The 140,434-nt window shown below is 46.2% G+C and overlaps 1 protein-coding gene and 2 long non-coding RNA genes across 5 annotated transcripts; 1 reads left to right on the plus strand and 2 right to left on the minus strand.

Moving 5' to 3' along the window:
* The first annotated feature begins 48,490 nt into the window (after window positions 1-48,490).
* On the plus strand, window positions 48,491-121,431 carry LOC141222256 (uncharacterized). Its single transcript, XR_012290084.1, has 3 exons — window positions 48,491-48,534; window positions 49,043-49,239; window positions 121,343-121,431. It is a non-coding gene; the product is annotated as an uncharacterized lncRNA (long non-coding RNA).
* LOC141222254 (uncharacterized) lies at window positions 82,838-84,985 on the minus strand. Its single transcript, XR_012290083.1, has 4 exons — window positions 84,866-84,985; window positions 83,555-83,606; window positions 83,363-83,489; window positions 82,838-82,970 (listed from the first exon to the last, which is right to left on the minus strand). It is a non-coding gene; the product is annotated as an uncharacterized lncRNA (long non-coding RNA).
* Window positions 98,440-111,709, minus strand: LOC141222251 (uncharacterized). Of its 3 annotated transcripts, none has more exons than XM_073666648.1 (13): window positions 111,449-111,709; window positions 110,609-111,331; window positions 110,251-110,445; window positions 109,027-109,476; window positions 108,680-108,884; window positions 108,477-108,605; window positions 107,707-107,837; window positions 107,398-107,607; window positions 107,200-107,314; window positions 105,917-105,997; window positions 105,032-105,711; window positions 104,376-104,440; window positions 98,440-98,777 (listed from the first exon to the last, which is right to left on the minus strand). In XM_073666648.1, the coding sequence occupies exons 1-9, from the start codon at window positions 111,703-111,705 to the stop codon at window positions 107,266-107,268; spliced, it is 2,349 nt and encodes a 782-aa protein (XP_073522749.1). In that variant the 5' UTR covers window positions 111,706-111,709; the 3' UTR covers window positions 98,440-98,777; window positions 104,376-104,440; window positions 105,032-105,711; window positions 105,917-105,997; window positions 107,200-107,265. The 3 variants fall into 3 exon arrangements, with proteins under 3 accessions (XP_073522749.1, XP_073522747.1, XP_073522748.1); XM_073666646.1 differs by having other exon boundaries at window positions 107,398-107,631; XM_073666647.1 differs by having other exon boundaries at window positions 105,032-105,829; window positions 107,398-107,631.
* Window positions 121,432-140,434: the final 19,003 nt, after the last annotated feature.

Below are 140,434 nucleotides of genomic sequence, written 5' to 3' on the forward strand. Positions count from 1 at the left end.
CAGTGGAGGTGTAGACCGGTACTGGGTGAGATGAGGCATATGGAAGAATGAGGGCAGTTGAGTTGAGGTATGATGCTAATAGCATCCTGATAGTAGTTACTGCAGCTGTCGTGACATTGATGGGTTGGCTGAGGAGCTGAAGAGGGAATCTATTGAAATAAGAGTGGCGAGCGGAAGTGTCTGCTCGTGTTATGGCGTGTGACTGCACGTGTTGTGTTATGGAGTGTGGCCAGTGCTGGTGAAGGTAGTTATAGAAGCGTGATAGAGGAGAGAGTCCCAGCGAGTGACCCGAGCGTTGCGTCAGCCGGGGGCGTGTATAATTGAGCCCATGCCAATGACATAGCACGTTAGAAGGGTTGTGTCTGAAGAGATTCGCGAGCGACGCATCAACAGGAAAGCATGTAGGAGCCTGTGGGAATAGATGAAGGGACAGGGGATAAAGGGCTATGGGATGGGTAGAGAAGGATGGTATAAAAGATAGAGGGAAAAAGATAAATGGGAAAGACGAGTGAAGAGTTAAGATGAAAAGCTGAAGTATTCATGTTGGGAATAAAGAGCAGAATGAGGCTAATCTTGGGAAGGAGGATAAATGTCAGGAACAGAAAAGAACAAAATGTAGTCAGAAGTGTCAGTGGATACTGGTGTACTTGCCAATCCAGTAGTGGTACATTTCAACGTGTCTAGAAGGAAGTAAAAAAATACATAGAAATAACCCTGTGATGTAGCAGATCAACATATCAAAGATAGTATCATATCAACAGAAAAAAGACTTTCATTCACTAGAGTTATCACAATAGGTCATATTCCCTTGCTAGTGTAAAATCCATTGATCCGATAGGCTATAGCCATATGTGGATGTAGAAAATGATGCGGCTTGATTGCATTAGAATAGCTGAAGCAATGTGTCATGAAAACAACACCCACTCTTGGGTCAGACCTTGCAGCTCTCTGGCGCCCCCTTATCCTGCTGGTCAAACACGGTATTGACAGAGGATAAGCACGGGTGCAGCTGCTCTATTTTATGTCGACTATTGTGGCACGTGATGTGACAGGACGTATATATACCACCAGTTCCTTCCAGGAACGTATATATACCTCCGACCAGCCACCCTCAAACCACAATATCACATAAATACTGGTATACTGCCACCACCGATCGCTTAACAGGTGGATCGGGTACCTGGTAGGTAACGTGAATTAGCGGGTGAGGAACGTGTTTGCTCGACATAGGACAAGAAGAAAGAAACTGGTAAATAATTAATGATTTACTCCCAAAAGGGGGGCAGTGTTTACAAAATATATACAAGATATTATAAAGGAGACAATTTACATATATGCATAAACAGTTATTAAAATAAAAGGGATAAGTAATAGCAAAACCTGCTTCACAAGGTGATGGTCTCAGATTCTGTGGGGGGGACGGCTCCCCAGAAATTAGACTTGATTCCTTCACGCAGCGTGTAGTGCATGCGTCGGCGTCCCTGGTTGGAATGACCTGAAAATGGCCGATTTGCTTTTTAGTAAGCAGCCAAAACTCTGGGGAACACCCCTTATTTACCTTACAAGGGGGGCTCGGCTTTGCGAGCCCACCCAGCTGCAGAAGACCAAAAATCCTTCAGATTCCATATCTTGGTGTGGGGGGGTCCCACATCCAAGAGGGAGACATCATCTTGACCGTCAGCAATATTCATGAAGATAGATATTAAATATGAAACCTCTATGACGCTCAGAATCTCAGAATCCATTATCTCAGTTCCCGGTCCTTCCTCAGTTATGCAAGTTATACTATTGTAATGGGAAAAAGGTGAGCATTCAAAAAACGTGGTTCCGATGTTTCTGTCAGACCTGTGCGTGATTAAAATTGGCATAAAACGTTTGTACAATTAAACAATGGGATTTTTGGAGGGATATTCTGGTTTGTACCAGCGCTTGCCCTGGACTGAGGTTTTATGGCGGGTCATAAAAATTCCTGGTTTGGGGGAAAGCAAAAGTGAATTCTATGTCTTCACTTACAAACAGATAGGGGGTGGGGTTTTTTTTTTCCTTTTTTAAAACATCTCTCATTTTTAAAAACTCGGGCAGAAATACCTTTTGCCTGACACCTCCCCCTTTTTGACTGCGCTATGGAGGTAGGACCTTCTGGTACTCCTCCAAGCGTATGTCGGGAGGCTCCCCTCGCCGGGACAACCCATCGGCATTGCCATGCTCGCTGCCCTTGCGGTGTTGAACGGTAAAGTCGTACTGCTGGAGTGTGAGGCTCCAGCGTAACAACCTTCCGTTGGCACCTGACATGGTGTGCAGCCAACTCAGGGGGTTGTGGTCAGTCACGACAGTGAAGGGGCGCCCGTACAAGTAAGGCTGTAAGCGGTTGAGGGCCCATACAATGGCCAGGCACTCCTTCTCTATGGTGGAATAGGCCACTTCCCTCGGCAGCAGTTTCCGGCTTAGGTACAACACGGGGTGTTCTTGGTTCCCCGAGTCGACCTGGCTGAGTACAGCACCGAGGCCAAACTCACTGGCGTCGGTCTGTACTAAGAGTGGCCGTGTGCCGTCGACCGCCTTTAGTACAGGAGAGCTGCTCAGGGCAGTCTTCAAAGCCCTAAAGGCCACCTCGCATTCATCCGTCCATTTGACGGAATGGGGTAGGCTCTTCCTGGTGAGGTCTGTCAAGGGCTTCGCAAGGCTACTATAGTCCTGCACAAAGCGTCTATAGTACCCTGCGGTGCCCAAGAAGGACTGCACCTGCTTCTTGGTCCTGGGGGTGGGCCAGGACACGATAGCGTCCACCTTCCCAGGCTCTGGCTTCAGAGTACCCCCACCTACCCGGTGCCCCAGGTAGTGGACCTCGTTCATCCCCATCTGGCACTTTCCCGGCTTGATGGTCAAGCCCGCCTGGTGAATGCGCCCGAGCACCTGCTGCAGATGCTCGAGGTGATCCTCCCAGGTGGGACTGAAGATGGCAATGTCATCCAGGTACGCCACTGCGTACCTCTCCAGTCCCTGGAGCAGGTGGTTGACCATTCGCTGGAACGTGGCAGGGGCATTTTTCATGCCGAAGGGCATGACCGTGGATTCATACAATCCGAAGGGGGTGATAAAGGCGGACTTCTCCTGGGCCCCGGGGCTCAAGGGAATCTGCCAATATCCCCGACTCAAATCCATAATGGAGAGATAGCTCGCGCTGGCTAACCGCTCCAGCAGCTCCTCAATGCGTGGCATGGGTTGTGCGTCAGAGGCGGTGATAGCGTTGAGCCCCCTGTAGTCCACACAGAACCGGGTGGTCCGGTCCTTCTTAGGCACCAGGACTACAGGTGAGGCCCACGCGCTCTTGGACCGCTTAATCACCCCCAACTGCAGCATCTCCTCGACCTCCTGGCGCATGACATGCTGCACCTCGTCGGAGATTCGATAGGCTGTCCGCCGGAGTGGGGCATGATTCCCGGTGTCCACTTCATGGACCGCCACTTCAGTCCTGCCAGGCAGGTTGGTGAACACTGCTTGGAAGGGTTTCAGCACTGCTTGCATCTGAGACCTCTGGTCTGCGGATAGCAAGTCGCTTAGCTCTACATCCTCTAGGGACCCGCTGGCCTTCGCTTGGGCGAGCATGTCCAAGAGAGGGTCATCCTCCCCATCCTCGGGCAGGTTGCAGACCGGTAGGACGCAGGTTCCACGTTCTTGATGAGCCTTCATCATATTAACGTGAAACGCCTTCCGCCTACCCCGCTCGTGGTCAAGTGTGATCACGTAGGTGACCGGGTTGAGCTGTTGGTGAATGACGTACGGGCCTTCCCAGGCCGCCTGAAGCTTGTCCTTTGGTACGGGGACCAGCACCCACACCTTCTGACCCACCTGGTAGGTCCGTTCTCGGGCGTTCTGGTCGTACCAATGCTTCTGGTCAGCCTGGGCTTGCGCCATGTTGTCATGCACCAACTGCGTCAAGGTCTGCATCTTGTCACGGAAGCGCATGACATACTCCACGATGGACACTCCTGGGGAGCTCGGCTCTTCTTCCCAGAATTCCCTTATCAACCCAAGGGGTCCTCGGACACGCCTGCCATACAGGAGCTCAAAGGGGGAGAACCCCGTCGAGGCCTGTGGAACCTCTCTGTAAGCAAATAGCAGGTGGGGGAGGTAACGCTCCCAGTCGCGACCCTGGGTCTCAACCAGCATTTTTAACATCTGTTTGAGGGTACCGTTGAATCGCTCACACAAACCATTGGTCTGTGGGTGATACGCACTCGATACCAAATGCTGCACCTGCATTTTCTTACATAGGGCCTCCATTAAGCGTGACATGAACTGAGTCCCCTGGTCGGTAAGCATCTCCCTGGGAAATCCTACTCGCGAAAAGATGGCCAAGAGGGCGTCCGCCACCTTATCCGCCCTAATTGAGGACAGGGCTACTGCCTCCGGATACCGGGTAGCATAGTCTACCACGGTAAGGATGAAACGTTTTCCAGAGCTGCTGGGTGTGGCCAGTGGTCCCACAATGTCCACAGCAATCCTCTGGAAAGGCTCCTCTATCACTGGCAAAGAGATCAGGGGGGCTTTGGGGGCCGGCCCTGACTTTCCCACTCTTTGACACGTGGTACAGGAGCGACAGTAGTTCACCACATCTGTCCTCATTTTGGGCCAATAAAAGTGATGAGACAGCCGGGCCTTGGTTTTGCTAACCCCCAAGTGTCCAGCGAGTGGAATTTCATGGGCGATCCGCAACAACTCGTCCCTGAATTGGTAGGGGACGACCAGCTGTCTTTCCCTCAGCCACTCCTGTTGGGGTGTACAGGGAACTGTCTCCCGGTACAACCTCCCTTGGTCCCAGAATACCCTCTCCTTATCAGACTCGGAGGTGGGCTTCTCAGCGAGGCTCCTTAACGTCTCCAGGCTAGCATCTGAGTGCAGAGCTGCCTGAATCTCCTGGCTAGAGGAAGCCAGAAGTGAGGTTAAGGCCACGTCCTCACTAGGACCCTCTGGGACCGGCTCTGGGTCCATACCTGATCCTGTTATTCCTCTGTCCGAGGAGGGTCCAGAAGGCAGGGCGTTACTTGCATTCTGGGCACTCTGACTGCGGGTAACAGCGGCTATATAGGCCGTCTCCCCGGGGAATAACACCGTCTCATTAGCCTGAGAGGCCATGAGAACTACTTCTCCATCATCCTCCATTACCTCAGGCACAGTGCTACGTATGCGGCAGCTACCATCAGCCAGGTCACCTTCTGTTGTGACACTGGTCACTGGCACAGCACCACCTGCTTCATGGTCCTCGTGCCTCTCCCCATTACCCTTGGCACTGACATTTGCTCCTGCTAGGGGATCCTCAGCAACATCACCCCGCAGAGTGACATGGCTGAGTTCTCCTGCACCTTCCAATACTACAACATTATCATCATCATCATCATCATCATCATGTAAAGCATTGACATTCACATTATCAGCATTAACCTTACCAACCATATCAGATCGGGGAGGGGTGTCAGGGACATAATAAGCAAACATCCTCCCCAAATCAGTTCCCAACAAAACATTTGCAGGTAGGTTTTTGGATACTCCCACTTCCTTCACCCCACTCCCCGCACCCCAATCAATAAAAACCCGGGCCATGGGCAAGGGGCATCGGACGCCCCCAATCCCAGTGACAGTCAGGGTCTTTCCTGGAATAAGCGCTTCAGGGGACACCAGTTCGGGTCGGATGAGGGTTCGTTCGGCCCCAGTGTCCTTGAGGCCTACAGTGAGAGTGTCCCCCACCCTGACAGACTGAAAGTTTTCACAGGCCCTCCCAACCGGCCCACCCACCAAAAGAACTGAGGCATTAGGCCCTGGGGCCTTGGATGGGGGGTTCTTCCTCTGCTTCTCTGGGCAAGTGGCGCTGAGATGACCAGTCTGGTTGCAGGAATAACACCTGCGGGCATCGGATGCAGGCAGGGCCTTGGCAACGGGAAAAAGGCCTCCGGAAGGTCGGCTGGCAGGGGCAGGGATGGTGGTTGATGGCTTACCCCCTTTCCAGCTGGCGACGACCGGCTTCCGCACCTCTGGTCTCCGGTTGGCCTCGTAGGTGTCTGCGATCTGCGCTGCTTTATTGGCATCAGGTGGCTCCCGATCCATCACGAACTGCCGTACCTCAGTCGGACACAGATGCAGGAACTGGTCTTTCACCATCAGGTCCTTTAGCTGCTCAAAGGTGGTCGCTGACAGTCCTTTGATCCACTGCTCAAAGTTGGTTCTGAGCCCGTCTACCACATCACGGTAGGTGTCCTGTGGTCCACGTTGGAGGGTTCTGAATTTTTTCCGGTAAACCTCCGGAGTCAGCTGGTACTTTTTTATCAGGGCCTGCTTGACGGCCTCATAGTCTCCATCCTGCTCTCGAGGGAGGGAAGCAAACACCTCCAAAGCTTTTCCTCGGAGCCCTGGAGTCAAATATCTTGCCCATTGGTCGATGGGCAGCTGATACTGCCTGCAGGCCTTTTCAAAGCCTCGCAGAAATGTGTCCAAGTCCCCATCCTTTTCCATCACAGGGAAGTGCTCAGGACGAGGTTTAAAGCAGCTGGCACTGTTGGACTCACGGGTCTGCGTAGAGGGCGACTCCTTCTGAATCCGGGCTAGCTCCAGCTGGTGTTGTCGGTCAGCTTGGGCCTGTCGCTCAGCAGCCTCTCGGTCAGCTTGGGCTTGTCGCTCAGCAGCCTCTCGGTCAGCTTGGGCTTGTCGCTCAGCCCGCTCCTGGAATTTCAGGATCAGCTCCAGTCGTCCATCATGATTGTCTGTGGCGAGCTCCTCCAAGGCCATATGCAGGTGGGGGTCCACACTACCCTGGTTGCGGGTATGGCTGGCAATCACCGGTTGGACCCCGGGAGCAGCGCCATCCGGGCCTTGGCTGGCCGCCCCCTCATCAGGGCTCTGCTGTCGGACGGGCTCTGCAGCATCTTGTAACAGTTCAGAAATCATTTGTTCTTTGCTTTTGCCGTGGGGGTCAATGCCTTTGGTTATACATATTCCAGCAAGAGTGTCCTTTTTCTGCTGGCTGTACCAGAGCTCCCCAACGATGACCATGATCACCAAAATAAAAATAGAAAAGAAAAACCGAAGAAGGGTAGGGGTAACTGCTACACATACAGTATTGTCTCAGATTTAATAAACACTGAGTTCGATCTTCAAAACTTTTGTGCAAGTTTTTAGTGAGAGGAATGATTGCTCAAACCAGATCACTAATGTCCTATGATCCCACCGCTTGCCACCAATTTGTCATGAAAACAACACCCACTCTTGGGTCAGACCTTGCAGCTCTCTGGCGCCCCCTTATCCTGCTGGTCAAACACGGTATTGACAGAGGATAAGCACGGGTGCAGCTGCTCTATTTTATGTCGACTATTGTGGCACGTGATGTGACAGGACGTATATATACCACCAGTTCCTTCCAGGAACGTATATATACCTCCGACCAGCCACCCTCAAACCACAATATCACATAAATACTGGTATACTGCCACCACCGATCGCTTAACAGGTGGATCGGGTACCTAGTAGGTAACGTGAATTAGCGGGTGAGGAACGTGTTTGCTCGACATAGGACAAGAAGAAAGAAACTGGTAAATAATTAATGATTTACTCCCAAAAGGGGGGCAGTGTTTACAAAATATATACAAGATATTATAAAGGAGACAATTTACATATATGCATAAACAGTTATTAAAATAAAAGGGATAAGTAATAGCAAAACCTGCTTCACAAGGTGATGGTCTCAGATTCTGTGGGGGGGACGGCTCCCCAGAAATTAGACTTGATTCCTTCACGCAGCGTGTAGTGCATGCGTCGGCGTCCCTGGTTGGAATGACCTGAAAATGGCCGATTTGCTTTTTAGTAAGCAGCCAAAACTCTGGGGAACACCCCTTATTTACCTTACAAGGGGGGCTCGGCTTTGCGAGCCCACCCAGCTGCAGAAGACCAAAAATCCTTCAGATTCCATATCTTGGTGTGGGGGGGTCCCACATCCAAGAGGGAGACATCATCTTGACCGTCAGCAATATTCATGAAGATAGATATTAAATATGAAACCTCTATGACGCTCAGAATCTCAGAATCCATTATCTCAGTTCCCGGTCCTTCCTCAGTTATGCAAGTTATACTATTGTAATGGGAAAAAGGTGAGCATTCAAAAAACGTGGTTCCGATGTTTCTGTCAGACCTGTGCGTGATTAAAATTGGCATAAAACGTTTGTACAATTAAACAATGGGATTTTTGGAGGGATATTCTGGTTTGTACCAGCGCTTGCCCTGGACTGAGGTTTTATGGCGGGTCATAAAAATTCCTGGTTTGGGGGAAAGCAAAAGTGAATTCTATGTCTTCACTTACAAACAGATAGGGGGTGGGGTTTTTTTTTTCCTTTTTTAAAACATCTCTCATTTTTAAAAACTCGGGCAGAAATACCTTTTGCCTGACACAATGTAAGCAAAGTAATGTTGCTTTCCTGCTAGTGCCTAATAATTGTTGTGTAGGTTGGCAATGTCCGATTTCACAAAGTGGAGGTTATGTAGCGGCGTCCAAAGAACACCGCAAGGCTGGTCTCAAATACGGTACAGTAGATGAGGAGACAGAAACAAAACACCGGCTTTATCGAGAGACCGAGGATTATATGCCAGAAAATAAGACTAACAGTTGTAATGAAAAATACAATAGTGTCAATACAAGAAGAGTTAGCTGGAGCGCGTCACACAAGCCGTGCTCCAGCTATAGCAATGCAAATTACAGTACAAACAGTAAAAACAATTTCTATCAGCTACTCTCTGGTAATTTCCTATCTGGCTTCTGATAATCAGGCCGCGCTGCTACAGCGCCCTAACTACAGAAACCTACTCTACACCCTGAAACAGTTTGACACCGGTGTCACTCACAGCTTTGTAGCCTTAGAAGATGATCTTATAACTGCTATTTGGTCCTGATTCGATGAAGCAGACTTTGTAGTGTTGAGCTCTTCCTTTAGGTTAATAGATCCGTCCTCTTCCAGAAACGGGCAAGTTTCGTTCCCACTTTCAATGTTTAAGGATTACTGGTACCACAGAGAATGGCATAGAAGGGAGGAGGGGAGTGGAAATGTAGAAAGCTTACCACGTTGTAGATTTCAAAACCATATGTCAGCCGGAATCCATCCTGAGGGTGCCGCACCCATTGGTGATCACAAGCAAATGAAGAAGAAAAGGGAAATCCACTGGCACATCCAACAGAAAATAATTAAAAAGTTGTTCTTTATTGAAGAAAAAACTAAAACATGCTAAAATGAAACCTGATGCGTTTCTGGTGTATACAACACCCTTATTCATAGTATAAGGAGCCCCGGCGAGGTAGTCGTGGGCGGGCTGTAGCCCCCTTTCGCTCTGGCACCCTACAGACAATTCGTGTCCTCCCTCTGATGTGTGGCTGTGTATGTGGGACTCTCCACTTACTTCAAACTATCCGATCGCTGCTGTCTCCAGGCACTTCTCTTCTGGGACCAGGGCAGCAATAAATTTAGAGGACACGAGGTTCTTAACCATAACTTGGACTTTACTTGGGGAAGAGGAATATGTGCAATATTTACAGGCAGATATCATGGATAAGGCCCGACAGGTTATTATCTCCCTCACAGGCGCTGGCAACATCTTCAGCCCTGGTTCCCTCTTTAGGTGAAGCATCTCTGTGACTCTAATCTCTAGCCCAAGAGACTCTTCTGCCATACCAGCAGTGTTCCGGATCCAATATCTCCCCCACGTCTTAGCCTGGAGTCCTATTTATCTTCCTCTGCTACCTGCAGACTAGAAGTGCCCTGGGTTCTCAATACCTCTGTTGAGCTTCTCCGGCCGGCTAACAGGACTCTTGCGCAGGGAGATCTTTACACTGATGATCCCACTATCTGAGTGTATGGAGCTCCCCTCTACCCTATCAGCCACCATATACTCAGGCTGCCCGTATGGTTCACTGTCCTAACCTTTACTGACCCATCACTTTCTGTTGCTGGAAGCTAAGCAGAGATTCCTAATCTGCCCACCCTCCGTGGGCTGTCATCACACAACATTAACCCCATCACTATCTGTAACACTGCTGGCAGACTCAACCTGGCATCTGCACCCGGGACAGTGGCATCTTGTGGCTGGTTATAAGTACTGCAGCCCACAAGGAATTATGTCAGGAACAAACTCTATAAACACTCGAGGCTTGATCAGGGCACTAAGTTCCCTCTTAGCTCGGCCTAACAACAGTTCAGAGTGGTCTAACTCCAGGAACATTCTTTTCTTTCTTTTTTTTTTTTTTAACTACATCAATGCCAAAGGAAGGCTAGGTTCTTCCCCATTATTACAATAGAACGACTGAGGCAACATGTAACAGACCAGACTTTATACCAAACTTGCAATAAATGAGCAAAAACAATAGGTGGAGCTCAAATCAGTGCTGCAGGGGAAGTTGCAAACAATACAGATGACAAGCATAAGATAATAAATGTAGTGCAATGAATAATAAATAATTCATAAAGCATACCCATCATGGCAATAATATTCTGAATGGACAAATATAATTGCAATAATAATTCACATAATGGCAATTAATGGAAGCCGCAATTCCGCAGTCATTGTCACAGAGGATGAAATCAGATACGCAGCCAGGCAGCCAGTAACACAAAGAATGGAATCCGGTACAAAAATCGACAAACGGCATTACACAGCCTAGCAATCAGTGTCTCAACATCACTATTAAACAAGCAGTATCAAAAAAAAAAATATCACAATCGCTAATAAATAAAAAATAGATCATTTTTGAAATTCATGCCCCGGGGATGTTTAGTGTCCAAGGTGAATATCCAGTTGGCTTCTCTTATAGCTAATTGTTTCTGCCTGCTGCCCCCCCCCCCCCCAAATGGAATGATCAGCTTTTTCAATCCCAAAAAAGACAAACAGGAAAGGTCTCCTCTATGTAATGTGCTAAAATGTTTATCTGCCCCAGAATAACCAGAGTTACCACTGCTGATGTTACCGATCTGCTCAGCTATGCTTTTTTTGAGTTTACGTGTGGTGTAACCTACATATTGTAAATTGCAGATTTTGCAATATATGCAGTAGATTACATGACTGGTTTCACAGTTAATAAATGTTTTGATAGAATATGACGCCCTCAGAGGAACTGAAAGTGTGTTTCTTATTATCCGCATACTGACATACATTGCATCTGCTCAATGCACATTTGTAAAAACCTGTAGCTGAAAGCCAAGATTAGGGGGGTTTTACATTGCTTGTCAGGCTGGGTGATAGCATATCCCCTAGTGATCGGCCTCTTTTAGCTACCACTTGACAACCACCATCTAGAATTGTACGATAGCATATCCCCTAGTGATCGGCCTCTTTTAGCTACCACTTGACAACCACCATCTAGAATTGTACGATAGCATATCCCCAAGTGATCGGCCTCTTTTAGCTACCGCCTGACAACCACCATCTAGAATTGTACGATAGCATATCCCCAAGTGATCGGCCTCTTTTAGCTACCACCTGACAACCACCATCTAGAATTGTATGATAGCATATCCCCTAGTGATCGGCCTCTTTTAGCTACCACCTGACATCCACCATCTAGAATTGTATGATAGCATATACCCAAGTGATCGGCCTCTTTTAGCTACCACCTGACAACCACCATCTAGAATTGCACGAAGGCGGTTGTCTTTATTTATTACTGGTAGATATTTCTGGATAATGCCCTTAATAGTATGAAACTGATTGCTAAAGGCAGTGGTAAAAACAATGGTGGGGGGAGAAGCCAATTTTAGTGTTTTCCCTGTACCATATAAAAAATTAACACGTGAAATATTATGCACTTTTTCAAATGCTTGATTCACTCTGGACCTATTATATCCCCTATCTTTCAGCCTGTTCTTAATAGTTTTACTTTCCTTAACAAAAAACCTCTTCGCTAGAACAAATCCTTCTAGCTCTAATAAATTCCCCCTTAGGGATAGCATTCGTAACATGCCTAGGGTGTGAACTGGAGACTAAAAGAATGGTATTTCCAGCAGTGTCTTTCCTATATACTGATGAATCAACTCTATTGGTGGTAAGGTTGCCATGTAACATAATATCCAAAAAAGGAGTATTAGTAGTTAGATGACTACATGTGAACCGAACATTGCAATTGTTAGAATTCAAATATAGAATAAAATCAGAACATGTGGACTCGCTCCCCTTCCAAACCAGGAGTACGTCATCCACATATCTACCAAACCATGCCAAAGATGAAATAAAAGGATTGTTAGTACAAAATATATATATTTCCTCCCACCAAGCCATGAAGAGAATAGCTAATGAAGGTGAGAATTTCGAGCCCATTGGGGTTCCCAACTTCGGAAGAAAAAATTTTGACTGAAACATGAAAAAATGATGCTGAAGTAAATAATCAAGTGACAATAAAATAAACTGCTTGAGAGGTAATGAATAGAGATGAGCGTTGTTCTACTCGAACTGTTCGCCAATCTCAAATTCGAGCTGTTTTGGGCGGTGTTCGAGCCGTTCGGCGAACACTAACAATTTGATAAAAATTCGGCTGTTCGAGGTTATGTTCGATAACTGTTCGTGCACCAAAATCATAACTGGATTTTTTCTCAGTAATGATGAAAATTAATGTTAATACGCAGTTTGAGTGTACAGCGGGGTGGGGGGAGGGGCAGGGGATGGATCTCTGCAGGAACAATGAAGATCTCCATTTTTTTTTCTCTTTCCCGCATTTGCAGTGGGGAGGTGCAATCTGTCAGCCTATCAGCAGCGCACACACGGAGCGAAGTGCTTTTTTTCACACAAGCAAGGGCATGTGTCATTGGCAGTGTATGTCACATGTCCTTGCCCTATAAGACCAAGCCATTTTCCCCGTCGCCACCATTTTCTCACTGCTGCAGCTGCGTGTTAGACGGCACCGCTGTTGCTGTGTGCGCTATACCTTGTTAATTTCAAGCCAATTTTCGCACAAATATACAGATAGCTTGGGAGTAGGGAATAGTTGTGATTGCAGTCCTTTTAAGGACTAGGTTACAGCATTTCCTACGACTTTTATCAGGGAGGTCTGTGCTCTTAAATAGATAGGTTGTGGGAGTAAAGACTAATTGTAATTGGAGTCCTTTTCAGGACTAGGTTACATCAGTTCCTATCAGTTTTTGCCAGGCAGGTCTGTGCCAGTGCTGTGCAAGTTTTTTTCACAGCATTTGGCTGAATCTAGCAAAGCTAATCCTTTTTGGCCTATTGCAGAGTGTGTTAGTCAGTGGAGTAGCCTATCTGTGTTGCAAGATATACCACCTGTGTATAGAATACCAATTTTTTTACTGCACCTAGTGAAGTAAAATCTTTTGGGCATAGCATCATTCTATTAGTCCATCTATGCTGACCTCCATCAGGTTGCAAATTAAAACTAATTTTTATCTGCATCTACAGTACCTCTGAAAAAATATTTGGGCTTCTAGCTGTGTGTGGGACTTGTTGTATTAGTCCATCTATACTGACCTCCATCAGGTTGCAAACTGAATATATTTTTTTCTGCATCTACCTCTGAAAAAATATTGGGCTTCTAGCTGTGTGTGGGACTTGTTGTATTAGTCCATCTATACTGACCTCCATCAGGTTGCAAACTGAATATATTTTTTTCTGCATCTACCTCTGAAAAAATATTGGGCTTCTAGCTGTGTGTGGGTCTTGTTCTATTAATCCATCTATACTGACCTCCATCAGGTTGCAAACTGAATATAATTTTTTTCTGCATCTAGCTCTGAAAAAATATTTGGCCTTCTAGCAGTGTGTCGGACTTTCTCTATTAGTCCATCTATACTGACCTCCATCAGGTTGCAAATTAAAACTAATTTTTATCTGCATCTACAGTACCTCTGAAAAAATATTTGGGCTTCTAGCTGTGTGTGGGACTTGTTGTATTAGTCCATCTATACTGACCTCCATCAGGTTGCAAACTGAATATATTTTTTTCTGCATCTAACCCAGCCAATAGTTTTGGCCTAATACCACAGTTTGGCCACTCAGCTCTGCTCGGTTACCATCCATTGTTTTTTTGTGCAAACAACTCCAGAGTTGTGAATTAGTTAACCACCAAAATGAGTGGAAAAAGGCCTGCTGCTGGTGGAAAGGGGAATAGGCGTGTTGGGAAGGGGAAAAAAGGTTGTGTCCGTGGGGTAGGTGTTAAAGCAACAGTAACATCTGCAGAAAAAAGACCATCTTCCAGCCAAACTAAAATGTCTACTTCTTTTAGCGGACAATGTGATAAGATCCCTTTCTTACGGCCACGCCAATCGCTACAAATTCCAGATGAGGCACAAAAACAGCAGGTGCTTCAACGGATATCAAGTGCTCCTTTAAGTGGGCTCTCCTCCACATCAACTTCAACATCACAAATACTCCAGTCCTCAAAGGTGTCACCCAAATCGCACTTGCTTCCTCACAGCTCCCAAATCTCCAGCTGCCCGTCTGAGTATGAGGTAGAACAGATGGTTGAGTCTGCAGAGCTGTTTACTCATACTATAGCCTGGGAATCAGAGGTCGACTCCAGCGCTTCTGTGAATCCAGACGAGGAAATGATCTGCACTGATGCCCAGAATCTTTAGGAGTCGGATCCAGGACCAGACGCAGAAGGTTCTGACCATAATGTAGACCCTCATTCCCAAACTGTAACTCCTGTTAGTGGAGACAATGAGGATGACGATGATAAGACTCAAATACCTGATTGGAGCGACAACTTTAGTTTTTTGTCAGGGCAGGAACAGGTTGGCTCTGAGGACGACGGGTGTGATAACGCACAGGGTGATGATGATGAGGTCGGAGATCCCACTTACTGTCAACCCACAGTCAGCCAAGAGATGAGGTCAGCAGAGGAGGTGGAGGAAGATGCTAGTGACGACGAGGTCAGGTTGCGCCTTCCTAGACAGAGACGTAGTACTGGAAGCACGTCAACAACTGCATCCTCAAACACAACTCTGCCTCTCACCACAAGTCGTGGTGGCTCTTCAGGTCGCATGGGTGCTAAGCCTTGCATAGCCTGGGCATTTTTTCAGATCGATAAAGATGACGCAACTCGTGTTATCTGTAACATTTGTCAGCAAAAGCTAAGTAGAGGCCAAAAAATACATAGTTTGAGTAGTTCATGCATGAACCGGCACATGGACATGAAGCATAAGTTGCAGTGGGAAGCTCAGTGTGCTACAATGCGGCCTAGCCGGCCGGGCCAACCACCGTCTGCCATATCTTGTGCATCCGCGGCCTCTTCATCCTCTGTGACTGGGGGGAGAGCAGTCACACCTGTTTTGGGGCGCAGACCTGCCACCTCTTTACCCGCAACAGCCAGCGTGATTGGCAGGTCATCATTTTCTTTGGAGGTGGTAACACCAGCTGGTGTTGAGCGCTGTCCGACATCGATAGCACCACCTTTGGATCAAGGCAACCTAACATGTCCGCCTGCATCTTCCTCACAGACCGGCAGTTTGCCGGGGACACCCTTATCAACCCCGTCTAAGCACAATAGCCAGCCCTCGGTCCCTCAGATGTGGACAAGTAAAAGACCATTTCCTCCTAGCCATGAGAAAGCTAAGAGGTTGAATTTCACCATCTGCAAGCTCTTGGCTACAGAAATGCTGCCTTTCCGCCTGGTTCGAGACCTTATGTCCGTCGCAGTGCCCCAGTACCAGATGCCCAGTCGGCACTACTTCTCAAAGAAAGGTGTGCCTGCGCTCCACCAGCATGTCGCACACAACATCACCGCTTCTTTGAGAAACTCTGTGTGTGACAGGGTGCATTTCACCACAGACACTTGGACGAGTAGGCATGGACAGGGGCGTTACATGTCGCTGACTGGGCACTGGGTAACTATGGTGACAGCAGGACAAGGGGCTGCTGTCCAAGTCTTGCCGTCCCCACGAGTTGTGCGTCAATCCTCTTTATGTCAAAGTTCCTCCACTGCTTCTGCCTCCTCAACCTCCTCTCGGTCTTCCACCTGCACCCAAAGCCTGTCTGGTCATGCCACAAGCTTTCTAACTGCGCAGAAGGGATCCTGCACACCTCCTTACTATGCTGGCAGTAGGGCTCAACGTCATCAGGCGGTTTTTACATTGAAATGTCTGGGAAATGTGAGTCACACAGCTGAGGAGTTGTGGTCAGCTCTGGAGAACCAATTTCATGAATGGTTGTCTCCACTGGACCTGAAACCAGGGAAGGCCGTGTGCGACAATGCTGCAAACCTGGGTGCGGCCCTTCGCCGGGGCAATGTCACACACGTGCCTTGTATGGCTCACGTGTTGAACCTGGTTGTCCAGCAATTTTTAGCCCACTATCCCAGACTAGATGGCCTTCTGCAGAGGGCACGGTCGCTGTGTGCTCACTTCCGCCGTTCGCATCCCGCAGCTCAGCGACTTACATCTCTACAGAAGTCGTTGGGCCTGCCACTTCACCGGCTAAAATGCGATGTGCCTACCCGGTGGAATTCAACTCTGCACATGTTGCAGCGACTGTGGCAGCACCGACAAGCCCTGGTGCAATACGTTCTGACGTATAGCCTGGGCCAACGAGATTCAGAGGTGGGGCAAATCACGCTGGAGGAGTGGTCTCAGATCAGGGACCTATGCACCCTTCTGCACAGTTTTGAAATGGCGACGAAGATGTTTAGTGCTGACGATGCCATTATCAGCATGACTATTCCGGTGATTTACATGCTGGAGCACATGTTAAACAGAATTCGGAGTCAGGTGGTGGCACAAGAGGAGGTGGAGGAAGTAGAGGAGGAGGAGTTGTATGCGGAAGGGCTAACATCTGCAAGGTCCAGACGGTCGGCAGCACCAAGGCGGCAGGCATGTGAGGGTGGGGGAGATGGTTTTACCAGGGCGCATGGTAGCAGCCAAACTAGTGAGGAAGGTGCAGGAGCCCAGGAAGAAGTGGAGGACGAACTGATGGAAGACTCATCAGATGAGGGAGACCTTGATCACATTTCTGTTGTGCGAGGTTGGGGGGAGAGGACAGAGGAAGGAAGCATGATTGTTACCTCGCCACCAACACAACAGGGACTTGGTGCTCCTGGATGCGCAACACACATGAGTGCCTTCTTGCTGCACTACCTGCAACATGACCCTCGAATTGTGAGAATTAGAAATAATCCTGACTACTGGGTTGCCACACTGTTAGATCCCCGGTACAAAAGTAAATTTGCAGAAATTATTCCTGCCATAGAAAGGGATGCACGCATGCAGGAGTATCAGCAGAGACTGTTGCAGAATCTTACATGTGCTTTTCCACAAAATACCAGTGGTGCACGTAGTGAATCTCACAGTTCCAACTTGCCAACCGTGGGACCGTCAAGTGTTCAGCACTCAAACCGTAACAGAACCACAGTATCTGGTGGTAACATCAATTTTGCGGAATCATTTCACCACTTTTTTAGCCCATCCTTTGCAAGGCCACAGGAGACAAGAAGTCTGACACATAGTCAACGCCTAGAGACGATGGTACAGGAGTATCTCCAAGTAAACATTGAAGCCACGACTGTGTCACTGGACCCTTGCTCTTTTTGGGCTTCCAATCTGGATAAATGGCCGGAGCTAGCCACTTACGCCTTGGAGATCTTGTCATGCCCCGCAGCCAGCGTTCTGTCTGAACGTGTGTTCAGCGCTGCTGGTGGTGTGCTGACAGATAAGCGCACGCGGCTCTCCACTGATAATGTAGACAGACTCACGTTCATAAAGATGAACAAATCATGGATCCGAAACGACTTTTCTACCCCTGTGTCATCCTGGGGAGAGTAAAAGCTTGATGATTGTTTAAAATCACCCTACCAACCGTTTTAAGCTTTCAAATTACTAATCATGTTTATCTGTATCTTGACTGGAAAATAATTTGGGCTTTGTAGCAGTGTGCAGCACTGATCCTATTAGGCCATCTATAATAAGCTCCACCAGATTTAAAATTAAAAATAATTTTTAGCTGCATCTAGCCCGGAAAATAATTTTGGGGCTCCGAAATGCGCAAGACACATAAGTGCCTTCTTGCTGCACTACCTGCAGCATGACCCTCATATTGTCAGAATTCGAAGTAATCATGACTACTGGGTTGCCACACTCTTAGATCCCCCAAACTTTTCGATCAACCTTTTCATTTTAATAAAGACCAAGAAAATGGTCATTTTTGAAATTATAAGCATTAGCAGGTTGTTAGAAACTGAAATCAAACAGTTTTCAACTCAAAACTTTATTCTAGGTGATGTTACATTTTCACATAGGACCCCTTGTTCGAAAGGAGCTTCTGAACTCTCTCGTCCATTGAATTTGTCAGGTTTTGGATGGTTTCTGCTTCAATTGTTTTGCATGAGGACAGAATACCCTCCCAGAGCTGTTGCTTATATGTGAACTGCCTCCCGCCATCATAGACACTCCTTTTAATGATGCTCCAAAGGTTCTGAATGGGGTAGAGGTCAGGGGAGCATGGGGGTCACACCATAAGTTTGTCCCCTTTTATGCCCATATCAGCCAGTGATGCAGATGTTTTATGTGCAGCATGAGATGGTGCATTATCATGCAGAAAAATGATCTTGCTGTGAAATACACGGTTCTTCTTCTTGAACCATGGCAGGAAGTGCTGTTTGAGAAAATCCACATACATTATGGAGTTCATCTTTAGCGCCTTCAGGGATCCTAAAGGGGCCGACAATCTCTCTCCCCATGATTCCAGCCCAAAACATTACTCCACCTCCTCCTTGTTGGCGCTGTAGCCGTGTTTGCGTGGGGTGTCCATCAACCAGCCATCCTCCACTCCATCCATCTGGACCATCGAGCGCTGCACGGCACTCATCCGTGAACAAAACAGTTTTGAAATCAGTCTTCATGTAATGTTTGGCCCACTGGAGCCGTTTCTGCTTGTGTGAAGTGGATAGAGGAGGTCGACAGGATGGCGTATGCACAGCTGCAAACCTCTGAAGGACCCTGCATCTTGTTGTTCGGGGGACGTTGGAGGCACAAGCAGCTTCAAAAACTTGTCTGCTGCTATGACAAGGCTTTTTTGCCGCTGCTCTTTCAACCTGACGTAATTGCCTGTAGGAAAGAGTCCTCAATTTGCCCTTATCAGCACGCACACGTGTGTACTGTGAATCAGCTACATACTTCTTGATTGCCAAGACACTTCATCCTGATCATCGCACAATGTTGTTTGTAGTCATGCCTTGACCTAAACACTCCACAATTTGTTGCTTCTCAGCAGCCGACACATCCTTTTTCTTTCCCATTTTGGCAGAAAATGTAGGCTGCTGAATAATGTGAGAGAGCCTTCTTAAGTAGTCTTGCCTTTCATTGGACACACCTGCCAAACTAATTAGCACTGGTGTCTGCAATTGCTTACAGTGATATAAAGAGCCCTGACACACATCACCATCAATGAGTTTAACTGACAAACAAACAAATTATTCCCTTATCACTCCTAAACACTTTTTGCATAATAATTTGGAACACAGTGTACATGTGCTTTTCCACAAAACACCAGTGGTTCACGTAGTGAATCTTACAGTTCTAACTTGCCAACCGTGGTCTGTATGGAGTTATTCAATAAAGGGCCCAAAATTAAGATAACATAGATGGGAGAGGTCTCTATGAATAGGAATTCCTAAGTATTTGATACCCTGTGAGGGCCAGGCAAAGGGAAAGTTGGACTGGATGGAATCCTATATGGATTTGGGGAGGGAGACATCGAGGGCCTCAGACTTCGCTGCATTGATTTTAAAATTTGACCATGTAACAAAGTGATCTATTTCAGCCATAACAGCATGGATGGATATATGTGATTGAGTGATATATACTAGGACATCATCAGCAAATAGAGAGCACTTGTACTCTGTGCCTCCCACCTCAATCCACCTAATATTGGGGTTATGGCGAATTGATGAGAGCAGGTGCTCCGTCACTAGGATGTATAAGAGAGGGGACAGAGAACATCCCTGCCTTGTCCCATTGGTGATTGTGAAAGGTGATGAAAATGTTCTGACGCGCCCCCTGGGCCTTGGGACACCCGGAGCCGGACCCTTTTTGGTGGATGCTGGTGGTTGTAGTCTCCGTGGCGGCAACCCGGTTCCGTGGCTCAGGGCGGTCAAACCAGTGGCGGAACTATTTATGTGGTTTTGATGTTTAAATGTCCGACTACGCCACCCGTGGATTGCGGTCAGAGTGAACCGCCGCTCCAGGGCAGACCGCTGAGGCTGGTGTTGTGGGTGCAGCAGAGCGTAGCATAACTCCCCACGGGAGGAGTATAGCCTCAGGGCAGTGTATGCGGAGGATGGGGGTGATGGTGCAGGGCAGCAGCAGTAATGACACGGAGTCAGTGATGCAGTCCAGGGCCTTTACTCACAGTTCTTATTATCCAGACCACGTCTGCAGGTAACGGCTGCCCACGTCGTACTGTGCTCACCAGGTGAGGGGCTCAGACAACTCCCAGATAACTTTGGAGTGCTTCACAGGACCCCCTTTGTGTGTCCTTTGTCTGGCCTTTCTTACCAACCCTTCTGTCCGGCTGCCTCGGGCCTCCTCTTGGTAAACTTGGCGCCAGTTTCCCTGACCCTATGTGGTGCCTTCCTAGCGGGTGTAGCGAGGGGCTGCGCCACATAAAATGTCACAGCCTCCTGTTTCTAGCTGAGGGTCGTTTCCTGCCTCCACTAGTTTCGGGGACCGGTCTCCCCCTTTGGCCTGACCCCTCCACGCAGGTGGACTCTGGCGTGCGGTGGCGACTCGCCCGTCCGCACCCCTGAGATCCCTTCGTTCCTCGTTCCTGGAGCCTTCTCCGCTCCTCTTCCTTCCTTCTCCCTCTTCCAGGCCTGGGCCTCTGTTACTAGGCCCGCCTCCGGAGCAGAGCTCATGCAGAGCCCCTGCTCCCTGCCACTTCTGCTCAGACTTCTCTGCACTGAACTAAGATGGTGCCCACCTTTTATACTCCCTTCTCAATGCACCCAGGAACTGCTTCCTTCCTGCTCCTGCACTACAGGGTTCCCCTTCCTCAGTGTTCCCTCCCCCCACTCCAGCCAGGGACAGGGACTGTCGTGCCCATCTCAGGGGCATATTGGTCTCCCTGCCCCACGGCAATGTGGTGTAATGCATGCAGGTGTCGGGTCCTGATCCACACTACATCCTTACCTTAGAGTGAGATATCACACCTCTGGGTGAGGTGCAATACCTCTGTAGCAACCGAGCCCTCAGGGTGCTACAGTTCCATTTATCTTCAGCCTAGGTGACGTATTGCGATACAGGGCCGTGATTTTGGCTATAAAAGGGTCCCCTAGACCCCTACCCCAAGCTTTTTAAGAGAATCATATATGGCGTGCCAGGAGACTCTATGGAATGCTTTCTCAGCATCCAACGAGAGTATCTAATTACAAATTTTTAACTGCATCTAGCCCAGGAAATACTTTGTGCCTAGTAGCAGTGTCTGCTAGTCAGCGGATTATCCCAGCTGTTAAGCAAGCTACACCACCTGTAGTTTGGACACTTCATTTTTTCAAAGGAAATGCTTCGGGACCACGGGATACTCAGTGAAGAGCATCAGGAGGCACCCCAAGGCATAGGGGCTGGGACTGGCAGTAGGATGCCTTGCGGTGGACAGCCGAGCTCGATCCTTATAAAAGCTTTTTAACTGCAGCAGCTTTAGTGGACGCTACTGGAGCTGGAATTACGCGGCTGCTGGCATGAGACTTGCCCTCCAATAGATCCTTGTAAATGGATTTAAAGTGTATTCATTCAATTTGGAGAGACAATTTAAATTAAAAAGCTTAGAGCTGCCTCCACCACAGGGGGGCTCGCTCGACCCACCAGCGGACAGGCACCAGTATTGGGAGAGGGGGGCTGGCCATCAGGGTTCACCGCGGCTCTGGCACAAACCCGGCGACACGGAGGTGGCACGGGCAGGAGCGGACTGGCCGTGTCGGCTTCTCACTTTTTGGATTTTAGAAGGGCATGACATGCCTATATCTGTGTCTCCCCCTCCTTTTACTCCTCCACCTCTTTTATTTTCGCATGACTATATGTACTTGTCACTTTTCCATGTGTTAGTTATGTCTTCTGAGCAGTTTGTCAGCTTTTGGACACCTTTGAAGGTGTTTTCTATGTGTTTCTATGTGTTTTTGTTTGCCTGCCATTGGTTTTAACGGTGTTCGAAGGTGTTTGACGAACAGTTCGACGAACACACGGGTGTTCGACGAACCGAACCGAACTCGAACACTACGGGGGTGGCTCAACACTAGTAATGAATAAGCACTATATTAGTCCAAATGATATTTCACAGCTACCATGGCTGTGGTGTGAGGAATAGAAGAATACAAGTTTATTACCTCACATGTTGCAAAGGAATAATCGTTAGTGTCCTGTAATGAAGACAAGGTTAATAGGGCGATTTGTTCCGAAACTGTAAGAGATGCGTCATGAGTTTGTTCATTAACGGTATCAGTCTCATCAGTAGGTGAAAAATAATGTTGCTCATTGAAAAAATGTCTCTTGACCGTAAGTAGACGTGTAAAACGATTAACATCCCTGATGGTTTGTAATAAATTGAAATTTTGTGACGGAACAAAATTCAGTCCTTTAGCTAGGACATCAATTTGCGCAGATGACAACACAAACGGAGTCAAAACAATAACGCCCTGGAGATTTTTATCTAGCGATGATGTCTGTGTTTTCTGTGTCTCATGGGATAGCGTCTCCAATCTTCTGTTCCTAGCTCTCCTCCCTCCCCTCCTCCTGCGACGTTTTTTGGAAACTGTTGGCCACGTTCCTGTCTGATACTTGTCCCGGATGCAGAGGTATCAGAACCACTATCACATGAGTTAAAGTCCGATGATGAAAAAGAAACGGACCTTCTATTTGGCTCCTGGTGCGAATAGTGACCAGAGCGATCTTTCAAAATAGACGTGAATGGCCTTTTGGAGGGGTCTCTGTTCCATGTATAGATCTTATCATTATTGTAATCTCGTATATTTCTATTAAACTTGGATTGTTTTACTTTGATGATATTGTCCTCCAAGGCATTGAGATTATCAGATATCTTTTTCCTTAATTGATGATATTCTGAGGTTTCTGAAATTTTGTTGAGCTCAACATTAATTAAATCAATGTCCACTTTTAGAGTTTGCAACCTAGTTTCTTCATATGACGTGATTAGACCCATCGATTTTAGAGAACATTCAGAAAGTACCACAGAGTAGTTTTCCTCCATCAGATTACAGGCACTCCGGGAGGATTACCCTGGATAAGCAATGAGCCTTTCTCCTTCTGACACAGTCCTGGAGATCGATCCTGTGGTAGACGGGTACTCTTTCCTCTTGTTAGGACAGACTTAATGTCTTGCCTGTCTCTTTCTCAGGGCGGCAGTCGGCTCACCATGGCAAAAGTCTCTCACAGCATCCATGAGTCCCCCTCATCCATTGCTCAACCAACCAACTGCCCCACATCCCAACCAACACACCACAGGCTGCAGGGGGGGAGGACTAGTCCACGTACACACTAATCAGAGGGGAGTATTGTCTCTTAAAGTGACAGTGTAATTCAGCTGGTAGGCTGTTTAGAAGCCGACCCCCTACAGTTACATGGTCTTTTGAGACACAAATGGTCGTGTTTGGAATTCCCTAATGTGTGGCTATGCTTGGCCTAGTAAGGGCCTATGTTTGCATATAGTATGCTGTATTGTTGGTAGGCAAAAAACGTAGGCATCGAAATGATAATAAAGATCTAGATGCAATAAGTGAGTTATTTTGATCCGGAAGAAAAGGTCCACTGTTTCAATCAACAACGGTCTTTATCAAGGACTTAATGGGCATAAATCATATTAGAACTACTAAGAAGCCAGCAGAATTATCAAAGGATATTGTGTAGTCAAATGCATTGAGATAGAGGTTGTGGAGCTAGATGTGGCTGTGTGCAGGCTGTTGGAGTTGCATGTAGATGACCATTGAGTGTTGAGATTTCTCTTGGTATTCTCTAGTAAGTGTGAGGGATAACCTCTTGTCAGGAATTTGTTAGACATTTCTGTAATCCTTGCTAGTCTCAAGGTGCCATCTGAGACTATTCTTTTAAATTGTGAACGTTGTAGGGAGTTTAGTGGCTTTGGGATGGCAGCTAGAATAATGCAGGAGGCCGTTTGTCAGTGGGTTTAGACTATTAAGTCGGTGTGTAGTGTACCATCATCCTTTATGATGAGTCGATATTGTAAAGTTGCCATATAGCATTGATAAATTGCTTATATTCTAAAACCTTCAGGGGAATTTGTGCAATAAAGGATTTTGGCATATGAGATGTTCTGGAAGTTAAAATATTCCTAGAATGTTAAGCTGCTTTAGTTAAAAGTGGAGCATTATACGGATGATACACATTTGTATTTTGGATTTAATCTGGAAAGAGATTTGTAAAGATCCATCTTTTGGTGAATTTAATTAAACAAGCCAGTTGATGGATTGATAAGTGAGAAATACCCATCCCTAAAAAGAATAGTCATGGCCGAAAGTGTTGGCACGCTTGAAATTGTTCCAGAAAATGAAGTATTTCTCCCTGAAAATTATTGTAATTACACGTTTTGTTATGTACATATTTATTTCCTTTGTGTGTATTGAAACAACATAAAAAATAGAGGAAAGCTGTTCCAACAGGGATTTTATGGAGAAAAGTGCTGTTTTGGACATTATCTCCCAAAACGCAACAGGAGCCTTTATATACCATTTGGAACTGTTATCCGTGGAAAAATACTTGCTCCTGGCTATACTAAGCAGTGTGGAACTAAGTGCGTGGGAGTCTTAGGCTGCGGCGGTGCGCCATCTTCCCTCTTTGGACCCCTGGGGAGGACGACTGGGAGAAATCCCCGGCAACCACCGCTACAATACCTGAGGTAGGAAGCCCCTGGATCCCTCTCCTGCCCCACGTTGCCTCCGTGTGTGGCCGACCGCCGCTCCCTGGAGTCTGGGACCCCCCTCGCAGGATTCCCCCACAAGAAGTCTCCACCCCCCCATCTTCCTCACAATGGCTTTCTGACCCAAGTGGCGAAGATCGCAGGGTGAGAGATCCCTCCGGGCTGGAGCGCGCATGAGCTGCTGATCCCCCCCCCCCTGCATCTTCCCCTCCGACATCCTGTGGGAAAAAACAGGCTTACCTAGCGCTGAATCGCGGCTGCAGTCCAGGTCCTCGTGGCTGCAGTCCAGGTCCTCGTGGCTGCGGTCCAGGTCCTCGTGGCTGCGGTCCAGGTCCTCGTGGCTGCGGTCCAGGTCCTCGTGGCTGCGGTCCAGGTCCTCGTGGCTGCGGTCCAGGTCCCCGTGGCTGCGGTCCAGGTCCCCGTGGCTCCTCCTGCGGTCCAGGTCCCCGTGGCTCCTCCTGCGGTCCAGGTCCCCGTGGCTCCTCCTGCGGTCCAGGTCCCCGTGGCTCCTCCTGCCAGCCAGCGCCATTTTTGGGTCTTGTCCTCCGCTACATGTCTGTTGCTCCAGGGTGCGGTGGGGGTGCTGTCTTGTTGGATTGTGTGTCTGCTCGCTGGGAGCTCTGACCTTGCTGAGGAGAATAGGAGCCGGCTACTGCTCGGGCAAAATCGGTGGTTCCAGGAGAGGAGGGAGAAGGTGAAGCAGCTGGAGATGGGGAGTGGGTGAATGGACAACTGTAAAGTCTTCCTGTTCAAGCGCCGACCATGTGATTTAAGATTACCTTCAAATGTTCTCCCCCTGTTCATTCCACTCTACAACCTGACCTTTGATCTCTGCATCCTCTCTATCCTTGTAGCTGTCACTGAATTACAGGTGACACATAAATAATGTCTGCTTATATGGACCCTTACCTCTTACGTAGTGGGCAAAAACAAACTATCTCTTCCTGTCTAGTTGACTGCTCTCTCAACCCTAAGATGGCTCCCCCTCCTGATCTGACTGAGCAATTCTCCCAAATTGAGGACAATGTGGAAAACGGACCTTATACTTAAACCACCTCATACATTTACTTCAGGGAAAGGGGTGACGCAGATTGACCTGGCGGCTGAGGTTACAGCTAAACTGCTACCTGAAATTAAAACCATAATTCAGTCCACACTTAAGAATGCCCTAAAGGATCTTCAAGATAGACAGGATGAGCAAGCCGAGCAGCTGACAGAGCTAGAAACACGAATATTGTCCATTGAGGATGATCTAAAGAATGACCACGTCAAAATGTCAGTTTAACCCGGGAAAATTTGACCCTGAGAGACCGCATCAATGATCTTAAGAACCGCTCCCGCAGAACCAATCTATGTATAGTGGGGCTACCAGAGTCATATCTACAAATCTTTGTGAAAATGATGTACCAAGAGACCTGAAACTACCAGAAGGTAGGAGGGTGGAGAGAGTCCATAGAATTGGTCCTCCTCCTTCTACATCCACAGATATACTTCCAGACCGCGACAGGTCATCCTGAAATTTCTGGACTTTAATGATAAATTGGATGTCATCCGGTCTTATAAACAGCTGAACCACCTGCTGAATTATTCAAGGTCATAAAATCCTGTTGTTTGAGGACTATTTAATCGAGTTCACTAGAAAATGTAAGACTTTCAGCTCTATCTGCACCAAACTTCATAAAGAGAAGATCCGCTTTCAAATACGGTACCCTGCTACTTTATGTCTGCTGATGGTTCATTTTCAGTGTTTATCTCACCTGGCAAAGCGGAGATTTTTGTTAACAATCTTTTATGCCCAAGGGACAGCCCCATTCAGGCCCCTGAAGCCGAAGGCGAATCGTACGTCTTGCGAACCTCATGGAATTTGGAGAAGTGGATCGGCAAGGATGTACAGAAACGTATCAAAAATACTGCAAAAAATGCTAGATAGGAAGTGTTCTCCTCACACAGAGATGCTAATGTGGAATGTCATTTGAATTCCAGAACTTCTGACCTCTTTCCTCTCTGGCTTCTTGTATCCTTTTAACAGTAACTATGCCCCGTGGGGTTGAGAGAGTGGAGGATCAGGGGGAAAAGAATGGATAAAGAAAATGAAAATAACTTATAATAGGGGTTTAATTAATGGTTTTACGTGCATTGTCGGGCAGAAGTGAAGCCCAGAGGAAGGTTACCTAGCAAGGCGGGACGTAATGCCCAAGCTCATGCTAGGAATACTAGTTTTGTATGTTATATTTTGTTTCAAGTTTAAATTTTATTGTTGGTTTTAATTTTGTGTTACATTATTTGCAAAATTGATAAACAATGCAAAGATTTGCCCAGTCTGCGTACGGGCATTTGATTATTATGTTAATGCTGGATTGTTAATTGTTTTTTTTGTGCTATTAAAATTCTAATAAAAATGATTTTTTTAAAAAAACAGGAAAAAATGGCAAATTGGACATAATTTCACACAACTCCCAAAAATGTGCCTTCAACTTAATATTTACTTGCACACCAGTTGGAATCAATAACGGCAATCAGTCACTTTCTATAACCATCAACAAGCTTCTTGCACCTCTCCCCTATTATCGACCCCTCTTCTTTTGTAAACTGCTCCAGGTCTCTCATACTTGAAGGGTGTCTAATCCTAACTGAAATTTTAAGATGTCTCCACAGGTGTTCAGTGGGATTTAGATCTGAACTCATTGCTACCACTTCAGAACTGTTCAGCCCTGTTTCCATCCATTTCGGGTGCTTCTTAAGGTATGTTTTGGGTCATTGTCCTACTGATAAACCCATGACCTAGGACGCCATCCCAGCTTTTCTGACACTGGGCAATACATAGCAACCCAATATCCTTTGGTAATGTTTGTGTTCCTTTCTTTGTAGACCTCATTTCGTTTCTTGATAAAAAGTAGAATGATGTGCTTTACAAAAAAGCTCTATCTTGGTCTCATTTGTCCACAAGATGCTTTCCCAGAAGGATTTGTCTGAGTCGTGTACATTTTGGCAATCTTCAGTCAATCTTCAGTCAATCTTTGTTATGTCTGTCAGCAGTGGGGTCCTCCTGGGTCTCCTGACATAGCATTTAATTTCATTCAAATGTCAATAGATAGTTTGTGTTGAAACTGATGCACCCTGAGCCTGTAGGACAGTTGATCTTCTTTACAACTTGACTGCCTATCCACCATCAAAATTATCCTGCTTTGCAACCTTTCATCAAGTTTCTCTGTTGTCCACGTCCAGGGAGATTTAGCTACAGTGCCATGGATTGTAAACTTCTTGATTATGCTGTGCACTGTGGACAAGGGAAAATTAAGATCTTTGTTGATGGACTTGTGAGCTGTGCAACAATTTTGGTTCTCAAGTCCTCAGACAGTTCTCTTTCTGTTCTCCATGTTTAGTGTGGCACGCACAGACACACAATGCAAAGATTGAGTCAACTTCTCCCCTTTTTTTATCTGTTTTCAGGTGTGATTTTCATATTGCCCACACCTGTTACTTGGCTCATGTGAGTTTGAACGAACATCACTTGCTTGAAACAAAGTTGTTTACCCACAATTTTGAAAAGGTGCCAAATAAAGTTCATAAGTTGCTGTTGTAAATTGTGGAGCCAGTGTTTCGTCATTCAAACTTGCCCTTAGAAACGGTTTGACACCTCTCACCCTGCCAAACCAGAACTCACACTTTCACTGACTAGGGGCAGTACCCTGAAACACAGTGTCTGCAAATTGAGTTTCTGGTTCTGGCTTGTATTCTAAGTCATGTGATCAGGCTCGTTAAAGGGTCACTATTGACTTTTAGGATTGCTCCTTCCTGTAGGTGGCACTAGAGTTCTGGTCTGCTTCCTCTTTGAAGAGACAATTTGCATATTTCCCAGAGGAGCATTGTGGCTTTAAAAGTCTCACCGTGACATGATTAACATGGAGAAATGTTACCCCTTAAAAATATACGAGTTTTGGTAGTGTAAGCATTTTGTAGGTGACTACTCTACCAGTCCACGAGGAATCTGATTTTAAAAATGTTTTAATAACTTTTATGTAGATTATTAAATGTGCAGCATATTAGAATCTTAGAAGACTGTTATGAATTGATGTCAAGGAGATTTTGGTAGACAAATCTATATTAAAGCTGAGGACATAAGCCTACTATGTAATATAAAGTGCCTTAAAAATGTATTCATACTGCGTGAGTTTTTCCACATTATTTCACCTTACATCCACAAACTTTAAATGTTTTTTTATTGGAATTTTCTGTGATATGCGAACACAAAATAGCAAATATTTATGAAAAATGGTTTTCTAAATATAAAAATATAAATTAAAAAATTGTGATGAGTATTTGTATTAAGCCTGAGTCAATACTTTGAAGGATTACCTTTTGCTGAAATTACAGCTTCCAGTCTTTGGGGTCTTTTTCTACACGTCTTTGCTCATCTAGAAGTGACAGATTTGCCCTTTGTACTTTGCACACTCGCTATCGCTCAGTGAGATTGGATGGAGACATCTGTAATCAGCAATTTTCATGTCTTGCCAAAACTTCTGAATGGGATTTTGGTCTGGAATGTGACTGACCGTTCATACACATGAGAATCCTCCATTGTAGCTCAAGCAGGATGTTTAGGGTCGTTGTCTTGCTGGAAGGTGAATCTATGCCCCAGTCTCAAGTTTTCTGAAACCTTGTAACAGGTTTTCCTTCAGGATTGCCCTGTATTTAGCTCCATCTATCTTCCCATCAACTCTGACCAGCATTCCTACCCCGCTAAAATAAAGCATCTCCGCAACATGATGCTGCCACCATATGTGAAATGGGGATGGTGTTTTCAGAGTTATATGCAGTGTTATCTTTGAGCCACACGCAGCGTTTTACATTTAGCCCCAAAAAAATGAGTTTGGTCTCATGTGACCAGAGCACCTTCTTTTTATGGCTTTCCTTTAAAAAATTGCTGCTTTCTTCTTACCACTGCTCCATAGCGGCTAGATTTGTGGAGTATATGACTCAGATTCTCCCACCTGAGCTGGAGCTCTGGAGCTTCTCCAGAGTGATTATGGGCCTCTTGGCTGCTTCTCTTATTAGCGCTCTCCTTGCTTGGGATGTCAGTTTAGGTGGACGACCTTACAGCATGGGGATTGCAAATGATTCTTTTTGTGAAGGAAAACATTCCACTGGCTGTTTTTAACCCTCCGTCACATACAATGTCGGTTCTAACGAGTTCACATACAATGTGACTGTCAGGCGCAGGCTAGAAAAATACCTATAATATCTAATGTTTGCAATTTCAGTGCTCTAAAAGTGATCAGTGACCTTCATAGGGATGTAATAAAAGAGACTACACATAATCAGGTGCAAAAAAAAAAAACCTTTTACTTAACATAAAACTAATAACTCTGAAATACAAACATTTCAAAACTCCCGCCAAATAGTCCCCAGTTCGACTCTGTCAAAAAACTCTACAAAGAAAATTTATGGAAACAAACTTAATTTTAAGGTACCTTAAGCACTATTAAACACATATTCAATCAGAATTAGATCCTGAAGTTTCCCCAGAAAAATTACACTTACAGAGCAAAGAGCAAGAATTACACATCATTTTTGCATGTGTCAGGCAGATTGCATTATGACATTTGTGACATTCATAATTAGAAAGCCTTCTGATTCCGCTTTCCGTGGTGCAGGTGGTGCATCTCCTTCTTTTGGGAGGTGGTGCAGGTGGTGAATTTTCACTATCCTCTTCTGGGCGGAATCTTTTGAGCTGAACTTGAAGGCGAGAGGGGATACCGATTGTTTTCATACTTCTCCTGCGTAGCTCTCCAAGCACTAGTTCATGGGCCAATTTTTTCAGATAGAATCGACTACGGAGTGGTTCAAGCTTGTTTTCAAGGTAAATGACTTGTGAATTTATACCACCCAAATTCAACATAGCAAAAAATATGACCATTGGCCAGCGTTTGGTGTTTCTGCTGACGTTAAAAGTTGAGCACATCTGATCAGCTGTATCAACACCCCCTTTGGTTGCATTATAAAATGTAATTATCTCCTTTTTTTTTTGTGCCTCAGTCCCAGGATCGATGGCATCATCATCATGAAGTGTTGATAGAAGAAGTACAATTTTTTTTGCTTGTGGTACATAGGAAACCAAAACCTTTCCATTATGGAATGCAAACATACTGCTGTACTGTTGTCTCCCTTTCACACTTACAAACTGTGTAGGCAATTCTTTTTTATTTTTTCTTACAGTTCTGACATATGAAAGCTTCTGCATTTTCAGATAATCAATCAGATCACAATTTGAAAACCAATTGTCAGCTGTTATATTGCGACCCGATCCAAATAAGGGCTCAGCCAGTCTTTTTACAACATCACTGGGTTTGTTGCTGACACAGTAAGGACCTTCTGGTTGTTTTCCTGCATAAACTTCCAGGTTGTAAGTGTAGGTCTTACTGGCATCAACAAGGGCATACATTTTTATTCCATATTTGTTAGGCTTTGATGGAATATATTGACGAAAGGCACATTTACCACGAAAACCAGGGAGCATTTCGTCAATAGTGAGATTCTCCCCAGGGCAATAGCTTTTTTTTTACAGTTTTCAACAAATTTTTGGAATATATCACGAATTGGAGCAAGTCGGTCATGTGTTTTACGTTCGGTTCGGGTAGTTCTGTCGTCAAACCGAAGGCAACGAATTAGAAGCTTGAATCTGTTTATGGACATAACAAGGCCAAATTTTTCAACTCCATCCCCATCTTTACTCCAAAGTTCCTCCAAACTTTGTCTATTTGCCCTATAAGCTCCTGCAAGGTATAATAATCCAAAAAAAGCACGCAGTTCTATTTCACCTGTGGCCTTGATGGTTCTGTTGCAGATGAACTTGTCCTTTATAATGTCTATATATTGGTTGGTATATGTGACAATAGAGTCCAGAATGTCATCTGTGAATAAACTATTCCAGCATTCAACTGCAGTTTTTGCATTACTTGCAGTTCCTATAAGTGCAGGAAGGTGAGTAATAATGTTTTGAGGTTCCCTACGTTTTTTCTGGAGTGGCTTCTTGTTCCATTGTTTTTTTTTTTATCTTTTCCCATATAATAAGATTCTACATCTTCATCCTCATCACTGTCACCATCTTGCTCTGTTTCAGAATCCACTTCACATACTTCCACCTCATCATGAGAATCAATCTCACTTTCCTCTCCTAAATCCTCATTCAGTGTGGGGTCTGCATCATCTAACAGCATGTTTGTTACTTCCTCAACATCAAGGTTTTTTGATAAATTGTACATTTTCCTCTCCATTTCAGCAGATAATCTGAAGCAAGAGAAGGAATATGTTAGGGAACTACTGTATATGCCTGAGCAGCACACTTTCTTTTTTAATCTGCCTTATTTCTATGAAATATCCTCACACTTTGTGCTATACATTCATAAAACAAGCTAAATAAACAATTGTGATGAATAAAAACATAAAATACCAACCTTATTGAGTGTGACGTGTTCACATACAATGAGCCTGAGAGATTAGCGCAGTTATATCTGTCCTCCTGAAGCTCTGCAATCCAACTGTGGTATGAGGTTTCACAGAGCTGCTAGAGACAGGAGACTACCTGGAGGGAGGGGATTTCCTCACAATCTGGTGAGGAAGGAGAAATGAAAGTAAAAGAGATGTGCCTGTCAGGCCTATTGTATGTGACGGAGGGTTAAGCAATGTTTTACCTGATAGATCAGCTGTGGATCACAGATTATTCTTTCTGTATAAGCTTTTGCTTCGTTCCCTACCCAGGAGATGTGGTATGATCAGACCTTGTTCCAGCCATTGCACAGTTCACAGCAGGGGCACATTTATAAGATCTCAGCGCAGGAACTTTTTTTTTAAACACATCCAGTTGTGGAACTTGACAAAGTACGAAAAAACTCACAACAGTTACTAAAATAACTTAAAATGACAAAAGTTATTTGCAGCTTAAATTTACTGAATATCAACTAATGAAAATCAGACATTACTTATGACTCATGGGTTCAACAGAAGAACAAAAAACTGAATCCTAATGTCTCGGTAAAGTAGGAATAGACTGGCCGCGTAAAAATATTTCTAGACTTGTCTTTAAAAGATCTACATGCTAACACAAAGTTTGTGGTGTGAAATCCTGCTTGCATTCCCTTTAAGATCATTTACATCAAGTGCTTCAATGATGGTTAAAGACTTGTATTAAAACATCCCGTTGAGGATAGAAAAAGAATAAATATTTACCAGTGGGATTTTGTTAACCATTGACTATTTTGTCCATTAACCAGCACAGGAACAGATTGACATATGTTTTGGGTTATGGATTTATTTGACAACTTTTCTTTAATTCAGCTGAGGGGTGTGCAGACTCAAAGACTTACTCTATGTAAACGACATGCAACATTAAGTCATCTCTTAATCATCGTATTGGCAACAGACGACAGCATGACCCAAAACAGTCATTTCTGGATAAAGGAAGAGCTTCAGTTTTAAGATGTTGAGTATTCATTGCCTGTAGGGTTGTCCAAGAGCACCAGTCACGGTAGAATTTGGTCGTTGTAGGACTCCTAACGATGCGGAGGAGTGGCCGGTGGGGCTGGAGTCCTAGGTCATAAAGGCATTCCTGCTAGTGATCTGGCAAGTGCTGCCAAACGTTATGCTTGCACTGGCCTTGCCGTCCCCGCCGGTCCCCGCCTGGTCTGCATCAGTTGGCCTCTCCACTTTAAGAGCACGACTACTTAGTCTAACTTGCTGCAGTTCATCTGGCTGGGCAGGGAAAGCTCGAAAATTTCCAGATGACCTGGAAAGATGACATTTAATTTTCATTAGATATTTAAATGATTGACGGTTGGCTTTGCGTCGTTGAGTACAGAGTTAATTCTTCACACAAAGATGTATTGGTAAAGAAGTTTATTACATGTTTTGGAATTCTTGCAGACAAGTCTTTTACAATTGGTGTCATTTAACAGTAGGAATGTCTTCTGGGTGTGTTTAGAAGTATGATTTAAAAAAAAAAACAACTTAAATCAAAAAGCTATAAATTACGTAAAAACAACATAAATGTCTATGTAGCATCTATATTCAATCGATGTATAGAAGTAGTTAAAAGAGTGGTCTGAAACTAAAATTTTAAACCTAAATGTCTATTTAATGTCATAATCTAATCTCCTAATATACCATAATTAACCCCTTAAGCCCCGGAGCATTTTTCGTTTTTGCATTTTCGTTTTTGCTCCCCTTGTTTCCAGAGCCATAGCGTTTTTATTTTTTGGTCAATATGGCCATGTGAGGGCTTATTTTTTGCGGGACGAGTTGTACTTTTCAACGCCATTACTAGTTTTATCATATCCTGTACGGGAAAACGGGAAAAAAATTCCAAGTGCGGTAAAATTGCAAAAAAAGTGCAATACCACAGATGTTTTTTATTTATTTTTTTTACCATGTTCACTGAATGCTAAAACTGACCTGCCCTTCTTATTCTACAGGTCATTACGAGTTCACAGACACCAAACATGTATAGGTTCTTTTATATTTAAGTGGTGAAAAAAAATTCCAAAATTTGGTAAAAAAATAAATAAAAAAAAAGCGCCATTTTCTAAGACCCGTAGCGTCTCCATTTTTCGTGATCTGGGGCTGGTTGATGGCTTATTTTTTGCGTGCCAGGCTGACGTTTTTATTGATAGCACTTGGGGTAGATCCGATGTTTTGATCGCCCGTTATTGCATTTTATTGCAATTTTGCGGCGACCAAAAAACGTAATTCTGGCGTTTAGAATTTTTTTCTCGCTACGCCGTTTACCGATCGGAATAATTCTTTTTTTATTTTGATAGATCAGGCGATTCTGAACGCGGCGATACCAAATATGTGTATGTGGGTTTTTTTTTTATATATTTTATTTTGAATGGGGCGAAAGGGGGGTGATTTAAACTTTTATATTTTTTTATTTTTTTTTATATTTTTAAAAACTTTTTTTTTTTACTTTTTGCATGCTTCTATAGTCTCCATAGGAGACTAGAAGCAGCAGTTGTCCGATCGCCTCTGCTACATACAGGGGACGAGCAGGTCCCCTGCATGCAGCAGAAATGGTCCTGTGCTATGAGCGCCGACCACTAGGTGGCGCTCATAGCGACAAGATCATGACAACCACAGGCGTCTGCTGCAGACCCTGGGTTGTCATGCACGCCCATCGGCGACCCGCGATCACGTGACGGGGTCGCCGGTGGGCGGGGCTTATGACGCGCTACCCGGAAGCGCGCGTTAAATGCTGCTGTCGGAGATTGACAGCAGCATTTAACTGGTTAACAGCCGCGGGTGGATCGCGATTCCACCCGCGGCTGTTGCGGGCACATGTCAGCTGTAAGAATCAGCTGACATGTGCTCGGTTCAGTGAGGGCTCAGCGCCGGAGCCCTCACTGAACCGGCGGTACGCAAAAGTGCGTACTAATACGTCCCCGGTAAGTAAGGGGTTAAAAAGTCCCTATGGTTCCTTCACTGCTGTAAATGCTTTATATTTTGCTTCCTGTTTAATGACGCTTGGTTTGAGGATCCCAGTGCATGGGGTGGCATTCTGCTTTATAGACCTGCATCACAAACATGTTTTAATATTACACTTGAAGCAGCCAGGTTTCTGAATAAAGTGTCTGTTGTATCAGGTTAAGTCTGCCAGAAGGTATTCGGTTATGAAGAGTGGGGGCTCGGCGGAAGGTGACGTGTGGTCTGTCAGATAGTAAGGGGCCTAGAAAAGAGTCATTTTTCTGAATGGAGCAATGTTTCTGCAGGATGTTCTTAAAGGCTGTGTGAATGAGGTTATGGGTGGTGATGAAATTCACATCATAATGTCCTATCACAATACCGTTCAGGATAGCACTAAGTTATAGGTAGGTTTAATGAAGTTGACGTCATTGCTACAGTTTCTCTTGATGTGTTTATCATGGCTATACAGTACATTTTTAAGCCATTTTTTAATGGCTACTATTACAATTTATGAAGCTATTAGCATATACTTGTTTAAAGAAAGTTTTAGTTGCTAATTTATGTTTTGGGAAAATAAATATCTAAAAATTCGATGTGAAGTTTGTTGTTTGGGGTAATTTTTTTCTCCCATTTATTGGCATTGAGCTGTAATACTAAAAGGCCAATATCTTCAAAGGGACCTCGCCAGATAAGAAAAACGTTGTCAGTGAATCGTCTATATAACAAAATGTTGGTAGCTATGAATGGTAGACATAATATATTTGAAGCTGAGTGAGGAAGAGGGGACACATGGCCTTTTTAAAGTTGAGGAAACAATCAGATTACGTCTGGCGAATGAACATGGAGGAAACATTTGGTGGCTGCCGCTCCATCCTCCCTCACATCTCTATTGCAAAGACAAATCTACTGGATTTTTAGTCTTCAAAATAATTTGTCCCATATATAGAATGGAGATTATATTCCAGTTCACTAAATCAACAGTTGTACTTTCCAGCTTCATATTTACAGTTTCCTAAAAATCTCAGGTTTGATCCCAATACTTTTCAGTGCATAGTGCGACTCTTCACTAATCAGTCCCTGAGGCTCCACCGTATTCTTAATGATATCTGGGGTTACAGTTGGCAAAAGATCAGAGAATTCACACAGGAGAGAAGTCATTGTCCTGTTTGGAAATTTTTTAATTCAGATACAAGATCTTCTATGGAGATACAGATTTATTTTCAAACCCAAATCGCTAGTAAAGCTTACCACAAAAGTTTTATTTCACAAAAATTGTAAAAAAATTGAATTTCTTTTGCAAATTTTGCTACTTAAATCTTTCTGCAGAATCATTGAATCATCTGGTAGCAGACTTGGTTGTTCTAGAATTCATCCATATTCTGGAAATCAGGGTCCAAGGAGCAATTGATTCTTTGATTTAAATGAAATTATGGAAGGTGACGGAATCTTTAATCATCGCTCCATCACCTGCTTCAGGTTTTATCTGATTGGGGGCTACTGGATATACTGAATTTTGCAGTCAAAATTCAGATCTGCTCTCTGGAGTCAGATGTTTGGCCGTCTGTGGAAAATTCCTTTGAAACACACAAAGACACAGTAAAACAAACGTATAAACAAACGTATAAAAATACTCGTTTGTAAAAAAGTAACAGTAAACAGCAAGTACTAGTAAAAAGGTGATAAAAATCAGGGTATTTGGTTGACACGTTTTTTTGCAAAAAAAAGTATACTAAGCCGCTCTACCAACATCAAGGTAACCCAGATCAGAGCAGTCCCTAACTGATGTATTTAAAAACTGATCATGTGTATAGTACCTATATGAGCAGATCTGACAGGTAATGTCCATGTGGACATGCTGCAGAGGACGGCATTTATGTGTATGGCCCACAAGGGAGGGGTGGAGACCTCCCTAATCTTGCAAAAGCAAGAATCAAATTGAATACAAACACATGGGCCATGCACATGGTGAACAAGTCTGTAGGACAGTGTTCACACCACCTAAAGACTGAAACACACAAGGACACAGTAAAACAAATGTGTCACCCAGGGGGAATATAGGGGACTCGGTACCCGGGCCTTTTACCTTGTTTAGGAGGTCACGGCAGTCGGCTCCCGGGCCTTTTACCTTGTTTAGGAGGTCACGGCAGTCGGCTCCCGGGCCCGTACTCTGGATCTCTCCTTAAAAAGGGGTTTTAGTGTACAGTTTGTCTCGTGACGCCACCAGTGGTTTCCAGTAATGGTTACCGGCGCTGCTGCAGACCTCTGGGAGGTGATGGGATGGCAGCTGGGATGTTTCTGCTCCCCACAGTCGGAGCGGGCCCCCGGGGCAGTGTAGGTGCTAATGGTGGTGATGCTGGGGCTTGCAGTGCAGGTGAGATGGCGCAGCAGAAATAACTGACGAAGGCAGTGCAGAGCAGTCATCCAAGTTTTACTCACAGTTCTTGTTCAAGTTTCTCAGGTACACTGTATGGGTGTCAGCCTCCCGCTTCTCACTGCGTCTACCAGATAAGGGGTCCAGCACTTTCTCAAGTATATCAGGAGCGCTTGACGGAACCCCACTTTCTTTATGTTCCTTACTAGACCGACTTCTCGCCCCGGGTCTTCTCCCTCCTGCCCTACTCTTTCCCACACACAGTGCCGATCGGGTGCTCTGAAGTCCCTCTGGGCAACCTGGAGTTCCCGGACCTACTTGGTGCCCTTCACGGTGACTAGGGTGAGACTGTGGCAACTGCACCATGAAAGTGCAGAAGCCTCCGGTTTGAGACCTGGAGTAACACGGCTGGTCCAGGGGCCTGATCCCTCCCTGAGGCCTGATCCCTCCCTGAGGCCTGATCCCTCCCTGAGGCCTGATCCCTCCCTGCGGCCTGATCCCTCCCTGCGGCCTGATCCCTCCCTGCGGCCTGATCCCTCCCTGCAGCCTGATCCCTCTGACACCTGGCAGATTCGGGCGTACGGGTGCCCCCCTGCACTCACTGTACCCCCCTGCACTCACCGTACCCCCTTGCACTCACCGTACCCCCTTGCACTCACCGTACCCCCCTGCACTCACCGTACCCCCTGGGATCCCTTCTGTTACCGGAGCCTTTCTCCTCTGCTCCCCTCCTGGGCCTCTGTTACTAGGCCCCTCTTGTGGAGCAGAGCTCCTGAAGAGACTCTGCTCCCCTCCTCTCCTTACTGAATCCACACTGACTAACCTTCTTCTGCCACCCTAAGATGGCTTCCCTTTATATACCTCCTATAATTGTGCTCCCCTACTCTACATCCCCCACCCACACCCACTACTGGTTCCCCCTCTCTTTGGTTCCCCCCACTCCAGCCAGGGACAGGGCTCAGCAGAAACACAGTGCATCTTGCCCTTCCGGCTGGCCTGGAGCAGTGTAGTGTTGAATGTGGGTGTTGGGGTTCCGGGCAGCACTCCCTCCTTACCTGAGAGAAGGAGACACCACACCTCTGGGTGAGGTGCAGTACCTCTGTGGCGATTGAACCCTCAGGGGCGCCACACAAACATATAAAAATACTCTTGTAAAAAAGTCACAGTAAACAGCAAGTGCTAGTAAAAAGATGATAAAAAACAGGGTATTCGTGTTTGTAAGAAAATTCCTTTGTTGCAGGCACCAAACACTCCGAAGTACAGGGTGGGCCATTTATATGGATACACCTAAATAAAATGGGAATGGTTGGTGATATCAACTTCCTGTTTGTGGCACATTAGTATATGGGAGGGGGAAAACTTTTCCAGATGGGTGGTGACCATGGTGGCCATTTTGAAGTTGGCCATTTTGGATCCAAATTAATTTTTTTCAATGGGAAGAGGGTCATGTGACACATCAAACTTATTAATAATTTCATGAAAAAGACAATAGCGTGCTTGGTTTTAACGTAACTTTATTCTTTCATGAGTTTTTTACAAGTTTATGATCTCTTATAAAATGTATTCAAAGTGCTGCCCATTGTGTTGGATTGTCAATGCAACCCTCTTCTCCCACTCTTGACACACTGATAGCAACACCGCAGAAGAAATGCTAGCACAGGCTTCCAGTATCCGTTGTTTCAGATGCTGCACATCTCGTATCTTCACAGCATAGACAATTGCCTTCAGATGACCCCAAAGATAAAAGTCTAAGGGTGTCAGATTGGGAGACCTTGGTTGCCATTCAACTGGCCCACGACAACCAATCCACTTTCCAGGAAACTGTTCATGTAGGAATGCTCGGACCTGACACCCATAATGTGGTGGTGGCCATCTTCTTGGAAAACCTCAGGGAATGTGCCATCTTCAGTGCATAAAGAGGACAACATATCAGATATCCAGTGGCATTGAGGTTTCCATTGATGAAGAATGGCCCCACTATCTTTGTACCCCATATACCACACCATACCATCAGTTTTTGTGTTCCAACAGTCTTGGAGGGATTTTTCCACTGTGGGTTAGTGTCAGACCAATAGTGGTGGTTTTGTTTAACTTCACCATTCACAAAAAAGTTTGCATCATCACTGAATATAATGTTCTGTGTAACCTGAGTGTCTTGTTCCAATTTTTGTTTTGCCCATTCTGCAAATTCAGTGCGCCAATCTGGGTCATCCTCGTTGAGATGCTGCAGCAGCTGGATTTTGTAAGGTGCCATTTGTGAGTAGCTGGGTTCAGAGTATGTATCCAGCCAATTGAGCGCTCCCAGGGTCACAAGGAATGATTATCCAAAAAAAGGATTTAATTCTTCAGAAGATTTATTCAGGTTGGTAAATAGATAAAACTTATAAATAAAACAACGCGTTTCGGCTATTAAAATTAAAGATATATAGCCTTCCTCAGGTCTAATGTAAGAGAGTCAATAGTGGTGGTTATATAGTCACTATAAAAACCTACCTAGTGAAATAATTATCCTAATCACATGTAAATTGGTTTGAGTTGGAACGCCCAAATCCCATTCAATAGAGACTCAGCTTTCTCAGAGTTAGGATTTTCCAGCTTTTTCCTCTGATTATAGAATAAGCAAATTATAGAGCAGCTAAATTTGTCATAATAAAATTTTGGTAATGAAGATATTATACTTTCTCTTCTTTCTTTCCTTTCTTTTTCTATCCCTTTAAGAGGAGAAAATAAGTGCATTAGTAGAAAAATCTATACCATGAACCTGAATTTAAGAAGATTTTCATTCAATAGGTATATCAATGAAATTCAGATAAGGGGAGCTTAATTCACATGGATATATATGCCAAAGGTAGTAAAACGGAGAGAGAAAAAAAAAAAGGATAAAAACGCATCAAAAAACGCAACAAAAAAAAAAGAGAAAAAAAAAATAAAAAAAAATATATATATATAAATAAAAAATAAAAAAATATATAAAAAAAAAAGCATTAAAACGATCAAAAAACAACAAAAAACGCAAGAGAAAAAAAAATGCATAACAACACATCAAAAAACGCAAGAGAAAAAAAAAGAGAGAAAAGAAAAAATAATAATAAAAAAAAAACGCATAAAAACGATCAAAAAACACATCGTTTTTATGCGTTTTTTTTTTTATTTATTTTTTTATTATTTTTTTTTCTTTTCTCTTTTTTTTTTTCTCTTGCGTTTTTTGTTGCGTTTTTTGATGTGTTTTTATGCGTTTTTTTTTTTTTTTTTTCTCCGTTTTACTACCTTTGGCATATATATCCATGTGAATTAAGCTCCCCTTATCTGAATTTCATTGATATACCTATTGAATGAAAATCTTCTTAAATTCAGGTTCATGGTATAGATTTTTCTACTAATGCACTTATTTTCTCCTCTTAAAGGGATAGAAAAAGAAAGGAAAGAAAGAGAAGGAGAAAGTATAATATCTTCATTACCAAAATTTTATTATGACAAATTTTATTATGACAAATTTAGCTGCTCTATAATTTGTTCTATAATCAGAGGAAGAAGCTGGAAAATCCTTACTCTGAGAAAGCTGAGTCTCTATTGAATGGGATTTGGGCGTTCCAACTCAAACCAATTTACATGTGATTAGGATAATTATTTCACTAGGTAGGTTTTTATAGTGACTATATAACCACCACTATTGACTCTCTTACATTAGACCTGAGGAAGGCTATATATCTTTAATTTTAATAGCCGAAACGCGTTGTTTTATTTATAAGTTTTATCTATTTACCAACCTGAATAAATCTTCTGAAGAATTAAATCCTTTTTTTGGATAATCATTCCTTGTGACCCTGGGAGCGCTCAATTGGCTGGATACATACTCTGAACCCTATTCTTACGGACTCCAGCTGGGAGATCCGTTTAATCCAGATAGAAGCTGCATACCAGTGGACCAGCTACCCACATTAGACCAAAATTGGTCGATAAGCCTTGGTACAAGATCTACTAAAGGTGAGCAGTTCATTTTTTTTTTCTGTTTCCATATATATATATACATCTACACTTAGATCTGCGCCTGTTTTTTGTTTCTCCCCCCACCAGACCTACAGCCTTGGGGTCGAACACATTGAATTTGTGAGTAGCTAATATCCGCCGAAGGGATGTCTGACTGATGCCACTCTCCAGTGACATGCGGTGAGTGCTACGCTGTGGGCTCTTGCTGAATGAAGCTAGGACAGCCACTGATGTTTCTTAATTAGTGACAGTTTTCTTGCGTCCACATTTTGGCAAATCCAACACTGAACCGATTTCACGAAATTTAGCAAGCAGTTTGCTAACTGTAGCATGGGGGATGGGTGGTCTCGTAGGGTGTCTTGCATTGAAATCTGCTGCAATGACCCGGGTACTGCGTTCACCAGACATCAACACAATTTCTATCCGCTTCTCACATGTTAACCTCTGTGACATGTCAATGACTGTAAACAGAGAGAAACTTGTAAATTACTCATGAAAGAATAAAGTTACGTTAAAACCAAGCACACCATTGGTTTTCTTATGAAATTCTCAATAAGTTTTATGTGTCACATGACCCTCTTCCCATTGAAAAAAATTAAGTTGGATCCAGAATGGCTGCTTTCAAAATGGCCGCCATGGTCACCATCCATCTGCCATCTGGAAAAGTTTTCCCCCTCCCATATACTAATGTGCCACAAACAGGAAGTTGATATCACCAACCATTCCCATTTTATTTAGGTGTATCCATATAAATGGCCAACCCTATACAATACTTGCATATCCAAAACATCAGCTGGAGAACCTGATTAATTTTAATACTTGTTTTATAATATATATATAACTTTTGTCTCAAGATTTTCCTAAAGCTTTTCGATAAATGAATAAATTGTGCGGTTTCAAAGGCCAATTTCTATTAATACCACATTGCTCCCTTATCAGAAAGTTTGATGACTTATTTCTTACCTTTCTGGAGTAAATGAAGCGACTTCTGTGGTTTTCAGGTCCTCTGATGGTTCCCTCCATTATTTATAGCTAGAACTGCTGTGTATAATTGATGTTAATTGTTGGTGTTTTAGTGCTTTTTGGGAAGTCACTGGTTTATAGACTCGTAACTTCCACAGTGAACAGACATTGGCACATGGAGATTTCTATGTGTAATACAGTCTGCACCTCTTCTGTCTTCTTCGCTTCCTTGCAGTTTTGCGCTGGTACAATAAAGGCAGCTCTATTTATACTTGGACCTTCTCATTTCTGACTTTCAAATATTACGGCCTTTATCCATTACCTCCTAAAATTGTTGGAATGTGCTAGAAAGAGCATAAGCGTTATACATTGCCATCTGTACGATGTGCACGGTAAGGCTGAAGGACTTGATCGGGGAGATCGGCTCCCCCTAGTCTGGTTTAGGGATCTGTGTAGCGGTACGAGGTAGAGGTGCCGCCATTTACATGTTTTGTGGTCAAGATAAGGACTTAAAAAGCAAGTTTGTCTATACATTGGACTCTGCAGTTGCCCAGTTAAAGACCTTGAGGGACCTCTCTAGTTCCTGCGCACAGTATCGCGCATGCTGCGTTGGCTCTGGCAGAGAGGAATTTGAAGAATGGGACGCTGGTGTAGAAGTTATCCGCGTAGAGGTGATAGCCCTGATTCAGCAGTGGCTGCACAAATTCACTAGCAAATTTTCTCACTCCAAGGACAGAGGAGCATCAGGGGGTGATTCAATCTGTGTCCCTCTTTTCGTAAACCCTAAATCTGTGAGGTGCTCTCATAAAGTTTGTTCTTTATTATTTTGTAACTTGGCCAGTATTGCCTCAAGTTAAGCCTCCTGAAGTGGGTTCAGGTCTGAACTACTCAGATGTCTTTTTGGACAATGTACAACTCAGCAAGTTTGTTGCTGAATTGATCAATGACCGGCCTAACTATGAAAAGCTAATGTGTTAAGGTTTTAACACAGTAATTGTTAGATTAACAATGGCGACACCTAATGAAATTGTCAGGTGTGAATATTCCCCTGACCTCTCCTCATACAGCAGTGATCCTGGCATTAGCTGCCCCTACACTACTTACATTAATATATTAAAACTCCCTTCTATATTAACAGCAATGTCATTCGCCCGTCCTGGAGAATATATTAATTTCTACTTTTGTGCGGCAGCAACTGAAGTGTTCTGCAGAGCCTAAAATCAGACTTGGTCCGTTAACGACGGTTGACACAGAAATGTGCGGCAAAAAGTCCAAAGCACCAATGCATTGCAAAGCAATCAGCTGCAGGCACAGCATTGTTGGTGGCAGCTGAGATGGTTGTGATGGTGTTGATGTCTGCTGTTCTTCCATCACTATGGGGTCGTTGCTGTTCTGGGAGGAAAGCTGCCACTTCTCCAAACACTTGAACACTGCCATTAGGTTGTTGGGTGGTGTGGAGGCATTCATAATTTAAATTGTGTCCCTGCTCTGCAGCTTTATGGACGTTTGTCCCGGAAGTAGCGTACAAGGCTGTGGCATAAAGCCTCCTCCCCAACATCACTGACAGTTCGAGCTAGACAGTAAATACCTCAGCTATCTAACTCGTGTCTGCCAGTGGCGATAGGGAGTACCTCCTTCAGCTGGCTCTTTGCCGGATATGTGCTGCGTGTGGGGATGTGTGTAAGAGCAACATAGGGCTGCTCTCCGGCCTGGCTCCTCCTGATATGGGACCACAGAAGGTTGGATAAACTCTCCAGCCTCCACTTCAGGATCCACAACCAACCGGATCCCCAACCTCCGAACTAAAATACATTTCCTGCTGTCTTATGTTGGATTCCAAAGTGCAATTATTCGTATTACCAAAAAATGAAATACAATACATTCCTCCATAAAGTATTCACTTTTGTACGCCGATCCAGAAAGGGAGCTAATTATCTAATTACAACAAAACCTAAATGTGCCATTGAAATATGACAGGTTGGGAGACTTTTCAGATGTTATAAATAACACAATTTTACCCACTTTTATATATTAGATGTTTTTTAATCTATAAGCTTCTGTATGTTAGAATTAGATTAACCACTTCGCGCCAGAGCCTGTTTTTGCCTTCGTGACCAGGCCAATTTTTTCAATTCTGACCACTGCCAGTTTATGAAGTAATTACCCTGGAACGCTTCAACGTATTCCCCTGATTCTGAGATTATTTTTTCGGGACATATTGTACTTCATGATAGTGGTAAAATTTCTTCGATATCACTTGCGTTTATTTGTGAAAAAATCGGAAATTTGGCGAAAATTTTGAAAATTTTGCAATTTTCAAACTTTGAATTTTCATGCCCTTAAATCAGAGAGATATGTCACACAAAATAGTTAATAAATAACATTTCCCACATGTCTACTTTACATCAGCACAATTTTGGAACCCAAATTTTTTTTTGTTAGGGAGCTATAAGGGTTAAAAGTTGACCAGCGATTTCTCATTTTTCCAACAAAATTTACAAAAACATTTTTTTAGGGACCACATAATATTTGAAGTCACTTTGAGGGGTCTTTATGACAGAAAATACCCAAAAGTGACACCATTCTAAAAACTGCACCCCTCAAAGTGCTCAAAACCACATTCAAGAACTTTATTAACCCTTCAGGTGCTTCACAGGAATTTTTGGAATGTGGAAGAAAAAATTAACATTTAACTTTTTTCACAAAAATGTTACTTTAGACCCAATTTTTTTATTTTCACAGGGGTAACATGAAAAAATGGACCCCAAATTTTTTTGTGCAATTTCTCTTGAGCGTGCTGATACCCCATATGTGAGGGAAAACCACTGTTTGGGCGCACGGCAGGGTTCGGAAGGGAAGGAGCGCCATTAGACTTTTTGAATGTAAAATTTGTCTGAATAATTAGCGGACGCCATGTTGCGTTTGGAGAGCTCCTGATGTGCCTAAACAGTGGAAACCCCCCACAAGTGACACCATTTTGGAAACTAGACCCCTTAGGGAACTTATCTAGATGTGTGGTGAGCACCTTGAACCCCAAGGTGCTTCACAGAAGTTTATAATATTGAGCTGTAAAAATAAAATTTTCACATTTTTCCCACAAAACCGTTTTTCATCCCTTAATTTTGCATTATCATAAGGGTAATAGGATAAATTGCACCATGAAATTTGTTATGCAATTTCTCCTGAACACGCTGATACCCCATATGTGGAGGCAAATTACTGTTTGGGCACATGGCAGGGTTTGAAAGGGAAGGAGCGCCATTTGACTTTTTGAATGTAAAATTTGTTTGAATAATTAGCGGACGCCATGTCACATTTGGGGAGCCCCTAATGTGCCTAAACAGTGGAAACCCCCCACAAGTGCCACCATTTTGGAAACTAGACCCCTTAGGGAACTTATCTAGATGTGTGGTGAGCACCTTGCACCCCCAGCTGCTTCACAGAAGTTTATAATATTGAGCCATAAAAATAAAATTTTCACATTTTTCCCATAAAAAATGTTTTTCATTCCCTAATTTTGCATTATCATAAGGGTAACAGGATAAATTGCACCATGAAATTTGTTGTACAATTTCTCCTGAGTACGCCGATACCCCATATGTGGGGGAAAACCACTGCTTTGGTGTACGGCAGGGTTCGGAAGAGAAAGAAGCGCTATGTTGGCTGGGATAGGCAGCAGACACCATGTCACATTTGAAGAGTCGCTGACATGCCAAAACAGCAGAAACCCCCACAAGTGACCCCATTTTGTAAACTACACCTCTCAAGGAATTCATCTAGGGAAGTAGTGAGCATTTTTTAATTTTTAAATTTATACCATTGGGCAGTGAAAAAAGCATAATTATATTTTTACCACAAAAAAATGTTTTACCCTCAGATTTTACATTTTCACACAGGGCAATGGGTAAAAATGGTGCCGAAATGTGTCACACAATTTCTTCTAAAAGTGTCAATACCCCATATGTGGCTGTATCGTACCACTTAGCCATACGGTGAGATTTAAGGGGGAAGGAGCGCTATTTGACAATTGGAGAACAAATTATTGTAGAATAGGCATTTGGATTTGGGAGCACAAAATTTTCTGAATTTCTTTTGGGGGGCAAGGACCATTTTGCTTTTCCAGAGCCTTTCTGCTACCAGTAACTTGGAAGTCCCTTATATTTTTAACAGATGATGGACCTGAGTGGGGACTAGCTTTTTTTGAGGACTGAGTTGAAGCTTTTATTGGGAACATTTTACGTAACATTTATCCGGCGCTCTAGGCTGAGCACTTACATCGGGGTTTCCATCTAATTTTCCAAGTGATGTAATTCAGATGAAACCCCTGCAGGATCCATTCACTGTAATGAGGCAGCAGAGTTACTCTGGACTCCGTCTGGCCTCTGTTTAGTGGTGTCCTTTTTTTCAGAAGTGCACAAAACTGTGGCCAACCGCACTTTTATGCACGCCTAAAACAAATGACACCGTGGGATCCCAGGCTAGACGGCATCCACAGTGGCCTATATCTGCCTCATTACAGGGAATCTTCCATCAAGGGTTCTGGCTGAATCACGTATTTCAGAGATTTACACGGAAACTCTGGTGTAAGTGCTCAGCGCAGAGCACAGGATAAATGTGAGCAGAGCCTTACTGGGATCTTTGGGAGACATAATAAACAAATCAGTAGCAGGTGAATAATATTTGTTTTATTTATTTTTTATGCCGTTCCTAGTGTGATATAACTGATTAGATTACTTTATTCTTCGGGTCGGTGCGATTACAGAGATACCAGATTTATATCGGGTTTTTATGACTGACAGCTGTCACACACTAAAATACGCTTTTTTTGCAAAATCTAGTTTTTGCATCACCATATTTTGAGAGCTATAATTTTTCCATATTTCGGCCGATAGAGTCATGTGACGGCTTGTTTTTTGCGGGACGAGTTGAAATTTTTATTGGAACCATTTTTGGGCACGTGACATTTTTTGATCGCTTTCTATTCCGTTTTTTGGGAGGTAAAGTTAACAAAAACAAACACTTCAGGAATTGTTTTTTGAGTTTTTTTTTATGCCGTTCTGCGTGTGGTAAAAGTGATCAGGCAGCGTTATTATTCGAGTCAGTACGTTTACAGCGATACTACACTTACTGTATTTTTTTTATGTTTTGGCGCTTTTACACAAACAATTTTATAGAAAAAAAAATATTTTTTTTGCATTGCTTTATTCTGAGCGCTATAACTTTTTTATTTTTTGGCTGATGGAGCTGTATGGCGGCTTTTTTTTGCGGAACAAGATGACGTTTTCAGTGGTACCATTTTTATTTCTATTTCTGCTTTTTGATCGCATTTTTTTCCACTTTTTGTTTGGCGATATGATGAAAAAGCATATTTTTTTGCTCCGTTTTTTATTTATTTTTATTACGGTGTGCACAGAAGGAGTTAATTAGTGTGACAGTTTTATAGCTCGGGTTGTTTCGGACGCGGCGATACCAAATATGTGTACTTTTTTTGGTTTTGTAATAATTTACGGATTTATTGGTTTAATATTTTATTTATTTTTATTTATTTTGTGTTTTTTTTTTTTAATAGTTTAAAAACTTTTTTTTTACTTTTTTTTACATTTTTACTTAGTCCCTGTATGGGACATTAATTTTTATTTTTCTGATCACTGATCTCATGTAATGTAATACACATATATTACATTATATGAGATCTTCACTGACTGTTTCAGTCAGAGTCTCCTGTCTGACTTCAGCTACATACAGGCTGAAGTAAGACAGGAAGGACACCATATATGGCAGAGCTGGAGGCGGTCATGTGACCTCCAGCTGCCATAGCAACCCCAGGTCCTCAAACGAAACGGAGGTCTTCGGAGGTAAGTGGACGACCCCCTCTCTTCCTGCTGTCTCCTATATGCCGCGATCACTAAAGATCACAGCATATAGAAGACAGCAAAGGGTTAACATCACTGGGACCTGATCTAATCAGGTCCCGATGATGTACCCTGTCAGAGCTAACGCTCTGCACCGGAATCGCAGTGCTTGCAGGACCCTAGGGGTCCTGAGCACTGCGAGACCACCCACCGTTTTTAAACGTCGGCACTGCACAGAGCCCGGCAAGCGCCGACGTTTATCTACAGTGGGCGGTCGGGAACCGGTTAAAGACGTACTCTGAATGCCCTGTTTTTGATTCTAGGTAGAAATCCCCCCCCCCTCCCCCGGATAGTTGTCTTGTGATTAAGTATAAACTGTGAACAATTAATAATTCTTTTATGACTTGAAAATCATTCCGTGGTGCAATTTTGAGTGGCTCGTAGGTGGGATTTTTTTCGAGACTTGTCCTTTTTGAGAACTGTAAAAGCTTTCTTTTCTCTTTGTTCTTAGTGCTCTCCTCATCTATTACGAGTCTGAGACAATAACGCCACAGCTCGGGATCTGGAATCTTCCCTTCCGTGTCCAGTTCAGGAGCTTGTTGCTGCATGTGGTCACTGATCTATGAAGATATTGTAACAACTGATGACCTCTTTATGGGATTATACAGATACAAGATGTAGTAGACACCGTGGGTTCTCTGGACTGAAGTAATGAGATACTTGTAACTCGGTGGTAATGTTACTTGTTACTGTATTATACTGTGAAGATAGATAAGTTACTAGTAATCAAATTGATACCTGAAATGATGTGTCTCTCAGGCTGGAATCTCAGGTTTCATCCAATTCTTGATTTTTAGTGTATAGAGCGACTCGTCCCTAATCAGTCCCTGAGGCTCCACCTTATTCCTAATGATATCTGGGGTTACAGTTGGTAAAAGATCAGAGAATTCACATAGGAGAGAAGTCATTGTCCTGTTTGGAATTTTTTTAATTCAGATACAAGATCTTCTATGGAGATACAGATTTATTTGCAGCCCCAAATCAGGTGCTAGTAATGCTTTCCACACAAGTTTTATTTCACTATAGTTATGTTTAATCAAATTTGCAATCTTTTTTTGTAAATCTTGTTGCTTAACCCCTTAAGCCCCGGAGCATTTTCCGTTTTTGCATTTTCGTTTTTGCTCCCCTTGTTCCCAGAGCCATAGTGTTTTTATTTTTTGGTCAATACGGCCATGTGAGGGCTTATTTTTTGCGGGACGAGTTGTACTTTTCAACGCCATTACTAGTTTTACCATATCCTGTACTGGAAAACGGGAAAAAATTTCCAAGTGCGGTAAAATTGCAAAAAAAGTGCAATACCATAGTTGTTTTTTATTTATTTATTTTTTACCACGTTCACTGAATGCTAAAACTGACCTGCCCTTCTTATTCTACAGGTCATTACGAGTTCATAGACACCAAACATGTATAGGTTCTTTTATATTTAAGTGGTGAAAAAAAATTCCAAAATTTGTTAAAAAATAAAATAAAAAAATAGCGCCATTTTCTAAGACCCGTAGCGTCTCCATTTTTCGTGATCTGGGGCTGGTTGATGGCTTATTTTTTGCGCACCGGGCTGACGTTTTTATTGATAACATTTGGGGTAGATCCGATGTTTTGATCGCCCGTTATTGCATTTTATTGCAATTTTGCGGCGACCAAAAAACGTAATTCAGGCGTTTAGAATTTTTTTCTCGTTGCGCCGTTTACCGATCGGATTAATTCTTTTTTTATATTGATAGATCGGGCGTTTCTGAACGCGGCTATACCAAATATGTGTGTGTGGGTGGGGTTTTTTTTTTTATATTTTATTTTGAATGGGGCGAAAGGGGGGTGATTTAAACTTTTATATTTTTTTATTTTTTTTCATATTTTTAAAAACTTTTTTTTTTTTACTTTTTGCATGCTTCTATAGTCTCCATAGGAGACTAGAAGCAGCAACTATCCGATCGCCTCTGCTACATACAGGGGACGAGCAGGTCCCCTGCATGCAGCAGAAATGGTCCTGTGCTATGAGCGCCGACCACTAGGTGGCGCTCATAGCGATCAGCACATGACAACCACAGGCGTCTGCTGCAGACCCTGGGTTGTCATGCCCACCCATCGGCGACCCGCGATCACGTGACGGGGTCGTCGGTGGGTGGGGCTTATGACACCCTACCCGGAAGCGCGCGTTAAATGCTGCTTTCGGAGATTGACAGCGGCATTTAACATGTTAACAGCCGCGGCTGGATCGCGATTCCACCCGCGGCTGGATCGCGATTCCACCCGCGGCTGGATCGCGATTCCACCCGCGGCTGGATCGCGATTCCACCCGCGGCTGTTGCGGGCACATGTCAGCTGTAATAATCAGCTGACATGTGCTCCGTTCAGTGAGGGCTCAGCGCAGCAGCCCTCACTGAACGGGCAGTACGCAAATATGCGTACTAATACGTCCCCGGTATTTAAGGGGTTAAATAATTCTGCAAAATCGTTCATCTGGTGAACGAGCACGGATGAAACATTTGGTGGCAGCAGCTCCAGCCTCCCTCACATCTCTCCTGCACAGACAAATATACAGGAATTTTACTCTTCAAATTAATTGGTCCAATATATAGAATGGAGATTATAATCCAATTCACTTCATCAGCAGTTGTACTTTCCAGCTACATACTTAAAGCTACCTAGAGATGTCAGGTTTTATCCCAATACTTTATGGGATGATTATGCAGATAGAAGATGTAGTAGACACCGTGGGTTCTCCTGACTGAAGTAATGACATACTTGTTTCTGTAGTTTACTGTGTAGAAAGATAGTTACTAGTAATTGAATTGATACCTGAAATAATGACTCTTCCAGGCCGCTGGATAAGAGATTTCCTGTGTAGTTGTATACCTTGTAATCTCAGGATTTTAGTGCATAGAGCGACTCGTCCCTAATCAGTCCCTGAGGCTCCACCTTATTCTTAATCATGTCTGTGGTTACAGTTGGCAAAATATCATAGAATTCACACAGGAGAGAAGCCATTGTCCTGTTTAGACAATTTTGAATCCAGATACAAGATCTAACATGAAGTTACTGAAATACTTTCAAACCCAAATCTGGTGCTATTAAAGCTTACCACTCAAGTTTTATTTCACAAAAATTAAAAAATAAAATAAAATTTCTTTTGCAAGTTTTGCTACTTAAATCTTTCTGCAGAATCATTGAATCATCTGGTAGTAGACTTGGTTGTTCTAGATTTCATCCATATTCTGCAAATTAGGGTCCAAGGAGCAATTGATTCTTCGTTTTAAATGAAATTAAGGAAGGTGACGGAATCTTTAATCATCGCTCCATCACCTGCTTCAGGTTTTAGCTGATTGGGGGCTACTGGATATACTGAATTTTGCAGTCAAAATGCAAATCTGCTCTCTGGAGTCAGATATTTGATCGTCTGTGGTTAAATTGTCCATTGATAAATGATTGTAACTATTTTCTATCCACATTAAGATTTTATCACCAACTACAATAAATATCATATGAAGCGCATCGGTCTGAGAAAATTCCTTTGGTACAGGCACCAAACACTCCGAACTACAATACTTCTATGTCCAAACCATCAGCTGGAGAACCTGATTAATCTGTAAACTTGTTTTTTAATATATATATAACTTATGAATAAATTGTGTGGTTTCAAAGATCAGTTTCCATTAATACCACATTGCTCCCTTATCAGAAAGTTTGATGACTTATTTCTTACCTTTCTGGAGTAAATCAAGCGACTTCTGTGGTTTTCAGGTCCTCTGATGGTTCCCTTCATTATTTAAAGCTAGAACTGCTATGTATAATGTTAATTGTTGAAGCTTCAGCGGTGGGGGTGCTGCCATTTTCACGTATTGTGGTCAAGATAATGACTTAAATAGCAACAGTTTGTCGGTACATCGGACTCTGCAGTTGCCCAGTTAAAAACCTCGGCGGGGTTCTCTGGTTCCTGCGCACAGTATCGCATGCTGCTTTAGCTCTGGCAGAGGGATTTAAAGAATAGGACGTTGGTGTAGAAGTTACCACGTAGAGGTGATAGCCCTGATCCAGCAGTGGGTGCACAAATTAACAAATTTTCTCACTCCAATGACAGAGGAGCATCAGGGTGATTCATTCTGTGTCCCTCTTTTAACCCTAAGTCTGTGGGTGTGCCCTGAGGTGCTCTCTCACAGTTTGTTCTTTTTAATTGTGTACCTTTCCCTCTTACTTGGCCAGTATTGCCTCAAGTTAAGCCTCTCCATGAAGTGGGTTCGGGTCTGATCTACTCAGATGTCCCTTTGGGGAATGTACACATCAGCAAATTTGTCTCAACAAATTTTTTGCTGAAGTGATCAATGACCGGCTTAACTATGAAAAGTTAGTGAAAGTTGGAGTCATCTCGGGGTGGACACTGCATTGTCGTTATAATGCAAAAACATAAGAATGGTCTCAGTGTATCCGGATCATCACCATGCCGAAAACTTTAAGGTTCATATCAAACACACTCCAATCCTGCAAAAGTTCTGTCTTATCCACTCTCCCCATATGAAGAAATTAGGGGCTTCTTGCTTCACATGTACATCATTTACAGGGGTCCAATTAGTAGCTGAGGAGTGGAGCATTTTGGAAAACAATTGTTGGACTTATAAATTAGTCTCGGTCACCGCGTGGTTTACGCAATTCTCAAGAGAAAAAGACTTGGAAATAGATGAATTCTCAGAGAAAAAGACTTGGAAATAGATGATTTCTGTGAGGCCGACAGTAACAAATTATATTACTGATCAGGCCACAAAATCCGGAATCTGAGGCTCAATGTTCAGGGGTTGGGGTCTATAAGGGGTCGCTAACTGTGGGAGCTGCGTCATTTTATAGTCTTGAACGTCTACTTGGGGTTTCATTCTCACTAGAGGAAATGGCTAAAAAAGAAAGAGTTAAAATACAAAAATGTGGCATCTAGTGTCGGAGTAGGAGGCAAGGAAGGTGTACATCGCCTCTGCTGAATACTCTGGGAAGAGCAGGCAGCATATGTTTTACAGCACCATTCTCAGTATTCTGGATATAATAGAATTCATTATACAAAATGTTTTGGTCCTGACAGAGATCTGCTCAGAATGTGGATTAAAATGGATAGAAATGCAATGCAGAGAAAATCAGCAGAAGTTTGCCTATTGCATTTGCTTAACAGAATGTCCGGGTCACCAGATCAAGAGATCACAATGATATAATTGCAAAAGAAAGCAATTCTTATAGCTTGTCCTTTTTAAGAATGATCTTTTTTTTCAAAAAATTTTTTATAAACATAATTGCTTTTATTTTTATAAAAGATAACTCACAACAGAACATGAACCTAGTTACTGTATAGAGTATTGTATGTAGACTGCAGGGAATTCTTAATTCAATAAGGATCATCTTCATTTCTGGTTCCTATACTTTATGAATACATCATTGGGCGTTCATACTGTATATTAATGAGCCATTGAGATATTCATAATTTTATTTTTGGAGTATATATTTTAAGTAAAATATTCTGACTATGGGGTCGGTTGCAGGATCCAGTGAAATTCAGAGCCAATTAAGATTTTATTTGATTATTAGTTGTATCCATTTATCAATTAAAACTGAGTCATTGTATCATTCATGGGGAAATCCACTATTTTGGGCTGGATATACAGTATCTATAATATATATTTATCCTATTTACCCACTTACAGTATTGCAGTCTGATGACCGGCTGTTATCAAATTTTGGTAATTCATTAAAGAAATTTAAGATAATCAACTTTTTACAATGTATGGCCTTGTCAAACCTCTTATAAATAGTGTTGAGCGAGCACTAAAATGCTCGGATGCTCGAAGCTCGGGCCGAGCTCACCGTGGTACTCGGGTGCTCGACCCGAGCAACGAGCCCAATGTTAATCTATGGGAGACCCGAGCATTTTTGTGGCGGCACTCCCGGCAGTCTGTAGGAAGCCTAAAGTGCCCAAAACGGTAGTGACAGTGCTCAAATGACATGTGGACACCATGGGGACCGCCCAAGGAAGCATTTCTGACCCCCAGGTCACTGCTGTCAACAACGTGGTCAGAGGTATTAAGCCACTTTTACGGGCTCACAATAAAACGTTCAATAACGAAACTGAAACGTTTTTCCTGTGAAATATGTTAAGGAACATCCTTTCCAGGGTAAAGACTTGTGTATAAGGTAAAATAAGTAACCAAAAACAAAAATACTCCTCCACACCTTGGGCTATATTCACAAGTAGCATTTTTTATGCGTTTTTGCACTTTTGTAATGCTTTCAACCGTGACAAATGCATTCACCGGGAAATGTCATTTTAACATTTTACAACCTTATCTGGCCATGTGCTGTGTGACACATGCATACAGTGCTGAAAAGACATGGGAACAGCATGGGGAAGACCCCTGGAAGCATCTCCTTGCCGCATCAGAAGATGCAGACTTGCAACTATCCCCGTGCAAGTCCTTGTCCCAGGACAGTGTTCAATTGTACCTCCCCCATTCCTTGCAATGCAAGCGCTAATATGCAGCCACCCACTCACCCACCCGCAGGCTGCAATACTATACTGCTAGCTTACACTTGAAATGGGGCCTTTTAGTTTGCCCACTATGTCATGTCTGCTTCGGCAGCGAGGTCTCCATACTCAGTTCCCAGCCGCCACTATTTGTCCCGGTAACCTTCCCAACACTTTTCTTAGCCTGGCCTGCTTTAGTGCAGCATTGGATGAGCCCACCAGACAACCAGACTCCTCCGGTAGGCCCTGGCTTCTCCATCAGGGGAGTTGAGAGTGCCAAGGTGAGGAGCATGATGATGATAATAGAAGTTAGCATCTGCTTTGTTTTCTTGGAATGCAAGCGTAAGTGTGCAGCCTGCCATCCACCCACCCCCAGGCTGCAATACCATACTGCTAGCTTGCTTGCACTTGAAATGAGGCCTTTTAGGCCTGTGGAGGCAGACGCCGGCCATCATGTCATGGCTGCCTGGTATCCACACTCGGTCCCCAGCCGCCAGGGGGCGGCCGGGTGTCCACACTCGGTCCCCAGCCGCCAGGGGGCGGCCGGGTGTCCACACTCGGTCCCCAGCCGCCAGGGGGCGGCCGGGTGTCCACACTCGGTCCCCAGCCGCCAGGGGGCGGCCGGGTGTCCACACTCGGTCCCCAGCCGCCAGGGGGCGGCCGGGTGTCCACACTCGGTCCCCAGCCGCCAGGGGGCGGCCGGGTGTCCACACTCGGTCCCCAGCCGCCAGGGGGCGGCCGGGTGTCCACACTCGGTCCCCAGCCGCCAGGGGGCGGCCGGGTGTCCACACTCGGTCCCCAGCCGCCAGGGGGCGGCCGGGTGTCCACACTCGGTCCCCAGCCGCCAGGGGGCGGCCGGGTGTCCACACTCGGTCCCCAGCCGCCAGGGGGCGGCCGGGTGTCCACACTCGGTCCCCAGCCGCCAGGGGGCGGCCGGGTGTCCACACTCGGTCCCCAGCCGCCAGGGGGCGGCCGGGTGTCCACACTCGGTCCCCAGCCGCCAGGGGGCGGCCGGGTGTCCACACTCGGTCCCCAGCCGCCAGGGGGCGGCCGGGTGTCCACACTCGGTCCCCAGCCGCCAGGGGGCGGCCGGGTGTCCACACTCGGTCCCCAGCCGCCAGGGGGCGGCCGGGTGTCCACACTCGGTCCCCAGCCGCCAGGGGGCGGCCGGGTGTCCACACTCGGTCCCCAGCCGCCAGGGGGCGGCCGGGTGTCCACACTCGGTCCCCAGCCGCCAGGGGGCGGCCGGGTGTCCACACTCGGTCCCCAGCCGCCAGGGGGCGGCCGGGTGTCCACACTCGGTCCCCAGCCGCCAGGGGGCGGCCGGGTGTCCACACTCTGTCCCCAGCCGCCAGGGGGCGGCCGGGTGTCCACACTCTGTCCCCAGCCGCCAGGGGGCGGCCGGGTGTCCACACTCTGTCCCCAGCCGCCAGGGGGCGGCCGGGTGTCCACACTCGGTCCCCAGCCGCCAGGGGGCGGCCGGGTGTCCACACTCGGTCCCCAGCCGCCAGGGGGCGGCCGGGTGTCCACACTCGGTCCCCAGCCGCCAGGGGGCGGCCGGGTGTCCACACTCGGTCCCCAGCCGCCAGGGGGCGGCCGGGTGTCCACACTCTGTCCCCAGCCGCCAGGGGGCGGCCGGGTGTCCACACTCTGTCCCCAGCCGCCAGGGGGCGGCCGGGTGTCCACACTCTGTCCCCAGCCGCCAGGGGGCGGCCGGGTGTCCACACTCTGTCCCCAGCCGCCAGGGGGCGGCCGGGTGTCCACACTCGGTCCCCAGCCGCCAGGGGGCGGCCGGGTGTCCACACTCTGTCCCCAGCCGCCAGGGGGCGGCCGGGTGTCCACACTCTGTCCCCAGCCGCCAGGGGGCGGCCGGGTGTCCACACTCGGTCCCCAGCCGCCAGGGGGCGGCCGGGTGTCCACACTCGGTCCCCAGCCGCCCCTATTTGTCCCGGTGCGCCTTATACACAAGCGCGCATACCAAAACATTACCTGTGCCCTCCCCAGTGCATTTAGTGGGAAGGACAGCCTAACCACAAACATGTGGACAAGTGAATGTGGCCAGGGATGGTCCATCTCACTGACGCCTTTACACTGGGTTAATATTGTGGAAGCCGGGACACAGTTGGACACTGGGATGCAACACGTCCTCCAGACATAGAGGATTGCGGGTCCTGGGTCAATCAGGCTTCAACACAAAGTTCAGAAGGTAGACAGCAGCAGTGGTCGGCCTCCTACACAACGAGTAAATTATTCATCATCATGAGGCCATCCATCTCCTTAGCTTTCTGTTCCTTGGAATGCAAGCGCATGTATGTAGTAGCGGCTAGGCCTGAGGTGGTCAGCGTTTTGGCGCATATCCTACCTCCTCCGAGGATTGCTGGATGTTTTCCTGCTACTATCCCAGTTCTATGACTCCCGTTAAAACAAAGCTTTAGGTGATGAATGATGGATGAGGTAGTGGCAAAGGAGAAAGAGCAGGAGGAACAGGGACCATTCACATCAATATCAGGCCAGTCAACCACACATGTCTTGTAGGATATGTTTCTGTACCAAAAGGAGCGGTTCGGCTACACAGTTATAGGGCATACAGTGAGTGCAATGCCTACCAAAAATTTAGAGGCACTCCAATGCCCCTTGGAAGTGACATGGAGGTCAGAGGGCCTTAACTAAACATTTTTTTCCATTTATAGCAACTGGGTTTCCTTTACACTGTTGGCCTAAGCAGTGAATGGAAGGCTTTCCAAAAATTATGAGGAACTGCAATGCCCCTTGAAACAGACGTGGATTACAGCGTACTAAAATCCTTCTACCCATTATTGGGGATTGGATCTCCCTTAGTTTTCGCCTTTGCATTGAAAAGCAAAAGCTGACTAAAATTAGGAGGAAATACAATGCCCGTTTGAAGAGTCGTGGAGGTTAGAGGTAATTAAAAACAACATTTCAATGCCCCTTGGAAGAGCTGTTCAGTTCAGAGTGGTTTAACAAGATGGTTTTAATGCCCCTTGGAAGAGACGTGGAGGTCACAGTAGCTTAACAATAAGGTTTTAATGCCCCTCGGAAGAGTGGTGGAGGTTACAGTGGAATAAAAAGACAATATCAATGCCCCGTGGAAGAGCCGTGGAGGTCACAGAAGCTTAACAAGATGATTTTAATGCCCCTTACAGAAGCCATGCAGTACAGCATATTAAAAACATTCCCATTATTGGGGAGTGGGTCTCCCATAGTCTTTGCCTATGCCTTCCAAGCAAAAGCTGCCAAAAATGAGGACAGAGGAACTTGCAATGCTGGCAACACAGACCACGGTCACCCTGGTGGTATAGTGGTGGTGGAGGCTGAGGATAAGGAGAAGAGCCAAAAAACTGCCGAAATGAGGAAGCGTATACCCATGTGTGGGTGTGAAGCGGTGCATGGGAATTAACCTCCCGGAATAACACAGTGGATTTGACTATGTTACTCTGCTGTCATTTGGTGGTGATGAGAAGTCTGGCCCAATCCTGCCCTTGTTCATTTTGATAAGGGTCAGCTTGTCAGCATTGTCAGTTGACAGGCGAGTGCGCTTATCAGTTATAATTCCCCAAGCGGCACTAGAAACATTCTCCGATAACACGCTAGCGGCAGGGCAGGCCAGGACCTCCAAGGCGTACAGAGCGAGTTCATTTCAAGTGTCCAGCTTGGATACCCAATAATTAAAAGGCACAGAGGAATCACGGAGGATGCCAATAATTAAAAGGCACAGAGGAATCACGGAGGATGCTGGTTACGGTCGGCAAGGTACTCCCTCACCATCTTTTGAAACTTTCCACTCCTTGTGAGAGTACCCCATGCCTCAGGGCCTGTATGCTGGGCGGGTCTCATAAAACTGTCCCAGAACATTGACAGTGTTCCCCTGCCTCTGCTGGATTGGAGTTACGTCTCTCTCGCCTGTATGCCTTGGTTGGGCTATGAACTGTGACCTCTGCTGCTAGCGTGTTCAGATGGGAATTTTTTTAACAGTTCTGCGGCAAGGGCCTTCTGGTACTGCCCCATTTTTGTAGACCTCTCCACCTCAGGAATAAAAGAGTGTAAGTTCTCCTTGTAGTGGGGGTCTAAAAGTGTCACCAACCAGTAATGACTGTCACCCAACATTTTGACAACGCGAGGTCATGGTTAAGGCAGCGTAACATTAAGTCAGCCATGCGTCCCAGACTGGTAACTTGCAAGACTTTCGTGTCCTCACTAAGATAACGACTGACCATGCTCTCCTCCTCCTCCCCCCCCAAGATGACAACTGACCATGCTCTCCTCCCCCCTGTACTCAGGCCACCCACGCTGAACCGACGGTATGACAGTTGTACAGGTACTACCGTCTCCAGCGCATGATACCAGCTCCTGTTCCTCCTCCTCCTCTCCCTCATTGTCCCCCAATGCACATTGGAATGAGATGAGGCTGGGCTGTGTGTAATCACCCGCTACGGCTTCTTGATCCATCTCATCATACTCTGGCTGCAATGCCTCCTCTTTAATTCTCTGCAGAGATCGTTGCAAAAGTAAGACAAGTAGGATGCTGACGCCAATGATGGCGTCATCGCCACTCACCATCTTGGTGGACTCCTCAAAGTTTGTCAGGATGGTACATATATCAGACATCCAGGTCCATTCCTGATGTCTTACGGGTGGACCTGAATATCGGCGGCCTTGTTGCAGCTGGTACTCCACAACTGCTCTCTTCTCACAAATCCTTTGCAACATGTGGAGGGTAGAGTTCCAATGTGTGGGGACATCACACACCAGTCGGTGTGCCGGAAGCAGCAAATGCTGCTGCAACACAGCAAGGGCGGCGGAAGCTGTAGCCGACTTCCCAAAATGAACTGAAAGGCGGCGTACTTTGACGAGCAGATCTGGCAACTCGGGGTACGATTTAAGAAACCGCTGAACCACGAGGTTAAGCACATGAGCCAGGCATGGTACGTGTGTGATCTCGCCTCGCCTCAGAGCCGCCACCAGGTAACGGCCATTGTCGCACACGACCATGCCTGGATGTAGGTTCAGCGGTCTCAGCCACAGATATGCCTGCTCTTTCACAGCTCTCCACAACTCACAAGCAGTGTGAGGTTTATCACCTAAGCTTATGAGTTTCAGCACAGCCTGATGCCGCTAGGGTACTGCAGTGCTTCCAGATTGTAACTGAGGCAGTACTGCAGTGCTTCCAGATTGTAACTGATGTGGTGATATCTGAGATGGAGGCTGAACATGATGAGGAGGATGATGCGCAGGAGCTGTACACTGTGGAGGCAACTCTGACTGACATAGGGCCCGCATTCTTCGGTGTGGGGAGGATGTGTTCTGGGTCCTGGCTTCCACTATGTTTACCCAGTGTGCCGTCAGCGAGATGTACCGTCCCTGGCCACAAGCACTTGTCCACGTGTTCGTTGTCAGGTGGACTCTCCCAGTAACTGCGTTGTTGAGGGCACGGCAGATGTTTTGGGACACGTGCTTGTGTAGTGCTGGGATGGCACACCTGGCAAAACATTGTCGGCTGGGGACCGAGTACCGAGGGACGGCCACCGCCATAAGGTTGCGGAAGGATTCAGTCTCCACCAGCCTAAAAGGCAGCATTTCCAACACAAGCAGTCGTGAAATGTGCGAATTTAGGATCGTGGCCTGTGGGGCGTTGGCTGCGAATTTGCGCTTTCGTTCAAAGGTCTGGGATATGGACAATTGAACGCTGCGGTGGGACGTTGACGTGGACGTTGATGCTGTTTCTTGAGAAACTCCCATAACAAGTGAAGACTGAGAGGAGGGGGCATCTTTGCATGCAGTATGGACAGGGGATTGCCTTGCATGCACAACAGGGGGTTCTCTTACACGCACAACAGCGGAAAAAGAAGTGGTGACACCCTCTGACACTGGTCGTGGTGCTTTGCGGACATGTGCCTGATCATGCTGGTGGTGGTCAGGCTGGTAGTTTTGTCACCCCTGCTGATGCTGGCCTGGCAGGTAGTACAAATGGCCTTTTTGGGGTTATCAGCAGAGTTTTTAAAAAACTTCCAGACTCTTGAAGACCTACCGATTAGGGGGGAGGGACGACAACGTCGCCTAAATAATGATAGTAGAGTCCATAACGTGCAAAAATATTCTTTATTATTAAAAATTACAAACAGGTTAATGTGGGATAAAAACATCAACAGCAGTTGCCATATGGAAAAAGAGAGCACACTGGTAGACTACGTGGACATGCATATGGAAACCATAGTCATGTCTAAGAGTGACAATATCAATTTACTAATGTGTATGCATTAATACCGGTACTAGGGATGACCATATAAATTTACTAACGCATATGCATAAATACAGTCACTAAAAATGCTACAACAGGTAAAAAATGTACTAGTGTACACCTACATAATTATATAATGCCCCACCTGGTGAATTTAAAGTGTTGGGCAGTTACCTGTATAGCAGTGTATCAGAAGTCCCACCTGTCAGCTCAACCCCGACGGGCGTTTCGGCGTGGGCCTCTGTCAAGGGGCCCTTTTTCTTCAACACATGGCAATAGACTAGGGTGACGTGGGCAAAGATCTAAGCTCAAAAAGTAATAACTGGTGATCACAATAATATAGCAAAGCTCAGATTCTCATTAAGACCAGCCGGATGGACGGTGTTCAGAGTCCATATCCACCTGGACTCAAGCTGGGCAAGGCGTTGAGATATCTGTCCGCCACGAATGCCCACCTCGATCAGATCAATTCCTCTCACCCTTAATAGATTAGCATTACACTGATGGTATAATTTAAAATGTCTTGGGATCGTTTTTAGGGTGGGTGCGTCCGTGTGTTCTGCTGCCTCGGTTATGCCCAAAATGTGTTCCCTGACACGTATTTTGAGGTGGCGTGTCGTAAGTCCAACATGGATCAACCGACAAGGGCATGTGGCATAATAAATTACATTTCTTGATAGACTTGTAATTTGTTTCTTTATCTTGTAATTAGTAGATCCACTAGAGTCGGAAAAATCAGTACAGCGCTCCACTTTAGGACACGCCACACAGCGTCCACACGGAATGCATCCATATTTTCTGGTGATACCGTCCAAAAAGGTCATTACGGGTTCACCCACAAAATGGCTTCTCACTAGACTGTCACGGAGGTTCCTAGATCGTCTAAACGCAATGGCAGGTGTCTCAGGTATAAATTTTGAATCTATTGGATCCGCCTTCAAAATTGGCCATGCTTTACATAGCGCTTCCCTCATTGCAGGGGCTTGTGAATGGAATTTGGTGATGAAACTCACCAAGTCACCATCACTGGTGTTACGGGAACCATATAGGAGATTGTGGTGAGACGTATACTTAGCCCTATGGTATGCTCTTTTTTTTATCATCCTGTGACTACCCTCTATCATAGAACCTGTTTTTTAGGTCCCGGGCCTGATTTTCAAAGTCTTGATCGGTTGAGCAGATCCTGCGGAGACGCAGGGACTGCCCCACGGGAACAGATTGGACCATATGTTTTGGGTGTGAAGATGATGCATGTAAGAGCAAATTGGTGGACGTGGGCTTCCTATATATATTGGTCTGTATTGCATTCCCGTTATCCCTCCTAAGCTTGACATCTAGAAAGACCACCTTGTTTGGATCATATTCGTATGTGATATGGACATTTAGATCATTAACATTTAGACCGGACATGAAAGTTTCTAATTGTTGGGCCGGGCCCTGCCAGATCACTAATATGTCGTCGATGTACCGCGTCCAAGAAAGGACGCGGTCCATCGACGAATGCCGATCTGACAAGAGGAGGTCCCTCTCCCACATCCCCAGGAACAGGTTGGCATATGAGGGAGCGAATGCTGCCCCCATAGCTGTTCCCTTGAGCTGCAGGAAGAAAGACCCCTTGAAGACAAAAAAATTGTGTGTCAATGTGAATTCTAATAGCTCAATTGCCAATAGGCGGATGGTGACTGGTAAATTAGAACTATCAAGGAAAAATTTGATTGCCCTTAGGCCATCATTGTGTCTTATATTAGTATACAGAGATTCTATATCTGCTGTTACCATCAATGCATCAGGTTCTAGATACAACCCATCAACCCTCCTTAATAGATCCCCTGTATCCTTCAGGAATGAAGGAAGACCTTCGACTAGGGGCTGTAATTTAGAATCAATCCACTTGTTCACGTGCTCCAAATAGTTGCCCCTTCCAGATATTATGGGACGCCCCGGAGGTGTCTCCGAATTTTTGTGGAGTTTTGGGAGCAAATAGAACGTCGGTATTGTGGGCTCAGTAACCGACAGTGCTAAAGCTAACTCCCGGGTGACAACCCCACTGTTGACTGCATTATCCAAAATGGTTTGCAGCTGCTGTCTGAAAGCAGACAGGGAGTTGTACGTAAGCCTCTTATAACAAATTTTGTTGTTAAGTTGGCGATATGTCTCTTTTTCGTACATTTGTGTCGGCCAGATGACAATATTACCCCCCTTGTCTGCTGGTTTCAATACATCTGTCAAACCACTCAATAGCTTGAGCCTGTTGCGTTCCTCACAGTGAGATTGTCTCCCTTGATATATCGTGGAATCTTTTGGAATTCGTTGGTGACGATCTGTACAAATAGCTCTACTTTTGTGCATGCCGAGATGGGGGGGGATTTTTTTGAGCGTTGTCGAACAGATGACGGTATCTTACCATTTTCAGTTGTGTTATGTTCAACCGATAGCTCTTCCAATGTCCTTAGGGCCAATTGTTCCTCCTCTCTAGGGAACAATTTATGAAGATCATCACTATAGAAATGGCGCTTGAAAATCAATGACCGTGTAAGGATGTGTAGGTCTTTTATAGCGGTAAAACTATCAAACCCAGAGGATGGAGAAAACGACAGACCCTTACTAAGTAGAGAGAGATCAACAGCAGAGAGGCTATGCTTACTTAGATTAATTACCTTATTGTCCCTCTTTTTCTTATCTGCTGCCCTTAAATCATGTCGTTTGTAGGGATGATAGTTACAGTGGCATGTAAAAGTTTGGGCACCCCTGGTCAAAATCATTGTTATTGTGAACAGTTAAGCAAGTTGAAGATGAAAAGATCTCTAAAAGGCATATTGTTAAAGATGGCATATTTCAGTTGTATTTTAGGCAAATAAGTATATAGATGGTCTTTTTTTTTTTTTCATTTTAAAAAATTGCAATAAGGGAAATGGGCCTATGCAAAAGTTTGGGCACCCTTGGAGATTTGTGTGCTTTGATAATTTTGACCAAGGTTTCTGACCTTAATTAGCCTGTTAGGGTTATGGCTTGTTCATTACCATCGTTCGGAAATGCCAGTTGATGAAAATTTCCCAGCTTTATAAAAACCAAACCTCCTCTAACTTTATGCCAAAAAAACTGCAGCCATGGGTTCTTCTAAGCAGCTGCCTAGCACTATGAAAATGAAAATGGTGGAGGCCCATAAAACAGGAGAAGGCTATAAGAAGATAGCAAAGTGTTTTCAAGTTGCCCTTTCCTCAGTTTGAAATGTAATTAAGAAATGGCAGTTAACAGGAACAGTGAAGGTCAAGATAAGGTCTGGAAGACCAAGCAAAATTTCCGTGAGAGCTGTTCTTACGATTGCTAGAGAGGCAAATCAGAACCCCCGCTTGACCTCAAAAGACCTACAGAAAGATTTAACAGACTCTAGCTTTGTGGTTCATTGTTCTACTGTTCAGAGACACCTGCACAAATATGACCATCATGGAAGAGTCATCAGAAGAAACCCTCTCCTGCAGCCTCACCATAAAATTCAGCATCAGAAGTATGCAAAAGAACATCTAAACAAGCCTGATACATTTTGGAAACAAGTTCTGTCGACCGAAAAGGTTAAAATAGAAGTCTTTGGCCACAATGATCAAAGGTATGTGTGGAGAAAAAAGGCCACCAAATTTCAGGAAAATAACATCTCGCCAACTATTCTGTGGATCAGTCATGCTTTGGGGTTGTGTTGCAGCCAATGGTACAGGGGACATTTCACGGGTAGAGGGAACAATGGATTCAATGAAATTTCAACAAATTCTTGATGCAAACATAACACCATCTGTAAAAGAGCTGAAGTTGAAAAGAGGATGGCTTCTACAAATGGTTAATGATCCTAAACAAACATCAAAATACACAATAGGCTACCTCAAAAGGTGCAAGCTGAAGGTTTTACAATGGCCCTCACAGTCCCCTCTTCTGAACATCAGTGAAAATCTGTGGCTAGACCTCAAAATAGCAGTGCATGCAAGATGACCAAGGAATCTCACAGAACTGGAAGGATTTTTCAAGGAAGAATGGATGAAAATCCCTCAAACAAGAATTGAAAGACTCTTGTCTTGCTACAAAAAGCTTTTACAAGCTGTGATACTTTCAAAAGGGGGTGCTACTAGGTACTAACCATGCAGGATGCCCAAACTTTTGCATTGGTCCGTTTTCCTTTTTCATCATTTTTAAAATGTAAAAGATTAAAAAATATATATTTTTTGCCTAAAATACAAAGGAAATCTGTTATCTTTAACTTCAGGCCTTTTAGAGATCATTTCATCTTCAACTTGCTTAACTGTTCACAATAACACTAACTTTGACCAGGGGTGCCCAAACTTTTACATGCCACTGTATATTCACGTTGTTTCAAGGAGTTACCAGACCGCGTGACCATAAACTTAGTTGATGCATCTGATATATCACTCAGAGATGACATAGAGGTAATAGATGGAGTATGGGAGGATGGTGTACGGGACGAAGGTGCTTGCCTCCAACAGTATACCGTCTTAGATTGATAGTCCCTTCTATCACGATTAAGTTTCGTTGATTGAGTCTCATGGATTTTTTTCACCGTAATGTCCATAGTATTGTCTATCTGGGTATCAAAAGCCTGTATTTTTTCAGATGGGCAGTTAGATCTGAGACCGATCTGTGCCGCATCAATCAGTTTATCCAAATTTGTAATGGCAGTAGTATTAGATTCCACTAACAGTTGCATGAAAATATTAGAGCAACTGTTGCATGCTTCCTCCCATTTCTCGATGAATATATCGTCATCTACAAAGAAAGTGGGTGTGACGCGTACCCGGAGGCCTCTAGGAATTAGTTTGCATTTTATATATTTTTCTAAAAATGCTCGGTTCCACCAGAGCTTAGTCGTTTTAATTAATAAGGATTGAATTGTAGCGAATTGATCCTCCCATTTGTGATCACCAGCTATTTGAGCGCCACCATTATCACCACCAAAATCCTAATCAACCTGAGAGAGCCAAGCTTTCTCCTTGGCCTTGTAGTCCATTTCTGAAGTAGAACTGTGCAAAACACAGCAAATACCAGATAAGGGTAGCTAACAGAAATCAGCCAAATATCTAGCCCTCCGTCACATACAATATCGGTTCTAACGAGTTCGCATACAATGTGACTGTCAGGCGCAGGCTAGAAAAATACCTATAATATCTAATGTTTGCAATTTCAGTGCTCTAAAAGTGATCAGTGACCTTCATAGGGATGTAATAAAAGAGACTACACATAATCAGGTGCAAAAAAAAACCCCATTTACTTAACATAAAACTAATAACTCTGAAATACAAACATTTCAAAACTTCCGCCAAATAAAAGAGATGTGCCTGTCAGGCCTATTGTATGTGACGGAGGGTTTTAAATAAACACTAAACATGTTCATGTATGTGATAATACTAATGGCTGTCAGATTTAGGACCATCTAAAAGACAAATCATTATATATGACATAGGGGGGAGAGACGACAACGTCGCCTAAATAATGATAGTAGAGTCCATAACGTGCAAAAATATTCTTTATTATTAAAAATTACAAACAGGTTAATGTGGGATAAAAACATCAACAGCAGTTGCCATATGAAAAAAGAGAGCACACAGGTAGACTACATGGACATGCATATGGAAACCATAGTCGTGTCTAAGAGTGACTATCAATTTACTAATGTGTATGCATAAATACAGTCACTAAAAATGCTACAACAGGTAAAAAATGTACTAGTGTACACCTACATAATTATATAATGCCCCACCTGGTGAATGTAAAGTGTTGGCCAGTTACCTGTATAGCGGTGTATCAGAAGTCCCACCTGTCAGCTAAACCCCGACGCGCGTTTCGGCGTGGGCCTTTGTCAGCGGGTGTCTCCAGCAGTGGTGACACCCGCTGACACTGGTCGTGGACCCTGAGTTCATCCCACAAAGTCTGGTGCGTCCCACAAAGTCGGGTGCGTCCCACAAAGTCGGGTGCGTCCCACAAAGTCGGGTGCTTTGCTGACATGTGCCTGATCATGCTGGTGGTGGTGAGGCTGGTAGTTTTGTCACCCCTGCTGATGCTGGCATGGCAGGTGGTACAAATGGCCTTTTTGGGGTTATCAGCAGAGTCTTTAAAATACTTCCAGACTCTGGAAGACCTACCGGTTGTACTGGCAACGTCCCTCGTGTTGGTGTTACGGGGAACGGTTGCCCCCTTCTGTGTGCGGCCACCACACTGCTTCTTCCTGCCTGTTGGGGTACTCTGCCTCCCTCCCCATGTGTGCTGCTGGCCTCGCTCTGCGTGTCCTCCTGCCACGTTGGGTCAGTTACTAGATCATCCACCACCTCCTCCTCTTCCACTTGCGCACCACGATCCTCCTCCTCACTTCGTGGCAATTGTCTCGTCATCATCCACCTCTTGTGACAAATTGCCAGTGTCGCCTTCCTGTGGCCGTGGCTGTTCAAATATTTGGGCATCGCTACATGGGATCTCCTCTTCCACCACTACAAGCGGAGGGGAGAATAAATTCATATTCTGTTTTATTTATTACACCCATCGCCAGTCCCTCCAATAAAATGTCCTTCAACTCTTTAACATACATTGTTGTGGGGTTAGCTGGTAAGATTTTATAACTATTTTGGTCAGATAGAATATTTTCACATAGTTGCTGATAATCAGCAATATTCAAAATAACTGTTCCCCCCTTTGTCGAAGGGTTTCATTATTATTTCAGGATCTTTTTCAAGCTGATTAATTGGCTGTATTTCTTCTTTACTACAGTTATATTCACATTCTTTCATACTGATAGGTATATATATAGACCCTGCTTCACATCCCACTCTCTGCAGGTTAGGACAGAGGGTGGAGGGACCCATGTTTGATTATATGCACCTAGCACTTTAGTTCCCTGGATACAAGTTAGTCCCCTGAGGATTTTACTTGGATGAAACGCGTTGAGACATGAAAAAGGGAAAGTGCAGGGTCTACATATAGGGCTAGCTGTGGACTGCCCTTGTAAGGGCAGGAGTTTTGTGGGGTCAGTAATATTGTGAGCTGACAGGGACTAAACAGGGTCAGCTAATGTCCCCACATTGTATCCAGAAGGTACCTCTGGATAACAGTCTCCTCCCTTGACAACAAAGACAAATGGGTGAGAAAATTCCATTTTCTTCTTTTATATAAATGAATTGTCATTTTTGTTTTTTTCTGCACTCAGACTACATAATATATAATCCAATTCATATGTCAACTTCATGTACTCTTGGACACTGGGTAAACATGTGGTCCATGAGTCCATGTTGAATGATTATCTTGATTATTATGTCTACAAAAAATCTATTTGTTAGAAGGTATTTGGTTGATTCAGGGCTGTTGTGCTGAGCCCTGTTGTTCTACTGTCCCACTGCTATAGAAATCTATCCAAATAAGTTGTTTTGGTTGATCAGAAAACTATCTTTTTATACATTGGGGTGGTCTCTGTGCCATAATTCTGGAAATTATCAGGTTGGCTGGGCGACTTTCTCCATATTTGTTGTAAGTGGTATTTTATATATCTTTTCGTAATAAAAGTTACATTTTAGAATTCACAATTTTGCTGTCAAATCTTCTACATAGTGAATAAATTGGTTTGAGTGGCAGCTGTACACTCCCATGTAATTGCTTATTAATTAATCACTCTTCCAAGGGGCATTAAAACCATCTTGTTAAACCACTCTGAACTCCACAGCTCTTCCAAGGGGCATCGATATTGTCTTTTTATTCCACTGCGACCTCTACCACCCTTCCAAGGGGCATTAAAACCGTTTAGTTAAACCACTCTGAACTCCACAGCTCTTCCAAGGGGCATTAAAACCGTCTTGTTAAACCACTCTGAACTCCACAGCTCTTCCAAGGGGCATTGATATTGTCTTTTTATTCCACTGCGACCTCCACCACTCTTCCAAGGGGCATTAAAACCGTTTTGTTAAGCTACTGTGAACTCCACTTCTCTTCCAAGGGGCATTGATATTGTCTTTTTATTCCACTGCGACCTCCACCACTCTTCCAAGGGGCATTAAAACCGTCTTGTTAAGCTACTTTGATCTCCACGTCTCTTCCAAGGGGCATTGATATTGTCTTTTTATTCCACTGCGACCTCCACCAGTCTTCCAAGGGGCATTAAAACCGTCTTGTTAAGCTGCTGTGAACTCCACGTCTCTTCCAAGAGGCATTGATATTGTCTTTTTATTCCACTGCGACCTCCACCACTCTTCCAAGGGGCATTAAAACCGTCTTCTTAAACGACTCTGAACTCCACAGCTCTTCCAAGGGGCATTGAAATGTTATTTCTAATTAACTCTAACCTCCACGACTCTTCAAACGGGAATTGCATTTCCTCCTAATTTTAGTCAGCTTTTGCTTTTCAATGCATAGGCGAAAACTAAGGGAGACCCACTCCCCAATAATGGGTAGAAGGTTTTTAGTATGCTGTAATCCACGTCTGTTTCAAGGGGCATTGCAGTTCCTCATAATTTTTGGAAAGCCTTCCGTTCACTGCTTAGGCCAACAGTGCACAGGAGACCCAGTTGCTATAAATGGAAAAAATCATTTAGTTAAGGTCCTCTGACCTCCATGTCACTTCCAACGGGCATTGGAGTGCCTCTAAATTTTTGGTAGGCATTGCACTCACTGTATGCCCTATAACTGTGTAGCCGAACCGCTTCTTTTGGTACAGAAACATATCCTACAAGACATGTGTGGTTGACTGGCCTGATATTGATGTGAATGGTCCCTGTTCCTCCTGCTCTTTCTCCTTTGCCACTACCTCATCCATCATTCATCACCTAAAACTTTGTTTTAACGGGAGTCATAGAACTGGGATAGTAGCAGGAAAACATCCAGCAATCCTCGGAGTAGGTAGGATATGCGCCAAAACGTTGACCACCTCAGACCTAGCCGCTATTACATACATGCGTTTGCATTCGAAGAAAACAAAGCAGATGCTAACTTCTATCATCATCATCACCATTCTCCTCACCTTGGCACTCTCAACTCCCCTGATGGAGAAGCCAGGGCCCACTGGAGGAGTCTGGTTCTCTGGTGGGCTCGTTTAATGCTACCCTAAAGCAGGCCAGGCTAAGAAAAGTGTGGGCGAAGGTGACAGGAGAAATAGGGGCGGCTGGGGACCGTGTGTGGACATCCGGCCGCCCCCAGGCGGCTGGGGACCGTGTGTGGACATCCGTCCGCCCCCAGGCGGCTGGGGACCGTGTGTGGACATCCGGCCGCCCCCAGGCGGCTGGGGACCGTGTGTGGACATCCGGCCGCCCCCAGGCGGCTGGGGACCGTGTGTGGACATCCGGCCGCCCCCAGGCGGCTGGGGACCGTGTGTGGACATCCGGCCGCCCCCAGGCGGCTGGGGACCGTGTGTGGACATCCGGCCGCCCCCAGGCGGCTGGGGACCGTGTGTGGACATCCGGCCGCCCCCAGGCGGCTGGGGACCGTGTGTGGACATCCGGCCGCCCCCAGGCGGCTGGGGACCGTGTGTGGACATCCGGCCGCCCCCAGGCGGCTGGGGACCGTGTGTGGACATCCGGCCGCCCCCAGGCGGCTGGGGACCGTGTGTGGACATCCGGCCGCCCCCAGGCGGCTGGGGACCGTGTGTGGACATCCGGCCGCCCCCAGGCGGCTGGGGACCGTGTGTGGACATCCGGCCGCCCCCAGGCGGCTGGGGACCGTGTGTGGACATCCGGCCGCCCCCAGGCGGCTGGGGACCGTGTGTGGACATCCGGCCGCCCCCAGGCGGCTGGGGACCGTGTGTGGACATCCGGCCGCCCCCAGGCGGCTGGGGACCGTGTGTGGACATCCGGCCGCCCCCAGGCGGCTGGGGACCGTGTGTGGACATCCGGCCGCCCCCAGGCGGCTGGGGACCGTGTGTGGACATCCGGCCGCCCCCAGGCGGCTGGGGACCGTGTGTGGACATCCGGCCGCCCCCAGGCGGCTGGGGACCGTGTGTGGACACCCGGCCGCCCCCAGGCGGCGGGGGACCGTGTGTGGACACCCGGCCGCCACCAGGCGGCGGGGGACCGTGTGTGGACACACGGCCGCCACCAGGCGGCGGGGGACCGTGTGTGGACACACGGCCGCCCCCAGGCGGCTGGGGACCATGTGTGGACACCCGGCCGCCGTGAGGCTGGGGACCGAGTTTGGACACCCGGCCGCCGTGAGGCTGTGGACCGAGTTTGGACACCCGGCCGCCGTGAGGCTGGGGACCGAGTTTGGACACCCGGCCGCCGTGAGGCTGGGGACCGAGTTTGGACACCCGGCTGCCGTGAGGCTGGGGACCGAGTTTGGACACCCGGCCGCCGTGAGGCTGGGGACCGAGTTTGGACACCCGGCCGCCGTGAGGCTGGGGACCGAGTTTGGACACCCGGCCTCCGGCCGTCCCCTAGCGGCTGGGGACCGAGCGTTAACACCCGGCCGCCGGGCGGCTGGAGACTGAGTATGGATACCTCGCTGCCGAAGCTGCCATGACGTAGTGGCCAGCTTCGCCCTACTCCAAACTAAAAGGCCCCATTTCAAGTGAAAGCTAGCAGTATGGTATTGCAGCCTGCAGGTGGGTGGGTGGTTGGCTGCGTATTTGCGCTTGCATTGCAAGGAATGGGGGAGGTACAATTGAACACTGCCCTGGGACAAGGACTTGCACGGGGATAGTTGCAAGTCTGCATCTTCTGATGCGGCAAGGATCACTTCTGATGGGCACACTTTTAGGCAGTGACCTGGGTGTCAGAGATTCTTCCAGGGGTCTTCCCCATGCTGTTCCCATGTCTTTTCAGCACTATATGCATGTGTCACACAGCACATGGCCAGATAAGGTTGTAAAATGTTAAAATGACATCTTCCGGTGAATGCATTTGTCACTGTTGAAGGCAATACAAAAGTGCAAAAACGCATGAAAAATCCTACTTGTGAACATAGCCCAAGGTGTGGAGGAGTATTTTTGTTTTTGGTTATTAATTTTATCTTATACACAAGTCTTTACCCTGGAAAGGAAATTCCTTAACATATTTCACAGGAAAACCATGTTTCGTTTTTGAACGTTTTATTGTGAACCCGTAAAAGTGGCTTAATACCTCTGACCACGTTGTTGACAGCAGTGACCTGGGGGTCAGAAATGCTTCCTCGGGCGATCCCCATGCTGCCCCCATGTCTTTTGAGCACTGTCAATATCGTTTTGGGCACTTTTTAGGCTTTCTACAGACAGCCGGGGGTGCTGCTGCAAAAATTCTCGGGTCTCCCATATACTAACATTGGGCTCCTTGCTCGGCTCGAGCACCCGAGTATCACGGTGAGCTCGGCCCGAGCACCCGAGTATCACGGTGAGCTCGGCCCGAGCACCCGAGTATCACGGTGAGCTCGGCCCGAGCACCCGAGTTTCACGGTGAGCTCGGCCCGAGCACCCGAGTATCACGGTGAGCTCGGCCCGAGCACCCGAGTATCACGGTGAGCTCGGCCCGAGCACCCGTGTATGACGGTGAGCTCGGCCCGAGCACCCGAGTATCACGGTGAGCTCGGCCCGTGCACCCGAGTATCACGGTGAGCTCGGCCCGTGCACCCGAGTATCACGGTGAGCTCGGCCCGTGCACCCGAGTATCACGGTGAGCTCGGCCCGGGCACCCGAGTATCACGGTGAGCTCGGCCCGGGCATCCGAGTATCACGGTGAGCTCTGTCTGAGCAACCGTGATGCACCCGAGTATCACGGTGAGCTCGGCCCGAGCACCAGAGTATCACGGTGAGCTCGGCCCGAGCACACGAGGATCACAGTGAGCTCGGCCCGAGCACACGAGGATCACGGTGAGCTCGGCCCGAGCACACGAGGATCACGGTGAGCTCGGCCCGAGCACCCGAGTATCACGGTGAGCTCGGCCCGAGCACCCGAGTATCACGGTGAGCTCGGCCCGAGCACCCGAGTATCACGGTGAGCTCGGCCCGAGCACCCGAGTATCACGGTGAGCTCGGCCCGTGCACCCGAGTATCACGGTGAGCTCGGCCCGAGCACCCGAGTATCACGGTGAGCTCGGCCCGAGCACCCGAGTATCACGGTGAGCTCGGCCCGAGCACCCGAGTTTCACGGTGAGCTCGGCCCGAGCACCCGAGTATCACGGTGAGCTCGGCCCGAGCACCCGAGTATCACGGTGAGCTCGGCCCGAGCACCCGTGTATGACGGTGAGCTCGGCCCGAGCACCCGAGTATCACGGTGAGCTCGGCCCGTGCACCCGAGTATCACGGTGAGCTCGGCCCGTGCACCCGAGTATCACGGTGAGCTCGGCCCGTGCACCCGAGTATCACGGTGAGCTCGGCCCGGGCACCCGAGTATCACGGTGAGCTCGGCCCGGGCATCCGAGTATCACGGTGAGCTCTGTCTGAGCAACCGTGATGCACCCGAGTATCACGGTGAGCTCGGCCCGAGCACCAGAGTATCACGGTGAGCTCGGCCCGAGCACACGAGGATCACAGTGAGCTCGGCCCGAGCACACGAGGATCACGGTGAGCTCGGCCCGAGCACACGAGGATCACGGTGAGCTCGGCCCGAGCACCCGAGTATCACGGTGAGCTCGGCCCGAGCACCCGAGTATCACGGTGAGCTCGGCCCGAGCACCCGAGTATCACGGTGAGCTCGGCCCGAGCACCCGAGTATCACGGTGAGCTCGGCCCGTGCACCCGAGTATCACGGTGAGCTCGGCCCGAGCACCCGAGTATCACGGTGAGCTCGGCCCGTGCACCCGAGTATCACGGTGAGCTCGGCCCGTGCACCCGAGTATCACGGTGAGCTCGGCCCGGGCACCCGAGTATCACGGTGAGCTCGGCCCGGGCATCCGAGTATCACGGTGAGCTCCGTCTGAGCAACCGTGATGCACCCGAGTATCACGGTGAGCTCGGCCCGAGCACCCGAGTATCACGGTGAGCTCGGCCCGAGCACACGAGGATCACAGTGAGCTCGGCCCGAGCACACGAGGATCACAGTGAGCTCGGCCCGAGCACACGAGGATCACAGTGAGCTCGGCCCGAGCACACGAGGATCACGGTGAGCTCGGCCCGAGCACACGAGGATCACGGTGAGCTCGGCCCGAGCACACGAGGATCACGGTGAGCTCGGCCCGAGCACACGAGGATCACGGTGAGCTCGGCCCGAGCACACGAGGATCACGGTGAGCTCGGCCCGAGCACACGAGGATCACGGTGAGCTCGGCCCGAGCACACGAGGATCACGGTGAGCTCGGCCCGAGCATCGCGGTGAGCTCGGCCCGAGCATCGCGGTGAGCTCGGCCCGAGCATCGCGGTGAGCTCGGCCCGAGCATCGCGGTGAGCTCGGCCCGAGCATCGCGGTGAGCTCGGCCCGAGCATCGCGGTGAGCTCGGCCCGAGCACCCGAGGATCACGGTGAGCTCGTCCCGAGCATCACGGTGAGCTCGTCCCGAGCATCACGGTGAGCTCGGCCCGAGCACCACGGTGAGCTCGGCCCGAGCACCACGGTGAGCTCGGCCCAAGCTTCCAGCACCCGAGCATTTTAGTGCTCGCTCAACACTAATCCTAACACTATCCATACACAGGGACATCCCTGCCGCATGACCAGTGATAAAGTGAGGACTTCCCACTCACCAAAAGCACCCCACCTTGTTTGGCCAGAGAACCCCCCCAGCACCCAGCACTACACATAAAAGCGCTTGTCAGGTTTCTGAGGCTCCATGGAGCCGGCTGCATGACCCCCCCCATCCCGCTCCTTGTTGAGTCACAGCATATGCACACAGTGTGGAGACCCAGAAGAGATTCACTGGCCTGATGTATAGCACACATTGTGTGTATATGTAACACTACTCAACCAGGAAGAGAAGAGGACATAAGGCCGGCCCCCAGGACCACCCTGCATACCTGCTCAGTGACTAGTGGGTAGTAATCGTCTAATAATGCATGCTACATACATTGAGTAGGCATGTGTATATCCACCGGACACATGATCCAAACAGCCTCTGTGCACCCTGTTATCCCATTAAATAACTGATATACACAGATATATCTGCACATGCTTACTTATATTTCATCTGTTACTAATACAGTACTTGGACCTGATGGTAAATAGAACTTACGTAGATGGTTCACCGCTGCTGCTGCCGGCAGCTTCACAATCTGGTAGCCTAAGGAGATGAATTTATGCATTATGCATTGATACTTTCTACAGACCTTCATATCGGCCACTTCGCTTTCCACCCCCAGCCCCTCACATCTACTTTCCAGCATCTCATCATTACAGTAACTTGCTGCGTACAGGTCACCTGTCATGGAGCAGTGGTTAAGATTTTTTTTTTTCTTCATTGCACAAATCTGCCTTTATTCAAATGTGACGCAGCTTTTGCATGTTTCCTGGCACAGATTCTGGTACAGAAAAAGCAATGTGAACATACTCTAACACATGTAATACAGTAAACACTTTTAACTCAGTTTAAAAAATAAAAAAAGGTCTGTTCACACTGCTTTTTAGTGCGGTAGAATTTGTGCTGGAGAACGCTTTTTTTTAAGAACACGGTTTTTTATGTACAACGATGGGGGACATATATATCCCCCCAACCTGGTTAATATGTCCCCCATCCTAGTGTATATATATCCTTCCTAGTATATATAACCCCCAACCTGGTATATACTAGGATGGGGGACATATGGTGTATACATTCCCCAACCCAGTATATATAACCCCCAACCTGTATATACCCTATGTCCCCCATCCTAGTATATATATCCCCAACTATTATAAGACAGACACTGGTATTATAAGACGGACCCCATTTAATAATAAAAAAATTTTTTTTTCTCTTTTCCATCAACAAATTTGGGGTGCGTCTTATAAAGCTAAAAATACGGCACTAAAAAGACCTAAGTCACCCGGGGTAAAGATGCCTCCAACACTGCCACTCCATGTATCGTGGATCTATATTTGCTACCCCCATAACCACCCAGATTCACATAAAGATAGAAGGAACAATATAATTACCTTGTAGATGTTTTATTGTAGACTGTGCACCCACGTTTCTCCAAGAAATCAGCAAAAAAGTCACTGGCACTTTCACATTTGCTTTTCTTATAGTCCAGTGAGTCGTATGGAACCGCAGTCAGGAAGATGGTCACCTTTCTTTGCTTCCTTTAAAACTTCAAGCTGCTCATTGGGAGAAGTTGTAGCCATACAAGATTTCTTCAGATGTGAATGTAGGTTGAGCTGAAAAGTTTTACATAGCTTGCAAAAACTTTTAACACGTTTTTTTTGTGAAGACATACTAGCTAGAATCAGTAGGTACTGTTGCTCAGGTCCACTAGCTAAATGAGGAGCTTGCACACCAGCTGCCTTCTTATTTTGTTTCTTATCTGTAGTCTAGCTAATTGATGAGGAGCCCACTTGGTAGATGTAAATTTTTTTACATGTCAGCCAGTGGGGGCTCTGATAAGGAGGGAGTCATCTACACCTACCTGAATTGATTTCCAAACAAAGGGAGTTTAAAGCAAATTATACTGATTTCTACACTTAAGCTCCCGTCTCACATAGCGAGATCGCTAGCGAGATTGCTGCTGAGGCACGGTTTTGGTGACGCAACAGCGACCTCACCAGCGATGTCGCTGTGTGTGACACTTTGCAGCGATCAGGCCCCTGCTGTGAGGTCGCTGATCGCTGCAAAGTGTCTTGGACCATTTTTTGGTCCTTGCCCTCCCGCTGGTCAGCACACATCGCTGTGTGTGACCAGCGGGACGAGCGATCAGGCTGGTAACCATGATAAACAGCGGGTTACTAGGGGCACACGCGCATTTAGTAACCCGCTGTTTATCAAGGTTACCACTCTGCTACGGTTAGCTGTAACCTCCCGCTCACCGTAGCAGAGTGGTAACCATGATAAACAGCGGGTTACTAAGTGCGCGTGTTCCCCTAGTAACCCGCTGTTTATCATGGCTACCAGCCTGCTCCTGCTTCAGCAGCAGGCTGGTAACCAGGAGCAGGACATCGTGGAAAGATTATTTCCACGATGTCGCTGCTCCCCTGATCGCTGGTGATCCTGCCTGTTAGAAAGCTCACCAGCGATCACTTAGCGATGCACCAGCGATACCGGACAGGTCACATCGTTGTCGGTATCGCTGGTGCGTCGTTATGTGAGACGGTACCCTAAGTAATGCACATTTTAGAAATGGACATTGTCTAATTATATGAATGATACAAAAAAAAATCGATAGATATAATTTTAGTATTTACAAGTAAATACCTTGATGTGCTGGCTTGTGCTTCCTGCATTTCTTCCCATAATCGTAGGACCAGAGTGATGGCAAATGTTTTGTTTATTTTTTCGGGCATCAGACACCTGAATGCCCGCACCTCTGACCGTAAAAGTGACCCAGGGTCTAAAAAACGACAAAGTCCCTTCATTTTGAGTAATTCCAGTTAATTAGTAGCATATGGTGCAGTCGTTAACCGGATTTACCCAAAGTTTATTGACCCGATTCCGGACACCTGGATGCCCGCACCCCCTATTCCGGACACCTGGATGCCCGCACCTCTGGCAGTGGGAGTGACCCAGGGTCTAAAAAATGACAAAGTCCCTTAATTTTGCGTAATTCCGGTTAAGTAGTAGCATATAGTGCAGTCGTTCACCGGAATAGGGTAAATAAAATGTGGGTAAATCCGGTTAAGTAGTATCATATAGTGCAGTTATTCACCGGATTAGGGAAAAATGGACTTCGGGTACCGACTGCGCTATATGCTACAAATTAACTGGATTTACCCAGTTTAGGGAAAATGGACTTTGGGTAAATCCGGTTAACTATGGCCTGTGATTGGCTGAGGCAGTTACATTTTCTGGTCAGAAGCCACCAGGATGGACAGAGTAGTTGAGAAGCAATTATAAGTGATAGTACAAACACTTCAACAGTAAAATAACTTTATTATAGAATAAAATAACAATATAACTCACAAACTTTTAATATATAAAGTGCAGACATATAAAGAACGGTGGGTCAGCTGCATGGATAGAGCCCATGTAAAAGTGTCAAGTTTTCAAGCCTGAACATTCCCCCCTTCTCCATACTCCATACTCGTTTCTTCAGAGTCCATAGTCAAAAAACAGTTCTGTCCCTTTTATAAATTAGGCAAACGCTTGAGCGGGACCACGGGGTTCATCCTCGGACGAGAAGGGCTAGGTCCTTCAGTGCTTTAAAGGAAAACAAATACTGAGTGTTAGTATGCATTACATTTTTTTTATGTCTTTATTTTAACATGAGGGTACCCTTACATGCAGCAACAGTTGGCAGATATGTGATACCTGTCAGCGGTGAATCAGTGTCAGGCCGTTTGAGCGGCCCAACGGACCGGGCACTGAGCGAGCGCTTGGTCTGTCAGGCAGATGCTGCAGGAGCGTGACTCAGATGTGCACGGACACTGATGGGGCCAGGACATGTTTGTTTCTGAAAACTGTAAAGCATAAAGACCCTTCCCATCATTTAGAGCAGGGATCTCAAACCCCAGGCCTCGAGGGCCACAAACAGTGCAGGTTTTCAGGATTTCCTTAGCATTGCACAGGTGACGATTAAGGAAATCCTGAAAACCTGCACTGTTTGGGGCCCTCGAGGTCTGGAGTTAGAGATCCCTGCTCTAAATGATGGGAAGTGTCTTAATGCTTTACAGCTTTCATAAACAAACATGCCCTGGCTATCACATTAAATGGCTGTACTTTAACACCAGTTCTCTCAATGTACATAAGCATGTTCCAGAATTACCTGGAGGAGCTCCTTTTTAGCGACTGGCCCGACCTTGACATTGTTTCAGTGCTGGGTGAAGAGCCTAAACCTGCCCTGAAATAAAACCATGAGTATTAGAGCTCTTACGGAGTGCACCCATTAGATTGGCATCACAGTATTGAACTCATTTTAACCCTCCGTCAGGGGCAATATGTTTCATAACGAGTTTAGGGGCATTGCGCCTGTCAGGCACAGGCTAGAAAATTGGCTATTTTTTCCTTTTTTTAAAATTTCAATGCTCTAAAAGTGATCAGTTACCTTAATAGGAATGTAATAAATGAGAATACACATAATCAGGTGGAAAAAAAATGTTTACTAACCAGAAAAGTAATATGTTTCAAAGTGCACACATTTTGCTACTTGCAAAAAAAACCCCGACAGTTTTCTTCAAAAACTATTAGTAAACATACAATTTAGATAAGCAAAATAAATGATAAGGTTGCTGAAATAGTACTGTACTCAAAATCAGTCACTATCAGATGTTAGCGGTTCACCTGTAAAAGTACACTTGCAGAGCAATGAGCATGATTTGCAGATCATTTCTGCATGAGACAGGCAAATAGCATTTTTGCAATTTTTACATGCATAATTTGAGAGTCTCTGGAGTCCTGTTTCTACAGTGCAGGTGTTGCATCTCTGTCTTTTGGGTGGTGGGGAGCTGGTGATTCTTCGCGTTCATGTTCTGTGTGAAATTTTCTCAGCCGCATTTGCATGCTAGAGGGTATTCCAATTGTTTTCACACTTCTTCTGCGAAGCTCTGCAATGACCAGTTCATGAGCCAATGTTTTTAGATAGAGTCTTCTACGCTGTGATCCCAGCTGGTTTCCTATGTAAATAACTTGAGAATTTGTTCCTGCCACATTTAGCATAGTGAAAAAAATTACCATTGGCCAGCGCCTGACATTTCTGCACACGCTGAAAGTAGCACACATCTGATCTGCAGGGTCTACACCACCCTTGGTTTCCTTGTAAAACATTATCATTTCCGGCTTATTTTGTGCTTCAGACCGAGGATCGATCGCATCATCATCATGAAGCGAGGATACAAGAATAACATTTTTGTTCTTGCGTGGGACATAGGACACTAAAACTTTGCCATCACTAAATCCAAACATACTGTGGTATTGTTCTCTCCCTTTCACATTGATAAACTGTGGCGGCAATTGTGTTTTATTTTTTCGCACAGTACCCACATATGATATTTTTTTGGATTTCAAAAAATCAATCAAACCCACATCAGTAAACCAGTTATCTGCAGTTATATTTCTCCCCGAACCATACAAAGGCTCAGCCATTCGCTTTACCACCTCACTCGGTGTGTTGCTTACACAATATGGATCTGCTGGCTGTTTCCCCGCATAAACTTCCATATTGTAGGTATAAGTAATCCTGGAGTCAGCAAGGGAAAATTTTTTTAGCCCGTATTTGTTTGGTTTAGATGGGATATATTGCCGAAAGCCACATCTACCACGAAATCCCGGGAGCATTTCATCACTAGTGACATTTTGACCTAGACAATAGCTTTTTTGACAGGTTTGCACAAATTTTTCAAGTATCTCACGAATCGCAGCAAGCCGGTCTTATTTTTTTCGCTCAGTTCTGGTACTTCTGTCATCAAAACGAAGACACCGCATTATAATTTTGAATCTCTTTATATTCATTACCAAGGAAAATTTCTCAATGCCATCCCCATCTCTACCCCAGAGCTCCTCCACACTCTGTCGGTTTGCCCTATAGGCGCCTGCAAGATATAGCAAACCAATAAGCGCCCTCAGTTCAATTACATCAATAGGGTTGACATCTCGCTTTCTAATGAAACTGTCCCTTATGGTGTCCATGTACTGATTTGTATATGTCACAATTGTGACCAGAATGTCATCAGTGAATAAACCGTTCCAGCATTCCATTTCATTTTTAGCATTCCTTGCAGTTCCTATGACAGCAGGAAGGTGGCTCAAAATGTTATGCGAGCGTGTGCGGGAGCGTTTAGGGGGTGGCTTTTTTATCCATTTAGTTGTTTTATCTTTGCCCAAATATGTTTCTATGTCTAGAGCATCCTCCTCACTCTCTCCATCTTGATCTGTATCAGACACATCTGGACATTCTTCCACATCTGGACATTCTTCCACATCATCTTCTGAATCAATGTCACTTTCTTCCCCTAAATCTTCTAGCTGTAAGGGGTCTGTCTCATCATCATCAAGCAGTATATTTTGCACTTGCTCAACATGATGGGCATTTGACAAGTCAAATATTCTCCTCGCCATTTCAGAAGAAAAGCTGAAGCAAGAGAGAGAATATGTGTTAGGGCGCAATGTGCCTGAGAAGCACACTCTTATTTCTAACAAAACCTTCTATGACAAATTCACAAATTTAGCACTAGCTATTCATAAAACAAGCTAAAAAAACAATTGGGATGAATAAAAACAGCAAATACTAACCGTCAAAGGTGTGACGCATTCAGGGGCAATGAGCCTGAGAAGCCAAAACACTGATATCTGATCTCCTGAAGCTCTGCAGCACAAGAGGCTTCTCAGGCTTCACACAGCCTTTAAAGTTAGGAAGGTACTGGGAGGAGGGTGTTTCCCAGACAAACCACTGAAGATAGAGAAATGAAACGAAGGGAGCTGCGCCTGTCAGATCAGTTGCCCCTGACGGAGGAGTTAAAGGTTTTCTTTGTTACTTTGCAGTTACATATAAAAACCCTTTACTGAGGGTTGGGACAGCATAGGAATTTAGTGCCACTTGTGGGGGAATTGCCAGGCTATCCCCTCCGATGATTGTGGTGTCCCAAGGCTTCCTTAACCACAGTAAGCAGAGAATCCTGGGCGACATCACTTGCAGCAATGGTGAGCCAAGCATGTTGCTCAAATACTGCTATTACTCGATCAATTAGCAAGCAGTGACAAGCATGCTCAGTCATACCTAATGGTAGGCAGGAACACTGGGAACACCCCTGCAAGTGACACGCGTGGTTATTCCTGGGCTGTCCTGGCCCATCCATATAAGATGGGTCTCTACACCCACATTTACAACATGCAAGGATGTTCTTGCCCATCTGCATGCAGCGACACATGCTTTAGGGTGGGAAACTCTGGGGACACCCCCACATGCATCACTGTTGGTGGGGACAACCAGACAGGTGTGACTGCTGCAGGTGTTTGGGGAGTCTTCCCATTATTTCCCTGCATTATCGTGGATGCTAATTTTCAGCATCTGTGTTCAGGATAGTGTATTTTCCTAACAGGACTGTATCTTGCGACAGCCTCCAAGATGCATCATCAGTAGCAATAGATATATTCGGATACTGAGCATGCCCAAATATAGCTGACAACAGTACACCCCACCACTAGACAAGAGGTAAAAAAAATTGTCAAACACTTTATTACTGAAACAAATTAGACTTATGCCAAAAATAACAATGTAAGGAAACTTATATAGGAGCTTGGCGTAGGGTACACTTATCTTTTCCAGCCTTCAACCTGTGGGGAGAGAGGAAAAAATATTGAACAGTGCAGTATACTATACAAGGTGCCTTTTCACAAGGTGATTAGCAGTTGCTTGGTCACTGTAAAAAAGCTTTACTTCCAGGGTGCTGAGCAAGAAGATCATTGTTCATTGGCTTTTTTTTTTTAAAGCTAAAACCACACTGACAATCTAATTGTGTAAATGTAGAGACCAATTGCATCAGATTGGTCAGATGTGTGATGGCTTGACAAATTATCCCATGCATGTAAAATAATTCTTACTGTGTAGCTTTGTGCTTACTTACACTTTCAGCTTCTCTGCCGCAGCTTGAGCTTGCAGGGCATCCCTTATTTTTCTCAACAGCAAATAGTACTTCACATCTTTGACCTACAAAAAGAGGTGTCTAATTAAAGCACTGTGCATTTGTGCTGCGGTAGTAATCCAGTTTTGGTGCGTTTTTTGGTCAGTCACTGCATTTGCCAGCAAAGTGAATGTAGCTATTAAATGCTGTTGTGTTGTGACATTAGTGTTTTCTACTGCTGCATTGGAGGTGTGGAAAGCGCATCCAGAAAATGAACATGTAAATTATTGCTCTTTTCTGCAGCACTTTAGTCATCAACTCCACTCTAATACAAATATAGCATCACAAATGGATTGGTATTCAGTCCATTTGGTGTGTGTGTGTGTGTTTTTTTTTCTGCAAAAAGATGCATTTTAGCTGCAGAAAATGCAAATTCAATTAGGACTTCTTCACAATGTGAATGTGGGCAGGAACTTACTTGCAAGAAAAATGTTTCCTCTTTTCCCTCCATCTTGGTTTGCTTCTCTTTACCCGTTTGCCCACTCTCTATCCGCACCTTTTTTCCTGGTGTCTCCTCTTTTCTTTATGAAAAGCAGATGGAACCCCTAAATATCAAATTGTTAGTGAATATTTTGTTGCATCACAACCTCATGTTTAGGACTCTTCCTACCTCTCTTCTGGCTCACTGGAATCGCAGACTCCTGAGATGTGGATGCAGAATCCTAGAGGAAAGAGACACACACTTATAAATGGCAATGAGTCTGCTGATTCACTTTAATTAGGGATGAGCAGATTTATTCCAGCAGATCCTTTATCTGCTCAGCATACTGAGTGTATACTTGGATATCCCCTGCACACTAAGGCTATGTGCCCACGATGCAGAAATGCTGCATATTTTTTACGCTTCTCCCTGGCAGGAAAAACACATGCGGTTTTTACATGCGGTTTTCCCGCCAGGTAGAAGCGTTTGTGAAACGTCTTTGCTTGCATTTCTGCATGCGGGTTATCAAGCGCTTTTCCAAGCGATTTTAGCATCACTTGGAAAGTGCTTGACAACTTGTTCACACTATATAAATCCATGCAAAAGGCAAGGATTTATAGTAGTGTGACCAAGTTAGTTAAAAAAAAGAATAAAAATGCTGAAAAAAATAAAAAAATATAAAGTTTTATACTCACCTTCCGATGTCTTCCCGGTGTTTTGTCTGCGCCGTCTGGTGTCTTGCACTTCTCGCGGTGGTGTGAAGGACCTGCGGTGACGACATTGAGCCATGTGATGGGTCACATGACTCAGTGACATCATGGCAGGTCCTTCACATCAACGCGAACATTGCAAGACACTGGACGGAGCAGACAAAACACCGGGAAGACATCGGAAGGTGAGTATAAACTTTATTTTTTATTTTAAATTAATTTTTTTGCAGTTTCTATGGTACCCAGGTCTGGATGAGAGTCTTCTCTCCTCCAGACTTGGGTACCATCCGCACATTGAAACGCATATAATCCGTGAGTACAAATGTACTGACACGGATTATGTGCGTCTCAATGCAAGTCAATGGCGGCGATTACGCTGCGCTTCCACAAAATTAATGGACATGCTGCGGATTTTTGAGCACAGCATAAACGCTGCGGAAAAATCCGCAGCATGGGCCTTGACAATGCGGCTTGTCATTTGGGACCATGGGGGGCGGATTACCATGCGTTTTTGAAGCGTTTACGGTGCGGAAATTCCGCAGCATAAACGCTTGAAAAACACTTCGTGGGCACTGAGCCAAACTTGTACAGAAATCTAGCATGTCATTTTACAGTATGTGTATTATATCAGCATATGTGCAATCTTTTCTCTTACTATACAGCACTAAAAAAAGGATTATAAAGTTATCCCATATACCAAACTGTTGCAATCACACACTGTGTAATTAGAAAAATGGTAAATCATCCCTCTAAGCAGGCCAACAAACTGTAGAAAATAATTTGAACTTACCATTTTACTAGGTGAAAGGGCACGTCTTAACTGCAGGAAACAGGAACAGTGTATATAGACATGCCTCACAGGCATGTCCTCCCCTCAACCTACTCCCCTCTCATGATTGGCTCTTCTCACTGCTACTGGAGTTTAAGGACACACCCCCTTTAAAAACAAACTCTAAGTAACTTTATTAGCACCAACGCTCATTACTCAAATGGACCAACTGTCAAAAGTGCTTTTAAAAAAGTCCAGCGATCTCATCTGGGTTTACAAATTGAAGAAGCAGAGAATGTACTGTCTACATCAAATACATGCAAACTGAATATCCTACGGAAGAAAACCAAAATCTGCAATAATTTGTCAAGTATTTTGATGGGTTTTTCAAGGCCCTTTAGCACCTTCTTAATAGTTAATTGGGCTGGTTTCAAGATGGCTGCTACATGTTGGCCATGTGTGGTTTGTCCACTGTCAAACCTTTTGCCACAATAAGCCATGGTGAGAGGTTTGTCTCCAACCTGGGGGGATAAATAATATTTACTCCTCCAGCCACAGGGCCGGTCTCCACTGGGCAGGGAGATCGGTGCCCAGCAAATGGCTCCGTACTGACTGCCCAGATTCTGTGCTCTCTTCCATATAGGTTCCTCACCCAGTCCACAGGCAACCTCTTTGTAGTGCCACTGAAGTCCAGGAATTCCCAGCCTACCTTGAAAAACTGTGAGATAATGGAAGCCAACAAACTGTCGTACCTTTGTATTTTATGTTTTCTTAGCATTTATCATGTTTCCATCGATTTGACCCTTTGTGGGTTTTTTTTGCTGTTTATTTAGGGCTTCCTTTATGGGATGAGAGGTTGGAACCCTGATGCATTTGTGAGAATCACCTAATTGTAGCAAGTTAACGTGTGTTTTTTTTTATTTTTTATGGCATGGGAATAGGGGATTTGCATGATGAGCTAAACATTACTTTGTTCCAGCCTTGGATGGCGGAAATCCAGTATTTCTGATGATCCACCTTTCCCATGTTTTTATGCCACTATCCGTCCCCATGATGGTAAAGATTTAAATTGCAGCTGCAGTGTAAACTTGAGCTACTTGACCCTTCCCTCAACCTGTGAGTGATTTAAAAGTAGTTATTTTCATGCCTCCGGCCATGGGGCTAGTCTCCACTGGGTAGTCAGATTAGTGCAGAGCACTTGGCTTTATACAGTCTAATCAGCTGTGTTCTCTCCAGTTCAGGTTCCTCACCTGACCCACCATCCAGCGATACCACCAGGCTCCATGCCTGCATCCTTTTCTGCCAAGAATGTATGGTCACTGAGGAGTGTTTCCAGGACCTTCCTTAAAACGGCAGCTGAAAGTGCATCTCAGACAATTGCTGAGAGGCAAAGTATATATCGGGCACCCTTTCTGTAAGGAAGGTGCTTAAACATTTCGTGTCCTCCTAGTTCATTGCTTGATCTCAAGTCATTTTCCTTGTACTTTGCACTTGCCTTGTGCTTTGCACTTGCTTTTGCTAATACTCTCTTTCCTTAGTGCCTGTCTCAAGGGAGCCTGCTACATGAGTTGGTCTGCACCTGCCTCTAATTGGTGAACCTGTACCATGTTCTATCCATCTGCATTGAACTCTGCTCTTGCTGATTCCTGTCAACATCAGAATCTATGTAGGTAGGTGTCACATGTCGATCAGAGCCACGTGCCCCTGATCCTTCCTCACAACTTCCATGAGTTCCGGGTTTAGGATAATGTGAAGCGAGCTTATAAATTTTATATATTTATTTACTCAAAAGAGCAATGCTAGGTACAGTATATACAAGCGGTTACAAGATATATATATATACAGTATATATATATATATACAGTAGTCAGACAAGTACAGTAAGGAAGCAGTAATACGATACATTAAAATGAAAAGGAATAAAAGTGAATATACCATACTTTCATCAAAGGTCTCTGGATACGGCAGGAAGGGTGCTGTCATGGGTCCAGGGCGGTTCCTTGGTCTTTCTGCACATCTGTAGCGACAGGTGACCCTCAACAGAAGACGCCTCCTCTCTCTCAGAGGGACACATTTATTCGGAACTTGGGCAGGGCAGAAAATAGAAGATTTACATGTAATCTCCTCTTCCCTTCTATCAGACATTTCATAATCCATTTCCCAGCAATATTCTCATTGTAAGGTGCGCATGGTAATTAATCTAACACAGGAGCTTCCCCTGACTTCAGAGGTAATTCAATTAGCTATTCTTCATTGCCATGATTCAATTAGCTCCCCCATACTCTTGTCAGGAATAGGCGTTTGCACTACAAAGGTATATATCCTAGCTGACCTGTATTCAATTCTCTCCTGGCTTGTCACCTTGGTGTGAACGGAGGCTCCCAGGGGTTGATGTATTGAAGGGAAACAAATGCTGATGTAAATACTTTGTCCTCTCGGAGGTGAGACTGCAGGCCCAGGTACCCATTGGGTTATTGCTGATTACCTGGAAGCAGCAGGAAGAAGGGGGGGAACACATGGCCCTCCAACCCCCTGGGGTCCTTTGAAGTCAGACAGACTAGCATTCCTGCTTAGACCTTCATAAATGGGAATATGAATTTCCAGTCCCTGGCCTCACCACAGTAGGGAAGATCACACCTTTTTGGCTGCAAAACACTCAGATGTGTAAATCCGTATGAACATTTGCGTGGTCAAAAAATACATGGCAAAATTGCAAGCTTTTTTTACGCACGCGCATGCTTACACTGGTTTTGCACAACTTTAAGCGGTTTGCAGCATGTCCACAATCTGAGTCACAAAAGTGAATATTTTTCATGGTCAAGCCTGACTATTTGAAAGCCTTAAGGGCACTTCACACACTGCGACATCGCTAGCGATGTCGCTGAAACGTCACAGGTTTTGTGACATAACAGCGACCTCTCCAGCAATGTTGCAGTGTGTGACATACACCAGTGACCTGGCCCCCTCTTTGAGGTTGCTGATCGCTACAAATCGTTCAGGACCACTTTTTGGTCCTTGGTCTCCCGCTGGTCAGCACGTATCCGCGTGTGTGATAGCGAGAGACTAGCGATCAAGCGACCTCCCAGCCAGTGCCCAGAGTGCGCTGCCCCCATATTTATCCTGGCTACCAGCGATCTCACGGGTGTAAAGGGGCCCTAAAAGTGATGTGAAAATATAATGTTTATACTACACCATCCCCCACCACAGCCTTGCAACCAAAGTAACAACTTGCAGAGGTCATGGAAGGGACATAGATAATCTTGGGTTCATTCATCCGGACAAATGCCCGCTTTGCATTAGTGAGGCAGCCCTCATCTTGGGCTCATTCAGTCAGCTATGATGACATATTACCCCCATTGTGATGTCCTAACACCTCACTTTCATATCATAACACCCAACTATAATGTCCAAATGCCTCACTTTGCTCTAATAATACCCCATTGTCATGTCATAATATCTCGGTGAGAGCTGGCTACAGGGTAATCTAGAACCCTCAGTAGCCAGCTTTCACCCTTGGAATAGGTGCCAGCTGGCTACAGGTCTTCTAGGAGCATCCATAGCAAGCCCTCACCCTCACAATGTTTTTAAATAATATCCCACTATGAGGTCTAATACCCCCCATTTTGATGTCTTTGTACCCCATTGTGATGTCATAATATCCCAATATGATGCCATACCTCATTTTGATGTCATGATACCCCACTATGATGTCATAACCCAAAGTGATTTAATACTTTTGATCTCATGATACCTCACTATGATCTAATATTTAACTATGATGTCGTAATACCCCATTTTTCTGTAATACCCCATTATCTTGTCAAAATACTCCATTGTGATGTCATAATACCCCACAACTATAAAAGAGAGGCAAAAAAAGTGAAACATTTATCACTTGTTGTTTATTGAAAGAATTAAGGTTTAGGCCAAAAATAACATGTCATGCAAGAAAACCTGTTATAAAGGAGTTTGGCATAGGTGAGACTTCTTTGCCACCATTCAACCTGTGCAGAGAAAAAATAACAATATTAAACAGTGCAGTATACTATATCAGGTGCCTTTACTCGAACTGACCAATGGTCAATAGGTCACTCAAATGAGCCCTTTTAATTGATTAAAGGGGGGTGGAGGAGGCTGATAGAGCTGAAAGGGGTTGTAGAAGGAGCCTGTGGTCTCATGGCGAGAGCTGGATGGGGCTTTGGTGTTATGAAAAGGCCTTCAACCCTATAGAGGGGCCTGTTGCCCTGTAAACTGAGCCTGTGGTCCTGTGGACAGAGCTGGAGGGGGTTATGGCCCTGTGGAAGGGACCTCTGGCCCTTTGCAAAGGGTCATTGGCCTTGTGGCCCTGTGTGATTGTTGATGGTCTTAAAATGATCCCATAAAAACACTTGCATATTTTTCAAGGATCCTGTAGCTTAAAGATGTTTCCTGACCATTCACTCTAATGTTCAGGAAGCATCCTACAGCAACAAGATTCTTAAAAAATACACATGTGTTAAACACTGTGTAGCTTTGTGGTTACTTACCAATTCATCTTCTCTGCTGCAATTGAGCTTCCAGGGCACTCCTGATTGGCCTCAATACCAAGTAGTGCTTCTTACCTTTTACCTACAGAAAGGGTTGTGCGTGAGAGGCACATGGAGGCATACTAAAAGGTAAATAGAGGCACAGGAAGGGACAGAGGCACAGAGAACAATAGAGAGCCACAGATGGGCAAATACAGTGATTGAGAGGCCCAGAGAGACAGTAAAAGGCACTTTGGGGAGAAAGAGAGCATGCCAGAGAGTGGTGCAATGGGGAGAGATCAAGAGAGTGCCAGAGAGTGATGCACTGACTGAACAAATGGTCATTTTTATAGGCAGTTCTACATGTCGGGTTGCTGGACAGCTGGGGGTCATGCTTACCGTTGTTAGGGATGGTAATATATTCTGCTTCCCTAGGCCTGATTTCCAGGGACTGCAGTGCTCTGACTGGCAGGAGCACTTTTATGGCTACCTGACCTTTAAATTATTATGGATTCTAGTAATACTGACAAAGCATTAGACTAAACGGCTCAGAAAGCTGACGGTAGTAAATGATTGTGCCATTTGAACAATTGTCAGAATTGTTTCATCATAGCCATATGACTTCCACTTTATTTTTATCTGCAAAATAGTTATTAAAAGGACTCTGTCACCAGGTTTTTGACATCCCATCTGACAGCAGCATAATGTAGAGATAGAAATCCTGATCCAGCAATGTTTCACTTACTGAGCTCCTTGCTGTCATTTTGATAAAATTACTGTTTTCTCTGTTGCAGATTTGGCAGCTCCTAAGTATGACTGGACTACTTGAGTAGTGCTCTAATGATAATCTCCAGATGATTTAACAGTGTTTTAATGCAAACTACACTGAGCAGCCTAGTAAGTGATACATCGTTGGAATAAAGATCTGTGTCCACATTATGGTGCGCTCTGATGAGATGGCTAAAACCTGGTGACAGAATCCCTTTAACACTAATACAAACAGTACAAATGTTTCTAATAAAGAAAATCTTCTCCCACTGCTTCGAGGGCCCCGTTCACATGGAATTGTAGAACAACCTAGAACAGAAAAGAAACAAATAAAACATGAATTCAAAAACTTTTACAAGATCGAAACTTTAGTCTCAGAAACGCCTCATTCTTTCTTGGGAGCTGATCACTGCCATCTTCTTAATCTCTTCAAAGGAAAGAAGGGAAATACATATGTTAAAACAGAAATGAGTAGGCTGATTGCTGGTGAGCTGACACATATGCAGACTTACCATCGATCAGGACCAGCGAGAACACTGGTAACTATGTAAACACGCGGGTAACTAAGCGCCGCGTGGCGCTTAGTTACCCGCTGTGTAACATGGATACCAGCTCCCAGCGCTTGCTGAGAGGCGTTGAGAGCTGGCTTCTTGCTTGTCTCCCGGTGTCACACGCAGCGATGCTGCATGTCCACCAGGCGACCATCGCCAGGTTTTAGAACATGTTCTAAAACCTGGCGAACATCAGCAAGCGATTTATCGCTAGTTGATTAGCCCTGTCACACACGTCAATATCGCTCCAACGTCTTGTGCAGCAGCGATATTGACGTGTGTGACAGCCCCATAAGGCTCTTTCCGCGATGGAGATGTCATCAATAAACGCCGGTTAATATACCGTTCCGCCTACTGTTTTCAAGCAGCCGCTACTGAGAGCACTTTGCCTGGGTATAGGGCTGAGGATGCTCGGAAGAACAAGTCATTGTCCATAACATCACAAGCTATGTAGAGGACTTTCAGGGCTACGAGAGCTACTTTTCAGCATTTGCTCCGGTACCATAGGTCTTATTCAATTGGTACCGGAGTTTGGTAAACACTGGTGGCCAAACTCTTGGTGAATATAGAAGTGCTGCATATCTGTCAGCCTAGATGTCCTCTATTTACCTTGAAAGTTTGAGGACAGAGTCTCCTTCTGCAGCACAGAAACAGAAGTCAGAATAACATGAAAAAATGTGTTACCGAAAAATGGCCACAAGATACCACCACTAAATGATTTCACGGTTTTTGGGCTGTTACTCTTGGTGGGGAAAAGTCTTCGACCACAAATGCATAGGGTGTTTAGAGGAATTTTACGACTACAAGAACTACCTTGCGACTTTTGAATCAGACTTGGAGCCGGAGTTATCGGAACCTACTGACACCCACACATCGGCAGTTTCCCAACTCCTACTAGCTTGCTTGATTTAATGATATACCCACCTTTGAGTCCTACTATTTAAATTTGACACACCGAGGTCCTCTGTTTCACCCTGGGCACTGTAGTCTTCAGCTACCTGGACCATTTGCTCCTCTTCTCCATTGCTCCCTTCTGCTTCTCTTTAGGGGAGATAGAAAACAGAATATTACATTTTATCAACAGTTTGGTGAAATAGATCATAACTGCTTTGCAATAAATTACCTTGAGCTGCTTGGTTGAGGTTGATTTTCCGATGCTTTCCCTGCTGCCAAGACCAGTGTGTATGCTTGGCAGAGGTCTCCTAACGTTCTTTCTCTGTAATTCCTCTCTGCTGTCATGTTGGAGTGACTGAGATATTTAGAGAAAAGATAACTCTCTTTCTCTGTTAAATGTGACACGGCCCATGTTTCACAAGTTTTTCTTGCCACCTGACTAAAGATGGATTTAAGTTTGTACCTAGATAGCAATAGAGTAGATCATAAATACATGGCACAGCATCATTAATGTAAGATTTTGACTTTTAAGACTTACTTCTTCTGGTAGCGGTCAAGGTCATTGGATATATTATGTATGTGTTTTCCGGTAGTCGATAAGAAGAATCTATCCGGACTGTCTTGTTTGGCCAGCACTGGTCTCACTTTTTCAAAGTAGACGTTAAACCACTGAAACAAAAAAAAAATAAAAATAAATAAGCAAAACAAAAACAGTAAACCATTTGATAAAGACTGAGTTGGGCTCTTCTATCTTAAGGTATGAAATTTGAAAAAAACACTAAATTAATTGCTGGTGTCAGACAGCACCAATGTCACAGAGGGACGGACGTGCCTGACAAGGAGATGGAAACCTACAGACTAAATGGGCGGTATCTCTCCTCCTCCTCAGTTGTATTCCGAGCATGAGAGGGACTACACAATATAAATATATAGAAAAGTCATCTCACACCAACCATTTGTCAGACTATAAACTATACGCACAATTCATTAAGAGTGCAGAACATCTGTTATAAGGGAGAGCATATCTATTATTACTGATAAAGCATCTTGGAAGCTGCTGCAACATACATTCTTGTTAAGAAAATGCACTATCCTGGACACAGATGCTGTAATTTTGCATCCTGGATACTGCGGGGAAATAAGGGAAAGACTCCCAACACACCTGCAGCAGGATTTAGCACCACGTTGTCCTGTAAAACCTGCATAAAGGGAGGATCTATTGAAAGGGACTGAATGTTGCTTATACTCTTTGGCTGAAGTCATGACAACTAACAGATCCCTCTCTAATGTGGGTGCCGTCGTAGTGACAGGAACATCTTACCATTTCTTCTTCTTCAGTAAGCACAAAACAGGCTACTTGGTGGGCAGCAGTCTTATGGGATTTAACTCCGACAATTATTAGCTGTTCATTTTGATAGATGTGACGCATCCTCTCTGTCCACTCAGAAACCTGTGAGTCAAGACATGGGAAAGCTAGATAGACATGTGGCTTTAAATAAGGATAATGAGTAGGTTTGTTACTTACCGTCAGTTTTCTGACAACTCCTGGTCTTTGTGTTTTAGTATGATTAAGGCCTCAAGGTAATAGAGAATCTCCAACTGATGCACTTCATTTCGGGATCCTCCTTGGACATCCTCGATGGCTTGCAGGAAAGCTGGCTTTGCGACGGTCAGGATCTCCCGGCATTGCTGAGGTGTTTTGTCCAATTTATGCAACTCTAGGTACCTAAGAGAAAGATTAATAAATGTGACTGATAGGTGAGGCCTCTAGCTAAAGTATGTGTGGGAAACCCAGGAGCAACGGAGAGAGAAATTACAAAAAAAAATCTTACTTGTACATCTGTAAGAATAAATATTAGCTGACATACCTTTTGCCGACTACCTCTTTAGCAATCCCCTTGGACAATGTCTTCTGAATGTCCGCAGTCACATTCCTGAAATACTTCATGGCCTTGAAGAGGTTTTCATTTTGATTTTTTAAACCGGTCGCAAACAGTAGATAGTGGACAAGTCTCCGGACGTGCTTTAGGTAGTTGGTGACAGTTTGGTTGCACAGGCCGAGATCTTGAAGGTATTTGAAAAATAAGCGGGTCTTTCCAATCTCCGTCGCAAAGTTGAGGCTCACACGACGATTGTTGATGAAGTTTAGAAACCTTGACACATCTTCAACATTTTGTTTGTAACTTTCCAGCTTGCAATGGTTCTGCAAATAAGAGGAAAAACCTTTTAATATTGTATGAGACAGAGAATGGCGATCATAAAAACCTGCATCTTTCATTTTGATCCTCTTCTCAGCTCTCCAATTCTGGCTTGGAAATCTAAAAATTTGGAGGAAAGAACAACTGGTCAGAGTAGAAACAAATTACAACTTTGAGAAAAATACTATGTATGTATATATACAGTGGCGTCCTGTCAATGGTAGCAGACCATGTGGCCACTGCGGGGCCTATGAGTCCAGGGGTCCCTGTGCCAGCGCATTTACTGGGCTCCCACCCACCACTGGTAGAATCTGGGTAAATATCGGGCCTCTGGTCAGCTGGGGGTACCACTCATCATTGTCAGTGGTAGTAATCTTTTCTGTGTCCCGGGGCAAGATTTATGTGGACCGCAGTGCTCTGATTGGCAGCAGCACTTAGGTGGCTGCCTGCCCTTTATACGGCGCATCCACTGCTGAATGCTGCATGTATTGAAGTTCATTTGTGGAACTAGCGCATGATGCTCTCCTGTCCCACTGATGAAGATAGGAGTGGCAGCGCAAGTCAGTATGCCCCGCCAAAGCTGTGTATTTCTGGGGCACTCTTTTGGCATCCTGCTTTATGGCTGCAATGGAAGGGGAGTAGAGGGCCTGAAATAGGAGAAAAACTACTTTGTAAGGCCTGAAAAGATGTGGGATATGCTATTATGTGACCAAGATGAATATTATTTTTATTGCTTTTTTTGGGGGGAGGAGGAAATTATAAACTTTAATATGGGGACGAACTATTTCCATTTAGACCCCTGTATGGATTTGTATAAAAAAAACACATATTTTATATACACACACACACACACACACACACACACACACACACACACACACACACACACACACACACACACACACACACACACAGTGAGGGATACTGACCTCGGCCTGTCTTCATCTGTTTGGCTTGTATTTTCCTCTCTTTCTCTGGTCTCTGGTTGTTGATCGGCTTCACTGTCGGATGTTTCAGAGGATGTAGAGTCTTCTGCAGCTGAAAGATGCACCAATTCAGGATTTGATATGGCTGGGTGCGTTGATGTGCCAGTTGATGTAGATGGCTCCTCCTATGGATCGCCGTGTCTGACGGTACCTTTAATCTAGCTTGTCCACCGACTAATATCGACCAGCATTTGTTTTTGTTTTCTGCTGGAAACTTGTATATTTTGCATTATAGTTAGCCAATTATCTTGGGAACATTATTTTAATGCTTCTTGTCATCCGTTTGCACCCCCCATGCATAATATAGCACTTTATCTGTACTTGCACAGACCCCGACTAGTGACTGGTTCATGCAGCGTTACATGAATCCCCTATTTATTATATTGATGGCTGGACCTTATATGATGGCACTTCATACCATTTACCTTTTGTACCTCCCCTACTTCCTCATACATTGTAAGCTTGTGAGCAGGGACCTCACGCCGCATGGTTTTTGAATTGTTTGTTATTCTGTATTGCCAGTGCTGCATAATATGTTGGCGCTATATAAATAAAATTATTATTAATGCAAAATGTGCTATTGTCTGGCTCAATTTAGTTAGCTGACTCATATTTTTGGTTAAACTGGACAAAATTGTGCACTGCTCTTGAACAAGCGAGTACACATACGGTTTAGCTCAAATCTGAGGGGCTTTATAGCATATTACACATTGTGGCAAAAGCACAAAAACATTGGGTTCTAACACCTGTATGCCCATATCCGATTATTTGCAACAATTATGCAGATTGACAAATTACCATGCAAAAATGCATGTGGTGTTGACCATGCAAATACTCATACAGTTTTGCCCAGGACAGTCACTAATTTTCCATTAAAAACGGAACAAAAACAAGCGAGCAAGTACATATACGGTTTAAAGCCTCTTCACTGCAAACATTGAAAGATGCAAAAAGACCGCGCCAAAAAAACGTACACAATTACTGTGACTGAGCCTGAACAATTGCAAGCCCTAACATTATTTTAAAATACACTTTAACAAAGCAATCCTTAGTTAAATTCGGCTTAGGCCAAAAATAACATGTCATGCTTTCTTTGCCAGCATTCAACCTCTGTAAAGAAAAATATTAAAAAGTGCAGTATACTATATCAGGCACATTTACTCGCGCTGACCAATGGTCGATAAGTCACTCAAATGAGCCCTTTTGACTGAGTAAAGGGGGGTGTGGAGGAGGCTATGGCCCTGATGAAATAGCTGAAAGGGGTTGTAGCCTTGTAGAAGGAGCCTGTGGTCCTGTGGAGAGAGCTGAAGGAGGTTTTGGCCTTATGAAAAGGCCTTCAACCCTGTAAAGGGGTCTGTTTCCCTGTAAATGTCTTTGTTGAGTGAACTGGAGGGGGTTGTGGCACACGATAGCCAGCCCTCATGGTTTAGTGTTATTTAAAAACAAATAAAAAAAAAATTGAGGGCTGGCTGGAGACAGCCGTGGGCACATGATAGCCAGCCTTCATGGTGATGTTATTTATAAAAAAAAACAAAACCTTGATGGCTGGCTGGCGAGAGCCGTGGGCACGCGGATAGCCAGCCTTCATGGTGATGTTATTTATAAAAAAAAATCTTGAGGGCTGGCTGGCGAGAGCCGTGGGCACGCGAATAGCCAGCCTTCATGGTGATGTTATTTATAAAAAAAAAAAAAAACCTTTAGGGCTAGCTGTCGAGAGCCGTGGGCACGCGGATAGCCAGCCTTCATGGTGATGTTATTTATAAAAAAAAAAAAAAAAAACCTTGAGGGCTTGCTGGCGAGAGCTGTGGGCACGCGGATAGCCAGCCTTCATGGTGATGTTATTTATAAAAAAAAAACAAAACCTTGAGGGCTGGCTGGTGAGAGCCGTGGGCACGCGGATAGCCAGCCTTCATGGTGATGTTATTTATAAAAAAAAAAAACCTTGAGGGCTGGCTGGCGATAGCCGTGGGCACACGATAGTCAGCCCTCATGGTGTTAGTGTTATTAAAAAAAATATATAAACCTTGAGGGCTGGCTGGCGAGAGCCGTGGGCACGCGGATAGCCAGCCTTCATGGTGATGTTATTTATAAAAAAATATATATAAACCTTGAGCGCTGGCTGGCGAGAGCTGTGTGCACGCGGATAGCCAGCCTTCTTTGTGTTAGTGTTATTAAAAAAAATATATAAACCTTGATGGCTGGCTGAAGACAGCCATGGGCACACGATATCCAGCCCTCATGGTGTTAGTGTTCTTAAAGAAAAATATAAACCTTGAGGGCTGGCTGGCGAGAGCCGTGGGTACGCGGATAGCCAGTCATAAGCTCGCCATTGCTCTGTATCGCTCTCTATTGCTCGCCATTGCTCTCTATCGCTCTATTGCTTGCCAATGCTCTCTATTGCTCTCCATTTTTCTCTATCACTTGCCATCACACTCTACTGCTTGCCATCGCTCTCTAGCTGTCTATTGCTCTCTAGCTGTCTATTGCTCACCATTTCTGTCTATCGCTTGCCATTCCTCTCTATTGCTCGCCATTCCTCTATCGCTCGCCGTTGCTCTCTATCGCTCGCCGTTGCTCTCTATCGGTCTCTATAGCTCTCTATTGCTCACCATTGCTCTCTATGGCTCACCATTGCTCTGTATCGCTCTTTTGCTTGCCATTGCTCACCATTGCTCTCTACTGCTTGCCATTGCTCTCCATCGCTCTCTACTGCTTGCCATTGCTCTCCATCGCTCACCATTGCTCTCTATCTCTCACCATTGCTTACCATTGCTCTCTACTGCTTGCCATTGCTCACCATTGCTTACCATTGCTCTCTACTGCTTGCCATTGCTCACCATTGCTCTGTCGCTCGCCGTCGCTCACCTTCGCTCTCTATCTCTGTATTGCTTGCCATCACTCTCTATCACTATCACTCGCCATCGCTCCCTCTCGTCAATGCTCTCTATTGCTCGCCAATGCTCTCTATTGCTCTCTATCACTCACCATCAGAAAAGATCAAAAAACAGTGAGTGCCGGCTATCCAGGTGCCTTTGACTTTTTCTAGCCAGCTTTCTCTCTCTTTATTTCTTTATAACGATGAGGGCTGCTACATGGACTTACAGGAGGACAACCCATAGCAAGCCTTCTCCTTCAGGATAGGGGAGAGCTGGCTACAGGTCTTCTAGGACAAACCGTAGCAAGCCCTCACCATCAGAATAGTTTAAAAAAGTGAGGGCTGGCTAAAGGGACTCCTAGGACCATCAATAGCCTGCTGTTACCCTCAGAATGTTTTTAAATAATATCCCACTATGAGGTCCTAATACCCCGTTTTGATGTCATTGTACCCCATTGTGATGTCATAATATCCCAATAGGATGTAATAATATGACATTGTGATGTCAGAATACCTCCATATCACAATACCCCACTATGAGGCTGTTATAACCATTGTGATGTAATACCTAATTTTGATGTCATACGAACCCACTATGATGTCATAATACCCAAAGTGATGTAATACCTCATTGTGATATCATAATACCCCCATAAAAATGTCATAATACCTCACTATGATGTAATATCTATGATGTCAGTATACCCTACTGTGATAGTACCCCATTTCTCTTTAATACCCCATTATGACATCAAAATATTCTATTGTGATGTCATAATACGCCACAACTACTAGTAGAGGCAAAAAAAAGTGACACATTTATTCCATTTTCTTTATTGAAAGAAATTAGGCTTAGACCAAAAATAACATGATGGGGCGGATTGCCTGTAAAGATGCCTTCTTTTTAATGTATTGATCTTCATGGAATAAAGTAAAATTCATCATATGGAAACCGGTGCCAGCATTCCTTTTTTCATGTTTGGCTTTCAGGCGGTGGCCTACCGCCACTGAGCACCTGACCGGATCCACTGATTGGAAGGAGGGGGGAGCTTTCCATTTCCCAATTTTCTCATTTGTCTCCAAAAATAACATGTCAATCAAGAAAACTGTTATAAAGGATCATGGCATATGTGACATTTCTTTGCCAGCATTCAACCTGTGTAAAGAAAAAAAGAATGTTAAACAGTGCAGTATACTATATCAGGTGCCTTTACTCAAGCTGACCAGTGGTCAATAGGTCACTCAAATGAGCCCTTTAACTGATTAAAGGGGGGTGGAGGAGGCTGTGGCCCTGATGAAAGAGCTGAAAGGGGTTGTAGCCTTGTAGAAGGAGCCTGTGGAGAGAGCTGGAGGGGGTTATTGCCTTGGGGAAATGCCTATGGCCCTGCGGAAGGGACCTGTGGCCCTTTGAAAAAGGCCTTTGGCCTTGTGGAGGGGGCTGTTGCCTTGTAAAGGGAGCCTCTGTCCATTTTGAGAGAGACAGAGGGGGTTGTGGCCTTATGGAAAGGCCTATGACACAGTGAAAAGGCCCTGTGGAGAGAGGTGAACGCAGTTGTGGCCCTGTATAAATGCCTGTAAACCTGTAAAAGGAGCCTGTGGTTCTGTGGAGAGAGCTTGAGGGGGTTATGGCCCTATGGAAGTGACTATGGCCCTGTGGAATGGACCTATGGTCCTTTGTAAAGGGCCTTTGGCCTTGTGGACGGGGCTGTTGCCCTGTAGAAGGAGCCTGTGGCCATGTTGAGAGAGCCAGAGGGGGTTGTGGCCCTATTTAAAGGTCAGTGGCCCAGTAGAAAGGCCCCTTGGCCTTGATGAAGGGGCTTGTGCCCTGCAGACGGGCACTGTGACTCTGTGGAGAGAGCTGGAGAGGGGTTGTGGCCGTGTGGAAAGTGCATTTGGCCCTGTGGAGGGGAGCTATGGCCCTGTAAAGAGAGCTTGTTGTCCTGTGGAGAGAGCTGGAGGGTGTTTTGGCCCTGAGGAAAGGTCTGAGGCCCTATGGATAGGCCCTTTAGCCTTGTGGAAGGGGCTGTGGCCCTGTGGTGAGAGCTGGAGGGAGTTGTGGGCTGTGGAAAAGCCTGTGGAGAGAGCTGAAGGGGTTGAGGCCCTGTGGAAAGGCCTGTGACACTGTATAGGGGTCTGTTGCCCCTCAGAGGGGCATGTGGCGATGTAAAGAGAGCTGGACGGAGTTGTGGCACTGTGGAAAGGCCTGTGGCCCGGTAGTAGCCTGTGGTCCTGTGGAGAGAGCTGAAGGTGTTGTGGCCCTGTGGAAAGGCCTGTGACCCTGTATAGGGGTCTATTGCCCTGTGGAGAGAGCTGGAGGGGCTTGTGCCCTATGGAAATGACTGTGGCCTTGTAAAAAGGCCCTTTGGCCTTGAAGAGGGGGCTTGTGCCCTGCAGACGGGCCCTGTGTCTCTGTGGAGAGAGCTAAAGGGGGCTGTGGCCGTGCAGAAAGTGCATTTAGCCCTGTGGAGGGGAGCTATGGCCCTGTAAAGAGTGCCTGTTGTCCTGTGGAGAGAGCTGGAGGGGGTTGTGGCCCTGAGGAAAGATCTGTGGCCCTATGGATTGGCCCTTTTGCCTTGTGGAAGGGGCTGTGGCCCTGTGGAGAGAGCTTGAATGGTGTTGGTGTTATTTCAAAAATAAAAAACCTTGAGGGCTGGCTGGAGAGAGCCGTGCGCACCCGGTAGCCAACCCTCATGGTGGTGGTATTTAAAAAAACATAAACCTTGAGGGCTGGCTGGCGAGAGCCGTGGGCACGTGGACCCCCTCGCCATACATGGAGCGCAGTCCTTCTCAGACAATTGTACAAGTCCAAAGGACTGGCCAGTTCAATTCTCTGGAGCTGTTTTGCGGTACTGCCACCATGATTTCCCCTCTTAGTACATGGAGCTCTGCCCCAGGGGCCATTCAGCCATACTGTCTGGAGTTTTTTTTAGGGTACTGCCACCATGATTTGCCCCTCTTATAGCATGGAGCTCTGCCCCAGGGGCCACCCAGCTCCCCTGTCTGGAGCTGTTTGGGGGCAACTGCAGGACGATTTGCCCCTCTGAGAGCATGGAGCTCTGCCCCAGGGGCCACCCAGCTCCCCTGTCTGGAGCTGTTTTGGGGCACTGCACCATGATTTTCCCCTCTGAGAGCATGAAGCTCTGCCCCAGGGGCCATTCAGCCATACTGTCTGGAGATGTTTTGGGGCATTACACCATAATCTGCCCCTCTCAGAGCATGGAGCTCTGCCCCAAGGGCCACCCAGCTCAAATACCTGGAGCTGTTTTGAGGCACTGCACCATGATTTGCCCCTCTCAGAGCATGGAGCTCTGCCCCTCTCAGAGCATGGAGCTCTGCCCCGGGGGCCATTGAGCTCCCCTGTCTGGAGCTGTTTTGCGGCACTGCACCATGATTTGCCCCTCTCATAGCATGGAGTTCTGCCACAGGGGGGCCATTCAGCTCAAATGCCTCTAGCTGTTTTGGGGCACTGCACCATGATTTGCCCCTCTCAGAGCATGGAGCTCTGCCCCAGGGGCCATTGAGCTCCCCTGTCTGGAGCTGTTTTGCGGCACTGCACCATGATTTGCCCCTCTCAGAGCATGGAGCTCTGCCCCAGGGGCCATTCAGCCATACTGTCTGAAGCTGGTTTGGGGCATTGCACCACGATCTGCCCCTCTCATAGCGTGGAACTCTGCGCCGGTGGTGTTATTTATAACAAAACATAAACCTTGAGGGCTGGCTGGAGAGAGCCGTGGGCATGTGGATAGCCAGCCTTCATGGTGGTGTTACTTATAACAAAACATAAACCTTGAGGGCTGGCTGGCGAGAGCCGTGGGCACGTGGATAGCCAGCCTTCATGGTGGCGTTATTTATAACAAAACATAAACCTTGAGGGCTGGCTGGCGAGAGCCGTGGGCACGTGGATAGCCAGCCTTCATGGTGGCGTTATTTATAACAAAACATAAGCCTTGAGGGCTGGTTGGCGAGAGCCGTGGGCACGTGGACCCTTCGCGATGCATGGAGCCCAGTCCTTCTCAGACAATTGTACAAATCCAAAGGACTTGCCATTTCAATTCTCTGGAGCTGTTTTGGGGCACTGCACCATGATTTTCCCCTCTCAGAGCATGGAGCTCTGCCCCAGGGGTCACTCAGCTCCCCTGTCTGGAGCTGTTTTGGGGCACTGCCACCATGATTTGCCCCTCTCATATCATGGAGCTCTGCCCCAGGGAGGCCATTCAGCTCCACTGTCTTGGCCTATTTTGGGACATTGCACCATGATCTGCCCCTCCCAGAGCATGGAGCTCTGCCCCAGGGGTCATTCAGCCTAACTGTCTTGAGCTGTACTGCCACCAGATTTACCCCCTCGCCATACATGGAGCCCAGTCCTTCTCAGACAAATGTACAAATCCAAAGGACTAGCCAGTACAATTCTCTGGAGCTGTTTTGGGGCACTGCACCACGATCTGCCCCTCTCAGTACATGGAGCACTGCCCCAGGGGCCATTCAGCCCAACTGTCTGGAGCTTTTTTGGGGTACTGCCACCTGATTTGCCCCTCTCAGAGCATGGAGCTCTGCCCCAGGGGCCACTCAGCTCCCCTGTCTGAAGCTGTTTTGAGGCACTGCACCCCCTCTCAGTACATGGAGCTTTGCCCCAGGGGCCATTCAGCCATACTGTCTGGAGTTGTTTTGGGGCACTGCCACCATGATTTGCCCCTCTCAGAGCATGGAGCTCTGCCCCAGGGGCCATTGACTTCCCCTGTCTGGAGCTGTTTTGTGGCACTACACCATGATTTGCCCCTCTCATAGCATGGAGCTCTGCCACAGGGGGGCCATTCAGCTCAAATGCCTGGAGCTGTTTTGGGGCACTGCATCGTGATTTTCCCCTCTCAGAGCATGGAGCTCTTCCCCAGGTGCCATTGAGCTCCCCTGTCTGGAGCTGTTTTGGGGCACTGCACCACGATCTGCCACACTCAGTACATGGAGCTCTGCCCCAGGGGCCATTCAGCCCAATTGTCTGGAGCTTTTTTGGGGTACTGCCACCTGATCTGCCCCTCTCAGTACATGGAGCTCTGCCCCAGGGGCCACTCAGCTCAAGTACCTGGAGCTGTTTTGAGGCACTGCACCATGGTTTGCCCCTCTCAGAGCATGGAGCTCTGCCCCAGGGGGCCATTCAGCTCCCCTGCCTGGAGCCCTTTTGGGGCACTGCCACCATGATTTGCCCCTCTCATAGCATGGAGCTCTGACCCAGGGGCCACTCGGCTCAAATGCTGGGAGCTGTTTTGGGGCACTGCACCATGATTTGCCCCTCTCAGAGCATGGAGCTCTGCCCCAGGGGCCACTCAGCTCCCCTGTCTGGAGCTGTTTTGGGGTACTGCCACCATATTTACCCCCTCGCCATACATGGAGACTAGTCCTTCTCAGACAATTGTACAAGTCCAAAGGACTAGCCAGTTCAATTCTCTGGAGCTGTTTTGGGGCACTGCACCATGATCTGCCCCTCTCATAGCATGGCGCTCTGCGCCGGTGGTGTTATTTATAATAAAGCATAAACCTTGAGGGCTGGCTGGCGAGAGCCGTGGGCACGTTAATAGCCAGCCTTCATGGTGTTAGTGTTATTTAAAAGACAAAAACCTTGAGGGGGTTATGGCCCTATGGAAATGACTATGGCCCTGCGGAAAGGACCTATGGTCCTTTGCAAAGGGCCTTTGGCCTTGTGGAGGGGTTGTTGCCCTGTAGAAGGAGCTTGTGGCCCTGTTGAGAGAGCTGGAGGGGCTTGAGGCCCTATTTAAAGGCCTGTGGCCCTGTAGAAAGCTCCTTTGGCCTTGATGAAGGGGCTTGTGCCCTGCAGACAGGCAATGTGACTCTGTGGAGAGAGCTGGAGGGGGTTGTGGCCGTGTGGAAAGTGCATTTGGCCCTGTGCAGGGGAGCTATGGCCCTGTAAAGAGAGCCTGTTGTCCTGTGGAGAAGAGTTGGAGGGGATTGTGGCCCTGTGGAAAGGCCTTTGACCCTGTATAGGGATCTGTTGCCCCGCAGAGGGGCATGTGGTGATGTAAAGAGAACGGGAGGGAGTTTTGCTCTGCTGAAAAGGCCATGTGTAGCGGGCTGCAGGGGCCTGTGGAAGGCTCTGGAGTAAGATTGGGGCCTATGAAGTCCTTTGCAGTAAACAACATGCAACATGATTGCCTGTGGAGAGAGCTGGAGGTTCTTGTGGCACTGTGGAAAGGCCTGTGGCCCGGTAGGAGCCTGTGGTCCTGTGGATAGAGCTGAAGGGGCTTGTGGCCCTGTGGAAAGGCCTGTGACCCTGTATAGTGGTCTGTTGCCTTGTGGAGAGAGCTGGAGGGGCTTGTGGCCCTGAGGAAAGAGCCTATGGCCCTGTGGCGAGAGCTGAAGGTGGGTGCGGCCCTGTGGAAAGACCTGTGACCCTGTAGAGGGATCTGTGGCCCTTCAAATGGGCCTGTTGCCCTGTGGAGAGAGCTGGAGGGGGTTATGGCCCTGTGGAAATGCCTATGGCCCTGCGGAAAGGGACCTCTGGCCCTTTACAAAGGGTCATTGGCCTTGTGGAGTGGGCTATTGCCCTGTTGACGGGCCTGTGGCCCTGTGTGATTGTTGATAGCCTGACAAATCATCCCATAAAAACTTGCATATTTTTCAAGGATCCTGTAGCTTAAAGATGTTTCCTGACCATTCACTTTAATGTTCAGGAAGCATCCTACAGCAACAAGATTCTTAAAAAATACACAAGTGTTAAACACTGTGTAGCTTTGTGGTTACTTACCAATTCATCTTCTCTGCTGCAACTTGAGCTTCCAGGGCATTCCTGATTTGCTTCTTACCTTTGACCTACAGAAAGAGGTGTGCGCGTGAGAGAGTCATTGAGAGGCACATAGAGGCAAAGAGGGAAACAAAGGGGCAAAGGGAGGCACATAGAGGCATACAAAAGGTAAATAGAAGCACAGGGAGGGACAGAGAGGCACAGAGAACGATAGAGAGCCACAGATGGGCAAAGACAGAGATTGAGAGGCTCGTGAAGGCACAGAGACAAAAAAAGGCACTTTGGATGGAAAGAGCACCAGAGAGAGCATGCGAGAGAGTGGTGCAATGGGGAGAGATCAAAAGCGAGCGCCAGTGATGCACTGGAGAGTGAGAGAGCACAAAAGAGAGCTGTGCACTATAAAGACAGAGGAGTGCCAGAGAGCGGTGCAGTAGGGAGAAAGAGAACACGTCAGAGAGTGGTGCACTGGAGAGAGAGTGAAAGAGCACCAGAGAGCATTGCACTGGGGAGAGAGAAAGAGAGAGAGACAGAAAGCAGACACAGAAAGCAGTGTGCCAGTGAAAAAGGGCACCAGAGAGTGATGCACTGACTAGACAAATGGTCATTTTTATAGGCAGTTCTACATGTTGGGTTGCTGGACAGCTGGGGGTCATGCTTACCGTTGTTAGGGATGGTAATATATTCTGCTTCCCTAGGCCTGATTTCCAGGGACTGCACTGCTCTGACTGGCAGGAGCACTTTTATGGCTACCTGACCTTTAAATTATTATGGATTCTAGTAATACTGACAAAGCATTAGACTAAACGGCTCAGAAACCTGACGGTAGTAAATGATTGTGCCATTTGAACAATTGTCAGAATTGTTTCATCATAGCCATATGACTTCCACTTTATTTTTATCTGTAAAATAGTTATTAAAGGGACTCTGTCACCAGGTTTTTGACATCCCATCTGACAGCAGCATAATGTAGAGATAGAAATCCTGATCCAGCAATGTCTCACTTACTGAGCTCCTTGCTGTCATTTTGATAAAATTACTGTTTTCTCTGTTGCAGATTTGGCAGCTCCCAAGTATGACTGGACTACTTGAGTAGTGCTCTAATGATAATCTCCAGATGATTTAACAGTGTTTTAATGCAAACTATACTGAGCAGCCTAGTAAGTGATACATCGTTGGAATAAAGATCTCTGTGTCCACATTATGGTGCGCTCTGATGAGATGGCTAAAACCTGGTGACAGAATCCATTTAACACTAATACAAACAGTACAAATGTTTATAATAAAGAAAATCTTCTCCCATTGCTTCGAGGGCCCCGTTCACATGGAATTGTAGAACAACCTAGAACCGAGAAGAAACAAATAAAACATGAATTAAAAAACTTTTACAAGACCGAAACTTTAGTCTCCGAAACGCCTCATTCTTTCTTGGGAGCTGATCACTGCCGTCTTCTTAATCTCTTCAAAGGAAAGAAGGGGAATACATATGTTAAAACAGAAATGTTTATTGTTCAAGGACAATGTGAATGAGTATATTGACCAATTACCCTGGGTGTTTCCTTTTCCTCAACTGCATCCCTGTCTTCATGGACCTTGTTGTGACCCTAGGTTCGATTGGTGCTCTCCGCCTGATATAAATAATAACATTACATTTTCTGGGCACTTAGAGTGGTATAAGTTGGCAGGTCTGATATGACTGAGGTCTGCTGTGATATCATTTCAGTGTGAATGAGAGAAGATGTGTATTGCATGTAGAACTGGTGTATTTATCCTACAAGTTTGGGGACTAATGGGGCCGTCACACATGTCAATGTCGCCAGCGATGAGAAGGCTGATCGCTGGTGAGCTGACACATATGCGGACTTACCATCGATCAGGACCAGCGAGAACACTGGTAACTATGTAAACACGCGGGTAACTAAGCGCCTCGTGGCGCTTAGTTACCCGCTGTGTAACATGGATACCAGCTCCCAGCGCTTGCTGAGAGGCGTTGGGAGCTGGCTTCTCGCTTGTCTCCCTGTGTCACATGCAGCGATGCTGCGTGTCCACCGGGCGACCATCGCCAGGTTTTAGAACATGTTCTAAAACCTGGCGACCATCAACCAGCGATTTATCGCTGGTTGATTAGCCCTGTCACACACGTCAATATTGCTGCAACATCATGTGCAGCAGTGATATTGACGTGTGTGACAGCCCCATAAGGCTCTTTCCGCGATGGAGATATCATCAATAAACGCCGGTTAATATACCGTTCCGCCTACTGTTTTCAAGTGGCCGCTACTGAGAGCACTTTGCCTGGGTATAGGGCTGAGGATGCTCGGAAGAACAAGTCATTGTCCATAACATCACAAGCTATGTAGAGGACTTTCAGGGCTACGAGAGCTACTTTTCAGCATTTGCTCCGGTACCATAGGTCTTATTCAATTGGTACCGGAGTTTGGTAAACACTGGTGGCCAAACTCTTGGTGAATATAGAAGTGCTGCATATCTGTCAGCCTAGATGTCCTCTATTTACCTTGAAAGTTTGAGGACAGAGTCTCCTTCTGCAGCACAGAAACAGAAGTCAGAATAACATGAAAAAATGTGTTACCGAAAAATGGCCACAAGATACCACCACTAAATGATTTCACGGTTTTTGGGCTGTTACTCTTGGTGGGGAAAAGTCTTCGACCACAAATGCATAGGGTGTTTAGAGGAATTTTACGACTACAAGAACTACCTTGCGACTTTTGAATCAGACTTGGAGCCGGAGTTACCGGAACCTACTGACACCCACACATCGGCAGTTTCCCAACTCCTACTAGCTTGCTTGATTTAATGATATACCCACCTTTGAGTCCTACTATTTAAATTTGACACACTGAGGTCCTCTGTTTCACCCTGGGCACTGTAGTCTTCAGCTTCCTGGACCATTTGCTCCTCTTCTCCATTGCTCCCTTCTGCTTCTTTTTAGGGGAGATAGAAAACAATATTACATTTTTATCAACAGTTTGGTGAAATAGATCATAAGTGCTTTGCAATAAATTACCTTGAGCTGCTGGGTTGAGGTTGATTTTCCGATGCTTTCCCTGCTGCCAAGACCAGTGTGTATGCTTGGCAGAGGTCTCCTAACGTTCTTTCTCTGTAATTCCTCTCTGCTGTCATGTTGGAGTGACTGAGATATTTAGAGAAAAGATACCTCTCTTTCTCTGTTAAATGTGACACGGCCCATGTTTCACAAGTTTTTCTTGCCACCTGACTAGAGATGGATTTAAGTTTGTACCTAGATAGCGATAGAGTAGATCATAAATACATGGCACAGCATCATTAATGTAAGATTTTTACTTTTAAGACTTACTTCTTCTGGTAGCGGTCAAGGTCATTGGATATATTATGTATGTGTTTTCCGGTAGTCGATAAGAAGAATCTATCCGGACTGTCTTGTTTGGCCAGCACTGGTCTCACTTTTTCAAAGTAGACGTTAAACCACTGAAACAAAAAAAAATAAACAAAACAAAAACAGTAAACCATTTGATAAAAGAGCCCAACTTGGTCTTTATCTTAAGGTATAAAATTTGAAAAAAAAAACTAAATTAATTGCCGGTGTCAGACAGCACCAACGTCACAGAGGGACGTGCCTGACGAGGAGAGGGAAACCTACAGACTAAATGGGCGGTATCTCTCCTCCGCCTCAGTTGTATTCCGAGCATGAGAGGGACTACACAATATAAATATATAGAAAAGTCACCTCACACCAACCATTTGTCAGACTATAAACTATACCCACCACTCATTAAGAGTGCAGAACATCTGTGATAAGGGAGAGCATATCTATTATTACTGATAAAGCATCTTGGAAGCTGCTGCAACATACATTCTTGTTAAGAAAATGCACTATCCTGGACACAGATGCTGTAATTTTGCATCCAGGATACTGCGGGGGAAATAAGGGAAAGACTCCCAACACACCTGCAGCAGGATTTAGCACCACGTTGTCCTGTAAAACCTGCATAAAGGGAGGATCTATTGAAAGGGACTGAATGTTGCTTATACTCTTTGGCTGAAGTCATGACAACTAACAGATCCCTCTCTAATGTGGGTGCCGTCGTAGTGACAGGAACATCTTACCATTTCTTCTTCTTCAGTAAGCACAAAACAGGCTACTTGGTGGGCAGCAGTTTTATGGGATTTATCTCCGACAATTATTAGCTGTTCATTTTGATAGATGTGACGCATCCTCTCTGTCCACTCAGAAACCTGTGAGTCAAGACATGGGAAAGTTAGATAGACATGTGGCTTTAAATAAGGATAATGAGTAGGTTGTTACTTACCGTCATGTTTCTGACAACTCCTGGTCTTTGTAAGTGTTTTAGTATGATTAAGGCCTCAAGGTAATAGAGAATCTCCAACTGATGCACTTCATTTCGGGATCCTCCTTGGACATCCTCGATGGCTTGCAGGAAAGCTGGCTTTGCGACGGTCAGGATCTCCCGGCATTGCTGAGGTGTTTTGTCCAATTTATGCAACTCCAGGTACCTAAGAGAAAGATTAATAAATGTGACTGATAGGTGAGGCCTCTAGCTAAAGTATGTGTGGGAAACCCAGGAGCAAGGGAGAGAGAAATTACAAAAAAAAATATTACTTGTACATCTGTAAGAATAAATATTAGCTGACATACCTTTTGCCGACTACCTCTTTAGCAATCTCCTTGGACAATGTCTTCTGAATGTCCGCAGTCACATTCCTGAAATACTTCATGGCCTTGAAGAGTTTTTCATTTAGATTTTTTAAACCGGTCGCAAACAGTAGACAGTGGACAAGTCTCCGGACGTGCTTTAGGTAGTTGGTGACAGTTTGGTTGCACAGGCCGAGATCTTGAAGGTATTTGAAAAATAAGCGGGTCTTTCCAATCTCCGTCGCAAAGTTGAGGCTCACACGACGATTGTTGATGAAGTATAGAAACCTTGACACATCTTCAACATTTTGTTTGTATCTCTCCAGCTTGCAATGGTTCTGCAAATAAGAGGAAAAACCTTTTAATATTGTATGAGACAGAGAATGGCGATCATAAAAACCTGCATCTTTCATTTTGATCCTCTTCTCAGCTCTCCAATTCTGGCTTGGAAATCTAGAAATTTGGAGGAAAGAACAACAGGTCAGAGTAGAAACAAATTACAACTTTGAGAAAAATACTATGTATGTATATATACAGTGGCGTCCTGTCAATGGTAGCAGACCATGTGGCCACTGCGGGGCCCGTGAGTCCAGGGGTCCCTGTGCCAGCGCATTTACTGGGCTCCCACCCACCACTGGTAGAATCTGGGTTAATATCAGGCCTCTGGTCAGCTGGGGGTCCCACTCATCATTGTCAGGGGTAGTAATCTTTTCTGTGTCCCGGGGCAAGATTTATGTGGACCGCAGTGCTCTGATTGGCAGCAGCACTTAGGTGGCTGCCTGCCCTTTATACGGAGCATCCACTGCTGAATGCTGCATGTATTGAAGTTCATTTGTGGAACTAGCGCATGATGCTCTCCTGTCCAAGTGATTAAGATAGGAGTGGCAGCGCAAGTCAGTATGCCCCACCAAAGCTGTGTATTTCTGGGGCACTCTTTTGGCATCCTGCTTTATGGCTGCAATGGAAGGGGAGTAGAGGGCCTGAAATAGGAGAAAAACTACTTTGTAAGGCCTGAAAAGATGTGGGATATGCTATTATGTGACCCAGATGAATATTATTTTTATTGCTTTTTTTGGGGGGGAGGAGGAAATTATAAACTTTAATATGGGGAGGAACTATTTCCATTTACACCCCTGTATGGATTTGTATAAAAAAAAAACATATTTTATACACACACACACACACACATACACACACACACACACACACACACACACGGACACTGACCTCGGCCTGTCTTCATCTGTTTGGCTGGTATTTTCCTCCCTTTCTCTAGTCTCTGGTTGTTGATCGGCTTCATTGTCGGATGTTTCAGAGGATGTAGAGTCTTCTGCAGCTGGAAGATGCACCAATTCAGGATTTGATATGGCTGGGTGCGTTGATGTGCCAGTTGATGTAGATGGCTCCTCATCTTTAACAGTCCTGTAAATTATAAAAATCCTTAGTAATAACGTGAAGTACAATCTTGAGTAGGCCAGCAGTGTTGACAATTTTTTAAAGTGGCCTAAAAGCCAGGATGTGCTGAGGCCAAGGCAATGTTTGAGCAAGGGATTAAAGTAAATTCCTTGTATAAATTTACACTGACCTGTAGACATCATAATCCTCTGTGACGGGCGGCTCCTCCTCCGTGACGGGCGGCTCCTCCTCCGTGACGGGCGGCTCCTCCTCCGTGACGGGCGGCTCCTCCTCCGTGACGGGCGGCTCCTCCTCCGTGACGGGCGGCTCCTCCTCCGTGACGGGCGGCTCCTCCTCCGTGACGGGCGGCTCCTCCTCCGTGACGGGCGGCTCCTCCTCCGTGACGGGCGGCTCCTCCTCCGTGATGGGCGGCTCCTCCTCCGTGATGGGCGGCTCCTCCTCCGTGACGGGCGGCTCCTCCTCCGTGACGGGCGGCTCCTCCTCCGTGATGGGCGGCTCCTCCTCCGTGACGGGCGGCTCCTCCTCTGTGACGGGCGGCTCCTCCTCTGTGACGGGCGGCTCCTCCTCTGTGACGGGCGGCTCCTCCTCTGTGACGGGCGGCTCCTCCTCTGTGACGGGCGGCTCCTCCTCTGTGACGGGCGGCTCCTCCTCTGTGACGGGCGGCTCCTCCTCTGTGACGGGCGGCTCCTCCTCTGTGACGGGCGGCTTTTCCTCTGTGACAGGCGGCTTTTCCTCTGTGACAGGCGGCTCTTCCTCTGTGATGGGCGGCTCCTCCTCGATGACTCTAGACATTTCCTCCTCAACAGGTAGCACTTCCTCATCGTTGGGCAGCTCTTGCTCACTGGCTGGCAGCTCATCCTGCACAGGTGATGCCCCCTCATCTTCAACAATCCTGTAAAAAAAAAAACATGTGATTATTTGGCATAGTTCAGAACATAAATGCAAACCTATAAAGCTTACACAAGTATGAACATCAGTATTCAAAGAATAAGATGCTAGTGGGGCATACCTGGCCATAGTTGGTTTCTCGGTTAGGATAAATCCTCTGTCCTCCATGAAGGAGATAAGATCGTCCTTTGTAGTGATCTCTGGAATCTTGTCATAAGGGATATATCTTCCTTTTGTTGCAATTGCTATCAGTGAGTTTTTAGATTCTTTCACTAGCGCATCCTTCTCCTGTTGTGTACAGTATCTAAGGCATTGTCGTGTAAGATGCTGTGGCAGTTGAGTAACTGTTTTGTAACATAGTGGACATGTCTTCAGCATCCTGAAGCCGCTGTAAAAAATAAAAATGTAAGATCAGGAACAATATCAGTGAGAATCTAGCTTGTCCACCCTCTAATATCAACCAGCATTTTTTATGTTTCAGCAGGATAATTGGATTTCAAAAATCAGATTTTTTTTTTACAACAAATACACAGCTCATGAGACTCTTTTGATTTAGAAAAGGCACGTCTCATCATTGCCATGTATATATTTTTTAAAAAGATGAGGGCTGGCTCTAGAGTGTATTTTGACCACCAACAGCCAGCCCTCATTTTTGGTCAAGTCCGGACAAAAACGTACAGTTTTTTAAGGAGCAATTGTTTAGCACAAGTTGATGCACTTTTATAGCATACTACACAAATTGTGGCAATATTGTTCCCATAACACATGCGTTTATTTATCATATGCACGTTCCTAGATCTTGCGCAAATCTGAGGTTTTGCAAGAATTATTTAGATTGACAAAAATACCGTGCAAAAAATTAATGTGGTGTTGACTATGCAAATGCTTTGCACATGACCGGCACTCATTTATCAGTCAAAACGGAGCAAAAATGAGTGAGCGAGCAAGTGCATATACAGTTTAAAGCCTTTTCACACTGAAAACTTTGAAAGATACAGAAAGACCGCGCCAAAAACATAAACCCTTTCTGTGACTGAGCCTGAACAATTGCAAGCCCTAACATGATGTTATAATTAGTGTTGAGCCACCCCCGTAGTGTTCGGGTTCGGTTCGTCGAACACCGGGATGTTCGAGGAACTGTTCGTCGAACTGTTCGTCGAACACCTTAGAACACCGTCGAACACCGTTAAAACCAATGGCAGGCAAACAAAAACACATAGGAACACATAGAAAACACCTTCAAAGGTGTCCAAAAGCTGACAAACTGCTCAGAAGACGCTTTCTTTAAAAAAGCCGGCCGGCAATTCAGCAGCGGCATACACCGGTACCCGACAATTTAGACATGAAGGAATAGAGCCTCACACATAGATTAGATAGATAGAAGCATGTCAGTCACACATATAAGAAGCACAGTGACAGTGTTGCTTACTGTACTTGTCATTTAGTGTAAAGGATTTATTAAAAAATATAATAGTGTTTTCGTGCACCGTCTCTTTAAAAAAGCCGGCCGGCAATTCAGCATCTGTACCCGACAATTTATAACAGACAGAATAGAGCATCACACATAGATTAGATAGATAGAAACATGTCAGTCACATATATAAGAAGTACAGTGACAGTGTTGCTTACTGTACTTGTCATTTAGTGTAAAGGATTTATTAAAAAATATAATAGTGTTTTCGTGCACCGTCTCTTTAAAAAAGCCGGCCGGCAATTCAGCAGCGGTACCCGACAATTTATAACAGACAGAATAGAGCTTCACACATAGATTAGATAGATAGAAACATGTCAGTCACATATATATGAAGTACTGTGACAGTGTTGCTTACTGTACTTGTCATTTACTGCAAAGGATTTATTAAAAAAAATAATAGTGTTTTCATGCACCGTCTCTTTAAAAAAGCCGGCCGGCAATTCAGCATCTGTACCCGACAATTTATAACAGAAAGAATAGAGCTTCACACATAGATTAGATAGATAGAAACATGTCAGTCACATATATAATAAGTACAGTGACAGTGTTGGTTACTGTACTTGTCATTTAGTATTAAAATAAAGGATTTATTATTAAAAAAAATTGGCGTGGGGTTCCCCGTAATTTTAGTCTCTAGCGGAGGTTAAGCAGACAGCTGGGGCAGATGTTTGAAGCCTGGGAAGGGGGTAATACCCACGGAGCTTCCCAGGCTACTAATATCAGCCCCCAGCTGAATACCTAGCCTTTACTAGCTATTAAAATGGAGGACCCCCCCAAAAAAATGACGTGGGGTCCCCCCTAATTTAATAGCTAGCAAAGGCTAGGCAGACAGCTGGGGGCTGATATTAATAGCCCAGGAAGGGAGCCATGAATATTGGCCCCCTCCCAGGCTAGAAACACCAGCCGTCAGCCGCCCCAGAAATGGCGCATCCATAGGATGCGCCAATTCTGGCACTTAGCCTCGCTCTTCCACGCTGCCCTGGTGCGGTGGCAGGGGGTAATAGGGTTGGGGTTGATGTCAGCTTATAATGCCAGCTGACATCAAGCCCAGGTTAGTAATGGAGAGGCGTCTATAAGACACCCCCATTACTAACCCCATAGTCAAAGTTAAAAGAAAACACAAACACCCAGAATAAAGTCCTTTAATTGAAATAAAGACACAATTCTTTATTGTTCTAAATTAAACCATACTTACCATCACGCCCATTCCAGCTGAAGCCAACGATCTCCTGCAATAAAAGAAAAATAATAAAGCAACCTCATCCTTACCTTTCCATGGTTCCCAGGACAGCTTCAGCTCTGCTACATCGAGATAACAGGCTGGACCGCAGCAGAACGCTGCCATCCAGCCTTTCATCCCGCAGACACTGAGAAGCGCAGGCATGCTTGTGCTCCTCAGTGTCTGACTGTGACGGCATCCAGATGAGCCGACAATGAACTCGACGCACCTCATGTACGTCACTGACAGCGTGGGAAAATTCTCCTGCACTCAGCGCTTCAGCGTGAGAATTTTCTCACGCTGTCAGTGACGTGCATGAGGTGAGCCGAGTTCATTGGACATGACCTCGGCTCATCTGGATGCCGTCACAGCCAGACACTGAGTAGCGCAAGCATGCCTGCGCTTCTCAGTGTCTGCGGGATGACAGGCTGGATGGCAGCGTTCTGCTGCGGTCCAGCCTGTCATCTCGATGTAGCAGAGCTGAAGCTGTCGTGGGAGCCATGGAAAGGTAAGGATGATGTTGCTTTATTATTTTACTTTTATTGCAGGAGATCATTGGCTTCAGCTGGAATGGGCGTGGCGGTAAGTATGGTTTAATTTAGAACAATAAAAAAGAATTGTGTGTTTATTTCAATTAAAGGATTTTATTCTGGGTGTTGTGTTTTTTTAAATACTTTACTAGAAATTCATGGTGGTCATGTCTAATATTGGCGTGACCCCATGAATTTCGGGCTTAGGGCCAGCTGATAATGCCAAGCTGGCCTTAACCCCTTTATTACCCAGTGAGCCACCGCACCAGGGCCCTGGATGAGTTGGGTACAGCGCCAGAAGATGGCGCTTCTATGAACGCGCCATTTTCCGGGGCGGCTGCAGACTGCAATTTGCAGCGGGTGGGGCCCAGAAAGCTTGGGCCTCCCTGCGCTGCAGATTCCAGCCCCCAGCTGCCTGCTGTACCTGACTGGACACAAATATAGGGCGAAGCCCTACATCAATTTTTTTTTCATTATTTCATGAATTTCCTGAAATAATTTAAAAAAAATTGACGTGGGGCTTCGCCCTATATTTGTGTCCAGTCAGGTACAGCAGGCAGGAACGGGCTGCCCCCAACCACCAGCTGCCTATTTGTACCTGGCCGGACACAACAATATAGGGAAGCCCTTTTTTAAAAAAATTATTTCATGAAATAATTAAAAAAAAATTGACGTGGGGCTTCGCACTATATTTGTGTCCAGCCAGGTACAGCAGGCAGGGACGGGCTGCCCCCAACCACCAGCTGCCTATTTGTACTGGCCAGACACAACAATATAGGGAAGCCCTTTTTTAAAAAAATTATTTCATGAAATAATTTAAAAAAAATTGACGTGGGGCTTCGCACTATATTTGTGTCCAGCCAGGTACAGCAGGCAGGGACGGGCTGCCCCCAACCACCAGCTGCCTATTTGTACCTGGTTGGACACAATAATATAGGGAAGCCCTTTTTTTCTTAATTATTCCATGAATTTCATGAAATAATTAAAAAAAAAATGCGTGGGGCTTCGCCCTATTTTTGTGCCCAGCCAGGTACAACTAGGCAGCTGGGAGCTGGAATCCGCAGCGGAGGGAGGCCCAAGCAGGCTGCTGTGTGCTGCTGGCCTCGCTCTGCATGTCCTCCTGCCACGTTGGGTCAGTTACTAGATCATCCACCACCTCCTCCTCTTCCATTTGCGCACCACGATCCTCCTCCTCACTTCCTGGCAATTGTGTCTCGTCATCGTCTCCGCAGATGTTTTGGGCCACGTGCTTGTGTAGTGCGGGGATGGCACACTGGGCAAAATAGTGTCAGCTGGGGACCGAGTACCGAGGGACGGCCACCGCCATAAGGTTGCGGAAAGATTCCGTCTCCACCAGCCTAAAAGGCAGCATTTCCAACGCAAGCAGTCGTGAAATGTGCGAATTTAGGACTGTGGCCTGTGGGGCGTTAGCTGCGAATTTCCGCTTTCGTTCAAAGGTCTGGGATATGGACAATTGAACGCTGCGGTGGGACGTGGACGTGGACGTTGATGCTGTTTCTTGAGAAACTGCCATAACAAGTGAAGACTGAGAGGAGGGGGCATCTTTACATGCAGTATGGACAGGGGATTGGCTGGCACACACAACAGGGGGTTCTATTGCACGCACAACAGTGGAAGAAGCAGTGGTGACACCCGCTGACACTGGTCGTGGACCCTGGGGTTCACCCCACAAAGTCGGGTGCTTTGCTGCCATGTGCCTGATCATGCTGGTGGTGGTCAGGCTGGTAGTTTTGTCACCCCTGCTGATGCTGGCATAGCAGGTGGTACAAATGGCCTTTTTGGGGTTATCAGCAGAGTCTTTAAAAAAATTCCACACTCTGGAAGACCTACAGGTTGTACTGGCAACGTCCCTCTTGTTGGTGTTCCGGCTAACTGTTGACTGCCTTCTGTGTGCGGCCACCACACTGCTTCTTCCTGCCTGTTGGGGTACTCTGCCTCCCTCACCCTGTGTGCTGCTGGCCTCGCTCTGCATGTCCTCCTGCCACGTTGGGTCAGTTACTAGATCATCCACCACCTCCTCCTCTTCCATTTGCGCACCACGATCCTCCTCCTCACTTCCTGGCAATTGTGTCTCGTCATCGTCCACCTCTTGTGACAAATTGCCAGCGTCGACTTCCTGTGACCGTGGCTGTTCAAATATTTGGGCATCGCTACATGGGATTTCCTCTTCCACCACTTCAAGCGGAGCAGGCGAGGGGCACAAATCTGGAAATGAACCAGTGAACAGCTCTTCAGAGTGTCCAAGTGTGGGATCAGTTGCTGTCTGACGACACTCGGCATGGTGGGAGGAAGGAGCATCAGGGTGAGGAGGAATATGCGGTCGAGACTCACGGCTACTAAGATTTGACCGTGTGGAAGACAGACCGGAGGTGGTGGTGCCCAGGTAACTGGAAGTATTATCTGCTATCCAATTAATAACCTGTTCACACTGATCAGTTCGCAATACTGATGTTGTTCTGTGCTTCCCTAGTAATTCGGTCAAGAAGTGGGAGCGAGAAGATGTGGCTGTTGGTTGTGGCACATTTTCACCTTGGCCACGGCCCCGTCCTCTGCACGCACCATCACCTGAACGTCCAGTTCCACGTCCCTTGCCACGCGCCTTGCCCATTGTAAAGGAAGTAAAATAGCTTACACTCGCACTGTCAATCAATGGAAAAAGGGTAATAAAGAGTAGATTAGAACCGTGGAAGAGGAAAACCACAGTTCTATTTCTCTGGCCTACACCCGACTGTTTTAAACAATCTGAACAATCAGGGAGAAACTATTACTGTTTTTCTTTATGGAAAAAATACCAAAAGCTGAATAATAGAGATTTTTTACCATGGAATGGCAAAAACACAGTTATTGTTTATTGGGGTATACCAGACTATTTTAAATAGATATATTTGCGGCTGAACAGTGAGCGACACACTCAAACTGTTTTTTTTAAGGTAAAAATGGCCCAAAAGTGGATAATACAGATGTCTGAACCGTGGAACTGCAAAACCACACTACTATTTCTCTGTCCTACACCAGACTATTTTCAACAAGTATATTTGTGTCTGAACAATCAAGAGACACTATTACGGTTTTTCTTTACAGAAACATACCAAAAGCTGGATAAGAGAGATTTTTCACCGTGGGGCGGCAAAACCACAGTTATAATTTACTGGTGTATACCAGACTCTTTTAAACAGATATATTTGAGTCTGAACATCAGGAGACACTATTACTGTTTTTCTTTACGGCAAAAATTGCCAAAAGCAGGATAATAGAGATTTTTCACCGTGGAATGGCAAAACCACAGTTATACTTTACTGGTGTATACCAGACTCTTTTAAATAGATATATTTGCGGCTGAACAGTGAGCGACACACTCAAACTGTTTTTTTTTAGGTAAAAATGGCCCAAAAGTGGATAATACAGAGGTTTGAACCGTGGAACTGCAAAACCACACTTCTATTTCTCTGGCCTACACTAGACTCTTAAAAAAATATATTTGTGTCTGTACTGTCACAGACACACTTTATTTTTTTCTGGGGGGGGGGACACCAAAAGGTTAATAAGATGGGTATTTGTGAAGGAGGAAAAAATAAAAAAGAGGATTTAGATAAAAAAAAGGATTTTTCCTGGCCCCGAGACCTGGAGCTAAGTCCAGCAATTACAGCAACTGGAGCACACAGGACTGTAATGCAGCGTTTGCTGGTATAACCACTGCGTCTCCTATACAGCCTGTCTGTCTGATATCTGGGATGGATATTAGTCCTGAGAAGGACTGTTTGTTTGATCTGGCAGCCTTTACAGACCCTACACTAACTATTTCGCAGTATATATCTCTCCCTAAATCAGCAGCGCTGTCCTTACACTGTCTGATCCCAGCCGTCTGTGTCCAAGATGGCGGCGCCCAGTTTTAAATACTCAAGGCGACGCAGTGCGGCCAGCCAATCAATGTACTGCCCACAACCAACATGGCTGCGGCATTACAGTGACTGGCTGGCAATCCCTGTATGTTCATTGGCTCTGTAAAGAGCGCCAAACATGGAGGGCGGAGATCCGAGCTCCCGCCCGAGTAACCCGGAAATGCTCGGTGCTCGCCGAACATCCCGAGTAGCGTGATGCTCGGGCGAGTACCGAGCAGTGTCGAGCATGTTCACTCAACATTAGTAGGCATCCTTATGTGTAATGTGGTTAATCTGCCTGTTGTCAACACACATCCTCATTGTACCATCCTTCTTACTCACGAGAACTAATGGAGCTGCCCAGGGGCTACAACTATCTCTGATCACCCCAGCCTCCTTCATCTCCTGTAACTTTCCTTTGGCACATTGATAGTAAGTAGTGTTGAGCCACCCCCGTAGTGTTCGGGTTCGGTTCGTCGAACACCGGTATGTTCGCCGAACTGTTCTCCGAACACCATTAAAACCAATGACAGGCAAACAAAAACACATAGAAACATATAGAAAACTCCTTCAAAGGTGTCCAAAACCTGACAAGAAACATATAGAAAACTCCTTCAAAGGTGTCCAAAACCTGACAAACTGCTCAGAAGACACAACTAACACATGGAAAAAGTGACAAGTAAATATAGTCATGCGAAAAGAAAAGAGGTGGAGGAGTAAAAGGAGGGGGAGACACAGATATAGGCATGTCATGCCCTTCTAAAACCAAAAAAGTGCGAAGCCGACACGGCCAGTCCGTTCCTGCCCGTGCGACCTCCGTGTCGCCGGGTTTGTGCCAGAGCTGCGGTGGACCCTGACGGCCAGCCCTCCTCTCCCAATACTGGTGCCAGTCCGCTGATGGGTCGGTGGAGGCAGGTCTAAGCTCTGTAATTTAAATTGTCTCTCTAATTTGAATGAATACACTTTAAATCCTTTTACAAGGATCTATTGGAGGGCAAGTCTGATGCCAGCAGCCACGGTAATTCCAGCTCCAGTAGCGTCCACTAAAGCTGCTGCAGTTAAAAAGCTTTTATAAGGATCGAGCTTGGCGGTCCACCGCAAGGCGTCCTACCGCCTATCCCAGCCCCTGTGCCTTGGGGTGCCTCCCCGGATGCGCTTCACTGAGTGTCCCGGTGGCCCGAAGCATTTCCTTTGAAAAAATTAAGTGTCCAAAGTACAGGTAGTGTAGCTTGCTTAACAGCTGGGATAATCCGCTGACTAGCAGACACTGCTACTAGGCACAAAGTAATGCCTGGGCTAGATGCAGTTAAAAATTTGTAATTAGATCTACAGGCGGTGGCTACTCCGCTGACTAGCAGACACTGAAGCTTTGCAGCAGACCTCTGATTCCCAGGCTATAGTATGAGTAAACAGCTCTTCAGACTCAACCATCTGTGTTACCCCAAGCCATAGTGTATGTACTTTCTTATGGTTAAAAGGGGGGGGTAGAGACCCGACCCACCTGGAATTGACGATGCCAACGTCATGTAAAACACAGCAAGGGGACTCCAAAAAGAGTCTCCATTTTTTCCAAAAATTGTGGCACAGACACCACTTAAGTGGCATCAATTGTCCCAGAGTTGCTTAAAATGGTTGGTGAGGTGATTTTCCAAAATCCTAAAGCTTTTAGTCTCCCCAGGATGACACAGTTGGGGCAGATGGTGGTTGGACCGGCCCGCTAGGCCGCATTGTAGCACACTGAGCTTCCCACTGCAACTTATGCTTCATATCCATGTGACGGTTCAAGCATAAAGTACTCAAACTATTGTTTTTTTGGCCTCTACTTAGCTTTTGGTGACAAATGTTACAGATAACATGAGTTGGGTCATCCTTAGACATCTCAAAAAATGCACAGGCTATGCAAGGTTTAGAGCCCATGCGACTCTGCTACTAGCAATACTATCAAATGATTGGCTGGGTTAGATGCAGTAAAAAATTCTTATTAGATACACAGGCGGTGCAGCTTGCTTCACAGCTGGGCTACTACGCCCAAAGTATTGGTAGCCTCTATACTAAATAAGGAAGGATTCACTGACTGTGGTGGCCCCTCCGCGGGCCGAGGCGATTGGTCATCCACTTTCGCTGCCCCTTTCTCAATGAATTCACAAACATCTACCGTCAGTTTGGAGTCCCATTATGCCCAACAAAAACCATAGGCCCCACAACAAAGATATTGTTGTGACACACACAGCCAATGACACATGCCCTTGCTTGTGTGAAAAAAAGCACTTCGCTCCGTGTGTGCGCTGCTGATAGGCTGACAGATTGCACCTCCCCACTGCAAATGCGGGAAAGAGAAAAAAAAATGGAGATCTTCATTATTCCTGCAGAGATCCATCCCCTGCCCCTCCCCCCACCCCGCTGTACACTCAAACTGCGTATTAACATTAATTTTCATCATTACTGAGAAAAAATCCAGTTATGATTTTGGTGCATGAACAGTTATCGAACATAACCTCGAACAGCCGGATTTTTCTCAAATTGTTCGTGTTCGCCGAACGACTCGAACACCGCCCAAAACAGCTCGAATTTGAGATTGGCGAACAGTTCGAGTCGAACAACGGTCATCTCTACTCAGCAGCGATCTCGCTAGTGATCTCTCTTAGTGTGATGGGGGCTTTACACTTTAAAGATTTGGTTTCCATCTGTTAGATTACAGCATACTGTTATTTTAACATTAAAAAATGATGCTCCTTATGGCGCATGATCAGTATTTTATTGCAGAAGGATCATCAGCACTTGAGCACTTAACAACTGTCTTGTGTTTGATTTATTATGTGCTTCTTAAAATTCCTTCAAGTTCAATTGTCAATGTTTAACAATAATTTTTTTGTCTTTGTATATTTCATTAAAGGTTGAACTTCAGCACTGGTCACCAGCTAAAGGAATTCGTGCCATGCATAGAAGAATCCGAGATGAGAGAAAAATACAGCCTTGCTATAGGTGAGTAATTTTATTCAAAATCAAATTTATCTTACATGTAAAAAGGAATTGTTGTCCAGTTAAGCAACATGAACATGGTACTCTCTCAGCATTTTTGAGCTAGCTAAATTGTAGACAGTCCTGACAAGCAGTTTAAACCTATTTTTTGGCTCCTGCAAGTGACCTAAAGAAGGTTCCTCACTCTGTACTGAAGTATTTGCAGCTCTATGCTTTGGGTTTCTTTACAAGCTGCTCTTTCTGCTTTTGAACACCGACTGTATGTCTTTGAATGAATGATTTAGACATCAATTGAAGCAGGGTGTAGGTGGTTTGATCTCTCAGGCTACCCTCACATCTAACTGCCCTTCAATTACTGATTCCAGAAGTGATCCCATTATTTTCTCTGTTATTGTTCTGGCACTTCTGTGTTAATGTCAGATGTCAAATTGCATCAGACTTAGTAGCAGGGCTGTGGAGTCGGTAAGCCAAATCACCCACTCCTTAGTTTCCCTAACTCCCAGCTCCACAGCCCTGCCTCACTACTGAGCGTGTACATAAAGTGCAGCCCAGATTCATCTCAGCTGTAAGTCCAGACCCTTAGATCAGGAACAGAACAGACATTTATAGGATATTTCGTAACTTTCCCAAATTCTTATGAAAACATTTACAGCACATACTGCATTGAACTACTGTACCCAATTTATTATATATTTTAGTTGCCAGTCGGTCCATTTTATACCAATTCCCACTCCAGCAAAATGGACACCGACTACGACACCTCTCCACAGCCCTGCTTAGAAGTGCTGCTTGCATCATGACTCTAAAGGTTTTCATTCATCCACATTGTGGTCTATAAGTAGTAATACATTAAACCACTGCACTTGTATATTTTCCTTGACCATTACTTGGACATTTTACGTTTAGTTTTCCTCTTTTTGGTAATGAGCTTGTCTGTCTCCAGCTTGGAGGCCTTTATGTGTCTTTCACATCTTTTATGGTATAGTTTCCTAGTGCTTCCTTACTACCTTCCTGTTTTTGTAATTTAATTGCTTTCTTTTTCTCTTTTATTGCCTTCCATTACATTTCTATTTTTCAACATATCTTTTTCTGTTCCTAACTATTTTATTCCTATATGGTATATATCACGCACAATGAGAGTTTAGGATGCTTCCAAAAATATCCCTTTTAGTTTATGTCTTTTTATTTTGCACGACTTTGTCACAGTTGGAGAGGCTAATGACCTCTCTAAGCTGGTAGAAATTTCTTTGTGGAAGTTCAGTGATTTTGTGCCTCTCACTTTTGAATGATAATTGGAAGGTTATTATGTTATCGTCACTATTTCCGCAAACCTGCATGTCTGTTGTTCTGTTAGGTCTATTGGTTAATGTTAAGTTCAGTATGGCTGCCCCTCTAGTCGGATCTTATACCAGTTGGGAAACGTAATTATCTTTAGTTATTGACAAGAACCTGTTTGTAGCATCGGCGTCTCTGCCCCCTGCCAGGCAGAGACGCCGTCCCTCTCACCGCCGCGCTCCTCGCCCGGCGTCCTCCAGCGCTCCTCTTCCTGCTTCTGCCGGCGCGCGGAGGTTCCCGGGCACTGTGCTTAGGGCGCGTGCTCCATCCCCCTTAAAGGGGCCGCGCTCCCTCCCCCTTAAAGGGGCTGCACGCTCCCTCCCCCTTAAAGGGGCCGCGTGTGCCGCCCTAAGGAGTCCCCGGCCAATTGCCGGAGGTCCTCCCATATATTAAGCACCTCCTCCAATATGGAGGTGCCCGAGCAATAGTTGATGCACAGTGTACTTACCTCTGCTTCAGCCCTCAGGTCCCACTGCTAGCCTGACTACTAGTCCTGCCCGCCAGCCTGACTACCAGTCCAGTTCGCCAGCCTGTCTCCTCTGCAGCCCGACAGTCTGTCTTCCACTCAGTCCACCAGTCTGTCTATGGGCTTTGCCCGCCTGCTTACCTGGAAGCACCTGCTCGCTACCTACCGTGCCTACCTGGAGGCTCCTGCCCGTCACTTGCCGTGACCACCTGACAGCCTACCTAGAGGCTCCTGCCCGTCACTTGCCGTGACCACCTGACAGCCTACCTAGAGGCTCCTGCCTGTCACTTGCCGTGACCACCTGTCAGCCTACCTGGAGGCTCCTGCCCTTCACTTGCCGTGACCACCTGACAGCCTACCTAGAGGCTCCCGCCTGTCGCCTGCCGTGTCTGCCAGTCCATCCACCAGGACCACTCGTCAGCCTGCCTGCTGTGCCCATGTGCTATACCGGTCAGTCCCAGCCATCTGACCCATGGGAGTCACCTGCTCTCTTACAAGGTCGTCCCCAGAGTAGCACCTGGTCCCTCTGCTCGGTCCCTCCCTGGTCACGGAGTCGTTAGCCACCGTTCGACCTAGGTCGGTCCGAGTTGATACTTAGTTACGCCCCTCTGGGTTCCTCCTTGCACCGCAGCACAGAGGTTCCACCACCCGGATCCGTAACACTGTTTCCTTTATGAGATTTACAGGATTAGTTTCACAGTTTATACCTGGGTACTTGAATGCCCCCATAATATACTGACTTCATCATGCTTTCCTGCCTAATCTATTTCCTTTAGTAGTAGATTTTCTATTCTTGGATTTCTATCCACAGTGAATTTAAATTTTCATTCCCTTCACACTTCTTTCTGTAGTGCGGGCTTCAGACGACTTTATTTTAAAGGCAAATACCTCCCCATTTCCATTTTGTCCGATCCTTTCTAAATACACTATAAGGCCTCGCCCTTACTTGCGATGCAATCGGAGTAGTGCAATCCGATAAAAAAAATTGCACTCCCTCCAATGTTACTCTATGGTGCAACCTACATCTGCAATTATTTTCTCATGCCGATTCGGCATGAGAAAACAATCACAACATGCTGCGATTGCAGTGGAAAATTGTATCACACGCATCTATATAAGTCTATGGGTGAGTGTGAAGCATCGCAGTGCACTTGGATATCACTCGAGTGCAGTGCGATTCCCAACGACGTCAGCAAAAGAGAAGATGGAAAAATTAATTTCCCCGTCTCCTCCGCAGCGGAGCTGTGATTCTGCCATGCGAGAGGATCGGAGCACAGAGCACTGACACTCGGCTCCCGCTCGCAGCAGACAGGAGCCGAGTGTCATTAGCATATCACATCCGATGCTCTCGCATCACATATGATTAGCTAATATAAGCCCCCCCGTAGGCCATAAAAGGGGGCTCTCATGTTAATACAGACCCTTCTCTTTGTTGTGTATTTCACCCCCCCCTTCCTTTTTCTTCAGGTTAAATAAGGGTTAACTGTTTTTGAATTTGTCAGCTGTGGGAGCCAAGAGCAGATTATTCTGGTTTGAACTGTTTTTTTGCCGGTCAATTTCCCTCTTATCTGATTGGCTGTCAAGAAAAATGCGGGAAGGAAGTTAGAATATAAAAGACAGCTGTTCCCCAGCTGTGCGGCATTCCAGCTGTGCGGCATTCCAGCTGTGCGGCATTCCAGCTGTCAGAAGATAAGATTTGTGGGAAAATCGCCCAGTGAATGCTGGTGGATTGGAATTATCTATTGGTCAATTATTTATTTATTTATTTGTTGGTTATTAATATTATATTTATTTAATAAAGACACCCAAAATAAACATCACGGCCATTATTTATCCACAGATGTGTTATTGTGATTTTATTATAAAGTAATGGGTTTTGTATTATCATGTGTCTCCGGCCTAACTCTGTATGTTAGCTCCCCACTCAGAGTTATCATCCAGCCATGTCTCGGATATTCCCTCTATGTCACAGTCCTTTTCAGACATTGCTAATTTCAGTTAATAACTTTTATTGGTCAGGTTTCTGACAGTACTATACATACAATTAAGATTTTTTTGTAATATTATTTATCTCACACCTTTCCTTCTGAACTGTTCTAGGTCCCCCTCCATTCCACTCTCGTCCATTATTTAGCACTAGGTCACTATCTGCACTATCTTCTTCTATGATGAGCGTACCCTACCCCCAGTCCCTAGTTTAGCCATCTTCTCTCCCACCTTCCATCCCTGCAATGCCGCCTATAACTGACAGAGAAGTTGGCCCAAGAACCCAAACTCCTTCCTACACCAGTTCTGAAGCCACTTGTTTACCTTTCCACCATTCAACCCATATAATAGGGAAACCCTCAGATCACATACCCCCCTCCCACCACCATGTAACAGCAGACCCCAGATCCTGACTGCCACCTATATCATGCACCCTTGTAGCTGCAGAACTGAAATCAGATACCCCCGTCTCCACAACTTATAATAGCAGACCTCAGATCAGACTCCCTCCCCCCTATGTAATAGCAGACCTCAGATCAGACTCCTTCCCCCTATGTAATAGCAGACCTCAGATCAGACTCCTTCCCCCTATGTAATAGCAGACCTCAGATCAGACTCCTTCCCCCCTATGTAATAGCAGACCTCAGATCAGACTCCTTCCCCCCTATGTAATAGCAGACCTCAGATCAGACTCCCTCCCCCCTATGTAATAGCAGACCTCAGATCAGACTCCTTCCCCCCTATGTAATAGACCTCCGATCAGACTCCTTCCCCCCTATGTAATAGCAGACCTCAGATCAGACTCCTTCCCCCCTATGTAATAGAAGACCTCAGATCAGACTCCCTGCCCCCTATGTAATAGCAGACCTCAGATCAGACTCCCTCCCCCCTATGTAATAGCAGACCTCAGATCAGACTCCTTCCCCCCTATGTAATAGCAGACCTCAGATCAGACTCCTTCCCCCCTATGTAATAGCAGACCTCAGATCAGACTCCTTCCCCCTATGTAATAGCAGACCTCAGATCAGACTCCTTCCCCCCTATGTAATAGCAGACCTCAGATCAGACTCCTTCCCCCCTATGTAATAGCAGACCTCAGATGAGACTCCCTCCCCCCTATGTAATAGCAGACCTCAGATCAGACTCCTTCCCCCCTATGTAATAGCAGACCTCAGATCAGACTCCCTCCCCCTTATGTAATAGCAGACCTCAGATCAGACTCCCTCCCCCCTATGTAATAGCAGACCTCAGATCAGACTCCTTCCCCCCTATGTAATAGCAGACCTCAGATCAGACTCCTTCCCCCCTATGTAATAGAAGACCTCAGATCAGACTCCCTGCCCCCTATGTAATAGCAGACCTCAGATCAGACTCCCTCCCCCCTATGTAATAGCAGACCTCAGATCAGACTCCTTCCCCCCTATGTAATAGCAGACCTCAGATCAGACTCCTTCCCCCCTATGTAATAGCAGACCTCAGATCAGACTTCTTCCCCCCTATGTAATAGCAGACCTCAGATCAGACTCCTTCCCCCCTATGTAATAGCAGACCTCAGATCAGACTCCCTCCCCCCTATGTAATAGCAGACCTCAGATCAGACTCCCTCCCCCTTATGTAATAGCAGACCTTAGATCAGACTCCTTCCCCCCTATGTAATAGCAGACCTCAGATCAGACTCCTTCCCCCCTATGTAATAGCAGACCTCAGATCAGACTTCTTCCCCCCTATGTAATAGCAGACCTCAGATCAGACTCCTTCCCCCCTATGTAATAGCAGACCTCAGATCAGACTCCTTCCCCCCTATGTAATAGCAGACCTCAGATCAGACTTCTTCCCCCCTATGTAATAGCAGACCTCAGATCAGACTTCTTCCCCCCTATGTAATAGCAGACCTCAGATCAGACTCATTCCCCCCTATGTAATAGCAGACCTCAGATCAGACTCCTTCCCCCCTATGTAATAGCAGACCTCAGATCAGACTCCTTCCCCCCTATGTAATAGCAGACCTCAGATCAGACTTCTTCCCCCCTATGTAATAGCAGACCTCAGATCAGACTCCTTCCCCCCTATGTAATAGCAGACCTCAGATCAGACTCCTTCCCCCCTATGTAATAGCAGACGTCAGATCAGACTTCTTCCCCCCTATGTAATAGCAGACCTCAGATCAGACTCCTTCCCCCCCTATGTAATAGCAGACCTCAGATCAGACTCCCTCCCCCCTATGTAATAGCAGACCTCAGATCAGACTCCTTCCCCCCTATGTAATAGCAGACCTCAGATCAGACTCCCTCCCCCCTATGTAATAGACCTCAGATCAGACTCCCTCCCCCCTATGTAATAGCAGACCTCAGATCAGACTCCTTCCCCCCTATGTAATAGCAGACCTCAGATCAGACTCCTTCCCCCCTATGTAATAGCAGACCTCAGATCAGACTCCTTCCCCTCTATGTAATAGCAGACCTCAGATCAGACTCCCTCCCCCCTATGTAATAGCAGACCTCAGATCAGACTTCTTCCCCCCTATGTAATAGCAGACCTCAGATCACACTCCCTCCCCCCTATGTAATAGCAGACCTCAGATCAGACTCCCTCCCCCTTATGTAATAGCAGACCTCAGATCAGACTCCTTCCCCCCTATGTAATAGCAGACCTCAGATCAGACTCCTTCCGCCCTATGTAATAGCAGACCTCAGATCAGACTTCTTCCCCCCTATGTAATAGCAGACCTCAGATCAGACTCCTTCCCCCCTATGTAATAGCAGACCTCAGATCAGACTCCCTCCCCCCTATGTAATAGCAGACCTCAGATCAGACTCCTTCCCCCCTATGTAATAGCAGACCTCAGATCAGACTCCCTCCCCCCTATGTAATAGCAAACCTCAGATCAGACTCCTTCCCCCTATGTAATAGCAGACCTCAGATGAGACTCCTTCCCCCCTATGTAATAGCAGACCTCAGATCAGACTCCCTCCCCTCTATGTAATAGCAAACCTCAGATCAGACTCCTTCCCCCTATGTAATAGCAGACCTCAGATCAGACTCCTTCCCCCCTATGTAATAGCAGACCTCAGATCAGACTCCCTCCCCCCTATGTAATAGCAGACCTCAGATCAGACTCCTTCCCCCCTATATAATAGCAGACCTCAGATCAGATTCCCTCCCCCCTATGTAATAGCAGACCTCAGATCAGACTCCCTCCCCCTTATGTAATAGCAGACCTCAGATCAGACTCCCTCCCCCTTATGTCATAGCAGACCTCAGATCAGACTCCTTCCCCCCTATGTCATAGCAGACCTCAGATCAGACTCCCTCTCCCCTATGTAATAGCAGACCTCAGATCAGACTCCTTCCCCAGTATGTAATAGCAGACCTCAGATCAGACTCCTTCCCCCTATGTAATAGCAGACCTCAGATCAGACTCCTTCCCCCTATGTAATAGCAGACCTCAGATCAGACTCCTTCCCCCCTATGTAATAGCAGACCTCAGATCAGACTCCTTCCCCCCTATGTAATAGCAGACCTCAGATCAGACTCCCTCCCCCCTATGTAATAGCAGACCTCAGATCAGACTCCTTCCCCCCTATGTAATAGCAGACCTCAGATCAGACTCCCTCCCCCCTATGTAATAGCAGACCTCAGATCAGACTCCTTCCCCCTATGTAATAGCAGACCTCAGATCAGACTCCTTCCCCCCTATGTAATAGCAGACCTCAGATCAGACTCCCTCCCCTATGTAATAGCAGACCTCAGATCAGACTCCTTCCCCCCTATGTAATAGCAGACCTCAGATCAGACTCCTTCCCCCCTATGTAATAGCAGACCTCAGATCAGACTCCTTCCCCCCTATGTAATAGCAGACCTCAGATCAGACTCCTTCCCCCTATGTAATAGCAGACCTCAGATCAGACTCCTTCCCCCTATGTAATAGCAGACCTCAGATCAGACTCCTTCCCCCCTATGTAATAGCAGACCTCAGATCAGACTCCTTCCCCCTATGTAATAGCAGACCTCAGATCAGACTCCTTCCCCCCTATGTAATAGCAGACCTCAGATCAGACTCCTTCCCACCTTTGTAATAGCAGACCTCAGATCAGACTCCTTCCTCCCTATGTAATAGCAGACCTCAGATCAGACTCCTTCCCCCTATGTAATAGCAGACCTCAGATCAGACTCCCTCCCCCCTATGTAATAGCAGACCTCATATCAGACTCCTTCCCCCCGATGTAATAGAAGACCTCAGATCAGACTCCCTCCCCCCTATGTAATAGCAAACCTCAGATCAGACTCCTTCCCCCTATGTAATAGCAGACCTCAGATCAGACTCCTTCCCCCCTATGTAATAGCAGACCTCAGATCAGACGCCTTCCCCCTATGTAATATCAGACCTCAGATCAGACTCCCTCCCCCCTATGTAATAGCAGACCTCAGATCAGACCCCTTCCCCCCTATGTAATATCAGACCTCAGATCAGACTCCCTCCCCCCTATGTAATAGCAGACCTCAGATCAGACTCCTTCCCCCCTATGTAATAGCAGACCTCAGATCAGACTCCTTCCCCCCTATGTAATAGCAGACCTCAGATCAGACTCCTTCCCCCTATGTAATAGCAGACCTCAGATCAGACTCCTTCCCCCCTATGTAATAGCAGACCTCAGATCAGACTCCTTCCCCCCTATGTAATAGCAGACCTCAGATCAGACTCCTTCCCACCTATGTAATAGCAGACCTCAGATCAGACTCCTTCCCCCCTATGTAATAGCAGACCTCAGATCAGACTCCTTCCCACCTATGTAATAGCAGACCTCAGATCAGACTCCTTCCCCCTATGTAATAGCAGACCTCAGATCAGACTCCTTCCCCCCTATGTAATAGCAGACCTCAGATCAGACTCCTTCCCCCCTATGTAATAGCAGACCTCAGATCAGACTCCCTCCCCCCTATGTAATAGCAGACCTCAGATCAGACTCCTTCCCCCTATGTAATAGCAGACGTCAGATCAGACTCCTTCCCCCCTATGTAATAGCAGACCTCAGATCAGACTCCCTCCCCCTATGTAATAGCAGACCTCAGATCAGACTCCTTCCCCCCTATGTAATAGCAGACCTCAGATCAGACTCCTTCCCCCCTATGTAATAGCAGACCTCAGATCAGACTCCTTCCCCCTATGTAATAGCAGACCTCAGATCAGACTCCTTCCCCCTATGTAATAGCAGACCTCAGATCAGACTCCTTCCCCCTATGTAATAGCAGACCTCAGATCAGACTCCTTCCCCCTATGTAATAGCAGACCTCAGATCAGACTCCTTCCCCCTATGTAATAGCAGACCTCAGATCAGACTCCTTCCCCCCTATGTAATAGCAGACCTCAGATCAGACTCCTTCCCACCTTTGTAATAGCAGACCTCAGATCAGACTCCTTCCTCCCTATGTAATAGCAGACCTCAGATCAGACTCCTTCCCCCTATGTAATAGCAGACCTCAGATCAGACTCCCTCCCCCCTATGTAATAGCAGACCTCATATCAGACTCCTTCCCCCCGATGTAATAGAAGACCTCAGATCAGACTCCCTCCCCCCTATGTAATAGCAAACCTCAGATCAGACTCCTTCCCCCTATGTAATAGCAGACCTCAGATCAGACTCCTTCCCCCCTATGTAATAGCAGACCTCAGATCAGACGCCTTCCCCCTATGTAATATCAGACCTCAGATCAGACTCCCTCCCCCCTATGTAATAGCAGACCTCAGATCAGACCCCTTCCCCCCTATGTAATATCAGACCTCAGATCAGACTCCCTCCCCCTATGTAATAGCAGACCTCAGATCAGACTCCTTCCCCCCTATGTAATAGCAGACCTCAGATCAGACTCCTTCCCCCCTATGTAATAGCAGACCTCAGATCAGACTCCTTCCCCCTATGTAATAGCAGACCTCAGATCAGACTCCTTCCCCCCTATGTAATAGCAGACCTCAGATCAGACTCCTTCCCCCCTATGTAATAGCAGACCTCAGATCAGACTCCTTCCCACCTATGTAATAGCAGACCTCAGATCAGACTCCTTCCCCCCTATGTAATAGCAGACCTCAGATCAGACTCCTTCCCACCTATGTAATAGCAGACCTCAGATCAGACTCCTTCCCCCTATGTAATAGCAGACCTCAGATCAGACTCCTTCTCCCCTATGTAATAGCAGACCTCAGATCAGACTCCTTCCCCCTATGTAATAGCAGACCTCAGATCAGACTCCCTCCCCCCTATGTAATAGCAGACCTCAGATCAGACTCCTTCCCCCCTATGTAATAGCAGACCTCAGATCAGACTCCTTCCCCCCTATGTAATAGCAGACCTCAGATCAGACTCCTTCCCCCTATGTAATAGCAAACCTCAGATCAGACTCCTTCCCCCCTATGTAATAGCAGACCTCAGATCAGACTCCCTCCCCCCTATGTAATAGCAGACCTCAGATCAGACTCCTTCCCCCTATGTAATAGCAGACCTCAGATCAGACTCCTTCCCCCCTATGTAATAGCAGACCTCAGAACAGACTCCTTCCCCCTATGTAATAGCAGACCTCAGATCAGACTCCTTCCCCCTATGTAATAGCAGACCTCAGATCAGACTCCCTCCCCCTGTGTAATAGCAGACCTCAGATCAGACTCCCTCCCCCCTATGTAATAGCAGACCTCAGATCAGACTCCCTCCCCCCTATGTAATAGCAGACCTCAGATCAGTCTCCTTCCCCCCTATGTAATAGCAAACCTCAGATCAGACTCCCTTCCCCCTATGTAATAGCAGACCTCAGATCAGACTCATTCCCCCTATGTAATAGCAGACCTCAGATCAGACTCCCTCCCCCCTATGTAATAGCAGACCTCAGATCAGACTCCCTCCCCCCTATGTAATAGCAGACCTCAGATCAGACTCCCCCCCCCCCCTATGTAATAGCAGACCTCAGATCAGACTCCCTCCCCCCTATGTAATAGCAGACCTCAGATCAGACTCCTTCCCCCCTATGTAATAGCAGACCTCAGATCAGACTCCTTCCCCCCTATGTAATAGCAGACCTCAGATCAGACTCCTTCCCCTATGTAATAGCAGACCTCAGATCAGACTCCTTCCCCCTATGTAATAGCAGACCTCAGATCAGACTCCTTCCCACCTTTGTAATAGCAGACCTCAGATCAGACTCCTTCCTCCCTATGTAATAGCAGACCTCAGATCAGACTCCTTCCCCCTATGTAATAGCAGACCTCAGATCAGACTCCCTCCCCCCTATGTAATAGCAGACCTCAGATCAGACTCCTTCCCCCGATGTAATAGAAGACCTCAGATCAGACTCCCTCCCCCTATGTAATAGCAAACCTCAGATCAGACTCCTTCCCCCTATGTAATAGCAGACCTCAGATCAGACTCCTTCCCCCCTATGTAATAGCAGACCTCAGATCAGACCCCTTCCCCCTATGTAATATCAGACCTCAGATCAGACTCCCTCCCCCCTATGTAATAGCAGACCTCAGATCAGACCCCTTCCCCCCTATGTAATAGCAGACCTCAGATCAGACTCCCTCCCCCCTATGTAATAGCAGACCTCAGATCAGACTCCTTCCCCCCTATGTAATAGCAGACCTCAGATCAGACTCCTTCCCCCCTATGTAATAGCAGACCTCAGATCAGACTCCTTCCCCCTATGTAATAGCAGACCTCAGATCAGACTCCTTCCCCCCTATGTAATAGCAGACCTCAGATCAGACTCCTTCCCCCCTATGTAATAGCAGACCTCAGATCAGACTCCTTCCCACCTATGTAATAGCAGACCTCAGATCAGACTCCTTCCCCCCTATGTAATAGCAGACCTCAGATCAGACTCCTTCCCCCCTATGTAATAGCAGACCTCAGATCAGACTCCTTCCCCCCTATGTAATAGCAGACCTCAGATCAGACTCCTTCCCCCCTATGTAATAGCAGACCTCAGATCAGACTCCTTCCCCCCTATGTAATAGCAGACCTCAGATCAGACTCCTTCCCCCCTATGTAATAGCAGACCTCAGATCAGACTCCCTCCCCCCTATGTAATAGCAGACCTCAGATCAGACTCCTTCCCCCCTATGTAATAGCAGACCTCAGATCAGACTCCTTCCCCCCTATGTAATAGCAGACCTCAGATCAGACTCCTTCCCCCCTATGTAATAGCAAACCTCAGATCAGACTCCTTCCCCCCTATGTAATAGCAGACCTCAGATCAGACTCCCTCCCCCCTATGTAATAGCAGACCTCAGATCAGACTCCTTCCCCCCTATGTAATAGCAGACCTCAGATCAGTCTCCTTCCCCCCTATGTAATAGCAGACCCTCAGATCAGACTCCTTCCCCCTATGTAATAGCAGACCTCAGATCAGACTCCTTACCCCCTATGTAATAGCAGACCTCAGATCAGACTCCCTCCCCCCTATGTAATAGCAGACCTCAGATCAGACTCCCTCCCCCCTATGTAATAGCAGACCTCAGATCAGACTCCTCCCCCCTATGTAATAGCAGACCTCAGATCAGACTTCCTTCCCCCCTATGTAATAGCAGACCTCAGATCAGACTCCCTCCCCCTATGTAATAGCAGACCTCAGATCAGACTCCTTCCCCCCTATGTAATAGCAGACCTCAGATCAGACTCCTTCCCCCTATGTAATAGCAGACCTCAGATCAGACTCCTTCCCCCCTATGTAATAGCAGACCTCAGATCAGACTCCTTCCCCCCTATGTAATAGCAGACCTCAGATCAGACTCCCTCCCCCTATGTAATAGCAGACCTCAGATCAGACTCCCTCCCCCCTATGTAATAGCAGACCTCAGATCAGACTCCTTCCCCCCTATGTAATAGCAGACCTCAGATCAGACTCCTTCCCCCCTATGTAATAGCAGACCTCAGATCAGACTCCTTCCCCCTATGTAATAGCAGACCTCAGATCAGACTCCTTCCCCCCTATGTAATAGCAGACCTCAGATCAGACTCCTTCCCCCTATGTAATAGCAGACCTCAGATCAGACTCCCTCCCCCCTATGTAATAGCAGACCTCAGATCAGACTCCTTCCCCCTATGTAATAGCAGACCTCAGATCAGACTCCTTCCCACCTATGTAATAGCAGACCTCAGATCAGACTCCCTTCCCCCTATGTAATAGCAGACCTCAGATCAGACTCCTTCCCCCCTATGTAATAGCAGACCTCAGATCAGACTCCTTCCCACCCTATGTAATAGCAGACCTCAGATCAGACTCCTTCCCCCTATGTAATAGCAGACCTCAGATCAGACTCCTTCCCCCTATGTAATAGCAGACCTCAGATCAGACTCCTTCCCCCCTATGTAATAGCAGACCTCAGATCAGACTCCCTCCCCCCTATGTAATAGCAGACCTCAGATCAGACTCCTTCCCCCCTATGTAATAGCAGACCTCAGATCAGACTCCTTCCCCCTATGTAATAGCAGACCTCAGATCAGACTCCTTCCCCCCTATGTAATAGCAAACCTCAGATCAGACTCCTTCCCCCTATGTAATAGCAGACCTCAGATCAGACTCCCTCCCCCCTATGTAATAGCAGACCTCAGATCAGACTCCCTTCCCCCCTATGTAATAGCAGACCTCAGATCAGACTCCTTCCCCCCTATGTAATAGCAGACCTCAGATCAGACTCCCTTCCCCCTATGTAATAGCAGACCTCAGATCAGACTCCTTCCCCCCTATGTAATAGCAGACCTCAGATCAGACTCCCTCCCCCTATGTAATAGCAGACCTCAGATCAGACTCCCTCCCCCCTATGTAATAGCAGACCTCAGATCAGACTCCCTCCCCCCTATGTAATAGCAGACCTCAGATCAGTCTCCTTCCCCCCTATGTAATAGCAAACCTCAGATCAGACTCCTTCCCCCCTATGTAATAGCAGACCTCAGATCAGACTCCTTCCCCCTATGTAATAGCAGACCTCAGATCAGACTCCCTCCCCCCTATGTAATAGCAGACCTCAGATCAGACTCCCTTCCCCCCTATGTAATAGCAGACCTCAGATCAGACTCCCTCCCCCCTATGTAATAGCAGACCTCAGATCAGACTCCCTCCCCCCTATGTAATAGCAGACCTCAGATCAGACTCCCTCCCCCCTATGTAATAGCAGACCTCAGATCAGACTCCTTCCCCCCTATGTAATAGCAGACCTCAGATCAGACTCCTTCCCCCTATGTAATAGCAGACCTCAGATCAGACTCCCTCCCCCCTATGTAATAGCAGACCTCAGATCAGACTCCTTCCCCCCTATGTAATAGCAGACCTCAGATCAGACTCCTTCCCCCTATGTAATAGCAGACCTCAGATCAGACTCCTTCCCCCCTATGTAATAGCAGACCTCAGATCAGACTCCTCCCCCTATGTAATAGCAGACCTCAGATCAGACTCCCTCCCCCCTATGTAATAGCAGACCTCAGATCAGACTCCCTCCCCCCTATGTAATAGCAGACCTCAGATCAGACTCCCTCCCCCCTATGTAATAGCAGACCTCAGATCAGACTCCCTCCCCCCTATGTAATAGCAGACCTCAGATCAGACTCCCTCCCCCCTATGTAATAGCAGACCTCAGATCAGACTCCCTTCCCCCTATGTAATAGCAGACCTCAGATCAGACTCCTTCCCCCCTATGTAATAGCAGACCTCAGATCAGACTCCTCCCCCCTATGTAATAGCAGACCTCAGATCAGACTCCTTCCCCCCTATGTAATAGCAGACCTCAGAACAGACTCCTTCCCCCTATGTAATAGCAGACCTCAGATCAGACTCCTTACCCCCTATGTAATAGCAGACCTCAGATCAGACTCCCTCCCCCCTATGTAATAGCAGACCTCAGATCAGACTCCTCCCCCCTATGTAATAGCAGACCTCAGATCAGACTCCTTCCCCCCTATGTAATAGCAGACCTCAGATCAGACTCCTTCCCCCTATGTAATAGCAGACCTCAGATCAGACTCCCTCCCCCCTATGTAATAGCAGACCTCAGATCAGACTCCTTCCCCCCTATGTAATAGCAGACCTCAGATCAGACTCCTTCCCCCTATGTAATAGCAGACCTCAGATCAGACTCCTTCCCCCCTATGTAATAGCAGACCTCAGATCAGACTCCTTCCCCCCTATGTAATAGCAGACCTCAGATCAGACTCCCTCCCCCCTATGTAATAGCAGACCTCAGATCAGACTCCCTCCCCCCTATGTAATAGCAGACCTCAGATCAGACTCCTTCCCCCCTATGTAATAGCAGACCTCAGATCAGACTCCTTCCCCCCTATGTAATAGCAGACCTCAGATCAGACTCCTTCCCCCTATGTAATAGCAGACCTCAGATCAGACTCCTTCCCCCTATGTAATAGCAGACCTCAGATCAGACTCCTTCCCCCTATGTAATACCAGACCTCAGATCAGACTCCCTCCCCCCTATGTAATAGCAGACCTCAGATCAGACTCCTTCCCACCTATGTAATAGCAGACCTCAGATCAGACTCCTTCCCACCTATGTAATAGCAGACCTCAGATCAGACTCCCTTCCCCCTATGTAATAGCAGACCTCAGATCAGACTCCTTCCCCCCTATGTAATAGCAGACCTCAGATCAGACTCCTTCCCACTATGTAATAGCAGACCTCAGATCAGACTCCTTCCCCACTATGTAATAGCAGACCTCAGATCAGACTCCTTCCCCCTATGTAATAGCAGACCTCAGATCAGACTCCTTCCCCCCTATGTAATAGCAGACCTCAGATCAGACTCCTTCCCCCCTATGTAATAGCAGACCTCAGATCAGACTCCTTCCCCCCTATGTAATAGCAGACCTCAGATCAGACTCCTTCCCCCCTATGTAATAGCAGACCTCAGATCAGACTCCTTCCCCCCTATGTAATAGCAGACCTCAGATCAGACTCCTTCCCCCCTATGTAATAGCAGACCTCAGATCAGACTCCCTCCCCCCTATGTAATAGCAGACCTCAGATCAGACTCCTTCCCCCCTATGTAATAGCAGACCTCAGATCAGACTCCCTCCCCCCTATGTAATAGCAGACCTCAGATCAGACTCCTTCCCCCTATGTAATAGCAGACCTCAGATCAGACTCCTTCCCCCCTATGTAATAGCAGACCTCAGATCAGAACTCCTTCCCCCCTATGTAATAGCAGACCTCAGATCAGACTCCTTCCCCCCTATGTAATAGCAGACCTCAGATCAGACTCCCTCCCCCTATGTAATAGCAGACCTCAGATCAGACTCCTTCCCCCTATGTAATAGCAGACCTCAGATCAGACTCCTTCCCCCCTATGTAATAGCAGACCTCAGATCAGACTCCTTCCCCCTATGTAATAGCAGACCTCAGATCAGACTCCTTCCCCCCTATGTAATAGCAGACCTCAGATCAGACTCCCTCCCCCCTATGTAATAGCAGACCTCAGATCAGACTCCCTCCCCCTATGTAATAGCAGACCTCAGATCAGACTCCCTCCCCCTATGTAATAGCAGACCTCAGATCAGACTCCCTTCCCCCCTATGTAATAGCAAACCTCAGATCAGACTCCTTCCCCCTATGTAATAGCAGACCTCAGATCAGACTCCTTCCCCCTATGTAATAGCAGACCTCAGATCAGACTCCCTCCCCCTATGTAATAGCAGACCTCAGATCAGACTCCCTTCCCCCTATGTAATAGCAGACCTCAGATCAGACTCCCTTCCCCCCTATGTAATAGCAGACCTCAGATCAGACTCCCTCCCCCTATGTAATAGCAGACCTCAGATCAGACTCCCTCCCCCCTATGTAATAGCAGACCTCAGATCAGACTCCTTCCCCCCTATGTAATAGCAGACCTCAGATCAGACTCCTTCCCCCCTATGTAATAGCAGACCTCAGATCAGACTCCTCCCCCCTATGTAATAGCAGACCTCAGATCAGACTCCTTCCCCCCTATGTAATAGCAGACCTCAGATCAGACTCCCTCCCCCCTATGTAATAGCAGACCTCAGATCAGACTCCTTCCCCCCTATGTAATAGCAGACCTCAGATCAGACTCCCTCCCCCCTATGTAATAGCAGACCTCAGATCAGACTCCCTCCCCCCTATGTAATAGCAGACCTCAGATCAGACTCCCTTCCCCCTATGTAATAGCAGACCTCAGATCAGACTCCCTCCCCCCTATGTAATAGCAGACCTCAGATCAGACTTCCTTCCCCCCTATGTAATAGCAGACCTCAGATCAGACTCCTTCCCCCCTATGTAATAGCAGACCTCAGATCAGACTCCTTCCCCCCTATGTAATAGCAGACCTCAGATCAGACTCCTTCCCCCTATGTAATAGCAGACCTCAGATCAGACTCCTTCCCCCCTATGTAATAGCAGACCTCAGATCAGACTCCTTCCCCCTATGTAATAGCAGACCTCAGATCAGACCCTTCCCCCTATGTAATAGCAGACCTCAGATCAGACTCCTTCCCCCTATGTAATAGCAGACCTCAGATCAGACTCCCTCCCCCCTATGTAATAGCAGACCTCAGATCAGACTCCTTCCCCCTATGTAATAGCAGACCTCAGATCAGACTCCTCCCCCCTATGTAATAGCAGACCTCAGATCAGACTCCTTCCCCCCTATGTAATAGCAGACCTCAGATCAGACTCCTTCCCCCCTATGTAATAGCAGACCTCAGATCAGACTCCCTCCCCCCTATGTAATAGCAGACCTCAGATCAGACTCCTTCCCCCCTATGTAATAGCAGACCTCAGATCAGACTCCCTCCCCCTATGTAATAGCAGACCTCAGATCAGACTCCTTCCCCCTATGTAATAGCAGACCTCAGATCAGACTCCCTCCCCCCTATGTAATAGCAGACCTCAGATCAGACTCCTTCCCCCCTATGTAATAGCAGACCTCAGATCAGACTCTTCCCCCCTATGTAATAGCAGACCCAGATCAGACTCCTTCCCCCTATGTAATAGCAGACCTCAGATCAGACTCCCTCCCCCCTATGTAATAGCAGACCTCAGATCAGACTCCTTCCCCCCTATGTAATAGCAGACCTCAGATCAGACTCCTCCCCCTATGTAATAGCAGACCTCAGATCAGACTCCTTCCCCCCTATGTAATAGCAGACCTCAGATCAGACTCCTTCCCCCCTATGTAATAGCAGACCTCAGATCAGACTCCTTCCCCCCTATGTAATAGCAACCTCAGATCAGACTCCTTCCCCCTATGTAATAGCAGACCTCAGATCAGACTCCTTCCCCCTATGTAATAGCAGACCTCAGATCAGACTCCTTCCCCCTATGTCATAGCAGACCTCAGATCAGACTCCCTCCCCCTATGTAATAGCAGACCTCAGATCAGACTCCCTCCCCCTTATGTAATAGCAGACCTCAGATCAGACTCCCTCCCCCTATGTAATAGCAGACTCAGATCAGACTCCCTCCCCCTTATGTAATAGCAGACCTCAGATCAGACTCCTTCCCCCTATGTCATAGCAGACCTCAGATCAGACTCCCTCTCCCCCTATGTAATAGCAGACCTCAGATCAGACTCCTTCCCCCCTATGTAATAGCAGACCTCAGATCAGACTCCTTCCCCCCATGTAATAGCAGACCTCAGATCAGACTCCTTCCCCCTATGTAATAGCAGGACCTCAGATCAGACTCCTTCCCCCTATGTAATAGCAGACCTCAGATCAGACTCCTTCCCCCCTATGTAATAGCAGACCTCAGATCAGACTCCTCCCCCCTATGTAATAGCAGACCTCAGATCAGACTCCTTCCCCCCTATGTAATAGCAGACCTCAGATCAGACTCCCTTCCCCCCTATGTAATAGCAGACCTCAGATCAGAACCTCCTCCCCTATGTAATATCCCCCCCTATGTAATAGCAGACCTCAGATCAGACTCCTTCCCCCCTATGTAATAGCAGACCTCAGATCAGACTCCTCCCCCTATGTAATAGCAGACCTCAGATCAGACTCCTTCCACCCTATGTAATAGCAGACCTCAGATCAGACTCCTTCCCCCTATGTAATAGCAGACCTCAGATCAGACTCCTCTCCCCCCTATGTAATAGCAGACCTCAGATGAAGACCCCCTCCCCCTTTTACTCCTTCCCCCTATGTAATAGCAGACCTCAGATCAGACTCCTTCCCCCCTATGTAATAGCAGACCTCAGATCAGACTCTTCC

The sequence above is a fragment of the Phyllobates terribilis genome, unplaced genomic scaffold, assembly GCF_046119375.1.
Source record: "Phyllobates terribilis strain yellow unplaced genomic scaffold, ASM4611937v1 Scaffold_351__1_contigs__length_1975267, whole genome shotgun sequence".
Lineage (NCBI taxonomy): Eukaryota > Metazoa > Chordata > Amphibia > Anura > Dendrobatidae > Phyllobates > Phyllobates terribilis.

What these genes read in the sequence shown, in the direction of transcription:
- LOC141222251 (XM_073666646.1), bottom strand. Translation starts at nt 111,705, where the DNA reads ATGCTGAAGACATGTCCACTATGTTACAAAACAGTTACTCAACTGCCA. An exon ending in TTACTGAAGAAGAAGAAATG is followed by an intron (nt 107,838 to 108,476) that starts GTAAGATGTTCC and finishes TTTTTGTTTCAG; the next exon opens with TGGTTTAACGTCTACTTTGA. An exon ending in CCTCAACCCAGCAGCTCAAG is followed by an intron (nt 107,315 to 107,397) that starts GTAATTTATTGC and finishes TCCCCTAAAAAG; the next exon opens with AAGCAGAAGGGAGCAATGGA.